The sequence below is a fragment of the Pseudophryne corroboree genome, chromosome 8 (assembly GCF_028390025.1).
Source record: "Pseudophryne corroboree isolate aPseCor3 chromosome 8, aPseCor3.hap2, whole genome shotgun sequence".
In the NCBI taxonomy this organism is placed as follows: domain Eukaryota; kingdom Metazoa; phylum Chordata; class Amphibia; order Anura; family Myobatrachidae; genus Pseudophryne; species Pseudophryne corroboree.
In genome coordinates this window covers 340,176,198-340,310,006 of record NC_086451.1, presented here as the reverse complement: position 1 = coordinate 340,310,006, position 133,809 = coordinate 340,176,198, and the positions used below count along the sequence as shown (strand labels likewise).

The 133,809-nt window shown below is 45.6% G+C and overlaps 1 long non-coding RNA gene and 2 pseudogenes across 1 annotated transcript; 1 reads left to right on the top strand and 2 right to left on the bottom strand.

Annotated features, from left to right (window-relative positions):
* Window positions 1-44,802: 44,802 nt before the first annotated feature.
* LOC134947777 (uncharacterized) lies at window positions 44,803-131,712 on the top strand. Its single transcript, XR_010182767.1, has 4 exons — window positions 44,803-45,030; window positions 120,238-120,337; window positions 121,489-121,556; window positions 130,910-131,712. It is a non-coding gene; the product is annotated as an uncharacterized LOC134947777 (long non-coding RNA).
* LOC134950010 (5S ribosomal RNA) lies at window positions 80,609-80,726 on the bottom strand (annotated as a pseudogene).
* On the bottom strand, window positions 82,968-83,085 carry LOC134950082 (5S ribosomal RNA; annotated as a pseudogene).
* Window positions 131,713-133,809: the final 2,097 nt, after the last annotated feature.

The following is a 133,809-nucleotide window of genomic DNA, read 5'->3' as shown; positions in this document are numbered from 1 at the left end:
AATATGGGAGGGCGCAAATTCATAGTTTGCAGAGGGGCGCCGAACACCCTAGCACCAGCCCTGATCACTATAACATGTTTCAGCAGAATCAGCAGTCGTCATACTCACTCTCAGATAACGTTCTACATAAAGACACAAAGCAACATCCTGTCTATTCTCCCTGTCCTTCCTCAGGTGTGTAAAACTAGTAATATCAGCAACCCGGGCTGGTTTAACTTTTTCAGTCATTCACCAGTGTCATAAAATGTATTAGAAGATCATTATAATATGACTCCACCACAGCCAATGCAGAAATCAATAATACATTTTCCCCTGTGTGTGTTGAGGCTGATAAAGCATTTGCCGTCCATGTAATTACATTGAAATCATTCCCATGTCATGATCTCTATGTATGTTAATCATAGACTAACCAGAGATTATGGCTTTTTGAAATGAGCTTTCAGTGGCGCCAAGAAGGGAGGGGGGGGGGGGGTACTCTTCAGTGACGTGCGGTGGGGTGAGGCAGGTGAGGCAGAGCCTTTCCTGTCATACATACGTTTAAACCAGAATTTTGACTGAATAAAATATATGAAAAATAATGATAATTTGTTTGAAATATCTTGGGCCCGCGGCTTTTTGGAGGAGGCCAGGAGGGAGGGCAGCGGGACCCTGGCCCCCCACTTCTCCAACCCCCTTCCCCGTTGTAGACAGTTGCAGCGGGGAGAGGGAGGACACTGCTGAAGAGGACACTGCTGCTGCAGCCTCTTTCACCTTTCCAGCACACACGCTGATGCGTGCTGCGCTGGGGAGAGAGGCAGCTGCAGAGGCAGTGCCCTCTCTCTCCCTGCATGATGTGTCTTGAAATAAAAACACACCCGAACTTAGGGGGTAATTCAGACCTGATCACTAGGGTGCGTTTTTTGAATCCATGCGATCAGATAGTCGTCGCCTACAAGGGGAGGGTATATGGTGTGTGCAGGTGTGCGATCGCATTTGTAGCCGAACTACACAAACATCAGTTTGTGCAGTCTCTGCTCAGCCCAGGACTTACTTAGCCGCTGCGATGGTTTCCTGGTGATCGGGGCCGGAGCTGACGTCAGACACCCTCCCTCCAAACGCTTGGGTACTTCTGCGTTTTTCCGGACACTACTGTAAAACAGTCAGTTGCCACCCACAAATGGCCTCTTCCTGTCAATCACTTTGTGATCGCCCATGCGATCGCTTTTTTTGCACCATCCCATCGCTAGGCACCGATGCCCGGTTCAATCGTCCGACGCGCCGGCGCATTGCGGTGCATACGCATGTGCAGTACAGATCTGATTGTCCGCTGTGCGAAAACACACAGCAGCGATCAGTTCTGAATTACCCCCTTAGTTCGGTATAATTTGGAGGCTCCGTGTGGAACAGAGTTTCCTGCTGTGCTCCTATGGGCTGAGTGGCACATCACTCACAGTCCCTAAATCAATCGGAGCACAGACATACCCCCCACATACCTGACCGTTGGAAAGGTAGAATGGGGTGGATGAAAAACAGGAGGTTGCTGGGCCATGGAGAGAAAACTGCAAGGTGTGTGTATGTGTGTGTGTGTGTGTGTGTGTGTGTGTGTGTGTGTGTGTGTGTGTGTGTGTGTGTGTGTTGCTCATCTCACACATGGCTGGCAGTCTCAGCCCTGAACATCGGGACTGAGTGTAATTAGCAGTATGAGCTTCCAACAGGAAGCCCATGCTATGCTAAATCCCCGCACATAATAATGTCTTACTGCAGCTTCTCTAATTTGAAGGTATGCCGACAAGGATATTAAACAAAGTAAAAGTAGCTTATATATGATTTGTATTGAAATATATATAATAGTGGTTTGGCATCCAATTACTCACGGTCATTGACCGCAGGTAATAAGTGCGCCAGAGTTATCCAATTAGCCCCAATAAGCCAAAGCGAGGAGTGGCTTATCAGGGAGTTTGTTTCACTGCCTTAGGCAGGCGAAACCCAAGTCCCCCAAAACAGTCCTGTTTTCATATGAAAATTGGTCTGTTTCTCACAAACCCACTCAGGTTTCACTGAACCTGTGTGTTTTCGGGAGGAAAGCTATTTTTTTTAAAGGCAATCTAATTGGATAGCCTGTAAAAAAATATCAGTGAACACATTGGTAAAAAAACAACAAAGTTTGATGTCATCTAATTGGATACCCCCTTAGTGTTCAAAATAATTGTCCTTACTAATGTTATAGAATTAATTAAATGTAAAAATGAATCCTATAACATTATTAAGGAAAATTATTTTAGAACACTAATCCACTATTTTTAAATATACAGTGGGGTATATTCAATTACTGTCGGATCCATTCCGACATGCATTTGTCGGAATGGATCCGACAAGCCCTATTCAATTAAGTGGCCAAATCCGACTGTTGGATTTGAGCATAATCTGACTGTCGGATTTGGCCGGCGTCTGTGCTGCTGCTTTCAGTAGCTCCCTGTGTGTGAGATCACAGGGAGTTGCTGGAGGGAGCCGCACCTCACGGCACTCAGCTGTGTAGCCCAGTGCCGGCCGGGGAGCGCTGCAGGGAGAGAGGTGCCTGGCCGGGGGGACGCCAGTCATAAGGTACCTGCCTGCCCTGCTACCCATAGCCCACCACCAAGCTCCCCATACCCCGCCGCCCCACTCCTCCGTCTCCTCACCTCAATCCGACTTATTTTTATAGTCGGATTGAGATTGTCGGAAACGGGACCAAAACCTGACAAATTTGGTCCAGTTTCTGACAGAAGCATGCGGATCAGCGGCTATTCCGCCAATCCATGTGCCTTCTGACAAGTCGAATTCCCGAACTCCTTCTGACCTGAAAAAGTCAAAAACTGCTGTCTTTCCGACAAGACGGCAGTTTCGACAGCAATTGAATATACCCCAGTATATAGATAGATACTTTAGATAGATAGATATCAATGTATTTATAACACTACACTAGCATCTGATGTGACTTATTTTATATTTCTATAGTGAACCCTGAACTACCCTGTCCATAGCACACAGACATTTTGGGCCTGATTCTGAGTTATGTGCAATGCAGATATTTGCACAGATGGTTGCTTATTTTCATCTCTGCATTTTCCTCAAAAATATATTGGAAATGTATTGGGGTGTTACCAGGCAGTGGCTATTAGATGCACACAGGGCCGTTTCTAGACAATTTGGCTCCCGGTGCAAACACTAAAAAAAAGGCGACCCCCCCAAATACATGTGGTCACGGTAATGGCCGTGGCTTTGCTGCAATGGGTGTGGCCTTGCAGGAAAAGGCTACTTTGCCCCCATATGCCTCTGCCACCATATTATGCCTCCACTGTAATGCCCTTGACACCATAAGATACCCCCACTGTAATGCCCCCACATGCCTTGTCACCATATTATGCCCCCACTGTAATGCCCCTGACACCATATTATGCCCCCACATGTCCCTGTCACCATATTATACCTCCTACTGTAATACCACAGTACCTGCTCATTGTCAAGAGGTACTGCTCATCGTGAGGGGATCCCCATTGCCGCTGCTGCCGCTTTCTGCAGTCCCCAGGAGCTTCTCGCGCCTGCTTCCAGTTCAAAGTATTGAAAATGACCTTCTCAAAATGTCTGCCTGCTGCTCTAGGGGAACAGCAAACCTCAAATCAGAAGATGATGTTGTTATAAAAGGTTAAGGTTATAAGAGAGGAAGCATAGGCGTGCGCAGCACATTTTATTAGGGGGTGCACCGTCGGAGGGGTGTGTCTAGCACCGCCTTTTGGGCGTGTCTAGCACCATCTATTGACGGTCAACGCAATATAAAATATCCACCCTTGTACCAATCCTAATAAAGCAGATACATTGTCAGATGTTGTGGTGTGCACCAAGCAAACACCTCTGATGGCACTCACTGCAATTACACTGCTCCTCCTCAGCCTGGTCTGGCTCCCCCTCTCTTTCCCCTGCAAGCTGCAGCAGCTTACTTACAAGTCAGTCACTCACTGACACTGACAGTCGCAGACTAGTGCTGCTGCTGCTGGAAAAACGAGTGATGTGTCAATGTTGCTGCCGACCGCCTGCCAGTATTGAATTTGTCTTCCTAAGAGGAATGCTGGCTGCATGCTGATCCTCATCAGTGGCTGGCGTTGGCATAGCATAGAAGGAGAGAGGTGGGCATGTGGCGGGTGGGCGTGCGAGCAGCATGATGTAATCACATCACATCACGCTGTTTTTGTACATGGAGGTGGAGCCGGGAGTTTGAAAGCTGTGGCAGTGGCACCCTTGATTAACCCAAGCATCCGGTCAGTAATGCAGTCCTGACAGGGTGCAGCGCAGAGGGGACAGTAATCAGACTGTTCGGTGATCGCTGCATCAGGCATGTGAGATCGGGATGCCAAATATTAGGGGGTGCCTGTGCGCACCAGGCACCCCCCCCCCCCTGCGCACACCTATGAGAGGAAGGACAATTCAGGTAGACAGAGCAAAAGCTAAAAGGAAAATTTTATCATCACGAGTTAATGAAAGTAAATGTATATATACAATTGGGTTTTATATAATTAGAATTCTGTTTGTATGGGACTCTATAAGGGCAATTCAATTGTTATCGCGGGTTCCAGCACCCGCCTGCCCGCAGCTATTCAAATGTTTCTGCCGGCGGGCGCGAGACCTTCATTTCAGCTCAATATCCCTGGGGGTAGCAACTTGAAATGCGTGAAAAGTGGCCCGTTTGGGCACCCAAATGGGACTTTTTGCGTTGCACCCATTTGTTTAGTCACATCTTGCTGCTTTATGTAGCTAAACCCGACTAATACGAGCGATCAGTGCAATAATGGGGGACAATTGAATATAGCCACGCGATCTCCCGTCACTTTAGATGGGAGATCGGGTGCGATTAAACAATTGAATTCCCCCTATGAGTTACAATTTGTCAATCACTTAGATGAAGAAGCTTTATTGACACACCCAACATACATTTTGCTATGGGTTCCTGAGATTGCAAGTTATGTCTCTGCTTGTAGCTGCACAACCATGATTCATGTTTGTAAGTAAAACAAAAAAAGCAAGTAACTTTGTATCTGAAATAAACCATGTTTCCATGCAAGGAGAGCAAATACATTTAGATATTTTCTGTGCAGGGTAAATACTGGCTGCCCTTGCATGTAGCCCAAAAATGTTAGACAGCTTTAGGCTTTACATTGTAATTTAGATCTCAATTTCAACACACTCCACCCAAATCTAACTCTCTGTGCACTTTACATCTGCCCCACCTGCAGTACAGCATGGTTTTACCCAGTTGCTTGCTTTATTGCTTTACTTACAAACAAGAATCAGGCCCTATCTACAGAAACATTAATTGTATATGTTTACAGTACAGTCAGCTGAAATATGTATATCTAACAGTGGTTCTTTTTATCTTAGTAATTACTTTCTGTAAACAAAAAATAAAACAAAAACTATTTACTATTGCAAAATAACTAAAGCCCAAACATAGTCCACATGAAGATCTAATCTCAAAATTACCTATTTTATTTAAATGAATTGCTATTTATGCTGAAACAAATGCATGCTTTACACTCAGTGGGTTATTTTGTTTCACATCTAACATTCAGCATTGTACAACCCACATATAGTTTCGGAAAGGACGTACAGCAATGTAATTTGCCTGTAGAATATATAACGATAACATTATAACCTGCACAGAAAAAGCAGCACCAGCTTGCTTCAAAGATCAAAGGAGAGAAAGTAAAGATTTTGCAAACAACGGAAATGCTTTTGCTAAAGTCTCATGTTCTACAGCTTACATTCGATACAACTCAGAAAGGGAAGATCAGAGTTTTAAAAACTATAGGGTTATCTGAACAATTCTGCACAAAGTAAAAACAGAACACAACTAAATATAATAATGATGCAGGCTTTAAATAGGACAGAGCCCAGTGGATCTATTCACAGTTGATATTTGGTTCATGCTACTAAATAAACAGGAAAATCCATGAGAGATGTATATATATTTATTTAAACACAATTGTAGACATGTACTGTATGTCATAAGGCTACAGTACCTATGATAAATAGCAATAACAGAGATGGAGCGCTGCAGGAGGCAAATACCTTGTAGACCAAGTGTGGTTAATGCTGTATAAGTGTATGTATATATATATATATATATATATATATATATATGTAGCAGTGTGTCCGGCACTCCTGAAAGAGTGGTTTTACCTTGACCCGGTGCCCTCGCAAGAAAAAGGATGCAGGCAGGTGACGGCGCGGCACTCAGGGCTTAGGAGAAGAAATCAAACCATATGACAACCACGTCTGGCAACAACGTTTCAATCTTATTTGAAGATTTTCATCAGGTTACAAACAAATAACTCAAACATCCTACCTTATATCCATCACCAACACCATGTGAGCGCTCATCTGCGCGGGAGTCCTCCCGGTGGCGTCGCGGACTGATGATGTCAGCATGCACACTGTCAATATTGTCCAACACGGGAGTCCCTAGCAGTGGCGCTGTTTGATGACGTCATCACGCACCTGTGTGATGCACGTCCACCAATCTCCATAGCAACCAGAAAAGTGATCAAGTGAACTGTATAAGCAAGAATGAGAACTAATACACCGGACTTCAATACATATAAACCAATAGAACATGATGACTCTGATAGAACCATAGAAAAGGTCCAAATATATAATCAAATGGACTGGTAATAATATTATGAGTACAATAGCCCATAATTAAATTTACTGATGTATTATCAAATGGAATTCATAAGAATCCTACATGCAATCACCATGGTACATCAGTGTCATCATGCAAAATCAGTAAATAGATACAAGTACACATAACTATAACATGGCTCCTAGCGTTAATTTGTTAGTCCTTTGGGTGCCATAACTCCCAATCGGATGATCCACTCTGTTTCCTTCTTTATTAGCTATGCCCCTCTGTCCCCGCCTCACTTAGACACTGGGACATGGTCTATCATCCGATATCTAAGACCAGCTAACGTGTGGTGAGCTTCTAAAAAATGTCTCGCGACGGGCTGGTCGCTGGTTCCACTCCCCAAGGCTAATTTAATAGACGAACGATGTCCGCCATGTGCTCCTTGAATTTTCGCTGTGTCTTTCTAATATAAGACAGTCCGCACGGACAGATTATTTGGTATATCACGTAACTACTATTACAGGTTAAATGGTCCCTGATGGTATATTTTTCCCACTATTTGGATGCAAAAATGTATCGCCCGGGATGAGATATTTACATGTTGTACATGGACACCGTGTACAGCCTCTGGCTACCCTGGAAAAGATACCAACAGGTTCCAATCGTGTTGCTGATATATCATTCTTCACCAATATATCTTTCAAGTTCTTAGGTCTAGTATAACGCGACATTAATTCTATATCAGTCAATGGAAGTTCCTTATCAGATTTTACAATTTTCCAGAGTTTCTTGGAGATCTGATTAATGTCACCTGAATGCATATTATAACCATTAACCCAAGGTCATTTCTTAATACTCGTGCACGTTTTTTCCAGTAAGTTCTTCCTATCCAGTTTCAAGACTCTTTCTTTAGTCAAATATAATTTGTCTCGATCATAGCCACGTGCTACAAATTTTTCTATCAATGAATCCAACTGGGGAACTGCAGACGCTTGGTTACTATTATTTCTCCAAATTCTTAACATCTGGGAGTAGGGTAATCCTAACTTTAAACTAACTGGATGACAGCTGTCATAGTGAAGTAAAGTGTTCCTACCAGTTGGTTTGGAATATACGGTGGTACCCAATTCGCCATTATTCGAAGTGATGAGAACATCTAAAAAAGATAACGAGGTTTGACTCATAGTAATTGTGAATTTTACCACAGATATATATATATATATATATATATATATATATACACGGACGCATGTGTATATGTATGTTCCAGCATAACTCTGGAATGCCTGGAGAAATTTACACCAAACTTGTTAAACATATAACATACAATCTGGAAAAAAATACTGTGGGGGTAAGACACCCCAGCACCCCTAGGGGTGGAGGTGGGAAGGGGTTGTAAAAATCCATAGTTTTCGGGGTCGCTGAGATGAATAGTGACACTCCCGATGCCATGGGGGGTGAGAAGAGGTAGTGAACTTAAACTTGAAGATTGGCACAATGACAATAGTCTTATTGCGTTAAGATTTCCACGGGCAGAGCTTGGGCTGTCGTCCCAGCATTTACAGCACTGAACGGGGAAGCATCACAGGTGGTACAGGACAGAGAAGGAGGCGGATTATTCTCCTCAGCACCAGCATTTTTACAGCATTAATCCGTGGAAGCCCAGAGGTGCTGCCTGACACAGATTGGCATTATTTTTGAAATTCCATAGCGAAGCACGAGTGTATATATATATATATATATAAAAAAAGCTGAAGTACCTGGCGTTGCCCAGGTTTAAAGTTTTCGGTTATTAAGTTATCAATGAGTTTGATGTAACTGTCAAAAATGTTTAAATATTTAGTACTCTACTAGCTCTTCAACACACCCATGAGGTATGTGTAACCAATAGCTCTGATCCCCAGTTTTTCTTTCTGTTCAGTATTACATTCACTTTTACATTGCGAGATGGGTTTAAAGTTTTCCTTCTATAATGAATATTGCTTTTCCAAGGCTTTTGGGTACACAACATTTTTTGTCTTCCCACCTACATTTCTGTCAGTTATTTTAGTTAATTGATTTGTGGTTATTTCAGTCAGTTATGTCAGGTCAGTAAAATATGATCTTTTCTGTCAGTTATTATGGTTCATTAAAATTTTCACCCAAATCCATCCAGTGGAAGGGCCAGAACAGGCTCCCTGGGTCAAAGTTCTGTCTGTTGCATTCCACCATGAGGTTCTGACCAGCGGATTCCGCCGTGAGGTCTGACCAACCCCAACACCCTAATATGTCTCCTGGAATCCAATGTTACCACTCTGTGAAGTTTGCTTCCAAATCCATCCAGTGGAAGGACCAGAACAAGCTCCCTGTGTCAAAGTTCTGTTAGGCGCATTCTGCCGTGAGGTCCAACTGGACCCTAAACCCCCTAAAACCTGGCCAGGATCGAACTGGACCACCTCACATTGGTTTCATCCCAAATGGTGCAGAGGAGTCCGAATTCAGAACTGGACAGACAAAAATACAAACAGACCAATTAATTTCTATATATTTATCAGATATATGGGCTTGGATATAAGGTGGAATTTTTAGGTTAAACCCTGTCAGTATTTTAAGTTGGGTAATGAAGGGTATGTGTACCCAGTTTGTTCCAAATCCAACAAGTCATGTAGGAACCCATGATGAACAAAGATACATACATACATACATACATACATACTGCGACGTTGCACGTAATGTCAGTGATTGTTAGTGATGCCATTTGCGGGTGGGGAAGGGGAAGTGATGGCCTTCTTTTCCCAAAATTAAGGCATGTCGCTGCTGTTTAGGGGAAGAGAAGAAACCAGATTACCTAGCCTCTGCGATGGGCGGCTTGCGTAAGGCTCCCGATGGTGAGTGATCTGATGCGGCTTTCTAGGACACAATTCGGATTACTACTACAGCAGAAGATGTCTGCTTGTAATAGATGCCTCCTACTGCATTTCCATACAGCACTATTACTGCTGCTTCCAAGGAAGCATCAGTGAAAGGCAACTCCAACTTCACCTAAATTAAGCCCATTGTGTACACTTAAATATTCTTTAAAACCTATCTGATAACTTTAGCTATTTTCAGCTAAGTCCATATATGTTGGAGATAGTCTCCCATTCATTCAGGAACCATAGAATGGTAAGGTTTCTTTGAAAATAAAACTAAACACCAAATATACCACAAACAATTTTCATAGTCTAGTAAGTAAATATTTAATTAATAAAAATACTAGACTAAAAACATGTACCTAAAAAATAACTGGATCAAGCATATCATTTAATTACTAAGACCGCTCCTGGAAAAGATGGAATCCTTCAATAGACCTCTGTCTTCTCCAAAGGAGGTGCTCCTAATTGTGCAGTCTGGAATCAACGCGTTCTTTAAGTCAGTAAAACCATGTTTATCAGTAGGGGCTATCACCCCAAGAGTTAGTGGCCATCAAAGTCAAGGTGGTAGTCTGTCGAGATCTCAAACACTCCATACAACATCAGTATAGAAGCAAACTAACAAATTGATATGGGTTAATAACTACTCTACTTTCAGTAAATGAATAACCAAATCAGTGAAAGAATTGTGGCCTCTTGTGAATACAGATCCAGATTTACCATCGTTTCAGAAGGTTCAAGCTTTACCATGTTATAGAAGAGTAAAAAAGAAAAAAAATTGGGCATAAAGACTATCCAAAGACCAGATGAATACCACACAACATACGTTTGTTCACCCACACTCTGGAAATGTTTTTCAAAATCAATTATCAATTGACATGTTCCAGGAGATGTATCGTATACTACACCAGGAGCCAGATGTAATGAAGTCCAAGATGGCCAGAGGTACAGGATATCCGGCCAAACTCCGACGTTTTTTTAAAACGGCAATCATTTACAAGGCATGATTTTGCCTTGTACATGATTACCGCTTTAAAAAAAAACGTTCAAGGATGGTCAGGAGCACTCACCTCTGGCCAACTTGGACTCAGTTACATCCGGTCCCAGATGTTCATGTGGCCTCCTTTGTGTAAGGAAGACCACCAGGCAACTTATGGAAAGAATGGCATTACATAGATCTTCACAGACAAGTGTTGGGAAAGATAATGATCAACCTGTTACATGTCAATTTCATGAACAAAACACAATTTGCCCATGAAAAAATATGAAATCATCCACTGGATTCCCTGTCTTAATAGAGGTGAAGATAGAGCAGAAGCTCTTTTGACATTAGAAGCAAGATGCATGTACAGTCTTATCAGTTGTGTAACTAGTAATTTTGCTCCCCTAAGCCAAAAAAGTTTCTGGTTCTTGATTTGTGCATTCTTTTTCTAAAAAGTACAAAAAAAAAAAAATATGAAAAGCTAAATTTCTTGTTTAATTACAAAATAATGAAATGAAAAATGCAAAATAAAAAAAAGTAGAAAATAAGTGATTCAATTTGGGTTGCTAATTAAAAAGTAAAATTTGGGGTCATTTAAGGTCATTATATTTTTTTACCACAATAATGACATGTAATTATTGGCCCAATAAAACTAATTGAAAATGTCCAAATTACAAATTAGTCATGGGTGTGATCAAGGTGTTCTGAAGCCAGTTTTTGACATTTTTACCTTAAAATAAAGATTTTCCCTACTTTTTCATCTCCCCCAGAGAGTGCGAACAAAGTGATCTGGTCAGGATACCAGCAGTCAGAATCCTGATGCCAGAATCCTGACACTGCTCAGAATACCAATTCTGGAATCCTGTTATGGATAGCAATGCCAGAGCTGGGTTCTCGAAATTCCGGTATGCCAAATGTAAGTATGCTGGGACTGCTGAGATGTTTGCAAACATGTGTAAACTAATTCTCTGAATTTCTATTACCAGATAGGTTCAGGTATGGTTACAGGTAATTTTTTAGTGTGCTGAAGGGAAATGTAGGGGTGGGATTTGCAACCCCCCCCCCCCATCTGTCTGTGACCCCTCCCCCTTTCCAGCACCTGATACATAATTATCTCCAGGAATGATCGAGCATTTACCATTGTTTGTCTGCTTGTGTGCGAGAGGCATTGAATGGGAGCAGTATTTGGAAGGCATGCTGTTCCTTGTAGTGCCAATGGGAGATCCTGGGGGTGGCTCTCTATCTAGATGTGTTTTAGTAATAGCCTTTATCATGAGGCCTACTGTGACAAATTACATGGCCCTATGTGGGCACTGCTATCATGTAGTGTTAGGACTGCTGATATCGGAGAAGCCGTCGTGAAGTGGTGCAGCAGCTTAAACATGTGTTTGCAAACATGTGTAAACTAATTCTCTGAATTTCTATTACCAGATAGGTTCAGGTATGGTTACAGGTAATTTTTTAGTGTGCTGAAGGGATATGTAGTGGTGGGATTTGCAAACACCCCTCCTCCCCCTCTCGGTCTGTTTCCTACTGCTGAGATGTGAGCTGCAGGGGGGGTAGGTTTAGGCTGCAGGGGGAGGGTTAGGGTTAGGCCGAGGGGGGGGGAGGTTAGGTTTAGACTGCGATGAGGGAGGGTTAGGCATCACCTGGGAGGGTTAGGGTTACACTGCAGGGTAGGGAGGGTTAGGTTTAGACTGTGGGTAGGTTGGGGGGGATAGGGCTAGAGAAAATTGGTGCTGGGGATGCGCTACACCACTAACAAATAGTTGATAAAAAATGAAAATGTACATGTAATTCTATATATTACTGTGTATAAAAAGGGTTTAATACTCATTAGACTCATTTTATGAACAAAACATTATAATTTATTTTTAATAACTTAACTTAATATATAGACAGCTTTAAAAAATTAATTAATATAAAGCCTGTATTTCCTACACGGCTCTTAACCTTGAAAAGACATATTTAAAACTAAAACTTAAAAACAATATATAGAGATAGGCTGTATAGCTGATAAACCTTTCGAACAGTCCTAGGATTTAAAACAATGTTTTTCTATATTTAGTCCTATTATTTTTACTCAATGGATCCAATACACTGTAACAGTCTTTGCTACAAAATGTTCTTTTTTAGAAAGAGTTCACTGAGTCCCTGCTGTGCACAGCTTTTGATGTTAATTAGATGCATGCATTTTGGATTATTAAAACACTTGACTTATATCCACATTGTTTCCTCTGGTTCCAAATCTTACAGCATGATCCCTTCGGTTTCTTGTTAAATCAATTGAGTTACCGTGATTGCATTCTGCCGGGATTCAAGTGGCGCTGTGGGTTCCAATCTCGTTGGGGTCCGTGGTGGTAGTTGTGGATGGGCTCCTTTAAGCGTGTAACGCGTTTCTCCGGCTTTTTCGTTACCGTCGGCGGCTTCCTCAGACACAGTCCTTAATGAGCCCCATTCTCCTGTTTAAATACCCTCTCATGATCGCGTCACCGTGCCCTCTTGCGCGTGCATGCTCCTTATTGCGTTCCAAGACCATTTTGCGCATGCGCACTTCTTAGTGCGTATCAAGCCTCTGTCTCGTCTGCCGTTTTGTTACATTCTCCGTAGTTCTATATTTCTTACAACTTTACAGGTCACGATCCATTAAGTTACATCAGCATATCTCCCTATCATCATCTAATTCTCTATTAAAACATGATATTACATCTTATTCTTTTTATGTTACCATATACTTCCCGTGAGTTGTATATACATGACTGTCTATTCTTTACGATTTTTAAATATAAAACAACCATGGTTTCTCTATAGCTTCTCAAATTAAACCCAATAATATATTAAACCCATTTCAAAGAATATAATTCCTTCACTCCACCCTTTGTTTACCTATAATCATTTTATTTCTTTATGATATTATAATTCTCATTATGTAATGCTTCTGCTCATTCTGTCCCAAGGCATATATAAAGAGAGGAACATATATATATATATATATATATATATATATATACTTCTATATTTTGTCACCTTCTTTACAAAACACAATTATCTTGTTTTTATATTTTCATAAAATATTTTATTTTTAAAAATATTATTTTTTATTTATTTTATATAGTGAGTCTTATCTTCCCCACATGTATAAATCATAATATACCTCAGACCTAAAAACACCATTAACATTGATGTTTTGTGTGTATCCCTCCACCCCGTGATTTGATTAAACATTGTCGCAAGTATATCATCCCTCCCCCTCACATTCTATCCCCCTCCCCCCCCCCCCCTCTTTGAAATCTAGTACCTTCCCAATTATTTCTTATATATGTGTTTGGGATAGGGCTAGGCACACCCGGGAGGGTTAAGGTTAGGCTGCCGGGGTGGGGGGTTTAGGGTCAGGCTGCAGGTAAGGAGGGTTAGGGATTAGGGGTAGCATCCTTCCTTAGTAGGTGTCTGGTTCCTGAGCATCGGGATGCCGCTGTCGGTATTCTGAGTGCCAACATCCCAAGCGCCGGGATCCCGATGCTATCCCGGGAACAAAAACACCTGAATTTACTCTGAAAAAGAAATGCGAGTTTGGAATTGAATTGCAAATTACATTTGCAATGCAAATTCACCATGAAAATGGCTTGCAAGACCAAACTCGCACCTAACTGAATTCCCTTCTTAATACTGTACATCAACATGGCTTAAATAAAATACAATCAATTGCTTCCATCAATGTATTCTTGTTTTATAGCTGGTACTGAAACTACACTATATAGTGACAGTTTAATCCTTGGATACAGATACTGTATATACAGTATTTGGGCGTTTTGTGATGCCACCACATGATGAGTGCACTGGGTGAGAAGTATATAAAGTAAAACGCTGATGAAAGTTTTAGCTTTATGCCTGATTCAGCTCTAGGTGAGCCCAATGATAAGCTGGGCCATGCTTATACTATGGAAGCAATACGTTATCATAGTTGCCATCATTGGAAACAATTTCTAGGAAGACTTCAGATGTGAGGTGAAAAATATACATGCTGAAGTGTCACAATGTACACCACGTGAGGGAACCTAAGGGGTTGTGGTTATGCAAATTAGTGAGTGTGACTAAGTGTAATTTTCTAATACCAAACTTCAAGTAATAAGAGTAATAATATATTTAGTGAATTGTTGATTTCATTTAAAAATACATATTAATAGTTGTACTACTCTCTCAATAACAAATAAAATTAAAATACAAAAGCAGTGCATGCTGGGTTATCTGACACTCATAGTCTATTGGATGTGCTGATGACCACGTGCCACAATATAATGTGTCAGTAAGAAATACCAGAAAAATGAAATATGGCAATTATTACTGCCTGTGCTAATATTGATTCATATATATGGAAACACTATAAAAATGCCCAGTAAGGTGCCAGTAATTGTACTGCCATAAGCAGCTATAACACTAAGTACGATGACTATCAGTAGATGTAATAACAATTAATATGCCCATCTGCAGCAGTAATGCACTATGATACGCCCAGAGGGTTCCTCTATACCCCTACAAAGTTTATCAGTTGCAGTAATAGGTTTCATACCCAACCTATAAGAGGGTTGTGTATGAAATACTCGCGGTCAGGATCCCGACGGTCAGAATCCCAACAGTGGGATCCCAACAGTCCCATTGCCGATGGATCCCAGTGAGTTGTGTACCCCTAGGCCTGGCCTTACACTAACTCAGCCATCCCACAGCCAAACTCTAACCATCCTCGCTAGCAGCCTTGCCCTAACCCTCCCCCTACAGCCTTACCCTAATCCACCTCTCCCGCAGCCTTACCATAATTGTCCCATCCAGCAGCATAACCCTCCCCCCCCGCAAGCTTACCCTAACTCACCTCTCCCACAGCTTACCCCTCTTCGCCAGCAGCCTAACCCTCCCCCTGCAGCCTTACCATAATCCACCCCTCCCGCAGCCTAACTATACCCGTCCCCTCCACCAGCCTAACCCTAACCCTCCCCCTAGTGCCTAACCCTAACATAACCCTAATACTCACTATCAGGATTCATTGGCATTCTGTCCGTCAGTATTTTGCTCTTGGAAGTCTGACCATTGGCATCTTGACCACTGGGTTCCTGACTACATACCCTGTAAGCTGCCATTATGCCTACCTTGAAGCTCATGTGGCAGTAAATCCAACCTGGGTGCCGCTTGATTCAGTAATGCCCAGCAGTAGTTATCCCTAGTGTAACAAAACCTGTAGAATATGTACTTTTTATCCCCATGTCCCTATAGCTTGTTGCTGCTCACCCCCATTCTGTCTTTGAATATTAGCCTTAACATTGGCAATTTATGCAATTGTGTTATGGGGTTGGGCTTGAATTGCTGGCAGTTGGGAGGCCGGCGGTCAGAATACCGACAGCAGCATCCTGATGATCAAAATCCCGACAGGAGATGGTAAGTATACTCACCTTCCCTGACTGGCCCCCTAACCCTGACCCTCCCTTCTAACAGCCTAATCCTAACCTTCCCTTCTAACAGCATAAACCTAGCCCTCCTACCTCCGCAGCCTAACCCTAACCCTCCTGGTGTGGCGGTGGTGCCTAAACCTACCCCGCCCCCCTGCAGCCTAAACCTAACAACACCTCCCCCCCCACTTCCGCAGACTAACCCTAACTCTCCCTACGGGTGCCTAAAACTAACCCCCCCCCCCCTTCCCCAAAGCCTAACCTCCTCTCCGCCCCCCTTCCCGTGCATCGCTAACCTTTTCAGTGGTCTGGCAGATGCTCGTTAAGGATCCCGGTGGTCTGAATTCTGGTGCCGGGCTGGAGACCCTATTCGGGATGCCGGTGATGGCACTCTGAGTAGTGTTGGGATTCCGCTGTCGGTATTCTGACTGCCGGGTCCTGACCAGATCCCATGTTATGTTATCTGTTACACTGTATGTCATGTATTTATTTTAGGTAGACTAGACTATTGTGTAACAGAAACAATCTTTGTTTACTTGAATCACAGGTGATCTAACTAGATGTAATGTTGCCCAAATATGTTCCAAATCTGGACAGACAGATTTAATTACCTTGATTAGGAAATGTATATTGTATTGCTATGAGTAATTCAGTGCTCAAGAGAGAATCACTGACTCTTGGCTAAGAAGAGGGGCATTTTAAGAGAGGAGATGGCCTACAGGCCCCCTCCTCTCTGGCAGGTCCGTTGCAGGCCCCCTTCTCTCTGGCAGGTCCGTTGCAGGCCCCTCCTCTCTGGCAGGTCCGTTGCGGGCCCCCACCTCTCTGGCAGGTCCGTTGCGGGCCCCCTCCTCTCTGGCAAGTCCGTTGCGGGCCCCCTCCTCTCTGGCAAGTTCGTTGCGGGCCCCCTCCTCTTTGGAAGTGCAGAGTCTACTGTGCATATGCAGATCTCCTGGAACATGGCGCCTGCACCTTGTTCCCAAAGTCATCTCCAGTGCATAAATCATGCAAAAATGGTCGCCGCGGGACTACAGAGGTGTAAGTATAATATATGGGTACAGGGTGTGTGGTGTGGGTCGCCTGGACCGGGGAGCCAGTGTGCACCGCACACCTTGCACCCATTATAGAAACGCCTATGGCTAAAGGGTAATGATCTGCCAGGGATCTGCTGTGGAACCCATTATATTGTACTTTTTTGGATACTGGGACCATGCATTGCTGGAGGACCTTAACTTCAATCTGTGGACATGTTGGTGATGTATTGGCAGTCTGCGCTTAGCTCTGCAGTGTTTTTGGACTCTTCCCTTCACATATTGGATATTTAAATTAGAGATGAGCGGGTTCGGTTTCTCTGAATCCGAACCCGCCAGAACTTCATGTTTTTTTTCACGGGTCCGAGCGACTCGGATCTTCCCGCCTTGCTCGGTTAACCCGAGCGCGCCCGAACGTCATCATGACGCTGTCGGATTCTCGCGAGGCTCGGATTCTATTGTGAGACTCGGATTCTATATAAGGAGCCGCGCGTCGCCGCCATTTTCACACGTGCATTGAGATTGATAGGGAGAGGACGTGGCTGGCGTCCTCTCCATTTAGATTATAAGAGACTGAGAGAGATTTACTGGAGCTGACTAGGAGGAGTACTGTTACTGTAGAAGTGTAGAGACTGAGTGGAGAGAGTTTACTAGTGAGGACAGTGCAGTTTACTTTATAATCCGTTCTCTGCCTGAAAAAAGCGATACACAGCACACAGTGACTCAGTCACATACCATATCTGTGTGCACTGCTCAGGCTCAGGCCAGTGTGCTGCATCATCTATTATCTATATATAATATTATATATATCTGTCTGACTGCTCAGCTCACACAGCTTATAATTGTGGGGGAGACTGGGGAGCACTACTGCAGTGCCAGTTATAGGTTATAGCAGGAGCCAGGAGTACATAATATATTATATAGTGAGTGACCACCAGACACACAGTGCAGTTTATTTAATATATCCGTTCTCTGCCTGAAAAAAGCGATACACACAGTGACTCAGTCAGTCACATACCATATCTGTGTGCACTGCTCAGGCTCAGGCCAGTGTGCTGCATCATCTATTATCTATATATAATATTATATATATCTGTCTGACTGCTCAGCTCACACAGCTTATAATTGTGGGGGAGACTGGGGAGCACTACTGCAGTGCCAGTTATAGGTTATAGCAGGAGCCAGGAGTACATAATATATTATATAGTGAGTGACCACCAGACACACAGTGCAGTTTATTTAATATATCCGTTCTCTGCCTGAAAAAAGCGATACACACAGTGACTCAGTCAGTCACATACCATATCTGTGTGCACTGCTCAGGCTCAGGCCAGTGTGCTGCATCATCTATTATCTATATATAATATTATATATATCTGTCTGACTGCTCAGCTCACACAGCTTATAATTGTGGGGGAGACTGGGGAGCACTACTGCAGTGCCAGTTATAGGTTATAGCAGGAGCCAGGAGTACATAATATATTATATAGTGAGTGACCACCAGACACACAGTGCAGTTTATTTAATATATCCGTTCTCTGCCTGAAAAAAGCGATACACACAGTGACTCAGTCAGTCACATACCATATCTGTGTGCACTGCTCAGGCTCAGGCCAGTGTGCTGCATCATCTATTATCTATATATAATATTATATATATCTGTCTGACTGCTCAGCTCACACAGCTTATAATTGTGGGGGAGACTGGGGAGCACTACTGCAGTGCCAGTTATAGGTTATAGCAGGAGCCAGGAGTACATAATATATTATATAGCGAGTGACCACCAGACACACAGTGCAGTTTATTTAATATATCCGTTCTCTGCCTGAAAAAAGCGATACACACAGTGACTCAGTCAGTCACATACCATATCTGTGTGCACTGCTCAGGCTCAGGCCAGTGTGCTGCATCATCTATTATCTATATATAATATTATATATATCTGTCTGACTGCTCAGCTTACACAGCTTATAATTGTGGGGGAGACTGGGGAGCACTACTGCAGTGCCAGTTATAGGTTATAGCAGGAGCCAGGAGTACATAATATATTATATAGTGAGTGACCACCAGACACACAGTGCAGTTTATTTAATATATCCGTTCTCTGCCTGAAAAAAGCGATACACACAGTGACTCAGTCAGTCACATACCATATCTGTGTGCACTGCTCAGGCTCAGGCCAGTGTGCTGCATCATCTATATATATTATATATCTGTCTGACTGCTCAGCTCACACAGCTTATAATTGTGGGGGAGACTGGGGAGCACTACTGCAGTGCCAGTTATAGGTTATAGCAGGAGCCAGGAGTACATATTATATTAAAATTAAACAGTGCACACTTTTGCTGCAGGAGTGCCACTGCCAGTGTGACTGACCAGTGACCTGACCACACTGACCACCAGTATAGTTAGTAGTATACTTATATTGTGATTGCCTGAAAAAGTTAAACACTCGTCGTGTGACTTCACTTGTGTGTTTTTTTTTTTTTTATTCTATAAAAATAAAACTCATTCTGCTGGCAGACAGTGTCCAGCAGGTCCGTCATTATATAATATATAATATATACCTGTCCGGCTGCAGTAGTGATATATATATATTTTTTATATCATTTATCATCCAGTCGCAGCAGACACAGTACGGTAGTTCACGGCTGTGGCTACCTCTGTGTCTCTGCACTCGGCAGGCAGTCCGTCCATAATTGTAATACCACCTAACCGTGGATTTTTTTCATTCTTCTTTATACATACATAGTTACATAGACATCTTCTCTTTATCAACCAGTCTATATTAGCTGCAGACACAGTACAGTACGGTAGTTCACGGCTGTGGCTACCTCTGTGTCTGCACTCGGCAGGCAGTCCGTCCATAATTGTATACCACCTAACCGTGGATTTTTTTCAGTCTTCTTTATACATACATAGTTACATAGACATCTTCTCTTTATCAACCAGTCTATATTAGCTGCAGACACAGTACAGTACGGTAGTTCACGGCTGTGGCTACCTCTGTGTCTGCAGTCGGCAGGCAGTCCATAATTGTATACTAGTATCCATCTCCATTGTTTACCTGAGGTGCCTTTTAGTTGTGCCTATTAAAATATGGAGAACAAAAATGTTGAGGTTCCAAAATTAGGGAAAGATCAAGATCCACTTCCACCTCGTGCTGAAGCTGCTGCCACTAGTCATGGCCGAGACGATGAAATGCCAGCAACGTCGTCTGCCAAGGCCGATGCCCAATGTCATAGTACAGAGCATGTCAAATCCAAAACACCAAATATCAGAAAAAAAAGGACTCCAAAACCTAAAATAAAATTGTCGGAGGAGAAGCGTAAACTTGCCAATATGCCATTTACCACACGGAGTGGCAAGGAACGGCTGAGGCCCTGGCCTATGTTCATGGCTAGTGGTTCAGCTTCACATGAGGATGGAAGCACTCAGCCTCTCGCTAGAAAAATGAAAAGACTCAAGCTGGCAAAAGCAGCACAGCAAAGAACTGTGCATTCTTCGAAATCCCAAATCCACAAGGAGAGTCCAATTGTGTCGGTTGCGATGCCTGACCTTCCCAACACTGGACGTGAAGAGCATGCGCCTTCCACCATTTGCACGCCCCCTGCAAGTGCTGGAAGGAGCACCCGCAGTCCAGTTCCTGATAGTCAGATTGAAGATGTCAGTGTTGAAGTACACCAGGATGAGGAGGATATGGGTGTTGCTGGCGCTGGGGAGGAAATTGACCAGGAGGATTCTGATGGTGAGGTGGTTTGTTTAAGTCAGGCACCCGGGGAGACACCTGTTGTCCGTGGGAGGAATATGGCCGTTGACATGCCAGGTGAAAATACCAAAAAAATCAGCTCTTCGGTGTGGAGGTATTTCACCAGAAATGCGGACAACAGGTGTCAAGCCGTGTGTTCCCTTTGTCAAGCTGTAATAAGTAGGGGTAAGGACGTTAACCACCTCGGAACATCCTCCCTTATACGTCACCTGCAGCGCATTCATAATAAGTCAGTGACAAGTTCAAAAACTTTGGGTGACAGCGGAAGCAGTCCACTGACCAGTAAATCCCTTCCTCTTGTAACCAAGCTCACGCAAACCACCCCACCAACTCCCTCAGTGTCAATTTCCTCCTTCCCCAGGAATGCCAATAGTCCTGCAGGCCATGTCACTGGCAATTCTGACGAGTCCTCTCCTGCCTGGGATTCCTCCGATGCATCCTTGCGTGTAACGCCTACTGCTGCTGGCGCTGCTGTTGTTGCCGCTGGGAGTCGATGGTCATCCCAGAGGGGAAGTCGTAAGCCCACTTGTACTACTTCCAGTAAGCAATTGACTGTTCAACAGTCCTTTGCGAGGAAGATGAAATATCACAGCAGTCATCCTACTGCAAAGCGGATAACTGAGGCCTTGACAACTATGTTGGTGTTAGACGTGCGTCCGGTATCCGCCGTTAGTTCACAGGGAACTAGACAATTTATTGAGGCAGTGTGCCCCCGTTACCAAATACCATCTAGGTTCCACTTCTCTAGGCAGGCGATACCGAGAATGTACACGGACGTCAGAAAAAGACTCACCAGTGTCCTAAAAAATGCAGTTGTACCCAATGTCCACTTAACCACGGACATGTGGACAAGTGGAGCAGGGCAGGGTCAGGACTATATGACTGTGACAGCCCACTGGGTAGATGTATGGACTCCCGCCGCAAGAACAGCAGCGGCGGCACCAGTAGCAGCATCTCGCAAACGCCAACTCTTTCCTAGGCAGGCTACGCTTTGTATCACCGCTTTCCAGAATACGCACACAGCTGAAAACCTCTTACGGCAACTGAGGAAGATCATCGCGGAATGGCTTACCCCAATTGGACTCTCCTGTGGATTTGTGGCATCGGACAACGCCAGCAATATTGTGTGTGCATTAAATATGGGCAAATTCCAGCACGTCCCATGTTTTGCACATACCTTGAATTTGGTGGTGCAGAATTTTTTAAAAAACGACAGGGGCGTGCAAGAGATGCTGTCGGTGGCCAGAAAAATTGCGGGACACTTTCGGCGTACAGGCACCACGTACAGAAGACTGGAGCACCACCAAAAACTACTGAACCTGCCCTGCCATCATCTGAAGCAAGAAGTGGTAACGAGGTGGAATTCAACCCTCTATTCAGAGGTTAGAGGAGCAGCAAAAGGCAATTCAAGCCTATACAATTGAGCACGATATAGGAGGTGGAATGCACCTGTCTCAAGTGCAGTGGAGAATGATTTCAACGTTGTGCAAGGTTCTGATGCCCTTTGAACTTGCCACACGTGAAGTCAGTTCAGACACTGCCAGCCTGAGTCAGGTCATTCCCCTCATCAGGCTTTTGCAGAAGAAGCTGGAGGCATTGAAGAAGGAGCTAAAAGGGAGCGATTCCGCTAGGCATGTGGGACTTGTGGATGCAGCCCTTAATTCGCTTAACAAGGATTCACGGGTGGTCAATCTGTTGAAATCAGAGCACTACATTTTGGCCACCGTGCTCGATCCTAGATTTAAAGCCTACCTTGGATCTCTCTTTCCGGCAGACACAGGTCTGCTGGGGTTGAAAGACCTGCTGGTGACAAAATTGTCAAGTCAAGCGGAACGCGACCTGTCAACATCTCCTCCTTCACATTCTCCCGCAACTGGGGGTGCGAGGAAAAGGCTCAGAATTCCGAGCCCACCCGCTGGCGGTGATGCAGGGCAGTCTGGAGCGACTGCTGATGCTGACATCTGGTCCGGACTGAAGGACCTGACAACGATTACGGACATGTCGTCTACTGTCACTGCATATGATTCTCTCAACATTGATAGAATGGTGGAGGATTATATGAGTGACCGCATCCAAGTAGGCACGTCACACAGTCCGTACTTATACTGGCAGGAAAAAGAGGCAATTTGGAGGCCCTTGCACAAACTGGCTTTATTCTACCTAAGTTGCCCTCCCACAAGTGTGTACTCCGAAAGAGTGTTTAGTGCCGCCGCTCACCTTGTCAGCAATCGGCGTACGAGGTTACATCCAGAAAATGTGGAGAAGATGATGTTCATTAAAATGAATTATAATCAATTCCTCCGCGGAGACATTGACCAGCAGCAATTGCCTCCACAAAGTACACAGGGAGCTGAGATGGTGGATTCCAGTGGGGACGAATTGATAATCTGTGAGGAGGGGGATGTACACGGTGATATATCGGAGGGTGAAGATGAGGTGGACATCTTGCCTCTGTAGAGCCAGTTTGTGCAAGGAGAGATTAATTGCTTCTTTTTTGGGGGGGGTCCAAACCAACCCGTCATATCAGTCACAGTCGTGTGGCAGACCCTGTCACTGAAATGATGGGTTGGTTAAAGTGTGCATGTCCTGTTTTGTTTATACAACATAAGGGTGGGTGGGAGGGCCCAAGGACAATTCCATCTTGCACCTCTTTTTTCTTTTCTTTTTCTTTGCATCATGTGCTGATTGGGGAGGGTTTTTTGGAAGGGACATCCTGCGTGACACTGCAGTGCCACTCCTAGATGGGCCCGGTGTTTGTGTCGGCCACTAGGGTCGCTAATCTTACTCACACAGTCAGCTACCTCATTGCGCCTCTTTTTTTCTTTGCGTCATGTGCTGTTTGGGGAGGGTTTTTTGGAAGGGACATCCTGCGTGACACTGCAGTGCCACTCCTAGATGGGCCCGGTGTTTGTGTCGGCCACTAGGGTCGCTAATCTTACTCACACAGCTACCTCATTGCGCCTCTTTTTTTCTTTGCGTCATGTGCTGTTTGGGGAGGGTTTTTTGGAAGGGACATCCTGCGTGACACTGCAGTGCCACTCCTAGATGGGCCCGGTGTTTGTGTCGGCCACTAGGGTCGCTAATCTTACTCACACAGCTACCTCATTGCGCCTCTTTTTTTCTTTGCGTCATGTGCTGTTTGGGGAGGGTTTTTTGGAAGGGCCATCCTGCGTGACACTGCAGTGCCACTCCTAGATGGGCCCGGTGTTTGTGTCGGCCACTAGGGTCGCTAATCTTACTCACACAGCTACCTCATTGCGCCTCTTTTTTTCATTGCGTCATGTGCTGTTTGGGGAGGGTTTTTTGGAAGGGACATCCTGCGTGACACTGCAGTGCCACTCCTAGATGGGCCCGGTGTTTGTGTCGGCCACTAGGGTCGCTAATCTTACTCACACAGCTACCTCATTGCGCCTCTTTTTTTCTTTGCGTCATGTGCTGTTTGGGGAGGGTTTTTTGGAAGGGCCATCCTGCGTGACACTGCAGTGCCACTCCTAGATGGGCCCGGTGTTTGTGTCGGCCACTAGGGTCGCTAATCTTACTCACACAGCTACCTCATTGCGCCTCTTTTTTTCTTTGCGTCATGTGCTGTTTGGGGAGGGTTTTTTGGAAGGGACATCCTGCGTGACACTGCAGTGCCACTCCTAGATGGGCCCGGTGTTTGTGTCGGCCACTAGGGTCGCTAATCTTACTCACACAGCTACCTCATTGCGCCTCTTTTTTTCTTTGCGTCATGTGCTGTTTGGGGAGGGTTTTTTGGAAGGGACATCCTGCGTGACACTGCAGTGCCACTCCTAGATGGGCCCGGTGTTTGTGTCGGCCACTAGGGTCGCTTATCTTACTCACACAGCGACCTCGGTGCAAATTTTAGGACTAAAAATAATATTGTGAGGTGTGAGGTATTCAGAATAGACTGAAAATGAGTGTAAATTATGGTTTTTGAGGTTAATAATACTTTGGGATCAAAATGACCCCCAAATTCTATGATTTAAGCTGTTTTTTAGTGTTTTTTGAAAAAAACACCCGAATCCAAAACACACCCGAATCCGACAAAAAAAATTCGGTGAGGTTTTGCCAAAACGCGTTCGAACCCAAAACACGGCCGCGGAACCGAACCCAAAACCAAAACACAAAACCCGAAAAATTTCAGGCGCTCATCTCTAATTTAAATGTGTCATGCTGTATTCAGTTTTGCATTCAAAATAAATCTACTTTCAAGTTTTCATATTCTACTGTACCTGAATGATCTGCAGACCCTGTACCCTCACACCTAGTTCATGTAATTAGCGCTATCCGTGTTGCGGTTATAGGGAGTTAATTAGAGAAAACAGCAGCCTCCTGCCTCTGCAATAAGTAACTTGTAATATGGAAGGCACAGAGACCAGGTGTAAAGTGGGCTACATTTATAATGGAATCAGAGCAATACTATGTGGTTTGTTCTTTATTTAAAACAGGGGTATTGTTGGGTTTACGTAGGTAAGTCAATCATTATTATGTGTGACTGCTGCCTTTCATAATAAAATTAAGACTGATTGTAACGATCAATGTAAATGGCGATATCTACATTGTCATTCTGAAAGCACAGTAACATCATTTTTGTTTTAAAAACAATGTGTCAAGCAAATTGAAGATCATTGGCCCTCATTCCGAGTTGTTCGCTCGGTATTTTTCATCGCATCGCAGTGAAAATCCGCTTAGTACGCATGCGCAATGTTCGCACTGCGACTGCGCCAAGTAACTTTACTATGAAGAAAGTAATTTTACTCACGGCTTTTTCTTCGCTCCGGCGATCGTAATGTGATTGACAGGAAATGGGTGTTACTGGGCGGAAACACGGCGTTTCAGGGGCGTGTGGCTGAAAACGCTACCGTTTCCGGAAAAAACGCAGGAGTGGCCGGGGAAACGGTGGGAGTGCCTGGGCGAACGCTGGGTGTGTTTGTGACGTCAACCAGGAACGACAAGCACTGAAATGATCGCACAGGCAGAGTAAGTCTGGAGCTACTCAGAAACTGCTAAGTAGTTAGTAATCGCAATATTGCGAATACATCGGTCGCAATTTTAAGAAGCTAAGATTCACTCCCAGTAGGCGGCGGCTTAGCGTGTGTAACTCTGCTAAATTCGCCTTGCGACCGATCAACTCGGAATGAGGGCCATAGTTACTTAAAATCTCAGTACAGGGGGAAAAACTGGCAATCCTTTGTCACATAGACAAAGAGATGCTCTGTGCGCATGCATGCTCAGGTAGAGCTGGGAGGCATTCGATATCCCAGCTGTTGGGATCCCGGCGCTCTGCATACCGGCGCTGGGATCTCAACTGCCTGTATACCGACAACTATTCTCCCTCTTGGAGTGTCCACGACACCCCTGGAGGGAGAATAAATAGCGAGCCCGCAAGGGGCACTTTAGCACTCGCCCTGCTGCCGGCATTCTGGCGGTCGGGATCCCGGCGCCAGTATGCTGGGCATCGGGATCCCGAGCGCCGGTATATCATAGTACACCGGGTAGAGCTGTGTGTTTCAAAGTCCAATTTGTAACTGCACTTCCAATAAAGATAGGAGTCCTTAATAAATCACTGTGGTACTGGTCCAGTCATTGTAAGGTTTTGTATTGATTTTCTGTTGTGTGATTGGACACAGCGGTTTGTTAGTGCAGATAAACTTCTCCCTGCCGTTGCAGCCAGGGCTGACTTAACAGCATTGTAGGCCCTGGGCAGCGCAATACAGAATACTTTTTTAAATAATCATAATTTACCCCACCCATCTCTCTACATGTTTCCATGCAGTGAATGGCTGTCAACATTCTGATTGGTGGATAGCTCCAGCAATACTCCACTCAGCATGCTGACAGCCATTTACTGTCTGGCTGCCGGCTGGGAGGCAGGTAAAGAAAAATGCCTGGCCTCTGTGATTGTGTGTAATTCACAATCAGAGCGGCTGGCCAGCATTCTCTTCCTGCCTCCCAAGAAGGTCTGAAGGCACCAGACTGGGGGGAAAGATGTCTCCTGGCCCAGCTCGCCCATGCTCAAAAGCCATTTGTTTAACTAATATGACTAATAATGTCTGAGTCCAATACAAAGGTTAGTCTAATGAACTTTTCACACCAAGTGCCATACAGAGGACAAAGTGTCATTAATTGCAAGTGGAAGAGAGAAGGTTTCACCATGAGCATAGGAAGGGGTTCTTACTGTAAGGGTGGAATGCTGTAGATTACTGACCACATATGGAGGTGATGGTACATTCACTAATGCTGTAGAATTGAAAAACAGTTTGGATGCTGTGGTATTTTATTGGTACGGTTGGGTTTAGGGTCAGGAAGGAACCTCCCACCCCTAAACATCAATGAGGCTAATGTGATAACTGTTGCACTATAGCTTTTGTGTGTCTGTCCACAGGCAGTGTTTCTGTTATGCCTAGTACCAGGAACACAACACTGAGCAATACATTTAGATTTTACGTTACACAAAAGTGTTCACACAAGGGGGGTAATTCAGACCAAATCACTAGGGTGCGTTTTTTGCTGCCCTGCGGTCTGATAGTCGCCGCCTACAGGAGGAGGGTGAATTAGCTGTGCAAGTGTGCGTTCGGATGTGTAGCAGAGCTGCACAAACTGATTTTGTGCAGTCTCTGGTCAGACAAGGACTTACTCAGCCGCTGCGATTCCTTCTTGCTGATCGAGGCCGGAGCTGATGTCAGAAACCCTCCTTTTAAACGCTTTGAGACGCCTGCGTTTGTCCAGACACTCCCTGGAAACGGTCAGTTGCCACCCACAAACGGCCTCTTCCTGTGAATCACTTTGCGAAAGCCCATGCAATCGGATTTATCGCACCATCCTATCGCTGACCGGTGATCCCCGTTGCTGCAGTCCGCCGCGCCTGCGCAATGCGGTGCATAGGCATGCGCAGTTCATATCTGATCACACGTTGTGCAAAAATGCACAGCAGCGATCAGGTCTGAATTACCCCCTAGGTGTGAAACCCATAGCATCCTATTACACATTTGTTGCCATATTGTAGCCTGTATCATAGCGCTCAATGCTCATGTGGCGTTCTGGTTTGTTTCCCGTCATTCTTATGTTGCATTTCTTCATATATTTTTCACAGAGTCTCCTGAGGATGCTGAGTTATGAAAACTGTTGTAATATTTTTAGGACAAACAAATTTGACAAGGTGCAACTCAGCATGACAGATTTCCCCCCAAAATGTACTGCCCAGTGATCCAGTCTGATGCAACAAATGCTGCTATTATGTGTTAAACAGTTTAATCCATTTTGGAATGGAAAACTGTGATAACTTCCGTTTCCATACACTGATGACGCCTCTTGGTCACCTTATAATGAAAAATAATAATAATGTTTGTTTATACTGATGTGATGTGCTCTCTGAAGCAGTGGCAGATTTATAATGGATGCAAGGTGTGCGGTGCATACAGGCAACTGGGTCTAGGAAGCCCAAACCATACACCCTGCATACATATAAATATACTTAACCCTTCAATGTCCAACGGCGGCTGGCGCTATAAAAATAAATCAATGGGAAAATGGCGTGGTGGCCATGTTCCTGGTGATTTGAACATGCACAGTATTGATATCTTAGGGAACAAGGTGCAGGCACCATGTTCCTGGAGACCTGTGCATGCACAGGAAACTCTGGCACGAAGCCAGTTTCCTGCGCTGCTAGAGATGAGGGGGCCAATCGGATCCTGCACACAGGCCCTCTCCTCTCTTTAACGGCCCCTGCTCTGAAGAAATTCTTGTTTAGTGGAAAGAAAGACTAGTCCCTAGTTTGATCACTGGTTGATGCATGATATTTCTAGAAAGTATGTTATGTGCCATAGAAAGTTTAACATGACTGATTGTGAGAGCTCTGTGTCCAATGCTCAAAAGTGTAAACAGTGAGTAGCACTCAAGTGGCTGCAGAGATGATGGTCTCACCTCACCACCTGGCACACAAGTTATCTTTCCATTCTTTCCCAATATTCCCATGACTGTCCTGCAGTAATTGATTGCATGAGCGCCTATCACTGATTGGAAGAGCAGCATAACTGGCAGCATACCTATAGAAAGCAAGGAGGGCACACTCAAGTCAATTTAATTTTGAAGGTTAAATTGTCAGTCACAGAGGAAGGGATATGTTTAATTTAAATGTCCATGACAGCATGCACTCAGTTTGGGGCACCAGGGAAAAGAAAACACTAAAAGACTGACATGGTGTTAATCAGCATTGTAAGTAATTCCATATGTATTCACCTACTAATGGTACAATAGCACCAGCCCTGGGTGGAACTCCCCTCTATAGGGTAATCAACCAAAGTTTGGAAAGTCAAATTTAACACAACTTTGTGTAATATCGTATATTCGCATTACCTTAGTCATCCAAATTATTTTTAGGTTTGCCCCACTCATCACAAATATAGGTCATCTGAGGTCACTAAGATATACCCACAACATGTTTGAGTATGCAATTTATCTCACCCCCTACATGCAAATTATAATAATGCTATAATATTATACTGTGACCCCGGCGCTACTATGTGTATGTAATAAGTGATAGGACTCAAGTTAAATTTGAATGCTGGGAATTTTACACAAAGGGATCTGCGTGAGGTGCACTATATTAAAATGTAACTTTTAATATCTCGTTTAACATGATAATGTTAGATTATCTTGCAAAATATTGTTAAAAATCTAGAATGAAAAGAATTTGAAAAAAGATTAGAGATTATGTGAATACCTGTTTCTTTTGTCTAATGGTTTAATTTAATATTATTTATATACAGGGTCTGTCCGCAAAGTAATGAGACTAGATCCAGGAATCTGTTTTTATTAAACTTTCAGATACACAGGGTTAATAATCTTCAAAGCATGACCCTTGAGCATCGATACAACATTGCCAGCGTATCTGACAAGTTTGTTACGCCTCCTGGAAGGCATTAAACAGAACGTTCTTGAGCGCCCTTGTCGTGGCCGCTTCCACTTTGTCTATGGTCTGAAAATGATGTCCTTTCAGGCCGCGTTTGATCCGGGGGAACAAAAAGAAGTCAGCTGGGTCCAGATCTGGTTGAGGCAGCTTTGTCACGTTGTGCTTGGCCAAAAAAAACCTCACTTGCAGCGATGTGTGACTTTGTGCATTGTTGTGATGGAGGACCCAGGTAGTGGCAATCTCCTTGCGGACATGGAGGACCCTATTTCTCAACCGATTGAGCACTCCCGTGTAAAATGCACAATTGACAGTTTGTCCGGTAGGTAGAAATTCCTTATGGACCACACCCTTCGAGGCGAAAAATACAATGAGCATGGATTTGGTCTTTGATTTGCTCTTTCGCCCCTTTTTGGGAAGGGATGACGATGTTGTGTGCCACTCTGTGCTTTGCCTTTTGGTCTCCAGTTCATACTCAAAGATCCAAGTTTCATCACCTGTTATCGCTCAATTTGCACACGCTCAAAAAGTTCGCGGGAAATCGCCACACGCTTGTCTTTTTGATCATGAGTCAACACCTTGGGAACCAGTCGGGCCCACACCTTTTGCATCGCTAATTCGTTTATCAAGATATCTTGCACAGTAGTTTCTTGAAGTCCCAACCTTTCTGCTACCATTCTAACCCTCAAACGATGGTCAGTGTTCAAAAAATTGCGCAGTTTGTCCACATTTTGCTCATTTCGGCTTGTAGAAGGTCTTCCAGAGCGTGGTTTGTCCTTAACGTCTTCTCTGCCCTCCTCGAAGAATTTAAACCAGCGGTATACTTGTGCCTTGGACAAGGATTTCTTCCCGAAGGCCTTTTGAAGCATGGCAAGCGTCTCGGTACCAGGTTGATTTTGCCATGTAAATGATTGCCACTTTAAAACAAACAGGAGTATTTTCCCAAAATCTCTCACTTTCTCATTCTCACACCCTATTACATTTCCCCCTATATATCAGGCAGCGACAGGGTTTAACGCCAAGCAGCAATCCCACACTACTGGGAAGCAGAGCACATAACCCGGAGACAGCAGATAAACAGAGGGTGCCACTGCCTCTAGAGATGGTAGCAAAAAGCGGCCGCGCAGGACTCAAATCGCGCTAGGAGTGAGGGGGTGGGGGAGAAATGGCACTTCCAACAGCTGAAGCACCCCTCTTACGATATACCCACCTCCTTAAGACACCACCGGAGGGGCCTGGACGGACAACAAAAGGAGCAACAAGCTTAGCACTTACTGTGGAGGTATACACTTCATCTGTGTCGGACTAAATCATGAAGGGCCCACCGGGAGTATGCAGTGGTAGGGGCCCATGATTAGAGGTGTGGCCAGCCTCCAAAGGGGGTGTGGCCAGCCACCACAGAGGTTTGGCTAACCATTCTAGAGTACCTGGTCTGGACTCCTTGTTAATTTATATAGTAATCAATGCTAGCGCATGCATGATAATGTGCCAGATGAGTGACAACAATGTACTGTAGAGAATACATCATAATTCTGTGTAGTGTAAGGTAACATATGTATAATATATAATTCAAGTGCACAGTCTAGAACCTGATCCCTAGAGGAGGAGGGGCCCCCAGGCAGTGGGTCCTACCGGTGGTTTCCCCTGTACCCCTGTGGGCCAATCCGAGCCTGCACTTCATATGAATTTAGGGTCGGCACCTTAATCTCCCCAGAATAGTGACTTACATTGTTTCATGTTTAAGCAACATTCTTTTTATTTTTATTTTTTGATAGAAATATAAATCTCACTATATCTTTGTGACAATTGTTTTACACATTTGTTCTTTTTTATGACAGAAATATGCATATGCATTTTTTCTTTTTATTTGTGCAGAATAAATAGAATATATGTTATGATTCAAATTTACCCTGAGTCCTATCATTTATTACATATACATAGTATTGCCGGGGTCACAGTATAATATTGTATTTATTCAGTCACGGGAGGGGAACTACAGTTATTATTACCCCAAAGGCAGCTTACCATTGACACTATACACTACATTAGAAAGTAAGCACAAGTTCTATCTCTATTTTAATCTATAATAATTATATACTGGCACATTATCAGCCAAAGGCTTATACTATGAACCTATATTATAAATAAATCAAAAGTAATGTTTAAAAGATCTGCAATTTAGGGGATAAAAGAAAAATAATTAGAATCGTTTCAAAACACACAGTGGATTATTCAGTCTTTGAGCCTCTGTCCTGTACAATTTGTTCTCAATAAACACCAAATTGAACCAGCTATACTATACACTTCAATCAAGATACAGTTCTTAGCCTCGGCTGCTGCAGCACCTCTGTAGTATACTGTTCTGTTATAGTACAATATCCCAACTTCTGTACATATCCTATTATATTCTATGTGTATATATATATATATATATATATATATATATCTATATCTATATCAGTGACGTGCGGTGAGGTCACTGGTTGGGGAGGCACTGGCAGCTAACAAGCCCCCCCGAAAAAAAAAAAAAAAAAAAAAGTGTGGTCCCCCAACACACCAGTAAAACCAGCACTAGGCAGAACCAGCCAGGGGGAGTAATGCCACAGCAGGGGAGACACTCGGTGTGGGATCCCCCTGCCATATCATTAATCTGCCCCCCAGCCAGTCAGCCCAGGGTTGGAATTCCTCGGAAAGTGGGAACCCCAAAAAATTAAAATGGGGTCCCCCCTCCCGAGCAATAACCAGCACTGGGCTGATAGCCCAGTGCTATGCCCCGCACCCCTGGTGGCGGTGGGTGCGGGGTTCATTGTGTGTTAATAGTGTTCTTTACAGGTGGCCTACAAGTCCCAGTAAGCCTGCCCCAGCATGCTGGCACTTGGAGAACCACAAGTGCCAGCATGCCCGGACACAAAGGGCCTGCTGGCACCTGTAGTCCACCTGCAAAGAATAGTAATATTGTTCTTTACAGGTAGCCTACATGTCCCAGCAAGCTGGCACTTGGAGAACCACAAGTGCCAGCATGCCTGGACATAAAGTACCCGCTGGCACCTGTAGTCCACCTGTAAAGAAAATATTAAAATAAAAACACCACACAAGTCTTGAAAATAAGCTTTATTAAACTTGGTCTTCACCTGGGGGCGGCGGCCTTTAAGCTCTTTTGCGTGGCCGCCGCCTTCCCAGGGCTTCCGGCGTCTTCACCTGGGGGGGGCCACCTCCCCAGGGCTTCCAGCGTCTTCACCTGGTGGGCGGCGGCTGCTAAGCTCTTTTGCATAGCCGCCGCCCAGCCAGGACTTCCGGTGTCTTCATTCTTCAGGAGCTCTTCACAGCTCCTCCTCCGCCGTCGGACTGACTCTCCTACGCCTCGCGCTGACTTATATAAGTCAGCCGGAGGGGGCGGGGCGATGACGCGGCGAGCCGTGATTGGCTCGCGGCGGCCATCTTGAATTTCAAAAATGACGCTGAGGCGCCATTTTTGAAACTGGAACCGCTCCGCTGCCAAACTCTACAGGATAAAGGTAATTTCCGCCGCCGCACCGCCGGCACAACCCGCACCGCCGACGCCCGCTCCACCGCCGCATCCCGCCGCCCGCACCATCGCCGCATCCAGCCGCCCGCATCTCCTCCGCCAGCGTCGCCCACACAGTGATTGACAGCGGATCCAGTGACGGATCCGCTGGCCAATCACTGTGGCCTCACTGACAGGGACGTGCTTTCATAGGTTGAAAGCACGTCCCTGATGGAAAGCGGCACCACTAATGGTGCCGCTTTCCCATATATTTTCAATGGGCTTTTACAGCCCATGGCTAGTCCCCGCCCGTGCCCACCCCCCGCTCCCCATACTTTCCCCAGTGACAACGGGAGGCACCACGATCGGTGCCTCCCAAACACATATACAAAACAGCAACGATAAAAATAATATTAAGAAGATACATATGGCACAGAATATGTGTCATATGCATCTTCTTTGTATTATCTTAATCATTATGACAGGGGAGGCACTGCCTCCCCTGACTGCACGTCCCTGATATATATATATATATATATACGCACTCTGAGATCTTCAGTAATGCAAAATGCTGTATTCAGTACAGAGGATAGTTCAAGGTCAAGTGTTTTTCGTGGCCGCAACCCCTTCGTTAGGACCACATACCACCTGTACGCTTATCTTTAAGATGATGTACAGGCTAGCTATGGGACGTCTCCTTTTGAGTTCTCATGGACCGTTTGGCAGTCACAGCATTGCCCTGCTGAACTGGACGTTGGATGCCTCTCCCAACACCAGGGCTCAGTACACGTTTCACTCTCCCACAGTTTCCACTACTCGTCAATCCTTTACTTGCGGCCCCACCTCTGCATTTCTCTCTCTCTCCCAGGGGGTAATTCAGACCTGATCGCGTTTTTTGCATCCCTGCAATCAGGTAGTCGCCGCCTACAGGGGGAGGGTATTTGCTGTTTGCAGGTGTGCAATCGCATTTGTAGCAGAGCTGCACAAACATGAGTTTGTGCAGTCTCTGCTCAGCCCAGGACTTACTCAGCTGCTGTGATGAGCTGATGTCAGAAACCCTTCCTCCAAACACCTGGTCCCTTTTGTGTTTTCCAGGACACTCCTCTAAAACGGTCAATTGTCACCCACGAACGGCCTCTCCCTATCACCTTGCGATCGCCCGTGCGATTACTTTTTTTGCAGCATCCTGTTTGCTATGCTTCGATGCCTGGTGCAGTCGTCCGACGAGCCGGCGCATTGCGGTGCATATGCATGCGCAGTACAGACCTGATTGCCTGCTATGCGAAAACGCACAGCAGCAATCAGGTCTGAATTACCCTTCCCCCCTAGTTTTTACTGCCAGGAGCAGTGTACTTGATGAATTGGAGTCATAGCCCCAATTACTGCATCCTGTGGGGCTACATCACTGTGCTCCCTGCCTCTTTTCATCATCACAGCATTAGATGTAAACAAACAGCTGACAGCATGGTCGCAGCCATATTGAATACTGTTATGTGACTCACTTATCCTCTCTGTGTAGAGCAGCAGCACCCATCTGATTGCTCCACCTATGGGCACTGCCTTTACCCTATTTACATCTTCCACTTGCTTTCATCTAGTGCCAGAACAAGTGTTTCCTTCTGAGATGTATTTCTGGCTCCAGGCTGCAGTCCTTTTGCTGTCCCTGTGTTTTCTACGGTCCTTGTGATTCCATTCTCTGTCTACGGTCTCCACTGCCCTGCTGTTTCCATCGGTACTCTGGCTGACCTGTAGACTCCTGGGCATTCCATTTACCCTGAGAGTTCCTGTGGTGCTACTGTCTTATGTTGCCATCATGACCTCTGGTCATACTGCTTGGTTGATTAGTGACAGGTTTTTCAGTTGTAGGTTTAGGCAGCTGGGGGTGGGTCAGTGTCTCACCCGGTTTCAGTTCCAGGGCTGTTGTCAGCCTGCAGATGTCAGGACTGTTCGGCTGGGGCAGTCAGCAGGTTCTGAGTTCTCAACTTACTGACATTGTTTCTGAGTCCCACTCCTGGGGTCCAATTCCAGTGTGTCAGCCAAACGGAGTTCCAGACTGTGTACAGCTATGCTGCTAGTCAGTCTGAGTTCATTAACTCCTGGCGGTCCTAAATTTTGTGTTCGAGCACAGTGTCTATAGTGGAGTTGCCGATTAGTGGGTTCCAAACTAGTGTGCTTAGGTCAGGCTACTCCCAGCTTTCAGGTTCCGGTTCAGTATCCTGGTCCTACTTGCGGATATTTGGATGCCTTCACGATCTCTGAGAGCACCTACAGTACCTGTCCACTCATCCCATGAGTGTAAATCCTAAAAAGACCTCCCACTTCACCTATGTTCTGAGCAGGCTTAAGGGTCCTGAGACGGATCCACAACATCTCCAGACCATGACACTCATGGGAGATCCTCAGATACACTTATATACCTCTGTCTACCAGTGTTCTCTTGTGTCCGGACCAACAACACATTGTCACCCTTACTGAGTGTCTTTTCTGCACAGTGTCACTGCAGGTAGATCCTAATAATTCATGGTACATGGCAAAAGTGTTATCTCAACTCTTAGGGGTATCACATGAAACGCACTTCACTTCTATTTCATCATGGTCAAAAATTAAGCTCACAATATCTATTGATTGACCATAAATGAATGGAGCTCATAAATAATGGGAGAGATGTGTCAAGCATTGAAAAGAGTGGACAAGTGGACCAGTGGGAATCTGCCCATAGCCACCAATCAGCTTTGCAGTAGCATTTTAAGTACATTCTATGGTTCCAATAGGCAACTTCTCTACTAACTTACTTCTCCACTGGCTTACTGCTACAATCTCTTCTCTGCTTGATACATTTCCCCTAATTTTCAGCAGCATTAATTTTATAACTCTGCTGTCTCTGTTCATTTATGATGCACAAAAAAATTGTTTAATTTAGATTTTCGTACATTCCACTTTTTTCTCCATTTTAATTAATAAATCTTGTGAATTTTATTGTTTCCTAGAGTAATGCTGGGCGTACATTACCTGATAATGTTTTATCTGACATCCTGGCACCATTAGATATCCTGGGCATACACTGTGAGATATTTCAGTGTGTAGCACACGATATCTGTGCTCCTCCCCTAGGGTGGAGACTGGAGAGTAGACATTTCCCTGCTCCTTCCCAGTGAAGGGCAAGCCCATTCGCTGCCACATTCGGCTTACCAGTGATTGGATCAATCGGGCATGTTGAAAGATTTTTCATGCCTCACCATTGGCTCATCGCTGATTGGTCCCAGCCATACACTATGCAATTATCTGCCCAATCTGCAGATAATCTGCACGTCGAGCCGATGATTGCATAATGTACCTGGCTTAGCCTGTGCGAGAATTCCACTACACTACATAAAATGGTGAAAACAGGATCAATGGATAACATTTATGTGCACCAGATTTGCATTGTGTAAAAGATGGTGTTACAATGATGTGCTGTACATAGCCAGATAAGACCTGTCTTCCCTCCACAAACGTGATCTACTGTGCTATTGGTGTCATATGATCACCTGACAGCTTGGGCGAGAATGACTTGTCTCCATTACCTGACTCACAAATATAACCTAAGTGTCAGCATTTATTGTATAGTGGTTAACACCGCAGTTTCAGAGACACTTTGCCGTTGAGTCAGAGCCCGTCATGTATGATATAGGTCACGGTGCACTAAAATCCCCTTCATGTATACTTGTGCTTTCATTTTTTAAAGCTATTTGTTAGCATATTAATTATTACTCTTCAATAAATGTTATTGTATAAAGCTGGGATGATGGTCATAAATCATACTAACTGCTTCTATGCAAATCACTTCAAAGGTACAAGGTCGCGCCTAACTTCTTTCTCCTTCCCTAAAATTTCACATAAAGGGTGCAACATGCCAGATGTGCCTGACACCCATCCACCACTGTACTGTCCTAGAATGGGTCATATACCATCCGGGGTCCCAACATTCCGGCCATCAGGACAAATGTGCAGAAAGTAAGGATGGCAGGAGTCAGACAGACCCCTCAAATCAGGACTGTCCACATAATCAAGAAAATTGGGAGATTTACTAATATAGAAATGAAGGAACAATAGTTCTAAATACCGCAAGGTAAACATATTCCATACAGGTAAAAGTCATAATATATTACACACTATGTAAATATGCTATTGCATAACAAATGTATTAAATACTGTGGCTTGGATAATGTTCTCTATACTGGGGATGTGGCACTGTGTTGTTTGTATGTGTTTGGGACTGTAATATATACTGTATATTAGCAGCATGGTGCTTTATTGTATATTAAGTATTATAGACATGGGGTGGCGCTGTATACTTGGAATATGGGAGTACACAGTATATTATTAGTATCTTGGTACTACACTGTATATTAAGTATTATAGACATGGGGTGGCGCTGTATATTTGAAATATGGGCGTATACAGTATATTAGTATCTTGGTACTCTACATATATTAAGTTTTATGGGCATGGAGTGATACTCTTAGGCTGGCACATGGTTTGGGACTGTACTATATATTATGGGCATGGGATACACAGTATGTTAGCGGCATGGGACTCTTCTATAAAGTAAGTAATAAGGACATGAGGTGGCAGAGGCAGAACTCTGGGAGGCAATGGAGTCATCTGCCGCTGGGCTCCTGCTCTGAAGGGGGCACCTCTCCTCCCATTCTGTGACACCATTGAATTAAGTTAATTGATAGCTGCCGCTTTCTTTTCAGTGGCCGACTTCCTCACTGGTCCCTGCACCTTACAAATCACACCCTCTTTATTATACTGTAGATACACATTTTACAAGTGTTATACCCAGAATTAGGAACCACAACCTATTACACTGGAAGCAGACACCTTACTGATGAAGCTGTTTGCTCCTGTATAGGAAATATGAGAATTTTAACTATATGAAGTTACTTCTCTGACAATTACACGTAACTTCATATAGTTAGAATTCTCATGCTTTCTCTACAGGAGCAAATAACTCTATCAGTAAAGTGTCTGCTGTTAGTGTAACAGGTCATGGGTTCTAATCTTGGGTATGACTGCTAAACAATGTGTGATTTAAAATAAAAGACAATAAAATGTATAAATACAGTATATACATTTTTTTCAGTACACTCCATACACACACACACACGCACACACACACACACACACACACACACACACACACACACACACACACACACACACACGCGCGCACGCACACACATACATACATACATACATACATACATATATTTATTTATCTTAATATAGGAAATAGTGGGGCACCAATATTTATCTTGCCTCCGGGCAACTGGGATGAGCTTACGCCACTGTGAGGTGGCACCTTATATTTGTGACCTGAGACCATACTGTATATTGAGGACTTGGCACGGTGCTTTATACTGGGGAATTGGGACCTTTTTATGTACATCAGTAACATTAAGCTGTCTGTATACAAGGGGGAACCTGTTCGATGGCATGAAGCTGTAATGCATACAGGGGATATCAGACCTGCTCTGTATATTAATTGCATGGAACTGTGCAGTATGCTGTGAGAATGGTAACTGTACTGTATATTGATGACTTTAACTGTACTATATACTAGTGGTATAGGATCTGTCACGTACATTGGTGACTTGAACTGTACTATATACTAGTGGTATAGTAGCTGTCACGTACATTGGTGACTTGAACTGTTCTATATACTAGTGTTATAGTAGCTGTCACGTACATTGGTGACTTGAACTGTTCTATATACTAGTGGTATAGTAGCTGTCACGTACATTGGTGACTTGAACTGTTCTATATACTAGTGGTATAGTAACTGTCACGTACATTGGTGACTTGAACTGTTCTATATACTAGTGGTATAGTAGCTGTCACGTACATTGATGACTTGAAGCTGTATTATATACTAGGCCGGGTTATAGGACCTGTCCTGTACATTGGTGACTTGCAGATTTACTATATACTCGAGGTATAAGAACAGTCCTGTACATTGGTGACTTGCAGCTGTACTGTATACTGTACTAAGGGCATAGCACCTCTCCTGTACATGATGATTTGCAGCTGTACTATATACTGTACTAAGGGTATAGGACCTGTCCTATACATTGGTGATTTGCAGCTGTGATATATACTAGGGGTATGGGCAAGGTTGTAGCCATAACTTTGTGGGCCCCATAGCAACATATTGAAGGGAACCCTGTCCCAGTGATTTTTGATAGACACCTCTCTGCAGCACTTGTCAATGTTATGCCCCATAGTAGTGCCCTACTTCATTTTATGAACCATAGAAGTGCGTAGTGCCCTAGTTCATGCAATGTCACAGAATAGGGCAGAGTATACATTATGTCACACAGTACCTCCAATTCACAATATGCCATACAGTGTCCCCAGTTCATATTATGCCACATTACGGTGCCCCCCATTCATATTATGGTACATTACAGTTCATATTATGTAACGTCATAACATACCTCCCAACTTTCTGAAAGTCTAAGGAGGGACATTATATTATGTATCATACAAGTCAATCAGGTGTCTCTACTCCCAGTATAATGAAGGGAGTATATAAACCCCAAGAGTTCAACAATGTGACAGATGCTCCTGAGGAAGCTGGCAGCCACTAGACCAGCGAAACGCGTTGAGCCAAGGACACTGACCACCACCATTGGATCCACTATATTTCTCCGGTACTTATTGGACTCTTCTACCTCTATTTGGACATTTCCAGACCTGGAATTTGAAAAAACCCCTGCTGCTAATTGGATCCCTAAACTGCCAAACTGAGATCCACGGGGATAATTTCCATACAAGCTGGGTAACTACCAAAATTTCAAGTAATGAGGAGCGAGTCCTAACCAGAGACTGCATATACAATCAATACATAAGTGAGATCCTAGTGGTCCCATTCCCCTTAATTAGGAATTTATAAAGTCATTTCGTTTAATTGTGTGATATTTATAATTAATCATTTTTATATTTCTTAATGTTTATTAAAATCATGTGATATTATATTATAAATATTCTTATCGTCCCTTATTGGCATTTCAGCCGGCGCCAGTATATCCCCACATCACTCTTCCGTTATATTAAGGGGTTGACCACCCCTTATACTGGCTGCCGCTAACTGCGCACTCATATCTTCCTTGTTCTTATACTTTTAGTGATTGGTCTCTGAGTGCTGCAGTCATGAGCTGTTTTTCCAATCTTAATGAACGTAACAATAGAAGGCAATCCTATTGGGCACACCTTGATGCACCTGTAATGAAAAGTTCTGCATCCGATGAGGTAGACATACATAAGAAATTGTATAAATTAGAGGATTTACTTAAGGCTGAATCAAGAAACTGGATGGATAGTATAAATCTCCAGCAGTATCTTGATAAAAAGATGATCCCTAGAGGTCTTCGTATTTTTAAGTCCTCAATATTTCAAGAAGAGGTCGAGTACCAGAAAGAATGGGATCAAATATTAGACAATTGTTCCTTTGCCCTAATGGGACTAATTATAAGATACAGAACCCATAAAGTACATTGCATAGAGAAAGAGATAGAAGATATTAAGAAAACCATTGATAGATCCCCTGATGATGAGGGATTAAGAGAAAGAGATAGAGCTATAAACGAGAAAATAATAAAATACGAACACACTATTATGGAAACCAAACAAAAAAAGTTTAGACGAGATCTAAATGACTATGAGCAGAACATAGTCAGGTCATATAAAGACAGAAAAAGGAATATGGATCATTCAGACAGAGACAGACAGGAAAATTCCAAAATAAGAGGAAGGCCTGACAAGAGACCCTATTATACTAGGTGGGAGAAACAATCCAACCAATACACTAATAATCGAGTTACCAGACAGTGTGGGGCTGAGGGATTCGTCACCAACCACTATGGAGGGGGAAGAAGAGGCAGCCACCGAGACGAGAGAGTACCATCTTATAGAGAAGATCACACCCACACCCCAAGGGTCAATAGAGAACATACCAATAAAGATCATTTTTTAGGGGCACGCCCAAAAACCAATTATCAAAATCTAACAGACAGGAAAACTTGGGAAACTACAAAAAGGAGAAGAGAAAGAAGCCAAGAGGAAGAAGAGGAGGGAAACATAGGAAAGAAAAACCCAAGACAGATGTAGTCAGATACAAAAGTCATAAACAAAGTGTTTTTAATCTCTCCAAAAGATCCCTAAATAAATCTGAAATCTCCCTCCTGGAGAAAGGTCTTAAGTTCTCTCCAACTAGCACACCCAACATATTTGATCTATATGTGGAACTTAATCGCTACATACGAACCATGTGCAAGAAAAGGTTTTTCGCCAAGAAAAACCTTGCTAAAAGTAAAGATGAATCTATCCCCATATTATTGGACAGTAATGATGATCCCATGCTCGCGTTTTGGAAAAGCTTTGGAAACAGAACCATGTTATAACTGAAGAACCTATAAAAATATATGATCTAGATAGGGAGCCCACAAAATTTAAAAAGAAATCAGAATTTTTTCCTTTATGTGCCAAGAGCAGTAGCATTGAGTCTTTTTATAAAATAACCCTAGACGATTTCAAAAATCTAGTTAATTGCCAACAGGGGAGCACTAAATTCTCTTCGAATCTGACCAGACAGGAGAGAAAAGCACTCAAAGATCTCACACAAGACACGACCCTTGTCATAAAAGAAGCAGACAAGGGTGGGGGTCTTGTCGTGATGAACAGAACTGATTATATCAATGAAGCAAACCGACAATTATGTGATGAACAGTTCTATAAAAAACTAGATAAAAATCCAACAGATTCCTTTCTGATAGAATTGAAATCTCTTTTAGATTCAGCGGTGTGCACGGGGGTCATATCCAGGGAGGAATACCGATTCCTGTTACCCAACTTTCCCACGTCACCCACTTTCTATATTCTTCCCAAAATACACAAATCCCTCACGTCACCCCCTGGTCGTCCCATAATTTCTGGTATAGGGTCTCTCACGTCCAATCTTTCCTTTTATGTGGATTCATTCTTACAATCACGTGTATCCACGCTGAGGTCCCACCTTCGCGATACGACTGATTTTCTAACCAAAATTTCCAATTTCCAGTGGAAAAAATCTTACCATTTTTTAACGTTAGATGTACAGGCACTGTACACTAACATTCCGCATATAGCTGGAATTGATGTAATTTCCAATAAATTGTCGGGGGATGCTGACCTCAGCGTGGAACACCAAAATTTCATTATAGACTCCATTACCTACATACTTTCTCATAATTATTTTTTGTTTCTTCAACAGTTTTATCTTCAGGTGATGGGAACGGCCATGGGGACCAGGTTCGCCCCCAGCTACGCCAACCTGTACATGGGTCAATTTGAGGACACCATGATCTGGGGAAGTGGCTGGGAGGCGAATCTGGTCTTCTATGGCCGTTATATAGATGATCTTTTTATCATTTGGGATGGAGACATTTCTTCTATCATTTCTTTTGTCACCTATCTCAATTCCAACACTTATAATTTATCCTTCACCCACACAGGTAACAGTGAACGGATAGACTTCCTGGATGTGACCCTCGAAATATTTGACAATAAAATTGTCACTTCAAATTTCAGCAAACCGGTTAATACCAACTCATATTTGCATTATGATAGTGCACACCATGCACCTTGGAAGCACAATATACAGAAAGGTCAACTGAGGCGTCTAAGACGAAACTGCTCTGACATTGATACATTCAACATACAGGCGAGTGAATTAATGGATTCCCTTAGACAACGTAATTATCCGGATAAACTCCTACAACAAGCATTTCATGAATGTAAGTTGTATGGATAGAGCAAATTTGTTATCAAATAAAAGTAAGACCCATGAGAACCAAAAAGAGAAAAGGGAGAATGAGAGACAGTTTGCTTTTGTCTGTAAATACAATAAATGTGCTGGAGAAATAAAAAATATCATCTCAAAAAATGATAGCATACTCAAACAAGATCGAATTCTTAGTGAGATTCTACCCTCAAAGCCTCAAATTATATATAAAAAGAACAGATCTTTAAAATCCATACTAGCGCCTAGTCATCTGGGAGAGGATGAAAAGGAGAAAAAATCCGCATCCACGGGTCTCGATTGGTTACCTACCAAACCAACGGGATGTTTTAGATGTGGGAAACCTCGATGCACCACCTGCTTACACATGCCAAAAAAGACTACAGTATTAACACTAATAGACTCAAAAGAACAGTATTCTCTTAGATCATTTATGAAGTGTAATACCAAATATGTAGTTTATTTACTTACCTGTGGCTGTGGCCTAAAATATGTGGGGAGGACCACAAAGCCCATACACGTAAGGTTCATGGAACATCGCCGGAACATCATAAAACAATACAATCAGCACAGTGTCCCCCGTCATTTTAGCCAATTTCATGCAGGAGATCCAAGAAGTTTATCTATCATCTGCATCGAACATATTGCACCAACACCAAGGGGAGGGGATCGATTTAACAGATTGTGCTGTAGAGAGATATACTGGATGCTTAAATTTAATTCTCTTCATCCAGATGGATTAAATGAAAGTATGGAACTTAATACCATCCCATAAAAAATAAAAAATAAGCGACATATGTGTATCTATACATATATATAGATAAATATCAAGCTTATATACTTTCCTCCCTTTCTAGAACTAGGATCCATATAATGGGTCACTTCAGATGATATATAATATCTATACACTTTTATATGCAAAGTCGAAATAAATGAGATATCTTTTTTCATTTTTCTTTACATCTATCTTTCTCCTCTATATAGTTCCCTCGCACATCACTCCCTATTATTCCCTCCCCAAGTATGAGACAGACTCATCAGACAAATGTATGATCAGTCCATAAAGGTGTATGTGGGCTACACGGGTAAAAATGTACATAATTTTGACCGGTGCACAACATTGACACATGTGTGGCTTTATGAAGGTATTGGAATAAAATTATTATTAAAATGGTATATATTTTTATATATGAAAAATAATAATATACACACGAAAAATAAACGATATATAAAAAATAATAATAAAAATGTATACCATTGGGGAATTTCCATCTGCTATCATGCTATATGTACTATTGCTATATATATAATCTAGAATACTACTATGTAATATGCTTCCAGTATGCAAAATTTTTTCTGGTATAAATATTGATCTTAAAATATAAATTTTGTGAACATAATAAGCAGAATGATTTTTAAGTAATTTTCAGTCTTGATATTGTAATATAAAATGAATTTCTTGTACATCAATAATATACTCTGTCTTGCTATACTCCTGCTCTATAATGTTACATTCTTTCACTATAATTGTATCTTGGATACATTGAGTGAGTAATTTAACATGATTATATAAAAAAACTATGAGATTTGACACAAAGATATAATGCAGGGTTGCCTACCCTCCCGCATTCAGCGGGAGGCTCCCGTTTTTAACATGAGCCTCCCGCTGCCCCGCAATAGCTCCCGGTCCTCCCGGTTTTTCATTCTACGCGCTGAAAGTGCGTACTGCGCATGCGCGAGTGGAAGATCATGCACCGCCCGTGCAGGCCCCGCCTCCCGTCATTCTGGACTTACACATATGCAGTCCGTATTCTCCTGACGGACGTCGGTCACGTTATGGATTGCTGTGGCCAGGAAGTGCCTGTACTTCAAGCTCCTCCCTGTATACTGTACACTGAGAGCAGGCGGGCTGCCTGGAGCTGACACCAGCTGCAGCTGGTCATTGGGTGAGAGAGCTGAGGCAGGGTTGCCTCAGGTGGATCGGGCACAGCAGCGATGGAGCCCAGCCGTGACCGGGGGAGGAGCAGAGAAGCCTTCACAGGAAAAAGGGTTAGAGGTGTAGGTGTGTGTGTGTTGGTCCGGGTGTGCACAGGAAGCTGAGGAGTGGAGGCATGGGTAACTAAGTGCAGGACTCGGGCTGGGGAGTCAGGACCCAGCAGAGCTGTGGACCTCCTTCCTCCTCTCCTCTTACTTCACGCTGCTCTGCTGTCTTTCACTTCAAACTCCTGCAACTCCGAGTCCTCTGTGTTTTCATTTGCCCACTTGAAGCCCCACCTCCTCTCACTGCACAGCTGTCAGTCTGCAATGTGAGGCTGGAGCTCACTGAATAACACTTGTATGTTGTAAGGCTGGCCTGGCTTGAGGAGGGGAGCTCATGTCATGTTCTGTGGTGCCCCCTCTCTGAGAGGTGCTTTCCCTCCTCCTATTGCTGCTACTTTCTGCTGGCAGTTTCTTTACTTTTTTCTTAGTTCTAAAAAAAAAGATTGTAGGCAGAATCCCCATATGCACAGCAGCACAGGTCATCTGGAAACTGCCCTGGTTATTGGTCTGTGCAGCAGCTGTCTCCATTCCTGAGTGCCCCTCTCTGTGAGTCTGTGCCCCACCCCATGACAGCTGCACACAGAGTCACAGGTAGTGCTCGAAGTGGGCTGGTATACACCGGTATGGCATACCGACACTTCGAGCACTGACCGCTGAAGACCCCTGCCGCCGCTATCCTTTCAAATTTAGCGCTATTCAAGTGCCAAATGGAACTCTCGAACCGGCAGCCATTAGGGAGCGTCCGCTCCTGATTGGCTGCCGGTCCGCATCAGATTTGGAATTATAGGCGGACTGGACGCAGGGGGAGGCACCAGAGTCGCACTGAAGGCCATCGCCACCAACCACAGCCTACTCCTCTGTACCTCTCTGTTAGTCTGTGTCCCCACCCCATGACAGCTGCACACAGAGTCACAGGTAGTGCTCGAAGTGGGCTGGTATACACCGGTATGGCATACCGACACTTCGAGCACTGACCGCTGAAGACCCCTGCCGCCGCTATCCTTTCAAATTTAGCGCTATTCAAGCGCCAAATGGAATTTGAATCGGCAGCCATTAGGGAGCGTCCGCTCCTGATTAGCTGCCGGTCCGCATCAGATTTGGAATTATAGGCGGACTGGACGCAGGGGGAGGCACCAGAGTCGCACTGAAGGCCATCGCCACCAACCACAGCCTACTCCTCTGTACCGCCACCACCGACGACGACCACAGCCTCCTCCTCACCGCCGCTGCAGCTAACCACAGCGTCCGCAGTACCGCAGCCGCCGATCACAGCCTCCTCCTCCTCCTCCGCACCACTGCTCATTAGGTGATCTTAACCTGCTGCCTTTCTCTCCCTACTGTATGTCCTTCCCATCCCTCTCTGTCACTGTCCCTGCTGTCACTTTCCCTCTCACTCTGTCACTCTCACTGTTCCTGCTGTCAATTTACCTGTCCCTCTGTCACTCTCCCTGTCCCTCTGTCATCTCTCTGTCCCTATGTCCCTGCTGTCACTCTCCATGTCCCTGCTGTCACTCTCTCTGTCCCTGTATTTTGGCTCATACTGTGTGGCGTAATGTGAATTTTGGCTCATTCCGTGTGGCATAATGTGAATTTTTACTCATTCCGTATGGTGTAATGTGAATTTTGCTCATTTTGTGTGACGTAGTGTGAATTTTGGCTCATACTGTGTGGCGTAATGTGAATTTTGGCTCATTCCGTGTGGTGTAATATGAATTTTGGCTCATTCCGTGTGGCGTAATGTCCGTGTGGCGTAATGTGAATTTTGGCTCATACTGTGTGGCGTAACGTGAAAGGGGCACCAGTACTAGATAGTATAAGGGGTCCTACTATTATGGGTATACGGCGTGGTACAGTACACTTAAAGACATGCCCCCTTTTGAGAGGCCACACCTCCTTTTCCAAAGCAGCCTTCACTTTTCCACACCCCGACATAAAATTTCCACTTCCACCACTGGTCACAGGAGAATAGGCAGCATGAGAGGCAGAAGAATTATCTTTGAAACGTTTAGTGCTACAGGAAGAAAGGTAAATGTGCGGCTCTGGACCTCTTGGTAAGAAATACATTGTTAAAATAAAATGAATGCTACATTTGTATACAGTGTGGGGTTATAAACAAAAAGGATTGCACTGGGAAGGTCCACCTCCAAATCAGGCCCAGAGTGTTCCAGAGCTCAACCACAACCATTTGTCTGATGTCTGAATCTCATGTCTGGAGATACACTCACACACAAACCCCCTCAGGCAGCATGCTGCACTTTGGGGTTCATTCCGACCTGCAATGCGCACACGCTCCGTTGCCGTCGCCGGGCAGCTGTCAGAACAAAGAAGAAAGTAATCGCTAGCGCGATCGCAAGAAGATTGACAGGGAGGAGGCGTTCCGGGGCGTCTACTCACCATTTACCGGGCGTGGTGAGGCGAACCTAGGCGGATCCAGGCGTTTGGAGGGCGGATGTCTGACATCAATCCCGGGACCTTCGTCGCAGGATCCGTCGCACAAGGTAAGTAGGTCTGACCCTGGTCTTGTTTTGCAGGAAACTTTTTTAGCATAGCAGGGCTGCACAAGCGATCGCAGCCCTGCTATGCTAAAATACACTCCCCCATAGGCAGCGTCTAGTTGATCGCACGAGCAGCAAAAAGTTGCTACATGCGATCAACTCGGAATGGCCCCATTAGTACTTAAGATTTCACCTGCCACTGCAGGACACACCCCTTAGTGGCACTAGATACGCCCTTTGGGCGGAGCATACCACACCCTCTCATCGGTGCGGTGCATTCTACTACCAGCTAAAATCTCCCTCAAACTAGTTTTAAAAAGTAGGCAAGTATGATATAATGGCTTTCTAATGAGATTGTTAGATCTATGTTCTTCCTCTCTGTGCAAAGTGACACTTCCTGAGTCTGGGATGGCCAGGAACACAAAATTAAGACTTGTGAAACACAGTGCCATTACTATTAACAAAATAGCACAATGATAGGTCGGTCTTGAATCATGTGACCTGTGCACAAGATACAGATCACAACAATGATGTTGTAATAGGAACGAACAAGCCGGTCACATGGTCGGGGCCGGTCACGTGATCCGGTCACGTGATCGGAACAAAACCAGGAAATAACAGCATCATTGAAAGCTGTTAGGCTTTCCAGACCATGTGACCGGATTAAGTCATGTGACCAGGAAGTGTCACTGGATTCTATATATTTGTTTACCAATAAAGATGCATTTAAAATGCTCGTTTTTTGAATATATTAATATGAACATGTGTGCCTCACAGTAGGGTTGCCTTCTATGTTAAAATTATATTATTATTTTGGGACATTTTATTATGTATCATACAAGTCAAACAGGTGTCTCTACTCCCAGTATAATGAAGGGAGTATATAAACCCCAATAGTTCAACAGTGTGACAGATGCTCCTGAGGAAGCTGGCAGCCACTAGACCAGTGAAACGCGTTGATCCAAGGACACTGACCACCACCATTGGATCCACTATATTTCTCCGGTACTTATTGGACTCTTCTACCTCTATTTGGACATTTCCAGACCTGGAATTTGAAAAAAAAACCCTGCTGCTAATTGGATCCCTAAACTGCCAAACTGAGATCCACGGGGATAATTTCCATACGGACTGGGTAACTACCAAAATTTCAAGTAATGAGGAGCGAGTCCTAACCAGAGACTGCATATACAATCAATATATAAGTGAGATCTTAGTGGTCCCATTCCCCTTAATTGGGAATTTATAAAGTCATTTTGTTTAATTGTGTGATATTTATAATTAATCATTTTTATATTTCTTAATGTTTATTAAAATCATGTGATATTATATTATAAATATTCTTATCGTCCCTTATTGGCATTTCAGCCGGCGCCAGTATATCCCCACATCAGTCTAAGGAGGGACTTTGGCGTGCGCACGCCCAAAAAGGGGCATGTCCTATGCAAGAGGGGCGTGGTCTTGTGACAGAGCCACGAACATGAGTCACGCCCCTTTTTACAGTCAGAGGGGTCATGCCAGTGCTCTCTGAGCTACTGGCATGCCCCCTCTCCCTCTGTCACCTGTGAATAGATGCGCACAGCGCATCTGTTAAGTAGAGCAGCAGTGACCAGAGCCTCCCAACTGCCCCCCACTGCGGGACACTGCGGCCCATGGGTGGGACTGCGGGACAGTCCCAAAAAAATGGGACTGTCCCACGAAAATCGTGACAGTTGGGAGGTATGTCATAATGCTGTCCAGTTCATTTTATGTCCAAGTGCATAACTAGATTTACTGCAAGAATCAAGGTAGCGCCCAGTGATGAAAAATGTATATAACACAGGTAATTGTAACAGGGAAGGTGGCCTCTCTCAGCTCTGGACCCCATAGCAACTGCACTTTCTGAACCCTGCACCTATGGTAGCTACACCCTTGGGACCTGTTCTGTACATTGGTGACTTGAGCTGTGCTACAGTATATACTGTATTAGGGGTATAGTACCAGTCCTTTACGTTGGTGACTTGAGCTGTACTACAGTATATACTGTATTAGGGGTATAGGACCAGTCCTGTACGTTGGTGACTTGAAGATGTACTATATACTAAGGGTATGTGACCTGCTCTGTACATTGGTGACATGGAGCTGCATTGTACTCCAGTCTCAGCAAATCTGTGGTGAGGTTTTATTGGGACTCCAGACCTTTTTCATACAGTGACTTCTTTTCATTATCTTTTTAATCACCATTATAATTAGAACATCATCTAAAATGAACTTGCAGTAAAATGTTTCCAAATATAGATTTTTTTTTCCTGCAGATAATATATCAGATCATGCTGCAATCGATATACTCGTTGGTGCCGGGGGTGCAATGTTTAGTAACATATTAGGTATTTTGCGGCTTTCCTACATAGATTCCATGCAATCCTAACATAAATGGTTTCTGGGGATGTTTTAATGTATGTAAATATGGCGGTAACTGACTGCAAGACAGGATGACAGCACATTGTAAAAGAATAAGATACAGTATGCAGTTTATTTTAGTGATGAGCGGGTTCGGTTCCTCGGAAACCGAACCCCCCCCGAACTGCACCCATTTTACACGGGTCCGAGGCATACTCGGATTCTCCCGTATGGCTCAGTTAACTCGAGCGCGCCCGAACGTCATCATCCCGCTGTCGGATTCTCGCGAGATTCGGATTCTATATAAGCAGCCGCGCGTCGCCGCCATTTTCACTCATGCATTGGAAATGTTAGGGAGAGGACGTGGCTGGCGTCCTCTCCGTTTATTAATGTTGATGCAAATATTTGTGCTTATTGCTTAATTGTGGGGACTGGGGAGCAGCTGTATTATATAGGAGGAGTACAGTGCAGAGTTTTGCTGACAGTGACCACCAGTATACGTTGTCTGCCTGAAAAACACTCCATATCTGTGCTCAGTGTGCTGCATATATCTGTGCTCACACTGCTTTATTGTGGGGACTGGGGACCACCAGTATATTATATAGGAGGAGTACAGTGCAGAGTTTTGCTGACAGTGACCACCAGTGTACGTTGTCTGCCTGAAAAACACTCCATATCTGTGCTCAGTGCATACTTGCCTACTTTTGAAAACTAGTTTCAGGGAGATTCCAGGTGGTAGCAGAATGGCATGCCGTTGCGGGGGCGTGTCATGTTCTGCTCAACGGATGTGTCTAGCTCCACCTATGGGTGTATTTATTGACACTCAGGGTGTGTCCTAGTACTTAAAGCAGCAATAAAAATAAAAAAAGTATATAGGTGCACTCTATAGTAATGTACCGTGTACATTTGTTAGAAGATACACTCAAGTAGAAAATCTATATACACTGGTGCGGGATTGTGTTTGTATACCCACACACACCCAGACATACTCTCACTCTCTCTCTATATATGTATATGTGTGTGTGTGTGTGTGTGTGTGTGTGTATATGTATATATATATGTATATATATATATATATATATATATATATATAAAATCTAGCACTGTCCTTGGTCTGGCACTCCTCTGTCCCATAGGGGATTGGCTCCGCTCTGCATATAGAAGATGGAAGGCGGCACTCAGGAGACTTACTTGAAAGTAGAAAACGTGCTTTTAATGGGTGACGTTTCGGGAGACGTACTCCCTTCAAGACACAGCAATACAAATAAACACAGTGATAAACTAAACTTAAATACCTTACCAGTTCCTGGCTCTGCCCCCTCCGTCACGGCCAGCGGCGTCCGGAGCCCGCACTTCCGGTTTCGGCAGTCTCCGCCCCTTCCGGGTGACGTGGCTTTGTTGCCGGGCGACGTAGCCGTGGGGAGGGCCCACACGAGCAGGGAATCTGTGCCGTCATGGCAACAAGTTGCCATGGCAACGGACAACTACAAAAAAATACATGTACATAACAAGCAGTGTAATTCGGACCACTTACGTGGAAATGACGATACATAATTGTTTCTAGTGCCCAAGCGGCACACAATGTTGTGCACCATAAGTGATATAAAAACATCAAGTGCTCCAAAACAATCTAGGATCTGCAATAAATCCTACCAGAAAATATATCTTAACCATATTAAGTGATTTAAAACTATAAAAGCACCAACAGCTGTAATTTGTCCAATCTGATCTTAATGGTTACATGAACAATGACCTGTCCTGTCGGTCTGCCATTAATTAAACTCAATAAACTTCAACCTCAATAGTCAACCGGCATTTAAAGGGGACAATAGGTGCAAGGGTCCCCATGTTTATTTCTATCTGACCTTTCCTAATAAATCTGATGGTCTGATTTGACTACCCTGTCAACTGCGTTCAGAATGATCCTTCCCATACTACTGGGGGAGTGCATCCTGTATTAACCATCTTCAACCCTGATTCTACATCCAGCCTCACAGAAAACAATTTAGACTCAGGTATTCATTAAGACCACGGGGGTGAATCGTATCTAGTTTGTGGATCCACCTTGCCTCCAGTTGCAACAGTTTTTTTGCTCGGTTACCGCCTCGGATGGACTCCGGAACCTGGTCCACTATTTTGTAGCGGACAGAGGCCAGGCGAAGAGAGGATGGCCCAACATAGATCAGCGATCAGGGCTGCCCTGGTATCAGGGAGCAGCGAACAACCTGTGGCCCGTCATTTTGCGCAGATGCGTCACAGCCTGGCCTCTGTCCGCTACAAAATAGTGGACCAGGTTCCGGAGTCCATCCGAGGCGGTAACCGAGCAAAAAAACGGTTGCAACTGGAGGCAAGGTGGATCCACAAACTAGATACGATTCACCCCCGTGGTCTTAATGAATACCTGAGTCTAAATTGTTTTCTGTGAGGCTGGATGTAGAATCAGGGTTGAAGATGGTTAATACAGGATGCACTCCCCCAGTAGTATGGGAAGGATCATTCTGAACGCAGTTGACAGGGTAGTCAAATCAGACCATCAGATTTATCAGGAAAGGTCAGATAGAAATAAACATGGGGACCCTTGCACCTATTGTCCCCTTTAAATGCCGGTTGACTATTGAGGTTGAAGTTTATTGAGTTTAATTAATGGCAGACCGACAGGACAGGTCATTGTTCATGTAACCATTAAGATCAGATTGGACAAATTACAGCTGTTGGTGCTTTTATAGTTTTAAATCACTTAATATGGTTAAGATATATTTTCTGGTAGGATTTACTGCAGATCCTAGATTGTTTTGGAGCACTTGATGTTTTTATATCACTTATGGTGCACAACATTGTGTACCGCTTGAGCACTAGAAACAATTATGTATTGTCATTTCCACGTAAGTGGTCCGAATTACACTGCTTGTTATGTACATGTATTTTTTTGTAGTTGTCCGTTGCCATGGCAACTTGTTGCCATGACGGCACAGATTCCCTGCTCGTGTGGGCCCTCCCCACGGCTACGTCGCCCGGCAACAAAGCCACGTCACCCGGAAGGGGCGGAGACTGCCGAAACCGGAAGTGCGGGCTCCGGAGCTCGGGACGCCGCTGGCCGTGACGGAGGGGGCAGAGCCAGGAACTGGTAAGGTATTTAAGTTTAGTTTATCACTGTGTTTATTTGTATTGCTGTGTCTTGAAGAAGGGAGTACGTCTCCCGAAACGTCACCCATTAAAAGCACGTTTTCTACTTTCAAGTAAGTCTCCTGAGTGCCGCCTTCCATTATATATATATATATTTATATTATTACTATAAAGTTCGAAAATTTACTGTTCTATCCTTCTAATATATTTTGTTTGGCTCTGCCACCACATTACAGAATGAGGGGATCCTGCGTGGGTCACACCTGGAGGGAACAGTAGTATATGCTCCTGAGTTACTCTAGAGCAGTGGTTCTCAAACTCTGTCCTGAGGACCACACACAGTGCATGTTTTGCAGGTAACCCAGCAGGTGCACAGGTGAATTAATTACTCACTGACACATTTTAAATGGTCCACAGGTGGAGCTAATTATTTCACTTGTGATTCTGTGAGGAGACCTGCAAAACATGCACCGTGTGGGGTCCTGAGGACCGAGTTTGAGAACCTGTGCTCTAGAGCAGTGTTTCCCAACCACGGTCCTCAAGGCACACTAACAGTGCAGGTTTTAGATATCCAGGCTTAAGCACAGGTGACTTAATTAGTAGTTCAGTTATTTTGATTTAACCATCTGTGCTGCAGCCTGGATATCACTAAAACCTGCACTGTTGGTGTGCCTTGAGGAACGTGGTTGGGAATGCCTGCTCTAGAGAGAACAGTAGTGTATTTGACTGGATTACACAGGAGAGAACAGTAGTAGTGTGTGTGTGTGCTGGTGGGTGCTCATTCTGGGAAGACCAAGTAGCTCCCCCGTGGCTGCATCCCGGGGTCTGCACTAGCAATGAGTGTACCATCCACAGCTTCACCAAAGTGCATACAGTATATGAATGCCTAAGAGTGCGCTCAAACAAAGCAGCCAGGCAAGTTCTATATTATATACAAAGGTTCCCTCACACCTACACCAAATCACATGCAAACAAAGAATTGAATAAGTTAACTAGCGCTACTGCATATGATGGTCATGCAGGAGTTGTCTCTTATTACACTCTCCTTTCTTAATATTGGGCTCGTCCGTAATTACCCAGTGGAGAGAAGGTAACAATGCAAATATAGTGAAGTACTATTTAATACATTAAAATGCAATTAACATCACATTAAACACATAAAAACTTCACACAAAAGGCAGATGATCCCAAGTGGTTAAACTTGTGACAATTACCGAATGTAATGTGAACTGTCAGAAGGCAGTACAAAGAGCGCTTCACTCAGTAAAAAGACCCGGGTGCTCATCTGATGCGGGCTCAGTTGTTGAATACCCGAACTCGTATCAGTCATGCCACCTGGTTTCCTCTGCTACAGGCCAACGCGTTTATACCGCATGCTGGGGTCTTTTTCAAGGTCCAGAAATGTGTGGTAAATCAATCTCAAGTTTCCTAGTACATACTCCTAATCTACCAATCTGGTGCCGCTGTGAACACCTGATAGATAGATAGATAGATAGATAGATATATATATATATATATATATATACTAATATAATAGTCCCATGATCCTCTGCTGCGCACAGCGTGCTTCCCTATCACTATAGATCGCTATGGAAACAGCAAGGATATGTCACTTCCGGCGGGTCAACAAAAAGATGTTTAAGTTGTTGTTTAGGGATTGGGCAAGTCTGCTCCGTCACTTCCGTCTAGTAGTCAAGGTGACATACATCACCTTGAAGACTAGCTGGAAGTGACGGCTGCCCACAGTAGTATTGCCTCTTATAGACATAATGCCCCGAGTAGTAGTGCCCCTTATACACAACGCCCACAGTAGTAGCGCTGCTTATACATATAACGCCACAGTAGTAGTGGCGCTTATACATAACGCCCACATAGACATAATGTGCCCACTAGTAGCCCCCAGTAGTAGCACCACTTGTACAAATAATGCCCCCAGTAGTATCGCCACTTATACACATAAGGACCCCAGTAGTATCGCCGCTTTTACACATAATGCCTCCAGTAGTATCACCGATTATACACATAACGTCCACAGTAGTAGCGCCGCTTATACACAGAACGCCCACAGTAGTAGCGCCTGTTATACTCGCAAAGGCCCTCATTCAGACCTGATCGCATGCTAGCTTTTTTTGCAGCGCTGCAATCAGGTCAGAACTGCGCTTGCGTAGGCACCGCAATGTGTAGGCACAGGTACAAAGTGGTCTTTGCTGTGTGATGGGTTTTACGAAGAATCCATTCGCACAGCCGATCACAAGGTGATTGACAGGAAGAAGGCGTTTGTGGGTGTCAACTCACCGTTTTCTGGGAGTGGTTGGAAAAATGCAGGCGTGTCCAAGCGTTTACAGGGCGGGTGTCTGACGTCAGTTCCATGCCCAGACAGGCTGAAGATATCACAGAGGCTGAGTAAGTTCTGAGCAACTCAGAAAACGCACAGTTTTTTTGTACAGCTCGGCTGCACATGCGATTGCACAGCTAAAATACACTCCCCTGTAGGCGGCAACTATCTGATCGCAGTGCTGCAAAAAACTGCTAGCGAGCGATCGGGTCTGAATGAGGGCCAATGCCCCTCATTCAGACCTGGTCGTACGCAGGCGGTTTTTTGCACTGCTGCGACCAGGTAATCGCCGCCTACAGGGTAGGGGGTAATCTCTTTGCAGGGGTGCGATCGGCTATGCAGTGAGCTGCACAAACAAAAGTTTGTGCAGTTTCTGCACAGCCCAGGACTTACTCAGCCGCTGCGACGATCCGGGCCGGTGGTGACGTCAGGAGTCCTCCTCCTGAACGGTTGGGCACGCCTATGTTTTTCCAGACACTCCCAAAAATCTGTGAGTTGCCAACCACGACCGCCTTCTTCCCGTCAATTTTCTTTGTGATCGCTGGTGCGATAGCTTTCTTAAGTTTTGTTGCTGCCTGGCGATCCCCATCGACAGCAGCCGACACGCCTGTGCATTGCGGTGCATGCGCTGTTCAGACCCGATCGCACGGCTGCGAAAAAAGGCAGTGTGCGATCGGGTCTGAATGAGGCCCAATGTTGCTAGTAGTAGGACTCCCCGAAGTGAAAATAGACAGAAGCCTACCCCTGCATTGCTGTGTTTGCTGAGCACATTGTGCCAGCCCTGCCTACAGTGCTCCATCCTGTGTCAGGGATGTCAGGTTTAAAGGACACAAATCACGGAGCTGGGTTTAATTCAGACCAAACACTGTAATTTTAATGGAAAAATACTGGGCTCATATAATGACAATGGCCCTCATTCCGAGTTGTTCGCTCGCAAGCTGCTTTTAGCAGCATTGCACACGCTAAGCCGCCGCCTACTCTGAGTGAATCTTAGCTTCTCAAAATTGCGAACGAAAGATTCGCAATATTGCGAAAAGACTTCTCTGTGCAGTTTCTGAGTAGCTCGAGACTTACTCTGCCAGTGCGATCAGTTCAGTGCTTGTCGTTCCTGGTTTGACGTCACAAACACACCCAGCGTTCGCCCAGACACTCCTCCGTTTCTCCAGCCACTCCCATGTTTTTCCCAGAAACGGTAGCGTTTTTTCAAACACTCCCATAAAACGGCAAGTTTCCGCCCAGAAACACCCACTTCCTGTCAATCACATTACGATCACCAGAACGAAGAAAAAACCTTGTAATGGCGTGAGTAAAATACCAAACTTCATAGCACATTTACTTGGCACAGTCGCAGTGCGAACATTGCGCATGCGCAATAAGCGGAAAGTCACTGCGATGCGAAGAAAATTACCAAGCGAACAACTCGGAATGACCACCAATATGATGATGCTTTCTAGAGATGTCTTATTGGTGGCTGAGCATTGAAAATGGTGACCACACAGTGCTCTTACCTGTACGAGCTCTGTGCTGGTTCCTACCCTCACAATTTGGGTGGAGTGGGTGGGGTGGGGTGGGGGGGAATCGCGGGTTGTGGGAAGGGTGGGGCCTGTGAAAGGGGCAGGGCCTCGGCTTCTGGATGGTGCAGCAGCTGTATCAGGAAAACAAACGTTTTCCTGTCTCTGAGTGGGGAGGTGAGTGAGGGGGGAGGTGAGGGCGCAGAGACCCGGCCATAACGAACGGCACTGCTGTTGTGCAGCAGGGAGAGCACCTCTTCAACACGGCGCCTCCCTGTATTGCTTACCCCGCACCCCCTTCGGGCCCCACAGCTGTGGCAGGGTGCAGTCTCTGTCTGCAGCTCCTGTCCCGTACTGAGGCAGGCTGCAGTGAAGAAGAGCCTCCACGCACACTGCATCTGCAGAGCAGTCACCAATAGCGGCAGCAACTGCAGGGCACGCCCCCCAGCAATCTCTGGACTTGCGCATGCGCAGTTCAGAGTGTCAGACGGACCCATAATAACCGGGAGGAGAAGCAGGGTTTGTGCGGCAGCGGGAGGCTCAATCAAAAAAACGGGAGCCAGCTGGAGGGTAGGCAAGCCTGGCTCAGTGTGCTGCATTTATCTATGCTCACACTGCTTTATTGTGGGGACTGGGGACCAGCAGTATTATATAGGAGGAGTACAGTGCAGAGTTTTGCTGACAGTGACTACCAGTATACGTTGTCTGCCTGAAAAACACTCCATATCTGTGCTCAGTGTGCTGCATATATCTGTGCTCACACTGCTTTATTGTGGGGACTGGGGACCAGCAGTATTATATAGGAGGAGTACAGTGCAGAGTTTTGCTGACAGTGACCACCAGTATATATAGCAGTACGGTACGGAAGGCCACTGCTCTACCTACCTCTGTGTCGTCAAGTATACTATCCATCTAGATTCTATACCTGTGGTGCATTTTAGTTTTGCAGTTTGCTGACAGTGACCACCAGTATATATAGCAGTACGGTACGGAAGGCCACTGCTCTACCTACCTCTGTGTCGTCAAGTATACTATCCATCTAGATTCTATACCTGTGGTGCATTTTAGTTTTGCAGTTTGCTGACAGAGACCACCAGTATATATAGCAGTACGGTACGGAAGGCCACTGCTCTACCTACCTCTGTGTCGTCAAGTATACTATCCATCTAGATTCTATACCTGTGGTGCATTTTAGTTTTGCAGTTTGCTGACAGAGACCACCAGTATATATAGCAGTACGGTACGGAAGGCCACTGCTCTACCTACCTCTGTGTCATCAAGTATACTATCCATCCATACCTGTGGTGCATTTCAGTTGTACGCAGTATATATAGTAGTAGGCCATTGCTATTGATACTGGCATATAATTCCACACATTAAAGAATGGAGAACAAAAATGTGGAGGTTAAAATAGGGAAAGATCAAGATCCACTTCCACCTCGTGCTGAAGCTGCTGCCACTAGTCATGGCCGAGACGATGAAATGCCAGCAACGTCGTCTGCCAAGGCCGATGCCCAATGTCATAGTACAGAGCATGTCAAATCCAAAACACCAAATATCAGTAAAAAAAGGACTCCAAAACCTAAAATAAAATTGTCGGAGGAGAAGCGTAAACTTGCCAATATGCCATTTACCACACGGAGTGGCAAGGAACGGCTGAGGCCCTGGCCTATGTTCATGGCTAGTGGTTCAGCTTCACATGAGGATGGAAGCACTCAGCCTCTCGCTAGAAAACTGAAAAGACTCAAGCTGGCAAAAGCACCGCAAAGAACTGTGCGTTCTTCGAAATCCCAAATCCACAAGGAGAGTCCAATTGTGTCGGTTGCGATGCCTGACCTTCCCAACACTGGACGGGAAGAGCTTGCGCCTTCCACCATTTGCACACCCCCTGCAAGTGCTGGAAGGAGCACCCGCAGTCCAGTTCCTGATAGTCAAATTGAAGATGTCACTGTTGAAGTACACCAGGATGAGGATATGGGTGTTGCTGGCGCTGGGGAGGAAATTGACAAGGAGGATTCTGATGGTGAGGTGGTTTGTTTAAGTCAGGCACCCGGGGAGACACCTGTTGTCCGTGGGACGAATATGGCCATTGACATGCCTGGTCAAAATACAAAAAAAATCAGCTCTTCGGTGTGGAATTATTTCAACACAAATGCGGACAACAGGTGTCAAGCCGTGTGTTGCCTTTGTCAAGCTGTAATAAGTAGGGGTAAGGACGTTAACCACCTAGGAACATCCTCCCTTATACGTCACCTGGTCCGCATTCATCAGAAGTCAGTGACAAGTTCAAAAACTTTGGATGACAGCGGAAGCAGTCCACTGACCACTAAATCCCTTCCTCTTGTAACCAAGCTCCTGCAAACCACACCACCAACTCCCTCAGTGTCAATTTCCACCTTACACAGGAAAGCCAATAGTCCTGCAGGCCATGTCACTGGCAAGTCTGACGAGTCCTCTCCTGCCTGGGATTCCTCCGATGCATCCTTGAGTGTAACGCCTACTGTTGCTGCCGCTGCTGTTGTTGCTGCTGGGAGTCGATCGTCATCCCAGAGGGGAAGTCGGAAGACCACTTGTACTACTTCCAGTAAGCAATTGACTGTCCAACAGTCCTTTGCGAGGAAGATGAAATATCACAGCAGTCATCCTGCTGCAAAGCGGATAACTCAGGTCTTGTCAGCCTAGGTGGTGAGAAACGTGATTCTGGTATCCACCGTTAATTCACAGGCAACTAGAGACTTGATTGAGGTACTGTGTCCCCGGTACCAAATACCATCTAGGTTCCATTTCTCTAGGCAGGCGATACCGAAAATGTACACAGACGTCAGAAAAAGAGTCACCAGTGTCCTAAAAAATGCAGTTGTACCCAATGTCCACGGACATGTGGAGCAGGGCAGACTCAGGACTATATGACTGTGACAGCCCACTGGGTAGATGTATTGCCTCCCGCAGCAAGAACAGCAGCGGCGGCACCAGTAGCAGCATCTCGCAAACGCCAACTCATTCCTAGGCAGGCTACGCTTTGTATCACCGCTTTCCAGAAGAGGCACACAGCTGACAACCTCTTACGGAAACTGAGGAACATCATCGCAGAATGGCTTACCCCAATTGGACTCTCCTGGGGATTTGTGACATCGGACAACGCCACCAATATTGTGCGTGCATTACATCTGGGCAAATTCCAGCACGTCCCATGTTTTGCACATACATTGAATTTGGTGGTGCAGAATTATTTAAAAAACGACAGGGACGTGCAAGAGATGCTGTCGGTGGCCTGAAGAATTGCGGGCCACTTTCGGCATTCAGCCACCGCGTGCCGAAGACTGGAGCACCAGCAAACAGTCCTGAACCTGCCCTGCCATCATCTGAAGCAAGAGGTGGTAACGAGGTGGAATTCAACCCTCTATATGCTTCAGAGGATGGAGGAGCAGCAAAAGGCCATTCAAGCCTATACATCTGCCCACGATATAGGCAAAGGAGGGGGAATGCACCTGACTCAAGCGCAGTGGAGAATGATTTCAACGTTGTGCAAGGTTCTGCAACCCTTTGAACTTGCCACACGTGAAGTCAGTTCAGACACTGCCAGCCTGAGTCAGGTCATTCCCCTCATCAGGCTTTTGCAGAAGAAGCTGGAGACATTGAAGGAGGAGCTAAAACAGAGCGATTCCGCTAGGCATGTGGGACTTGTGGATGGAGCCCTTAATTCGCTTAAACAGGATTCACGGGTGGTCAATCTGTTGAAATCAGAGCACTACATTTTGGCCACTGTGCTCGATCCTAGATTTAAAACCTACGTTGTATCTCTCTTACCGGCAGACACAAGTCTGCAGAGGTTCAAAGACCTGCTGGTGAGAAAATTGTCAAGTCAAGCGGAACGTGACCTGTCACCATCTCCTCCTTCACATTCTCCCGCAACTGGGGGTGCGGGAAAAAGGCTAAGAATTCCGAGCCCACCCGCCGGCGGTGATGCAGGGCAGTCTGGAGCGAGTGCTGACATCTGGTCCGGACTGAAGGACCTGGCAACGATTACTGACATGTCGTCTACTGTCACTGCATATGATTTTGTCACCATTGAAAGAATGGTGGAGGATTATATGAGTGACCGCATCCAAGTAGGCACGTCAGACAGTCCATACGTATACTGGCAGGAAAAAGAGGCAATTTGGAGGCCCTTGCACAAACTGGCTTTATTCTACCTAAGTTGCCCTCCCTCCAGTGTGTACTCCGAAAGAGTGTTTAGTGCAGCCGCTCACCTTGTCAGCAATCGGCGTACGAGGTTACTTCCAGAAAATGTGGAGAAGATGATGTTCATCAAAATGAATTATAATCAATTCCTCCGTGGAGACATTCACCAGCAATTGCCTCCAGAAAGTACACAGGGATCTGAGATGGTGGATTCCAGTGGGGACGAATTAATAATCTGTGAGGAGGGGGATGTACACAGTGAAAGGGGTGAGGAATCGGAGGATGATGATGAGGTGGACATCTTGCCTCTGTAGAGCCAGTTTGTGCAAGGAGAGATTGATTGCTTCTTTTTTGGTGGGGGCCCAAACCAACCAGTCATTTCAGTCAGTCGTGTGGCAGACCCTGTCGCTGAAATGATGGGTTCGTTAAAGTGTGCATGTCCTGTTTATACAACATAAGGGTGGGTGGGAGGGCCCAAGGACAATTCCATCTTGCACCTCTTTTTTTTCTTTCATTTTTCTTTGCATCATGTGCTGTTTGGGGACAATTTTTTTGAAGTGCCATACTGCCTGACACTGCAGTGCCACACCTAGATGGGCCAGGTGTTTGTGTCGGCCACTTGTGTCGCTTAGCTTAGCCATCCAGCGACCTCGGTGCAAATTTTAGAACTAAAAATAATATTGTGAGGTGTGAGGTGTTCAGAATAGACTGAAAATTAGTGTAAATTATGGTTATTGAGGTTAATAATACTATGGGATCAAAATGACCCCCAAATTCTATGATTTAAGATGTTTTTGAGGGTTTTTTGTAAAAAAACACCCGAATCCAAAACACACCCGAATCCGACAAGAAATTTTCAGGGAGGTTTTGCCAAAACGCGTCCGAATCCAAAACACGGCCGCGGAACCGAATCCAAAACACAAAACCCGAAAAATTTCCGGTGCACATCACTAGTTTATTTACATTGGGCCTAATACAGACCTGGGCCAATATTTACTAAGAATTTGAGTTTGTCCGTTTTGTGTGTTTTTTTTCTAAGTCCCAATCCGGGAATTCACTAAGCACCAATCTCGGCAGTGATTGGACTACTCGTAATGGTTTTATTTGCAAAGTTCCTAAATACGAATGAATAGACCATCGGTCAAACGCGGCTGTTATTTCATACAATACGGGAATTCACTATTCATTCGTATTTGGGTGTTCGTTTCTGAGTGTTCAATTGCGGTCGGATTTTTTTGCGAATCGGCAAAAAAATAGACCTGCTTTTTTCAATCGTGTTTACATGTGTTGCAACTCAAAAATCAATCACACCTGAATTAGGATGCCTATAAAAGGATGTTAGGCCCATTTCAATACACCTACACTCAGAAATGGCAGCAGGACTGTGGGCCAGTGATCTTTTGTGTGCTGTGGGATTCCTCAGACTCGGACATCAGCCTGTAAGTACCCAGGGCCAAGAAACTGAACATGGTCAGCAGGTTGTACAGGTTCCGCGGAGGCTGCGCTGGCCTAGTTTTTTAGGGGGCGTTTAAACTTGAACGCATTGTCCGATAAGGTCATACAGATGTTCCGTCTAAATCGTAACAACATTTTCCGTCTGTATGACCTTGTCAAACTGGGCCTAGACCCTGAGACAGCACCCTCTCGCTCTGTCTCAGGCCTGCACAAACTCCTGGCTGTGTTGCACTTTCTGGCTACTGGCAGCTTTCAGGCTGTGTCTGGGGATGTCATAGGAATCTCACAGCCCTCATTTTCAAGAATCTTAACACAGGTGATGTATACCTAACTACCTCTTCTGTTTTGTGTTTGTTTTAATTTCTCGGTGGCCAGTTCTGTCCTAAAATCTCATGTTTATTGTTCTTTAAAATATACACACAAGTGTTGGCTGTTTTGCAGCCCCACATCGAGGCCTCAATCTGCTTCCCTACCCAGGAGTCTCAGTGGCATGCCGTCAGGGTAGATTTCTATGAGCTGGCTGGCATGCCCAATGTGCTTGGAGCCATAGATTGCACACACATTCAGCTGAGACCACCTAGGGGCAGGCAGCACATATATACGAATCGCCATTTCGAACACTCCACAAATGTGCAGGTGGTTTGTGATGCAAATCTCAAAATAATGAGTGTTGTTGCTGGTTACCCTGGGGGCTGCCATGACTCCTTCATCCTCAGTCAGTCATCCCTCTTTGATAAGTTTGAGGACGGACAAATGCCAGATGGATGGCTGCTGGGTATGTAATTTGATATGTGCAGGCCTGCGTATACTTTGTCCAAATACAGGGGCAGATGTATTAACGTGTAGAAGGCATAAGGAAGTGAGAAACCAGTGATTTGTGCAAGGTGATAAAGGCACCAGCCAATCAGCTCCAATATGTAAATGAACATTTAGGAACAGATTGTCTGCTGCCTTTATTACCTTGCACATATCACTGGTTTTTCACTTCCTTATGCCTTCTACAGGTTAATACATCTGCCCCACAGTGTGTTACTTATGTGTTGCTGTATCTTAACATGAATCACGTTACTATATCTGTCTTTTAGGTGATGGAGGATATGGCTGTTTCTCTTGGCTTCTAACTCCATTGTCCCGACCTGATACCCCTGCTGAACACAATTACAATCATGCACATAAGTCCACGCGGAATGTGATAGAAAGATGTTTTGGTGTGCTGAAATCTAGGTTTCGGTGTCTGGATAAGTCTGGTAGCCTTTTGTTGTATAGTCCCTCCAAGGTGACCCAAATTGTGTTCTGCTGCTGCTTTCTTCATAACATGTGTTTGCAACAACATCTGTCACAAGTTGAGAAGGAAGAAAGCAGCCAGCAAGCAGAGGAATTAGAGACATCTGGTGATACTTGGAGTACAGCTGTAGGGAGGCAGGTTAGGCAAGAGATCATCACTCGCTATTTCTAAGGTAAGTTTGGTTTGCTTATTTCATTTGTTGTGTAATCATAAATAGATGTTTTGCCATTTTTATTGCCAAAACCATTACTCAGAATGTGTCTGTCTCCTTGACACATACAAACATACCCTCGCTTTATGAAAAACAAATGTCGCATGTGTATTGTGTGTATTTTTGAGCTCAAAACCACAGATTATGAGTGGCATGCATTAAGTCTGGATAAGTGATCGTAAACTTGCAGTGCTAATTTCTTACAAGCCCACATAATCCATTTAGTATTTCACTTTATCATTGTGTGTAACGTCCTAATGCACAGGTTCACAAACTCGGCCCTCAGGAACACACACAGTGCATGTTTTTCACGTAACCCAGTAGAAGCACAGGTGTATGAATTACTCACACACATATGTTAAAAGAAAAAGGAATCCAAAGACAGATGTGGGCGCTGATTAGTTCAAAATTAGCAAGGATAATATTATTATTATTTTTTTTTTAAATGCTAGCCACCCTTCTGGCTGCCCACAATGGTAGACCTGGGTATCCACCGTACTATGCAGAAAAAGAAAGGAAATGTGGGCGCTCGGAGGGGATAATAGTGCAACAGCTGCTGGTTTTGTAAATGTACAAATTTATTGGTAAAAAGTTATTTCTAAAAATAGACACTGAATGGCTGAATGCCTCAACATTACATATACACAGTTAAATAAAAATAAAACATATAAATAAAATAAAGGACTGTGTCCTAAAGCTCAGAACTTGCTGGTAATTATACACAAAGCCTGTTAGATGTTAGTTTTTTGCATGCATAAGCCAGCTGTTAATGGCTACAAAGGGTTAAAGCATATTGAGCTCAATTGCAAGTTGAAAAGAAAGAAGCTGGTTAGTACTTGATAGAGCCTGTTAATACTTCACCGATGCAGAGCTGATGTGAAGAATGTTCAATGGTAAAGGCTAGTGATGGTATCAAATGGACTGAGTCCACGTCTGTCTAATGTCCATAGAGCTTACTTGATCCACTGGCTGGCTTAATAGCAGACCGCTCAGCGGCGGTTCCCTTAGGCAGGTCCTGCTGTTAATGGTGCAGTATGCTGACCGCTATCGCTGGGCCAGGGTGAGGACGGAGACAGAGTCCAAAGCGCAAGTCCTGGGTAACAGGGGACGCTGTGATGCCGCGTTCCATGGCTTCCGGGTTCGGGGCTTCCGGCTGCGTTCCGCAGTCGTAGATAGGTCACCTGACGCGTTTCTCCACCTCCAAAGTGGGCGGTTTCATCAGAGGTTAAAAGGTTCACAGGTGGAGCTAATTATGTCACTTGTGATTCTGTGAGGAGACCTGCAAAACATGCACTGTGTGGGTTCCTGAGGGCCGAGTTTGAGAACCTGTGTTCCCAAAAAACACTCCTCAACATATAATATGTTAGCCTTGAGGAATACATGTGTCCCTATGTGTGATGCACCATCATATTTAAGACACACAAACTTACTGTAATCAGGAATAATTTATTTCCTAATGTTTGATGCAGTAAACTTGATGATGTGTAAGTAATTACACAGTTTGCTACATATATACATTATTATACACATTCTTTGTTTTTTGTTTAAAAAGTACATATTTGTTTGTTTCAGCATCATGTGTAATAACATTCTTACTAATTTTTAACACACAAACATGTCCCAACAATACTGACATTCATTTTGTCAATGTTTTATAAAAAAATTAAAAGGCAACATATTAAAAGCTTTTTACGCAACTCAATTGTGTTCTTCTTGTAATGTTGTATAGAGAAGAAAGGTAAAATATGTATCAATAACATTGTAATTTGGATTGTCTGCAGGAAAAGTGAATGATTGGAATCTAGAAAGAGTAATGATTAGAAAAAAAATCAAGTGGTCAGTTTACTTCCTGCTGAAGACATTCTGCCTGGCTGCCAAATATTGTGTCTGCAGGAAAAGAGAATGATTGGAATCTAGAAAGAGTAATGATTAGAAAAAAATCAAGTGGTCAGTTTACTTCCTGCTAACATGTATGTGCGGCTCCATCAACATTTCCCTCCTCCAAAACCCCCAAAAATGTCAAAGAATAAATGTGCCTACAATTTTTATGTTGTTGTTTGTACCACTTATAATTAATGATGTTGTAAAAATTTTCAAGGAGCTAAGTGTTATATATTTTTTGCCAAACATACACTTACTAACTATTTTGAGTTACTTATCACAAATGTCTAACTTGTATTTTTTTAACTTTTTTTTGGTGGCTGCTTGTCCTGCCCTTTGCCTTTAGCACTGTCATGTTGTCGTGCTCTGGTGGAGCGTCTTGGTGGTGATGAGACTGGCATGATATTTGGAGTAGTCGTACCAGAACTGCTGCTTGTTTGCTGTTGGTGTGTATGCATCTGAGTGTTTCATTCAGGTTAGTGAGGGTGGCATTGAGTTCACGTGTAGCAGCATTTTGATTGTCTACTATTCGGAATAAAGTTTCATTAATCTTTTGATGGTTTTGAAAAATGTTCATATAACTTTGCTGTTATCTGTGCTGTTCTTCCATTAGTCTGTGCTGTTCTTCCATTATGCGCTGTAAGTTGCCCATGACCTGTGTAATGTCTGATGAGTTCCATGGTATTGCCTATTCTGGTTGTTTGTTCATTTTGTCTACTCAGATTTCTTGATATTCTTCTGAGGTGAGATGGTAGGATTGCAAACATTTGTGTCTGCCTACGCAGGCAATCTTCATTAGTGGCCTGCTGTCTAGCCCAAATGGACCAAAACACCTGATCAGGGCCTTGTGTTCCTGGTGTTGTTGGGCTGTGTTGTGGTGGTGGTGTGCTTTGCTGTGGTGGTGTACTCACAGGTGCTGGGGGGCTCATTCCTTGCCTTAATGGCTGCATTTCTAAGATGTTTGTCTCCTCCATGTCACTGTGTTGCTGTTGTTGCGGAGGGATGCTGTCCCCAGGACTAGAAGCTGAAATGTTACAAAAATATCCGTTAGCTATCCATATGTTTGAGAAATGTAAACCAATCACTACACATGGAACACATGTCATTCACTGTTGATTTCAACTATTCTGCCTAGCAACATCATCACTCATAGCTTAAATACATACATATGCCTGTTTGTGGCAAATGTGTCTGGTTACTTAATTGTGAAAGCAAACACTTTAGTTTTATTGTAGCTCACACATACTCCACCATAAAAACACATTGGAATACATAATGTGTTACCTTATAGCTTTGAACAAACAAACATAGTAATGTTTTTATATGTATTTTGCAATGTTACCTCAAACACACATGTGAAATTTAGAAAAAACCACCTTAGTTTTTGCAATAAAAAAAACATGTTTTTTTGTAGCAGCATCTTACACACAATGTCATACTGTATGGCTCAAGTGGACATACATATCTTTACTGGATGTGGACAAGGCCATTTAGCTTGGATTCAATTTCAGCTTTTACTTGCTGCGGTAAGTATTTAAGTTTTTTATGTGTTTTGACTTAATGCGGTTATGAAATATTTTGATTACGTTCTGAATTTTTACACATTTATTTCAGTTTGATACTCACAATCAAGATGAGGGGAGTGTGGATGACGTCTTGGAGGTGTGTCCAAAATTTGGAGTGGGGGGACAGAACATACGGACGATAATCTTCGTGGTGGGGTAGCCTGCTGTGTTTGGGCCGGGACATACGACCTTGCTTTCTTTTCGGCCACAGGTTTTTTGTGGTGATGTCTTACAGAAGTGCCACTTCTGCTGCTCCATACTTCTTTTGATGTACCTTTTAATGAAAGTGCAATTTTGTTATGGCCATTCCTTTACAAGCATACCCTATACTACAATGGACACTTTACCTGCTTCCGCAGCGTCATCATCATCATCAGATGTGATAGGAGTTACTGGCCGACGAGTAGTACTGCTTTTTTCTAACACTGTATAAAATGTAAAAAAATTAATTTTTCATGCTATTGTGTATACATCCACCCATTATGCTTATAAACATTTATTCTTTTAGAAATGCTTGGTTTTTTATTTTAAAAAACATAAGGACCGGAAAAACAAAAATAAAAAACATAAAACAAAAAACATTGTCCAATAGACATATGCTCTATGGCAAAATCAACACAGGAAAACATGTACAGGACACTGACATAGGCCACAAGTAAAAAAAAAAAAAAAATACAACCAAAAACACACACATCTTCATTTTGTATTGAAAGGATAAATATTACAGATGCAATATATAAATTGATCTGTGATGTGGCACTCCAAACACACATTACCACTATATGAGCCAAAACAAAATGTAGCAATATTTTAAAAATTACACTGCAGCGTGGTGTCACGCTACAAATACAAGCAAAAAATTATCAAAGAAATAGTGTTATTTTGATTAAAAATGTAACATTATCTAATAATGACATTACACATGTAAGTGGTTTCCAAACCACTTTCCACTACTCCAGCCTCTAACATGACAACCACTGTTTTTTAAACATTGCACATGGATCACTTAAATATAAAACATAGTCCCAAATTTAAAATAAAAAACGGACAAAGGAAAACATTATTGCAGGACAATTCAGAGACACACCAAGTCCAAACTACACATGCAAAATATATTTCAGAAAAACACATGACACAATAAAGTAAGATGTTACATTGGCTTTTGTATAAAACAAATACCAAAACAATGTATTGGCTGACACACACTTGAAGATGGGAGTAATATGCAACGTCACATGACACACATTTAAAAAAAAAAAAAACAACCCAAAACAAACATAGAATGTAAATGCAAATACACATGCTCACCATTCTTCCTGGGCCTATCTGAATCCCGGACATGGGTTGCAGAGACAACTTCAGGAGGTATTACACTCCGCATGGGCTCCTCATACTCCAGATATCTTGCAATATAGGGCTGCCCACCACCGGTTTTCCGTGCCGACTTGGCCTCCTTGGCCATTTTGGACTTGACACGTCGCTTTATGTCATAGTACCGTTTGCGGCACGTGTCCTCCGTCTGCTTGACCACCCCCTCACTATTGACAGCAGCAACAACTTTCGCCCACAACACCGTCTTCCTCCGTGTTGGCACCTTGGCGGACTCAGGGCCAAATAGCTGCCTCTGATACTTCATCAGCTCACGCACCAATGCCACATTTTCAGCAAAACTAAACTTTACATTCTGCCCAGTCTTAGTAGTGGTGCGTGGCTGCGGAGCACTCTGACTGTCACTATCACTTGAGCAACCTCACCCACCTCCTCCACCTCACTAACACTCACCTCCTCCACCTGACCGACCTCCTCCCCCTCACTCACACCCTCCACCTCACCCACCTCTGAGTCACACATAATTGTGTGTCTAAACAGTTAACACAGAAAAAACAAAAACAAACAAACACACTCCTCCACTACCACTACACAACTCACACACACACACCCACACATACACACAAACACTGACAAGGGACTATAAAGAAAAATAACTAGGACTAAAAATTAGACAAAACCACAAAATACAAGACAACAAGAATGACAAGACGACTTTCAAACACAATACCACACTCAGAAATCGCTACCAACACTCCTCACCAAACCACAAATTCACCTACCTCCACAGCACAACCTCCCTCCTCCTCACCACTAACTAAACCCACGAGGTGCGGACGGTTTGGGGCATATTTATATGGTTGCGCACAGACACTCCTACCATCTGAAACACAACCAACCACGAACAGGGATGAAAATCGAAACAAAGTGAAAATGCGGCCGCTGGAAAAAAAAAAACCCTGCCGCGTTTAACTTAGGAAAAAAAACAGCAAATACAACAAAAACACGTACGCAAACGACAATGACGGCCGTAAATGTGCCAAAAAAAAACGACTGACATCGGAAAACACGAAGACCATAAAGTCGACTGCTTCGTAACTTTGCGTATATGGATTCAAAAAGTTGCATGAAAATGCACCCGATACAAAATGAGTTTAAACACTACACAAACCGACTTAAACACGAATATTAGTAAATATTGCCCCTGATCGTAGCAGCAACTTCGTTAGCAGATGGGCAAAACCATAGGGGTCATACCGAGTTGATCGCAGCTGTGCTAAATTTAGCACAGCTACGATCAGGCACTCAGACATGCGGGGGGGATGCCCAGCACAGGGCTAGTCTGCCCCGCATGTCAGTGACGCCTCCCCCCCCCCCCGCAGACATGCAAAAGCATCGCACAGCGGTGATGCTTTCGCATCTCAGTAGTTACTCCTGCGGCTGGCCAGGTGAACCTCTTCGCTGCCCCGCGGCATACCCCCCAACGGTCCAGCCACACCTGCATTGGCCGGACCGCGCCGCCGTCCAGCCTCTCCCGCCCAGCGACTGCCTCTGCCTCAGAGGCGATCGCTAGGCAACGATGGCCTTCGGCCGTCTGGCATGCGTCGGCATACTGCGGCGCCGGTGCATGCGCATTTCCGACCCGATCGCTGCACTGCGATAAACTGCAGCGAGCGATCGGGTCGGAATGACCCTCCATGTGCACTGCAGGGGAGGCAGATATAACATGTGCAGAGAGAGTTAGATTGGGGGGGGGGGGGTTTAAACTGAAAAAAAAATTAAATTACAGTGTAAAACTAAAGCAGACAGTATTTAAGTTGCACAGAAAAAAACCCACCCAAATCTAACTCTCTGCACATGTTATATCGGCACCCCCCTGCAGTGCACATGGGCCCTCATTCCGAGTTGTTCGCTCGCAAGTGAATTTTAGCAGCTTTGCACACGCTAAGCCGTCGCCTACTGGGAGTGAATCTTAGCATCTTAAAATTGCGAACGATGTATTCGCAATATTGCGATTACACACCTCGTAGCAGTTTCTGAGTAGCTTCAGACTTACTCGGCATCTGAGATCAGTTCAGTGCTTGTCGTTCCTGGTTTGACGTCACAAACACACCCAGCGTTCGCCCAGACACTCCTCCGTTTCTCCGGCCACTCCTGCGTTTTTTCCGGAAACGGTAGCGTTTTTTCCCACACGCCCATAAAACGGGCTGTTTCCGCCCAGTAACACCCATTTCCTGTCAATCACATTACGATCGCCAGAACGATGAAAAAGCCGTGAGTAAAATTCCTAACTGCATAGCAAATTTACTTGGCGCAGTCGCAGTGCGAACATTGCACATGCGCATTAAGCGGAAAATCGCTGCGATGCGAAGATTTTTACCGAGCGAACAACTCGGAATGACCCCCATGGTTTTGCCCATTTGCTAACAAAGTTGCTGCTACAATCAGGTCTGAATTAGGCCCATTGGTTTCTATGGGTCTGACTCAGGGATGTACACTAATGCCACCAAAGCTATGAGTTTGTATGCAGTGGCTGTACGGAAATATGCAAATGTCAGAACCTGCTGAGATTTGCATTGATATGCCCACTGACCGCATCTTTGAACCACTGCCTGCTAGAATGATTCAACCTTCAGACTTACATCGGACAAACATTGACCCTTTTCAGTGACCTTACGGTATCAGAGCATGGCCGCTGGCAGTAAGACACCGGAGTCGTTGTTACTGTTTACGGGATCGCACAATCTGTGACATGCCCCAGAAATGAATTTGTTTGAGTAGCCACTGCCCCGTAACCTCCCACAAACAATCTCTTTCTGCCACTTTGGGAATAAATCCTTACTGCGACCGCCGCCGCCGCAAGATCATCCTGGCTCATGCACAATGCGACTTATGCACATGCACAGTGGCAGAAAATGGCTCCACTGCGTACAACACAGACATTACACACAGAGCTGAATCAGACCCTGTGTACTGAGGTCAATATGGAGGAAAGAGTGTCACAGCTACATGCTTAATAAAAACTGCAAATCATTCATAAACCGCATGTGAGCTCTGAGAGGGAAACAGCACATTAGTTATGCATGACAACAAAACATAATCGTACAAGGTCACAGGTTCTGTTTTCCTAAAAAATTATGTCCGAACAATAAAAACACTTCAGGAAAGTAACATTTACATCAATGAATAATGTAAATCTCAGTATCAATAATGAAACAGAGTTCCATTGAATAACATCAGGTAAAATGTTACAAGACTTCCTGTATCCATTAACTGCTGTTGTTGGTCAGCGTTCTGAGAGGAAACGTGACTTTCTACAGAACGGCAGTGACATTGGAATGACATTCATAGGAGAGATAAATGAGATTGATAACCAAGTATACATTTACATGCTAGTCCAGTGCTGTCCAACCAGCTGCACACTTAAGGAATGTTCATGGCAAATGAATCTTTCTATGAGAACCCTACTGTCTGTGGTATTGCGTTCTTGCCTGTAGACACAGAGGCAGAATGATGCTCTTTTACATATTTCCAGGGCAATATTGTAGATTAAACCCAGGGCTGCCATCAGGAATTGTGGGGCCCGAGACTGACAAAATAGGCAGAGCTCTTTCCCGGTATGAGGAGAAGTTGAATGCATGTCACATTGTTTGTAACCTGGCTGAAGCAGATTCGGCAGAATATGTTGGCACATTATCAATAAATAATAATCAGGATTAAATGAAAAAATATCTGCAGCGGGTGCCCCCATAAGAACGCCTCTGTCTGCTTTTAAGCATTAAGATGTGAAGGACCATCTCCAGGGTGCCCATACATGTAACAAGCCTTCTTGGTAATTAATAGATGATCCGTACTAGTATACAATATATGTAAAAAGAGCAGCTCTACTTCAATGTTGATTTGTAATACAGGTTGAGTATCCCATATCCAAATATCTGAAATACGGAATATTCCGAAATACGGACTTTTTTGAGTGAGAATGAGATAGTGAAACCTTTGTTTTTTGATGACTCAATGTACACAAACTTTGTTTAATACACAAAGTTATAAAAAATATTGGCTAAAATGACCTTCAGGCTGTGTGTATAAGGTGTATATGTAACATAAATGCATTCTGTGCATAGATTTAGGCCCATCACCATGATATCTCATTATTGTATGCAATTATTCCAAAATACAGAAAAATCCCATATCCAAAATACCTCTGGTCCCAAGCATTTTGGATAAGGGATACTCAACCTGTAATACAAAAAAGAGGGCTGGGTTATTTGGGATCTGGTCAGGATCCCGGCAGTCAAAATGCCATCGCCAGAATCCTAACACCAGCACCGGCATCCTGACTAGGATCACAAGCCTGGCGCCAGACTCCCGATAGCCAGGATACCTAACGAGTTATTGCCGGACTGCCGGATAGGAAAGCCGCACGGGCAGAGGGTCAGGTTATGGTTTAGGCTGCAGGGTGAGGGTTTGGCTGTGGGGAGTGTGGTTAGATTTATGCTGCAGGAAGGGATTGGTTAGGTTTAGGCACTCCCAGGGAGGATTAGAGTTAGGCTGCGGGAAGGGGAGGCTAGGTTTAGGCACCACCGGGGATGGTCAGGGCTAGGCTGTGGTGGGGAAGGGTTAGGTTTACACTACAGGAAGAGGGGGGGGGGGGGGGGGAATGAGAGTTTTCATACTTACCTGGCCCCATCGGAATGCTAACCATCAGGATACTGCGATCGGTATTCTGACCGCCGGCATATCAGCACCAACCCAGTTATTTAACTATTTGCACTGTATAGTAAAGTGTGTGTGGCGCTGTACAAAATGAATAAGAATAAAAAAAATTGTGATATAAATGTTTGTAGTGTTTTTAGATTATTGTAAGGAGCCAGTGAAACTTCTCAGTGGTGTAGGGTGCCAGCAAAAGTTAGGTAGTATAGGGAGAGATGGTTAGTCCAACTGCTAAACGCCACCAGAATTAATTCTCAAGAATAACATTGGGTGGAAACTCCCTATTTCATTTATCATTCTTACCTTTGTTCTACCTGAAGGCAAGCAGTAGAAGGAGCTGCAGGGGACCCAGCATGCAGGTAGCACATTGTAGCCATTTTCCCCATAAGGTTGCAGTGCCGGGCTCCAGGGCACAGGGAAAGGCAGGGAGCACACCGAGCGTCTTGCTTCCTCCTGTCCCTTAGCTACTGCCGCGGGAGGGAGCGGGTAGCTTACGTTGCCGGAGTGGGGGGGAGCAGGGTCATAGGAGACATGACTTGGAGTAGAGAAGCCGGGACCCAGGGGAGCGGGAAGAGCCGAGCGTCAGCATGACCATGTGCAAGAGGAAGGAGAGAGGCTGCTGCTCACTATGCCTCCCAGACGCTGCTCCGCTCCGCCCTCCTCTGGTCCTCCTCACTCCTCCTCCACCACCACCACCACAGTGACAGCACGGGAATTAGAAGTAGGAGCAAGCAGTGGGGCCCCCATCTCTGTCCGGGCCCGGGACTGCAGTACCCGTAGCCCCCCCTTGATGGCGGCCCTGATTAAACCTATCTGTGTTTGTTTGTTTGTTTGTTTAGTGTCAGCCAATCCTCAATGACCAGTTAAAGGGATCAGGGAATGTGCTTCCCCAGAAGCATTGTGCTATCCTGGATAGTGCAAAACATGCACTGACACTGGGGCGCTTTAACAGAGGAGGGGGACTTTGTGCAGACGCTGGATGGGCCCCCTCCTCTTCGCGGAGTAGTAGACTCTGGCAATGTGCCGCCATGTTCTGGAAACTAAAACCCTACTGCGCGTACATGGCTGCCATCTTGACAGTGTTTTCTTTCCGCGACCGCAGGGACTAAGGACTCCGGAAAGGTTAGTAAAAATATATGGGTGCAGTGTATGCGGCGTAGGCCTCCCTGGACCCAGGGGCCCATATGCACCGCACACATTACAGAAACGCCACTGGGCTGACACCCTGGCTTAGACATATGAATATAGCCATCACTGATATTCCACCATTGTCTTGTCACGCATGCTTGCTGGGAGGTTGTGTGACTGATTAACCCCCATTGTGTAATATACATATTTTATATGCAGTGACTGTTATACTATCATTATTCTACAAATTATATATAATTTCAGTTCTAACAAAATGTACAATTATCTATACATATAATAAAACTGTAAGGGATGTGTCTGTACTTTTTTTTCTAAGAAATATACTTCTGGGGACTGTTCATGAAATATGGAGACAAAAAAAAAATCTGAATTTTTGTCTGTTTTTGTCTGTTTATTCTGGAATTACACAAAAACTACTGTATGAATTTTGATCACGCTTTCACTATTGAATAGTTTAGTGACCTAGAAAGAAACTGAGGTATGTATGATCTCAGTGTTACAACAGGGAAAAGAGCAATAAAGAAAAAAACAGACGCTTGACAATCAGAGCATGCAGTGTGCCGATTCCTCAAGTCCAAATTACTATATGTATATAAATATATATACAATACATACCAGGGGCACGTCTAGAGAGAAAGAGGCCCGTGTGCAAACTCCCTTCTCTCTAGCCAGCAGTGCTGTAGACCCGGGGCACTAGGGTCACTAGGGGACCCTAGCGCTGTTCCAGAGTCTAGTGCCCATGCGAAGATCTCCAGGAAAATGGTGTGGCAGTCATTTTCCCAGAGATTTTCTTACTGTGCATGTGCAAATCTCTGGAGAAATGTCCGCGGCGCCATTTACCCATAATCTGTTTAGAGAGAGAGGTGAGTATTTAAAAAATGGGTGCACCGCACACACTGCACCCATTGTAAATCTGCCAGTGATACATACATATATTGCACTTCCTGAGAAACATTCAGGGCTGTAGGCATAAATCTCAGGACCAGCTGCTTCTCCCTAGGGCAGCTTTACGTGACTTGCTCACAAGTTAGTAGCCACAAGCACCTTTTTGTGTTAATCCCTGAAGAAAAACTGCAAATAATGTTTACAATGAAATTGTGTGGTCAATGTGTACAATATAAAATATGTATCACAATATTAGATGGGAATACTATCTTTGCAAAATTAGTTCCGCTGAGCAATAACAGACATCTACGTGAGCAAAGCCACGGGCAAACGCTAGTACGTGCTAAAAATTAAGGAATAAGATATCTAACTATAGGTTACCATATGTATCTTATTCTGCATGTCCAGGTTATCTGCATTTCCATTTTATTTTCAACTTATCCATATAGTCTCACTGGAAGGCTTAAGTAAAAAAAATAAAAGTTAGAAAATGTATTAAAAATGCTAATGACATAGATATGATGAGTGATCATTTGAGTTTTTGAAGTTTATTTTTTGCTTAATCCTTTTGATTGTGCTCCTAGAAATGCCTGGTAATCCACATTTTAGGTATATGTATCCCTTTTCATTTAAGCAATTCGGTAAACAAAACTTACTTAGGGTTTTACTGAGATGGAAGGAATTTAAAACATGTACAGTAGGACCAGGTGGGGTTTGTTTAAAGTCGTGTCAGTCCCTGGATAATACCAGGAGGGTGATCAATATTATGGATGCCTTCTCTGCATCGACTGAACCTCTGCTGATGCTTTCGCTAGATGCAGAGAAGGCATTTGATAGACTACACTGGGGTTACTTACAAGCAGTATTAATTACATTTGGGATAACTGGCAGAGCCATGTCCTTAATCGCTGCTTTAAATTCAAACCCATCTGCTTCCATACATTTAAATGGTATGCTCTCAGCTCCTAGATAGAACCCCTCGCTGAACGCATTAGAATTGATTCTGAGATAACAGGCCCAATTTTATTTGACCACCCTTACAAAATCTGCCTCTTTGCGGATGATGTGCTACTGACACTCACGAATCCTGTCTCTTCCCTCCAGCAACTGCATGACTTAGTAGAAGAATACTCCTCCGTATCATATTACAAGCTGAATTGCTCTAAAACGGAAGCACTCCCTATCAACTTCCCTCCCAGTTTACTTGACACGCTGAAATCGAGTTATAATTATGCCTGGCAAGATGGAAGCCTTACATATCTAGAAATCCATCTCTCCCCGAAAGTTTTGGACTTAATCTCCTGCAATTATCCTCCCTTATTAAACAAATTTTCCAATTTAACAAATGATTGGATGATGCAAAATGTCTTATGGCTAGGCCATATAGCAGGGGTATGGATCATTAGATCGAGAGTGTCTAGGTCGACAATGTTTAAGTTGACCACTATAGGTAGACAGTCACTAGGTCGACACTATAGGTCGACAGTCACTAGGTCGACGCTCCTGATGCCCAGGAAAATCCTTTGCACAAATTCAGCATCGTGAGAGGCAAAGGTAACCAAGGCATAGGGGTATATGCAATTGCAGTCAAATTCCCGAAATTGTCGAAAAACGGGACTTTTTCGCCAAAAAAAAAAAAAATCGACAATGCAATTCAGTACATTCCGTCAAAAACACGGACTTTCAAAATTCGACTTTTTGAAATTCGACATTTGTCAAATTCGACTTTTCTGCAATGGTACAAATGCGGCAATTCGACAAAAGTATATTCAATTGAAGTTTGGAAATTCGACAACAGTGCTTTTAGACAGTAAATTTGTCATTTTCAATCCGCCACACTTTGGTGGGTGAATCTAATAAAAAAAATTTAAAACATGTTTTTTGGGTGTTTTTTTTATTGGTAATAGCATATCTATTTATATTAGAAGGGATTAGGTACTTGGTTTGTCTTTTTGGGAGGCACAAGTATTATTTATATATTTTTAAAAATATATATATATTTTTTATTTTATTTTTAGATGGAATGGTAAAATCCCGGAAAAAAATGGAGTGGGGTCCCCGCTCCAAAGCATAACCAGCCTCGGGCTCTTCGAGCCGGTACTGGTTCTAAAAATCCGGGGGGGAAATGGACAGGGGATCCCCCGTATTTTTAAAACCAGCACCGGGCTCTGCGCCTGGTGCTGGTGCAAAAAATATGGGGGACAAAAAGAGTGGGGGTCCCCCGTATTTTTTACACCAGCATCAGACTCCACTAGCTGGACAGATAATGCCACAGCCGGGGGTCACTTTTATACAGCGCCCTGCGGCCGTGGCATTAAATATCCAACTAGTCACCCCTGGCCGGGGTACCCTGGGGGAGTGGGGACCCCTTCAATCAAGGGGTCCAGCCACCCAAGGGCCAGGGGTGAAGCCCGAGGCTGTCCCCCCCATCCAAGGGCTGCGGATGGGAGGCTGATAGCCTTGAGAAAATGTAAAGAATATTGTTTTTTTTCTGTAGTACTACAAGTCCCAGCAAGCCTCCCCCACAAGCTGGTACTTGGAGAACCACAAGTACCAGCATGCGGGAGAAAAACGGGCCCGCTGGTACCTGTAGTACTACTGGGAAAAAATACCCAAATAAAAACAGGAGACACACACCTTGAGAGTAAAACTTTATTGCACACCTGCCGACACACACATACTTACCTATGTTGACCCGCCGACTGCCACATCTCCTGATCCGACGATCCGGGGTACCTGTGAAACAAATTATACTCACCTCAATCCAGTGTCCAGATATAAATCTTCGTACTTGGCAAAAAAACAAACCGCATACCCGGACCACGGACTGAAAGGGGTCCCATGTTTACACATGAGACCCCTTTTCCCCTAATGCCTGGACCCCACGTGACTGCTGTCACCGAGGTCCCTTCTGCCAATCAGCGAGCGCAACGTCCTGGCACTCTGCTGATTGGCTGCACGTCTGAGCTGTCAGACAGCGCCTCGCAAAGCCTCTCCATTATACTCAACGGTGGGAACTTTGCGTCAGCGGTGAGGTCACCCGCAGTCAGCGGCTGACCGCGGGTAACCCCACCGCTACCCGCAAAGTTCCCACCATTGAAAGTAATGGAGAGGCTTTGCGATGCGCTGTCTGAGGTCACACGCGCATACAGCCAATCAGGTGAGTGCAACGAAGTAGCTCTTCCTGATTGGCTGAAGGGACCTCGGTGACAGGAGTCACGTGGTGTCCCGGCATTCGGGGAAAGGGGTCTCATGTGTAAACATGGGACCCCTTTCAGTCCGCTGGTTCGGCTGTTCGTTTTCTTTTTTTGCCAAGTACGAGGATTTATATCTGGACACTGGATTGAGGTGAGTATAATTTGATTCACAGGTACCCCGGATCGTCGGATCAGGAGACGTGGCAGTCGGCAGGTCAACATAGGTAAGTATGTGTGTGTCGGCAGGTGTGCAATAAAGTTTTACTCTCAAGGTGTATGTCTCCTGTTTTTATTTGGGTATTTTTTTTCCAGTAGTACTACTACAGGTACCAGCGGGCCTGTTTTTCTCCCGCATGCTGGTACTTGTGGTTCTCCAAGTACCAGCTTGCGGGGGAGGCTTGCTGGGACTTGTAGTACTACAGGAAAAAACAATATTCTTTACATTTTCTCAAGGCTATCAGCCTCCCATCTGCAGCCCTTGGATGGGGGGGACAGCCTCGGGCTTAACCCCTGGCCCTTGGGTGGCTGGGGGGACGGGACCCCTTGATTGAAGGGGTCCCCACTCCCCCAGGGTACCCCGGCCAGGGGTGACTAGTTGGATATTTAATGCCACGGCCGCAGGGCGCTGTATAAAAGTGACCCCCGGCTGTGGCATTATCTGTCCAGCTAGTGGAGCCCGATGCTGGTGTAAAAAATACGGGGGACCCCTACTCTTTTTGTCCCCCATATTTTTTGCACCAGCACCAGGCGCAGAGCCCGGTGCTGGTTTTAAAAATACGGGGGATCCCCTGTCCATTTTGTCCACCGGATTTTTAGAACCAGGACCAGCTCGAAGAGCCCGAGGCTGGTTATGCTTTGGAGGGGGGAACCCACGCCATTTTTTTCCGAGTTTTTTCCCGTTTTTACCCGTTTTTAAAAAAACTGAACAAATCCGTCAAATCGGCCGTTTTTCGGCAGCGGGACTGTCGAATCCGTTTTTTATTGCATATGGTCAATTTCGGCACCCACTTGCCGAAATTAGACTGTCGAATTGTGTCGAATTGAAAAACGGCCGATAATTTGCCGCGATTCGCCGCTAATTGCATATACCCCATAGTGTCTTAATGAATGTGTAAATGGAAGACCATGTGGCTGCCTTATATACCTGTTCTGTTTAAGCACCACATTGTGCTGCCCATGAAGGACCTACCTTATGAGTAGAGTGAACAGAGACATTAGCCGGAACAGGGAGATCAGATTGAGAATATGCTTCGTCATCTGAAGTCATCTTGCCAGTGTCTGCTTACCAGCAGGCCATCCTCTCTTGTGAAATCCATAGAAAATAAAGAGAGAATATGCTCTTCTGATGACACTGGTACAATCCACATAGATCCCTAATGCACGGATCACGTCCAGCGATGCATCTCCCGCAGAAAAAGCCCCTGAACCTAAAAGGCTAGGACAACATTTTCTTTGTTAAGGTGGAACTTAGTCATCACCTTTGTAAGATACCCAGATCTAGTTCTGAGAACTACTTTATCTAGATAAACAATCATAAATGGGGAACAATATGACATTATCACTAAGTCTGATATTCTTCTAGCTGACTCCCTAGTTAGTAGAAAAGACACTTTAGCTGTCAACCATTTATGATCGATATTATTAAGTGGTTCAAATGGGGCAACTTGAAGACCCTTCAGGACTAAACAAGTCCCACGACACTGTAGGAGAAACAACCAAAGGTTGAATGCGCAGCGTACCCTGGAAAAACATACGCACATCCTGTAAGTTGGTCATTTACTTTTGGAACTCTACAGTCGATGCCAACCCTTGCTTTCTCAAGGAAGCCATCCCTTCCTGCCTGAAGGAATGTTAAGACCCTGGAAACTCTGGAAAAACTTTAGGGTCCCATTCACCTACAGCACCTGGTATTCATAGATGTTTTCCATCCAAGTACTCACCAGGCCCAACACTGCATAGCTTCCAAGATCTGGTGAGATTGGGAATATACAGTGTGGTGTGGCTGTAGATTTTCTTTCCCTCCACCAATGAATAAAGGCTTGCCATATTTGGTGATAAATGCGAGCTAAGGAAGGTTTCATTGCTCTGAACACTGTTTGAAACTATCCTCTTGATCTCAGGATAGAGGATTGCAATGGCCACGCGGTCAAAAACAGTCGATCCACATGTCTGTGATAACCAGGACCCTGCGTTAGTAGGTCTGAATGTTGAGGGAACAGAAGTAGAGCATACATTGCCATTCTCTGCTGGTCTTCCTGTTTAAACTTCTCAACACCCTGGGTGATAGGGTAATTAGAGGAAAAAACATCCGCCAGATGAAAGTCCTATCTCACTGATAAGGCATCCACAACGTTCGCCCTGGGATCCTTTGTTCTTGACCCGTATATGTGAGCACTTTGTTGTTCAACCAAGATGCTATGAGATATACCTCTTGTTTACTAGAGTCCAAAAGATCTCTGGGTGTAGAGCCCATTCACTTCCCTGAATGGTGTATCAACTTGAGAAAGTCCATTTCCCCGTTTACGATTCTCAGAATGAGAACAGTGGACAAGATTGGATGATGAAGTTCTGTCCACTTTAGTATGTGACTTCCCTTCTTCATCACTTTTCGGCTGCGAGTTCCTCCCTGATGTTGAGGTACGCTACTGCCGTCGCATTGTCTGAGTGGAACTGGACTGGTTTTCACTGAAGACTGTCCCATGCCTACACCGGTTTTCAACCTTTATCGGTAGACAGCTCTTTGGGAACACAATCTTCCTGACACTGATCCTAGTGTCAGAATCTTCCCAATCTGATATCAAAAAGGATTTACCTTTGTCCAGCTGGGATGTCTGTAGCCACCAGGCTAACGACATTCTTACTTTTATCGTAAGTACCATAGTCTGTCTTTATTGTCTGATGCAATCCATTAATACTTACAACACCTTGTATTCCCAGCTGGTCCCCCCAGGTACCAACCAGGCCCACACTGCTGATCCTCCATGATCCGATTAAATCTGGGCATATCCAGTGTGTTGTGACTGTAGATTCTACTTGATAAGAATCAGACACTGCAGAGACCTAGAGTAGAATTGTGCATACTCCCTCCTGTCGATGCAGATACCATCAAACCCATCACCCGCATTGTTGCATGAATGGATACCGTTTGACTGTATGGTGAGTCCTGATCCTATAGTGAACCCTGGATATCTTGTTGTGAGGTAAAAAATTACTCTCTGCAGACCTGATCTAGTACAGCCCCCAAGTGCGTCACCCGATGTGACGAAACTGGAGACGATTTTCCCCAAGTTATGAGTCACTTGCCCCTGCAAACACGTTATTGCTGTTGCCGATGACAAAGAGCAATCTCTGTGACTGTGCCAGGAAAAAAATCGTTTAGGTATGGGAAAAACCTTAACCCCTGCTGGCGGAGCTAAGGTGTTATTGCCCTCATATTCCTGGTAAATACTCTGGGGACTGTGGCTAACCCAAAGGGTAAGGCCTATAACTGAAAATGCTGTTTGGAGGATAGCAAACCTTGGATAACACTGATGGACAGTGGTATAGGAACATGTAGGTAAGCATCCTGTATATCCAGGGATACCATAAAAGCCCTGGCTCCACACATAAGGAACGTAACGATTCTACGTTTCCAAATGTATTTGTTCAGCATTTTAGGATTAAAACATGGGCCGAAATGACCCATTTGTCTTCTGACTAAAATCAGCTTGAAGTAAAACCTTGTTTGCCAGAGGAACTGGAATGACTATTCCTGACCAAAGCAAATTTCTAGCCTGCTTCTTGCAAAGCCAGGCCTTCATCTATAGCCGAGACAGGCTGTTTTGAAGGTGAAAGCATAACTAGAGATACCATGCCAGATCTGTGTGATCTGAAGAGGTCGGCCGCCCAACCTGGGGTCCCCCAGGCAGAGCCCACACCATCAGCTGATGGTTTAATTTTTCTACAGCACCTGGTATTCCCCGATGGTCTCCCATGGGAGTACTAACCCCGCCCAACACTGTAGATCTTCTGGTAGCCCAATGCTTTTCTAGTTTCCAATCACACTGACGTGGGATTCAAACCTGTGACAGGCTTCCATTGATAGTGCAAGACCAACACGACCTGTTAGATACCACTAAAGGGATGAAATACAGAACTTTTCGGTTTGAACTGTATGTGGAAGGAACCTGACCTTCTTGGAGTCTGCTTCTGACTCCAGAATATCTGTCAATTCTTACCAAAAAGAATATTTTCAGAAAAAGACAATGATTCCACCTACAGCACCTGGTATTCGCAGATGTTTACCATCCAAGTACTCACCAGACCCCACACTGCATAGTTTCCAAGATCTAGTGAGATTGGGCATATCCAGTGTGGTGTGGCTGTAGATCTTCCACGTACCCAGCTAAACTGCTCTATGAGCAGGTATAGTTAGGACTGATGCCCTGGAGTAAATATTTTGCTCATATCCAATGCTTCCAGGAACATTGCCATTTTTTATATGAGCCATATGAGATTCTTGCTCTACTGAAAAATATCCTTCCATTGTATCAGCCCAGGCAGCCACTGCCTTTGTCATTCAAGCCGAAGCCCTAGACAGGAAAAATTGAAAACAAAGCTAATGTAGATTATTCGTATCTACTTTAAGAGCCATCTCCCCTTTTTTAAACAATCCCCAGCAGGAAGCAGATCATTGGAATTCCATTTCTTAGGAATTCTAACTTCTTACTGGGCGTAGCCCAAGCCTCTTCCATGATTTCCGTCAGCTGTCTAACCCAGGAAACTCAAGTTTTGGGTTGTTTAAACACAGGTGCCTTGTTTTTTAACACAGGTTCTGGTGTATCCTCTAACGCAAGATGGCTTTATTGCTTTGATTAACTCCACTATATTCGAGAGCTGAGACCTACCTCTTTTTCATATGATGAAGTAGAATAAATTGGGCTTTCATCTTCTGATGAATCTAAACAATGTGTACAATGTAGGGCTAATAGTAATAATAGTAGTAATAATAATAATAACAGTAATAGTAATAATAATAATAATAATAATAATACCCTTTCCCTGGTACAGGATTTTGGGGGATTATCATTTTAGGTGGATATATTCGTACCTGTATCTGCCTTGCATCCTTGCTGAGCTAAAACATTATGCATACAAGCCATCCTGACCCAGATCACAAGAGGATAATACAGCTTCAAACATGGTATGAGTGTCCTCACCATTGCCGCTTTAATACATGATAAATAATCAGCACTTCCACAGTGTACTACACAATTTTGTGACTGTATCACTTTAACCTTTTTTTCTTTAAAATTATATCCATCCGACCCTACTCATACACCAGCATTGAGGATCTGCAAAACAAACTGACAAACATATAGTAAAGTCAGCATCACACTAGCAGTCAGTCACATGTTATACATTAGTACTGTATAATAAGCAATATGAGTACATCTTCAACTACAATAATACTTTAAGCAAGGGCGTAGCTACCATGGGTGCAGGCAGTGCAGCTGCTATGGGGCCCAGAGCTGAGAGGGGCCCACCTTCCCTGTCAAAGTTACATGTGTTATACACATTTTTTGCCATTGGGTGGTACGTAGGGGTCCTTTCAAACTTTTTCATTGGGGCCTGCAATATATCTAGGTATGCCCCTGGACCTGCTCATTGTAGTGTGGTATAAAATGAACTGGAGGGCATTTTAATGTTATATAATATGAACCGGGGCACTGTAATGAGGCACAATATAAACGAGGAGCACTATACATCATAATGTGAATTGGGGGTAAGGTGCGGTATAATGTGTACTGGCAGCTCTGAAATGTGACATAGGGTGAACTTGAGCACTACTGCGATTCATAAAAGAAATTAGGGCACTACTATGGGACATAACATTAAATAAGGCTCTACTATGGTTCAGAAAATGAGCTAGGGCACTATTATGGAGCATAAAATGAAAAAACTGCTGCAGAGAAGTGTGTCTCTAGAAGTATTGGGACGGAGGTCCCTTCAAAATGTTGCTATGGGGCCCACAAAGTTCTGGCTACACCCCTGCTCATAGTGAAAGCCTTGCACCAAAAGTAAATAATTCAATAGCTAATCTGAAAAATCTCTTTATGCAGTGGATCCCTCCGACAATATCATTGGTGTACCATATTCCTCAGATTAACTTAAAAGAATTTAATGCACATAGCGTAATACTGTATAAAAGTTCCTATTTATTGAGGGGGCGTGGCCTGACCGGCAAGTCGAACGGACGTGTATGTTATGAGCTCCTGGCTAGTACTTTAATATATAGCCCTAACACGCTACAGGTACTCTGCCCCGGCCCTGGGCTCACCTGTGTGCTGCTGTAGTGTTCTGGGTGTCTCAGCCCTCAGAGCCGGGAGATGCCTCCGGCGTCTCTGCGGGTTGAGGCCTGTGCACCCTGCTGAAGCCGGGGATTGGATTTCTCCTGCTGCCCGACGGGTGATCTCTACAGCCCGCAACCCGGGACTTCGGCTCTCCTGTGGCCCTGCTGGTCTCTTGCTGCCTCCGCCTGCCTGCCGCCTGGTCTGCTGGGGCTGGGTCCCGTCCGCCTTCTGCCTGAGGAGACGCGCTGCGGGTTCCCGGTGCCCGTGACCGGAAGTGCCGCTGACCGCTACCTTCTGCAGAGCGGATCATCTGCCAGCTGGGGTGGGCGCGCTGTGGAACCTGGGCGCCCGCGATCAGAGGTACTGCCGACTGTTCTCCCTAGCTGGGCCCCGGACCTAGCTGTCTATACCCCTGGTGGCGTGCTGTGTTCCCCGGCACCCACGACCGGAAGTGCCGCTGCTTCCTCTCCCCTGCTGGGCCCCGGACCTGATTATCTGACAGTCTGCTACCTGGGGTGCGCACTGTGGATCCCCGTCACCCACATCCTCTAAGCTGGGCTCCAGACCTGTTCACCTGCTGGGGGGGGATGGCGTGCTGTGGATCCATGGTGCCCGGGATCAAAGGTACTGTGCCCTGAGCTGCATGCTTCATTCAACAGGGGCTCCTTCTCTGCAGATGATTCTACGGCTGTTGTCCCCTGGCTCTAACCAGCTACTGGGTGGTGTGTGCTGCCTGACCCGTGCACCGGGTCATCTAGCTGGGTGTCCGTGACCTGCTTGCTCTGTAGTGAGGAATCTCTGGTGTCCTCTGAGAGCTCCGCTGCAGACGCCCTCCCTCAGCCGATCCCCCTACTGCCCGTCCCTCTCAACTCCACTCTGGGGCTATTATATTGCCCTGCTATTGCTCATAGAGTGCCCCATTTTTAGTGCCCCTTGGCACGATTAGACACGTGGGGCTTCTATTTATTTCTCCCCACAGTGATACTCTTTAGCTGGCACCGCTAATTACTTACTGACCACTAGTGTGACGCTAAACTATCCTTATCCTCAGCGCTCTCTAAGGGATGTGCTCTAGTCACGAGACCTCTGTCTGGGGGCCTTACGACATGTCTTTCTAATGTGACCATACCTCCCTCTGGTCCCCTATTTGTATAAAAGTACTACCTGTGCTCTCTTTCTCCCCTATCTCTGAGGTGTAATCTACATTCCCCCTCCTACCCTCCCTTGCTATGTCGCAAAGAAATAAGAAAGGCCAAACGGCCCCCACAAACTTTTTTGGGAACAAAACTAAACCCACACAGTCACAGCGGTCCCTCCTGGACTCGCCTTCTTCCCCCCAATCCTCTGACTCCTGTATCGACCCACAGATACAGGCGGTGATGACCAGCCTACTAGAAGGCGTGCAATCCGCTTTTAACCAAGAACTCTCCAAGGCGGTCTCGGAATTTAAATCGGAAATTGCTTCTTTGTGTTCCAGGACCGATGCTCTGGAAACCAAGACCGACGACCTATGTCGCTCCCAAATGCACATGGACTCGGAACTTACCAAGCTCCAAGACGAAATCGAAATACTCAAGGAGAAGCAGGAAGATCAAGAAAATCGCTCCCGCCGCAATAATCTCTGCATCCGGAATGTTGCGGAATCTGTGTCTGGCCCTTCCCTACAGGCGTTTCTAGGAGACTTCTTTCAGCACCTGGTACCAGATCTTTCTGATGATGACTGCCTCTGCGACAGAGCCCATAGAGCTTTAAGGAGCAGACCCTCGGCATCTCAACCTCCCAGAGATGTTATTGTCCGCCTACACTACTATAAATCCAAGGAGCGCATTATGTTTTCCACCCGAGACACTCCTACTATTCCTTTCCGAGACATGCATCTGCAAATATACCAGGATTTGGCCCCTTCCACTATTCAGAAGAGGAGGGACCTTCAGCCTGTTACGAGGATTCTTCGCCAGCATAATACCCGATACAGGTGGGGCTTCCCTTTTCTCCTCCAAGTCTCTGCCATCAATGTTGTGTACCCGATTAAGACTCTGGCACAGGGTCACGACTTACTAGCAAAAATGGATCTGCTCCCAGACCCCGCCATGCCTCCACCCCACCGATCTCTCCTACACCTCAACGCCCGAAGCCTCCAGCAGCTGAGTGGACAAGAGTGGGCCGTCAACGTTCCGAGGAAGCGGACCCCATTGACTATACTTGGTCGCTCTCTGTGCCTCTACCCTTACTTGCCGCAACACATTGACTTGGTTTATTTTTCAGACTTTGTTTTGTTTATGTTTATTGGCCAACAGACCCCGCCATATCTTTTTTAGCTCCGCCCGCAGTTGAACTTATATATGGGCCGGTCTCGCCACCAAGTCGCAGACCCTGCCCGGTCTCTTTAGGCCGTTTCTCGTCCTTTTCCCCCCGTGTTATGTGTGTGTTGGTTTTTTTTGTGTGTGTTTTTTTTTTTTTTTTCCCCTCTCCCTACAGGTCACAGAAAACCGGTTCTCTATGAGTCTATGGTACGGACTTTCACATAACGGTTCCAGTTAGGCCCATTTCTTCATTCCATTCGATTTCATATTAGTTATTTCAGTTTGTCTGGTCAACCTTTAAACTGTTGTTGGGTGTTATAGGGCCGCCTTTGATCTGATTACTGTATGACTGCTTGTGTGTTATTGTTTAGAAGTCTTGCAGACCTGAACTGTTCTAATTCGCTTCTTGGTATTGTGTAACCCTCCCCACCCCCCCCCCACCCACACACACACAAACACACACACAATTTTTTTTTTTTTTTGTGTGAACCCTTTCCCTTCCCATCCCTACAGGTAGTACACCATATCTTTTCCCTATGTTTAGGGAATCTTGCTGTTCTGTTGGAACTCTCCGACAGTTGGGGACCAGAGTTCTCTGGTCGCACCGGTTTCGAAACCCACCACCCCCATGCACCCTTTGTTTGTAGAGATTGCATTTTGTTTGTTGTTGATACAGTGGCCCCTTATCGGGACCCACCTTTTTAGGGTTTATGCCCTTATGGGCACCCTTTGTCTCTTTTTCTTTTTCATCCTATGCTGTAGACTTAACCTCTCTCTTCCCCCTCTTTTTCTCGACTTTTCTCTTCTTGGGTTGGACCCTTGCTATTTTTTTTAATTTTTATTTTCCTCCTCTCAGCGCATTCAGTGTTTTCAGGAATATAGAGCTGACCCCTTCTTTGCTACTCAGTTATGGCTCTGAAATTATTATCAATTAATGTTAATGGGCTAAACTCCCCCAAAAAACGTACTGTGGCTCTCAGTGCATGTAAGAGAGAGAAGGCAGATATTGTGTTTTTTTTCAAGAAACACATCTCACGGGTCTACACACCCAACTAAAAGGCAAGCAGTACTCTCAGACTTTTTTTGCCTCTGCTAATTGTAAAAAAAGGGGGGTCGCTATTTTAATTCACCGCAATGTTCCCTTTATTCACTCTAAAACAATAACGGACCCGGAAGGGCGTTATATTGTGGTCATTGGTTCCCTACGCTCCGAAACCTTCACTCTCGCCTCTATATATGCCCCGAATCAAGACCAGTCCCAGTTTTTCCCAATTTTATTTAAGCGTCTTCAAAAGGTTGCACAAGGTTACATAATTCTAGGTGGGGATTTCAATGCTGTTATTGATCACTCATTGGATAAATCCGGCCCTTCAGGTGCTAAGAAGGACGTTACTGCTTCTAAAGCTTCTCTCACCCTTTCCTCGTCTCTTAAACAATTGAACTTATGCGACTCATGGCGGTTATGTCACTCCTCGGCTCGAGACTACACACACTATTCAGCCCCTCATCAGCAATACTCATGCATTGACATGCTCCACATTTCTCAATCCACTGCCTCTTTAATTGCGGATGCTGGTATATCCCCCTTTACGTGGACTGATCATGCCGGCGTGTATATGTTATTAGACCTCCTCCAGGGCCCTCCACCCACTCGTAAATGGCGTCTAGATGACACATTATTGCTACACCCTTCGACCTTAACTGACCTCAAAATGACCTTGAAACACTATTTTGATGAAAATGGCACTCCAGACGTCACCCCTGGAATTGTGTGGGAGGCTCATAAAGCTACCCTCGGAGGCCACATAATGGTTAAGACCTCTGTCATGCGGAAAAAAGCAGCACGTGAAATCTCTTCTTTGGAAAATCAAATAGCTACCTTACTGGCCCAACATAAACTATCTCCTACTGCACCGCTCCTATCCCAGATCGACAATCTCAAAGGCCAATTGAACACTTTACTTTCTCATCGGGCAGCGAACATCTTGCAGAAACTGAGACAGAGATTTTACGATAAATCAGATAAGGTCGACTCCTTGCTAGCTAATAAACTGAGACGCAAACAAACTTTAACCAATATTGATAAACTCTTTACCAAAAAATTAAATGGTCCTACGTATGATTCCACAGAAATGGTGGATGAGTTTAGAGATTTTTACAAGTTGCTGTATAACTTGCCGACATCCTCCTCCCCTTCAATTGATTTAGAGAATATACGGACATACTTATTGAACACTCCTCTACCTACCATTACCGATACGCAACTAACATCACTAAACGCAGACGTATCACCGGAGGAAGTCACGGCTGCCATCAGGTCCATGTGGTCTTCTGCTGCCCCAGGACCTGATGGCTTCATGGCCCAATATTACAAAACTTTTGTACATGAACTCACCCCCCACCTTACCCATCTATTCAATAGCATTTTAAATGGGTCCTCCTTTGCACCGGCCTCCCTGCAAGCAAACATTGTGGTGATCCCGAAACCTGACAAAGATCCCACGAAATGCGTCAATTATAGGCCAATTTCGTTGCTTAACGTAGACCTCAAAATCTATGCAAAGATTTTGGCAAAACGATTAGCTTCCTATCTTCCTCACCTAATTCACCCAGATCAAGTAGGTTTCATCCCAGGTCGTCAAGCATCTGACAACACTAGAAGGGCTATAGATATAAATCACTCTATACATAAGCAGAAACTACCCTCTTTGATCCTTGCACTAGATGCTGAGAAGGCATTTGACCGCATTTCCTGGCCTTTTGCCTTCCAGGTTCTTGACAGAATGGTCTTTATCGGTAAATTCTCCCAAGGCGTCAAAGCCCTGTACCAGCACCCTACAGCCACAGTGTCTGTTAACCGTCTCACTTCTTCTCCTTTTCAGATTACCAATGGCACTAGACAAGGATGCCCACTCTCCCCCCTAATTTTCGCCATGGTCATGGAACCCCTAGCTGCGAGAATACGTGATAATTCTGACATTATGGGTGTACGTGTTGGTCCGACTGAACATAAAATTGCCCTATACGCGGACGATGTTCTCTTATCTCTGGGAAACCCCACCCAATCTTTACATCCCCTTTTATCTGAAATTGGCCTTTACGCTCAACTCTCAGGCTATAAAATCAATACTGAAAAATCTGAAGTATTAGACTTTTATATTCCAGGACCGACCAAACTAACCCTGGAGGCCTCTTTTCCATTTAATTGGCATAAGAAGAAACTTAAATATTTAGGTATTTTTTTAACACATAGACATCACCAATTGTTTCAAGCTAACTTCCCCCGTATTTTAGACCAGATTAAATCAGACTTACTCTCATGGTCTTCTCACCTCATTTCCTGGATAGGAAGAATAAATTCGGTTAAGATGAATATACTCCCCAGACTTCTCTACCTTTTTCAGACTCTTCCGATTTTTATCCCGGCTTATGTATTTAAAGTTTTGAGGTTTCAGTCCTCTCGCTTCATATGGGCAAATAGACATCCCAGAATACGCCTACAACTGCTTCAGCGCCCCACTCATGGTGGAGGGCTAGGTATTCCAGATTTCAGAAAATATTATATCGCTGCACAGTTAGCACAATGTGTGCAGTGGTGCGGTGCTGGAGCAGGGAAGGTGTGGGTTGATATTGAGGCTGCTGAGCTAGGACTCTCTTCCATCTCCTCTCTTTTATGGATCTCGAGACCTAACCGTCCTAAAGGTGTGGTTTCTCATCCGATTGTATCTCGTTCTTTATCAATCTGGGATTATGCAAATAGAAAACATAGTTTGGCTCCTTCTCCCTCCCCTGTTATTCCACTCCTCCATAATCCGGCCTTTCCTCCAGGAATACATAGTACAGCATTTCTTCCATGGAAACACAGAGGCATTCTGTTCCTTAATGATATTTCTAAAGATAAAAATTTTCCCCAATTCTCTCAAGTTCAGGATAATAACCACATACCTACTAAACATTTTTTTCAATATTTACAAATTAGACACTTTCACTCTTCAACGAAACATACACTCACTGGCAGGCCACTATCTGCTTTTGAAGCATTATGCCTCAGACGCTCTTCCACTAGAGGACTGATTTCTTTATACATTGCTCTCTGATGGCTCCACGTCCCCACAACCTCCCTACGAGAAATCCTGGGAAACGGATCTTAACACTACTTTCACTGAGGATGAGTGGTCAGAGATCTGGGACAATGCGGCCTCTAGCTCTATATGCGTCAAGATTAAAGAGAACATTTATAAGTTATTATATCGGTGGTACTATGTCCCCTCCAGACTTAGTAAGATCTATCCTGATGCCTCCGACAGGTGTTGGAGAGGGTGTAACTTAGAAGGCTCTTTTATGCATATATGGTGGTCTTGCCCCAAGATAGCTAGCTTATGGAATGAAGTCGTCAACTTCATAGCAATCCTATTACATATCCCCATTCCAACTGACCCTAAATATTTTCTTTTACCACTAGATATTCCAACGTTATCCAAACATCAAAATAAATTGATGCGCCATGTGGTCTCTGCGGTCACCTGCCAGATCGCATTGGACTGGAAACAATTGACTGCTCCCTCTTTGCACACTATAATGTCCCGCATTTGGTATGTGTACCGTATGGAGTACATGACGAGTATCCTCAATAACTCTTCAAAAAAATTCATTGCCATTTGGTCTCCGTGGATCTCCCTACACCGGATCAGCTCTCCTTTTGCTATTTAATATCTATCCTCTTGGGTTGTTGTTTTTTGTTTTTTTTTAATATACTAGATCGTATGATTCTTTATTCCTTTTTGGCAAGGGTCCAGCCCTCCCCCCCTCATTCCTTCTTCCTTACCCTCTGTTCTCCTTCTGTCCTCTAACTCTCTTTTTTCTTACTCTCTGCTTCTTTTAGGTTTATTTCTTTCTCCAATAACTACACCATCCAGACGTTTGTTTTTTCTTTTTTCTTTATTTCTTTAAAAACTGATAAAATGGATCACATACAGAAATTTGATAGTACCATACTTCCCAGGTTTTTTTATAGGAGTTTTTATTGTACTGTATTGTGAAGGTTGAAATCTGTATTATTGATGTATTGTGATCTTCCAATAAACAAATCCTTTAAAAAAAAAAAAAAAAGTTCCTATTTATTCCAAGCCAAAATATATAACTCACAAGATACACATTCTGGATACTGGCTCAATGTGTTAGTCCATATTCCTCCTTCTGTCACCCAAGGGGAATATGGAAAAGACAATTCCAGAAACCCAGCTTCAGTGTTTCAGAAATCCCTGATGCATTTCATCCATGGAGGACTTTTTCTCACATATGCAAAGCTTAGAAAGTGCTTGTTCCCACAAAGACAGAATTTGCAGACCTCAGTGTACTGTAAGTGCACGTAGATTATGATGACTAGTAGCAATATGATATCCCAGCTGACGGGATGCCGGCAGTCAGAATACCGACGCCAACATCCCGATAGTGTAAATCCTGACAGGGGGAGGTAAGACTGTTCTCCCCTCACCCCTACCCCTAACTTCCCCCCCTTAGTGCCTGACCCTAACCTCCCCCTGGTGGTGCCTAAACCTACTCCCCTCCCCTTCCCCTCAGCTTAACCCTAAACCCTACGGGTGGTGCCTAAACCTAAGTGCCCCCCAGGCACTAGCTCTAATCCGCCTGCTATACTCACGGTTGGGATGCTGGCTATTGGGATTCTGGAGTCAGTCCCCTGACCCTGTCGGGATTCCGGCATCGGCATTCTGATGGCTTTTGGGATTCCGACATCTGGTCCCGACAGCTGGCATCTTAATCGCATCACGCAAATGCAACAGAAGTAAATGTAATCACATCTTAATGCAAAGAGCTCTACATATAAGCGAATACACATTTATTTTCTGTATAAGCTTCTATAGAGCAAAGTTATGCTCAATTTATTTCCAGCACTGCTTTGGCCCCAAAATGCCTAAAGATAGAACTAATTAGCTTTCTTTTTCATGAGGAATATGGACTAAGGGCCTTATTCAGACCTGAATGCACCGCCACATTCAGGGGGTCTGCGCACGTGCTGCAGCTATAGTGCCCATGCGGGATAATTCAAGAGATTGACAGGCGATGGGCGTCTGGGGGAGGCAACGTGATGTTGGGGGTTCAGGAAACACAGGTGTGTCATGGCCATTTTTGGAATAGCCCTGTTTTTGACACCTGCGTTTCCTGCGAGAGGAAGCATTGCGCCAGACCACCTGCCTACGCAGCCATGCTGAATAAGCAGGAGCCTACCTCTATTTGATGCGGTCGCAACTGAGTTGCAATCGCATTGCAGGGGCGGAGCCACATATGCCTGGCAGCCTTGCCCTGTGCTGGGCGGCCCCCAGAATATGAGTAATATGGTCGCAGATTTTGGACTAACTCTGAATGGCCCCCTAAGATATTCATTTGGGTAAGGAGATCCTTTAATTATATTTGATGTTCCCAGGTAGGAAAGCCGAAGATGACTTCCCCTATCTGATTCTTTAGGTAAAGCAGTTATAGTTTTGGTTATATGATATAAGTGGATAAGATTTATAGGAAGCTGGATTCCCAAGTAAGTTATACACTTTTTGCCCATTCATTAGGGAGATTTCTGGCCATAAGGGCCTAGGTAATGTTCACATTTGGGAACTGAGTTGTCCATAGTTACAGAAAATAAGGAATGAGGTGTACATAGTGTTGTATCAGGGTAGTGCATGAATGAAACAGTATAACAGCCTTCATAGCATCAAGTCTGAGGGGCATATTGTTACCGTTAGTTTCCTAAGAGGATGCTACAACACAAATAAACCTTGGCAGAGAATGACCTGAAGAATATATAAGACTGGTAGAACAAATTTAGAAGCAGATTTCCCCACAACATTGGGCCTGATTCAGATGTGGTTGTTCTTGCTGCTGCTGGTGCTATCTTTTGCCTACGCAATTGCGATGATATGAGAATATGGGCAGATTCTAACCTGATAGAGACGCTAGAGATGAGCGGGTTCGGTTTCTCTGAATCCGAACCCGCCCGAACTTCATGTTTTTTTACACGGGTCCGAGCGACTCGGATCTTCCCGCCTTGCTCGGTTAACCCGAGCGCGCCCGAACGTCATCATCACGCTGTCGGATTCTCGCGAGGCTCGGATTCTATCGCGAGACTCGGATTCTATATAAGGAGCCGCGCGTCGCGGCCATTTTCACACGTGCATTGAGATTGATAGGGAGAGGACGTGGCTGGCGTCCTCTCCGTTTAGAAATTAAAATAGATAGGAGAGTGAGAGTGAGACACTTCATTTACTTACTGGAGCTTAGGAGGAGTTATACTAGTGACTGATGACCAGTGACCTGACCCACCAGTGCAGTTTTATAATTTATTATTAGATAAGCTGAAGGCTGCATAAGCCTGAGGCCATATAAGCGATCAACTTTTTGTGATTGGTTGTTAAATGACTAAGCAGTTGCTAGGCAGATCAGTTTTCCCGGTTGGTTTTTCCTATTGGATTAGAGGGTTGTGCATCAAGATGAAGAGGAGGGTCTTAGGTTAGTATATAGGGGGTGGCCATTTTGCTAGACTTCCTCTTGCCTTTCAGTTTATGCCCAGGAAGGATAAGTATTATTGCTTATTTCAACTGTCTGTAAATTGGTTTTGAATTTCATTTGCCTTCTCTAGGGCATTATATAGTGCTGTGCCCCCTCTCTGTGCGGTCATTGCCTGCTTTTGCCGACGTCTCCCTCCTCTGACATGCCTCGTCCTAGACGATCAGCTCCCCCCCCCAGGCGCCTCGTGGATGCGGGCAGCGCCTTCCGCTCCCGCTCCCCGAGCATTGCGCCTCAGAGAGGCCTTTCCCCTGTTGCAGACAGGCGGCGGGGACGGGCAGTTACAGCCCGCTCCCCTGCCGCACGGAGACGGGCGGCCAGCGGCCGCTCGTCACGTGGTGCCGGGGCGCGCGGCTCGGCCGAGCCGCGCGCGCCGGCGCTAGCAGCGGGACGGGCCTCTCCCCTCCCTCCTGCGTCGGGCGCTTGTAGTCCTCCTCCCCCGGCGGCCAGCGGCCGTTCGTCTCATGGCGCAGGTGCGCGCGGCCCGGCGCCCCCAGCGGTTCACCCAGATCCTCACCCTCATCCGTTCAGTGCCTCCGGCCCTCCTCCTGCATCCCCGCGGATGGCTCTCGGCGGCGTCCTGGGGGCACAAGCGGTGCCGGACGGCCGCGGCAGAGCCGCGGGGGGCGAGGGGGGGGTCGATCTTCAGCGGGGTAATATGAGCCCAGGACAGCGGGTAGCGGCTCCCGCTGTCCCTGGGACAACAAAGGGCCCCAGCCTACCCCCTTCCAGCGAGGGGACCAGCACACCCCAGGGTGTTTTGAGTAATGTGCGGCCGAGTGTGGCTGGGGCGGGGGACGTGGCAGCGGCTGCCGCCACACCCGCCCCGGCGGCGGCCACGTGGCAGGGTTTCCCCCCGGCCTCGGGGGCCTGCTCTAGCGCCCTCTGGCCGTCAGCCGCCCAGCCGCCATTAGCTGTGCCCCCGCTTGCAGGTTTTCAAACTCCTCCCCACGCCCTTCCCGGTCCTTTTCATTTCGGGTCCACGCAGGCGTCCGTCTCGGCGGCTTATATTACGCCCGGCGGGGCGCTTGCGGTAACAGCGCAGCAAGGCTTCGCGGGGAGCCAGTCCTTCCCCGGGGGTTTTGCGTGGCCTCCGGCTCCAGCATTCCCCTTAGCCGCCAGCATGCCTTCCATGGGCTTCATGACGGTGTCCGGCACACAATTTTCCCCGCACGGGTCCAGCGCGGGCGCCGGCGTGCAGTCCACGTGGTCGGTCGGTGGCCCCCGAGTCGCGGTGCCCTCGCCGGCCTTTGCGGGCCTGCAGTCAGGACAGGCACCGGGCGGTGGGTATCAGGTGGCACAGAGTTGGCCCCCTCTCCCGGCGCCCCCTCAGTTCCTTCCGGCGTCATACGGATGGGCGGGGGCAGGCGTCTGCCCGCCGCATACGGCGTGGCGGCCGTCTTACCCCGCGAGTTTTGGTGCAGTGAGCGGGTCGGCCTTTACGCAGTCGATCGGGTACACCTCGGCGGGGGCCCCCTCCCTGCAGCTGCCGGGCGGCCATCCGCCGCGGAGCGGAGGGGCGGGCCCTCCGCAATTGCGGCCAATTGTTAATGATGTTCTGGTTCCCCCTGTGCCTGTTGTCCCCTCTTTTTCTCCCTCACAGGTCCCGTCTAATTCAGGGGCTACGCCCGACACGAGGCGAAGGTCGCGGACGAGCGCGACGGCGAACGTGGAGGTACGGCCATCAGCGGAGGCGGGTGCAGCGGACGACGCGGTTCCGGGTCCTTCGAACTCCGGTGAGCTAAACATTCCTTTACACGTTTCAACTTGTAGTTCCTCGTCTTCTAGCAGCGTATCATCCGGCTCTCCGCGGCGCCCGCGTAAATTAGCTAGGCTCATCGCGCGGCGAATGGCTAAGGAGGCGCATAAGGTGGCCGCTCCTGCGCAGGTGGTCCCCTCTGACCCACCCCGTTACGGCGAGATGGTACATTGCGCCAACACGGCAGTTACAAGGGGGGTTCGCAAGCGCATGCGGGAAAAAATCCGTAAGGGGAAGTATGTAGACATATTCACCCTTACGGAGGAAATGCGGCAAGGTTTTGACGCAGCCAAGAAGCCGGGTGGTAAGGGGGAAAATGCGTTTCGCAATTTTCACCAGTGGCTGCGTGGTTTTTTGGTGTTCATGGCTTGCTACACGGAATCGCGTCCCTCGGAGTATGCCAACTTGGTGAAATATTTGTTTTTAGTACACGATATGTACTTAAAATCCAAGGGTTCCGCGTGGCGGGATTACGACGAGAAGTTTCGTCGCAATCAGGATGGCAACCCCATCCTGCCCGCGGGTTTCAAGGATGTTGAGGTGTGGTTGGAGGTCACGCAGCAGGTCAAACCCACCCCGGACGTCACGGCCAAGAAGCCCGGGGCGGCCGGGGCGGCGGCTTCCCGATTGGCGTGGAAAGGCAAGTGCTTTGCCTACAACGACGGCAAATGCGTCAAAGGAACGAGTTGTCGTTTTCGCCACTCATGTAGGTTGTGCGGAGCAAGTCACCCGGCCAAGGAATGCACCGCGGCGACAGGCAGTAAGCCTGCCGCTTCCACCGAGGCCGGTGGAGTTGGCAAGTAAGGCCTTCTCCCCGATTATAGTTCCCGAGTTGCAGCGCTGGCTTACCTTGTACCCCGATGAGGCGGGCGGCTAGTGATGAGCGAGGTTCGGTTTTACTCGGTTTTACTCGGTTTTACTCGGTTCTCAAAACGGCATCTTATTGGCTATCCAAAACACGTGACATCCGTGAGCCAATAAGATGCCGTTTTGAGAACCGAGTAAAACCGAGAAAAACCGAGTAAAACCGAATCCGCTCATCACTAGTCAGGCGGCGGCATCGTTTCTCTTGGAGGGTTTTCAGCACGGTTTTCGTTTGCCAATTCCGGATTCGGTGTATGTGGTTGCACGCCAGAATTTGAGATCGGCTCGGGAATTCCCGCAGGAAGTCCGGCGGAAGGTTGACGGGGAAATTGGGCTGGGGCGCATGGCTGGGCCCTACGCCCTTTCCCCGTTGCCCTCCTTGTGCATTTCCCCAGTAGGGGTAGTGCCCAAGAAGGCCATAGGTAAGTTTCGTTTGATACAGCACTTGTCGCACCCGCCGGGGTTGTCGGTCAACGACGCTATCCCGGAAGCCCAGTGCAGAGTTCGATATCAGTCGTTTGACGACGCGCTGCGCTTAGTGCGGGATTGTGGTCCGGGGAGTCTGTTGGCAAAATTGGACGTGGAGTCGGCCTTTCGGCTACTCCCGCTACACCCAGATTCCCTGCGGTTTCTGGGTTTCAAAATAGGGGGCGAATTCTACGTCGATCGGTGTCTCCCCATGGGTTGCTCTGTCTCCTGCGCCTACTTTGAGTGCTTTAGCACATTTTTACACTGGTGCGTCCAGACCGCCTCCGGGCAACTGGGGGTGGCTCACTACCTGGATGACTTTCTTTTTGTAGGGCCCGGGGACAGTTCGGTCTGTGGGGACATTCTCTCGGTGGCCAGGTCGTTATTCTGCGCTTTAGGGGTACCGGTTGCGCAGGATAAGTGCGAGGGTCCTTGCACTTGTCTTAGCTATTTAGGTATCGAAATTGACACGGTAGGGGGGTGCTGTCGCTTGCCCGAGGATAAGGTGCGGAAACTATTGGGTTTGATTACAGACTGTTTAGGAAAACGCAGGGTTCGGCTTAAGCAGGTGCAGTCCTTGCTTGGTTCTCTCAATTTTGCATGTCGGATTATCCCCATGGGTAGGATTTTCTGTCGCAAACTTGAGCGGGCCACCGCGGGGACGGTTCGGCAGAATCACTCCGTGTACCTTTCCCGCGAGATCAAGGATGATTTGCGGATTTGGGTCTCGTTCCTGGTGTCCTTCAACAGGGAAGTTTTGTGGCCCGCTCCTTGTTGTTCCAGTAAGCAGCTGCAATTGTTCACGGATGCTTCCGGCAGTCTAGGGTTTGGCGCGTTCTTCGCTGGCGCATGGTGCGCTGCGGCCTGGCCGGCATCTTGGGTAACGCGTGGGTTTACCAAGAACCTGCTTTTGCTGGAATTGTTCCCGATCTTAGTGGCGCTTGAGTTATGGGCCGGACGGTTCGCAAATAGGGACATTTTGTTTCTTTGCGACAACTTGGGGGTAGTGCATGCGATTAATAATCAGCGTTCCTCCTCTCAGCAGGCGCTGCGATTGCTAAGGCATTTAGTGTTGGTGTGTTTGCAGCGCAATATTAATTTTAGGGCTCGCCACGTTCCTGGAGTTGACAATGGAATTGCGGATGCATTGTCCCGGTTCCAGTTTGACAAATTCAGGACGTTGGTTCCGGGAGCAGAGGCAGAGGGGTTACAGTGCCCACCTTCTGTCTGGCAGATGGTCGAAGCGGTTTAACGGCATTAGCCAGGTGTGCACTGGCTCCCTCCACGCTACGAGCGTATGATGCTGCATGGCGGGATTGGTCAGCCTTTCAGAGTAGGTACGGGGTAGCAGGTGAGTCCTCGGCCGACGCCCTGTTGACCTTTGTTTGGGAGCATTACCAAAACGGTAGGTCAAAAGCGGCCATGGCTACTGCCCTTGCGGGCATCGCCTTTCACTCGCGACTCCACGGGACGGCGGACCCCACGGGGTCGTTTGTCCTTTCCAGAGCGCTGAAGGGCTGGGCTAGGTTGCACCCGGCGCCTGCGGATTCGCGTAGGCCTATAACGTTGCAGCTGCTAGCAGAATTGCTGCGTGTGCTACCTCAGATTGCGTCCTCGGAATTTGAGGTGGCATTGTTTAGTAGCGCTTATGCCCTGGCCTTTTTTGGGGCTTTTCGGGTGAGCGAGTTAGTGGCGAGCAGCAAGGCGTCCCGGGAATCGGGTCTGCTCTACGAGAATGTGCGCTTGCAGGAGGGCCTGTTGCTCTGTAGGATTGTGCGGTCCAAGACAGATCAAACAGGTCGGGGTCGCTGGTTGTCCTTGGAGGCTCAGGGAGGTACGGGGCGTTTGCCCGCTGCGGTTGACGCAAGAGTATGTGCGGTTAAGACCTCCGGGGGGCAACCAGTTGTTGGTGCACGCGCAGTCGGACCCTCTGACAAAGTTTCAGTTCTCATCGGTGTTCAAGAAATGTTTGACGGCGTTGGGCTTGCAGGAGGCGGACTTCGGTACTCATTCCTTTCGGATTGGGGCGGCTACCCATGCGGCGGCCGCTGGTTCATCACCGGCGGCTATTCGGGAGTTGGGTCGCTGGAAGTCGGCCTCCTATAAGTCCTATGTCCGTATAGATAAGTTATAAGTGCGCCTGTTGCGCTAACCCAAAAACGTGTTTACTCGTCGGTTTTTGAACGCTTACCGTTCAGGAATCGAGGGTGTGAAGCGAATTTTTAAAATTTTTCCTCCGAGGGGGCCTAATTTCAATTGGCTGTTCTATCAAGGTCCACGGGAGGTTTTTTGAGTTTTCTCCTTCACTTGGGTTTAATTGGTTACGTTGTGTTTAAGTTACAGATTATGTGCGTAATCTGACATTAGGATATTTTCTTTTACAGCTGTCATCAATTTTGGAGACCACATATGGATGGTTGGTCATTCCTATGTTTTTTGGGCGGAGAAACATCCCATGGCATCTAGGGCGACTGAGATTTTTGGGTCCAGGCAATTTAGATGGTTAGGTGTTAGGGGCATGTTATGGGGTGATCTGTTGCGCGTCCTTTTTTCTCGGGAGCGCCGCTGGGGTCGCCCCAGTTGTATTATCATTCATTTGGGTGGTAATGATCTGGGCCGAGTTAAAGGCATAGACTTGATTTTGTCTATAAAGGCGGATGTAGTGGCAATACGTTGTCACTGGCCTGGGGTATGCATTGTCTGGTCGGAAATGGTGCCCCGTTTCCATTGGCGTGGTGCGGTGCGTTTCTCGGCGCTGGAGAAAGCACGCAAAAAGGTGAACTCGACGGTGTCTCTTTTTGTCAAGGCCATAGGCGGAGTGGCAATTAAGCATCCTCTGCTGGTGCTGCGGAACAGGCAGTTCTATAGAGACGATGGGGTTCACCTTTCGCCGGAAGGAGTGCAGTTTTTTCTGGAGGATATTTTTGGTCTTTTTCGTTAGAGCTAGTTAGTTTCTTATTTGGTTAAGGTTGTGGTTGCGGATGGCGGTGGCGGTTTGGTAAACCTTGGTGGCGGGAAATCGCTGCCAACCAGCTGTCACACAGGCATAAGTGGTCATTGTGGGGCTCCCTCTTTAGAAGGACGGCAGGTGTGTCCTTTTCTTGCGGTTGGACATTTAGACGTTCCCCTGCGGGAACCGAACGTTTGCCAGAGAAAGAGGGGTAAGGCCAGCACAATGCGGGTTATGCGGGAAGGAGGCGGGGTATGTGTACTCCCCTCCTTGGTTTGGTGGTTTTCATCTAGGTGACGGGTGCTGGTGTTTGGCAGCGGTTTTCTGTTTGCCATCCTCCAAACTAAAGTTAAATATATATTCAATTCAATTCTAATTCGGCCTCAATTATTAGTTTAAAGAGTTGGTCAGCGATTAATAAACATCGTCTGACCTTTAACTCCAGCTACTGTGTCCGTGTCTTTATTTCAGTGTGTGGTGTGGTTTTTGTTTAGTGATAAGCTAGCTTAAATAAAAGGTTTATGTAATCACAATAAAGTTATGAGCGGCTTAGATAAGCTGAAGGCTGCATAAGCCTGAGGCCATATAAGCGATCAACTTTTTGTGATTGGTTGTTAAATGACTAAGCAGTTGCTAGGCAGATCAGTTTTCCCGGTTGGTTTTTCCTATTGGATTAGAGGGTTGTGCATCAAGATGAAGAGGAGGGTCTTAGGTTAGTATATAGGGGGTGGCCATTTTGCTAGACTTCCTCTTGCCTTTCAGTTTATGCCCGCCCGCCCTCCCAGAATGCGTCTACGTTTTTTGTTCTTGCTGTGGGCTATTGAAAGCCAGATTGGCGGGAAATCGCTGCCAACCAGCTGTCACACAGGCATAAGTGGTCATTGTGGGGCTCCCTCTTTAGAAGGACGGCAGGTGTGTCCTTTTCTTGCGGTTGGACATTTAGACGTTCCCCTGCGGGAACCGAACGTTTGCCAGGGAAAGAGGGGTAAGGCCAGCACAATGCGGGTTATGCGGGAAGGAGGCGGGGTATGTGTACTCCCCTCCTTGGTTTGGTGGTTTTCATCTAGGTGACGGGTGCTGGTGTTTGGCAGCGGTTTTCTGTTTGCCATCCTCCAAACTAAAGTTAAATATATATTCAATTCAATTCTAATTCGGCCTCAATTATTAGTTTAAAGAGTTGGTCAGCGATTAATAAACATCGTCTGACCTTTAACTCCAGCTACTGTGTCCGTGTCTTTATTTCAGTGTGTGGTGTGGTTTTTGTTTAGTGATAAGCTAGCTTAAATAAAAGGTTTATGTAATCACAATAAAGTTATGAGCGGCTTATTTAATAATCCGTTCTGTTCTTGTTCTCTGCCTGAAAAAAACGATACACAGTGACTCAGTCACACTCACATACCATATCTGTGCTCAGCCCAGTGTGCTGCATCATCTATGTATAATATCTGACTGTGCTCACACAGCTTAATTGTGGGGGAGACTGGGGAGCAGTTATAGGTTATAGCAGGAGCCAGGAGTACATATTAAACAGTGCACACTTTTGCTGCCAGAGTGCCACTGCCAGTGTGACTGACCACTGACCACTGTGACCAGTGACCTGACCACACTGACCACCAGTATAGTATATTGTGATTGTCTGCCTGAAAAAGTACACTCGTCGTGTGACTTGTGTGGTGTTTTTTTATTCTATAAAAATTAAAAAACTCATTCTGCTGACAGACAGTGTCCAGCAGGTCCCTCATTATATAATATATACCTGTCCGGCTGCAGTAGTGACATATATATATTTTTTATATCATTATTTATCATCCAGTCTATACTAGCAGCAGACACAGTACGGTAGTTCACGGCTGTAGCTACCTCTGTGTCGGCACTCGGCAGTCCATCCATAATTGTATACCACCTACCCGTGGTTTTTTTTTTCTTTCTTCTTTATACATACTACATCTCATTATCATCCAGTCTATATTAGCAGCAGACACAGTACAGTACGGTAGTCCACGGCTGTAGCTACCTCTGTGTCGGCACTCGGCAGTCCATCCATAATTGTATACCACCTACCCGTGGTTTTTTTTTCTTTCTTCTTTATACATACTACATCTCATTATCATCCAGTCTATATTAGCAGCAGACACAGTACAGTACGGTAGTCCACGGCTGTAGCTACCTCTGTGTCGGCACTCGGCAGTCCATCCATAATTGTATACCACCTACCCGTGGTTTTTTTTTCTTTCTTCTTTATACATACTACATCTCATTATCATCCAGTCTATATTAGCAGCAGACACAGTACAGTACGGTAGTCCACGGCTGTAGCTATCTCTGTGTCGGCACTCGGCAGTCCATCCATAATTGTATACCACCTACCCGTGGTTTTTTTTTCTTTCTTCTTTATACGTACTACATCTCATTATCAACCAGTCTATATTAGCAGCAGACACAGTACGGTAGTTCACGGCTGTAGCTACCTCTGTGTCGGCACTCGGCAGTCCATCCATAATTGTATACCACCTACCCGTGGTTTTTTTTTCTTTCTTCTTTATACATACTACATCTCATTATCATCCAGTCTATATTAGCAGCAGACACAGTACAGTACGGTAGTCCATGGCTGTAGCTACCTCTGTGTCGGCACTCGGCAGTCCATCCATAATTGTATACCACCTACCCGTGGTTTTTTTTTCTTCTTCTTTATACATACTACATCTCATTATCATCCAGTCTATATTAGCAGCAGACACAGTACAGTACGGTAGTCCACGGCTGTAGCTACCTCTGTGTCGGCACTCGGCAGTCCATCCATAATTGTATACCACCTACCCGTGGTTTTTTTTTTCTTTCTTCTTTATACATACTACATCTCATTATCATCCAGTCTATATTGGCAGCAGACACAGTACAGTACGGTAGTCCACGGCTGTAGCTATCTCTGTGTCGGCACTCGGCAGTCCATCCATAATTGTATACCACCTACCCGTGGTTTTTTTTTTCTTTCTTATTTATACATACTACATCTCATTATCAACCAGTCTATATTAGCAGCAGACACAGTACGGTAGTTCACGGCTGTAGCTACCTCTGTGTCGGCATTCGGCAGTCCATCCATAATTGTATACCACCTACCCGTGGTTTTTTTTTCTTTCTTCTTTATACATACTACATCTCATTATCATCCAGTCTATATTAGCAGCAGACACAGTACAGTACGGTAGTCCACGGCTGTAGCTACCTCTGTGTCGGCACTCGGCAGTCCATCCATAATTGTATACCACCTACCCGTGGTTTTTTTTTCCTTTCTTCTTTATACATACTACATCTCATTATCATCCAGTCTATATTGGCAGCAGACACAGTACAGTACGGTAGTCCATGGCTGTAGCTATCTCTGTGTCGGCACTCGGCAGTCCATCCATAATTGTATACCACCTACCCGTGGTTTTTTTTTTCTTTCTTCTTTATACATACTACATCTCATTATCAACCAGTCTATATTAGCAGCAGACACAGTACGGTAGTTCACGGCTGTAGCTACCTCTGTGTCGGCATTCGGCAGTCCATCCATAATTGTATACCACCTACCCGTGGTTTTTTTTTCTTTCTTCTTTATACATACTACATCTCATTATCATCCAGTCTATATTAGCAGCAGACACAGTACAGTACGGTAGTCCACGGCTGTAGCTACCTCTGTGTCGGCACTCGGCAGTCCATCCATAATTGTATACCACCTACCCGTGGTTTTTTTTTCTTTCTTCTTTATACATACTACATCTCATTATCATCCAGTCTATATTGGCAGCAGACACAGTACAGTACGGTAGTCCACGGCTGTAGCTATCTCTGTGTCGGCACTCGGCAGTCCATCCATAATTGTATACCACCTACCCGTGGTTTTTTTTTTTCTTTCTTCTTTATACATACTACATCTCATTATCAACCAGTCTATATTAGCAGCAGACACAGTACGGTAGTTCACGGCTGTAGCTACCTCTATGTCGGCACTCGGCAGTCCATCCATAATTGTATACCACCTACCCGTGGTTTTTTTTTCTTTCTTCTTTATACATACTACATCTCATTATCATCCAGTCTATATTAGCAGCAGACACAGTACAGTACGGTAGTCCACGGCTGTAGCTACCTCTGTGTCGGCACTCGGCAGTCCATCCATAATTGTATACCACCTACCCGTGGTTTTTTTCTTCTTTCTTCTTTATACATACTACATCTCATTATCATCCAGTCTATATTAGCAGCAGACACAGTACAGTACGGTAGTCCACGGCTGTAGCTACCTCTGTGTCGGCACTCGGCAGTCCATCCATAATTGTATACCACCTACCCGTGGTTTTTTTTTTCTTTCTTCTTTATACATACTACATCTCATTATCAACCAGTCTATATTAGCAGCAGACACAGTACGGTAGTTCACGGCTGTAGCTACCTCTGTGTCGGCACTCGGCAGTCCATCCATAATTGTATACTAGTATCCATCCATCTCCATTGTTTACCTGAGGTGCCTTTTAGTTGTGCCTATTAAAATATGGAGAACAAAAATGTTGAGGTTCCAAAATTAGGGAAAGATCAAGATCCACTTCCACCTCGTGCTGAAGCTGCTGCCACTAGTCATGGCCGAGACGATGAAATGCCAGCAACGTCGTCTGCCAAGGCCGATGCCCAATGTCATAGTACAGAGCATGTCAAATCCAAAACACCAAATATCAGTAAAAAAAGGACTCCAAAACCTAAAATAAAATTGTCGGAGGAGAAGCGTAAACTTGCCAATATGCCATTTACCACACGGAGTGGCAAGGAACGGCTGAGGCCCTGGCCTATGTTCATGGCTAGTGGTTCAGCTTCACATGAGGATGGAAGCACTCAGCCTCTCACTAGAAAACTGAAAAGACTCAAGCTGGCAAAAGCACCGCAAAGAACTGTGCGTTCTTCGAAATCCCAAATCCACAAGGAGAGTCCAATTGTGTCGGTTGCGATGCCTGACCTTCCCAACACCGGACGTGAAGAGCATGCGCCTTCCACCATTTGCACGCCCCCTGCAAGTGCTGGAAGGAGCACCCGCAGTCCAGTTCCTGATAGTCAGATTGAAGATGTCAGTGTTGAAGTACACCAGGATGAGGAGGATATGGGTGTTGCTGGCGCTGGGGAGGAAATTGACCAGGAGGATTCTGATGGTGAGGTGGTTTGTTTAAGTCAGGCACCCGGGGAGACACCTGTTGTCCGTGGGAGGAATATGGCCTCTGACATGCCTGGTGAAAATACCAAAAAAATCAGCTCTTCGGTGTGGAAGTATTTCAACAGAAATGCGGACAACAGGTGTCAAGCCGTGTGTTGCCTTTGTCAAGCTGTAATAAGTAGGGGTAAGGACGTTAACCACCTCGGAACATCCTCCCTTATACGTCACCTGCAGCGCATTCATAATAAGTCAGTGACAAGTTCAAAAACTTTGGGCGACAGCGGAAGCAGTCCACTGACCAGTAAATCCCTTCCTCTTGTAACCAAGCTCACGCAAACCACCCCACCAACTCCCTCAGTGTCAATTTCCTCCTTCCCCAGGAATGCCAATAGTCCTGCAGGCCATGTCACTGGCAATTCTGACGAGTCCTCTCCTGCCTGGGATTCCTCCGATGCATCCTTGCGTGTAACGCCTACTGCTGCTGGCGCTGCTGTTGTTGCTGCTGGGAGTCGATGGTCATCCCAGAGGGGAAGTCGTAAGCCCACTTGTACTACTTCCAGTAAGCAATTGACTGTTCAACAGTCCTTTGCGAGGAAGATGAAATATCACAGCAGTCATCCTACTGCAAAGCGGATAACTGAGGCCTTGGCATCCTGGGTGGTGAGAAACGTGGTTCCGGTATCCATCATTACTGCAGAGCCAACTAGAGACTTGTTGGAGGTACTGTGTCCCCGGTACCAAATACCATCTAGGTTCCATTTCTCTAGGCAGGCGATACCGAAAATGTACACAGACCTCAGAAAAAGAGTCACCAGTGTCCTAAAAAATGCAGCTGTACCCAATGTCCACTTAACCACGGACATGTGGACAAGTGGAGCAGGGCAGGGTCAGGACTATATGACTGTGACAGCCCACTGGGTAGATGTATGGACTCCCGCCGCAAGAACAGCAGCGGCGGCACCAGTAGCAGCATCTCGCAAACGCCAACTCTTTCCTAGGCAGGCTACGCTTTGTATCACCGCTTTCCAGAATACGCACACAGCTAAAAACCTCTTACGGCAACTGAGGAAGATCATCGCGGAATGGCTTACCCCAATTGGACTCTCCTGTGGATTTGTGGCATCGGACAACGCCAGCAATATTGTGTGTGCATTAAATATGGGCAAATTCCAGCACGTCCCATGTTTTGCACATACCTTGAATTTGGTGGTGCAGAATTATTTAAAAAACGAGAGGGGCGTGCAAGAGATGCTGTCGGTGGCCAGAAGAATTGCGGGACACTTTCGGCGTACAGGCACCACGTACAGAAGACTGGAGCACCACCAAAAACTACTGAACCTGCCCTGCCATCATCTGAAGCAAGAAGTGGTAACGAGGTGGAATTCAACCCTCTATATGCTTCAGAGGTTGGAGGAGCAGCAAAAGGCCATTCAAGCCTATACAATTGAGCACGATATAGGAGGTGGAATGCACCTGTCTCAAGCGCAGTGGAGAATGATTTCAACGTTGTGCAAGGTTCTGATGCCCTTTGAACTTGCCACACGTGAAGTCAGTTCAGACACTGCCAGCCTGAGTCAGGTCATTCCCCTCATCAGGCTTTTGCAGAAGAAGCTGGAGACATTGAAGGAGGAGCTAACACGGAGCGATTCCGCTAGGCATGTGGGACTTGTGGATGGAGCCCTTAATTCGCTTAACAAGGATTCACGGGTGGTCAATCTGTTGAAATCAGAGCACTACATTTTGGCCACCGTGCTCGATCCTAGATTTAAAACCTACCTTGGATCTCTCTTTCCGGCAGACACAAGTCTGCTGGGGTTGAAAGACCTGCTGGTGAGAAAATTGTCAAGTCAAGCGGAACGCGACCTGTCAACATCTCCTCCTTCACATTCTCCCGCAACTGGGGGTGCGAGGAAAAGGCTCAGAATTCCGAGCCCACCCGCTGGCGGTGATACAGGGCAGTCTGGAGTGACTGCTGATGCTGACATCTGGTCCGGACTGAAGGACCTGACAACGATTACGGACATGTCGTCTACTGTCACTGCATATGATTCTCTCAACATTGAAAGAATGGTGGAGGATTATATGAGTGACCGCATCCAAGTAGGCACGTCACACAGTCCGTACTTATACTGGCAGGAAAAAGAGGCAATTTGGAGGCCCTTGCACAAACTGGCTTTATTCTACCTAAGTTGCCCTCCCACAAGTGTGTACTCCGAAAGAGTGTTTAGTGCCGCCGCTCACCTTGTCAGCAATCGGCGTACGAGGTTACATCCAGAAAATGTGGAGAAGATGATGTTCATTAAAATGAATTATAATCAATTCCTCCGCGGAGACATTGACCAGCAGCAATTGCCTCCACAAAGTACACAGGGAGCTGAGATGGTGGATTCCAGTGGGGACGAATTGATAATCTGTGAGGAGCGGGATGTACACGGTGATATATCGGAGGATGATGATGAGGTGGACATCTTGCCTCTGTAGAGCCAGTTTGTGCAAGGAGAGATTAATTGCTTCTTTTTTGGTGGGGGTCCAAACCAACCAGTCATATCAGTCACAGTCGTGTGGCAGACCCTGTCACTGAAATGATGGGTTGGTTAAAGTGTGCATGTCCTGTTTATACAACATAAGGGTGGGTGGGAGGGCCCAAGGACAATTCCATCTTGCACCTCTTTTTTCTTTAATTTTTCTTTGCGTCATGTGCTGTTTGGGGAGGGTTTTTTGGAAGGGCCATCCTGCGTGACACTGCAGTGCCACTCCTAGATGGGCCCGGTGTTTGTGTCGGCCACTAGGGTCGCTTATCTTACTCACACAGCTACCTCATTGCGCCTCTTTTTTTCTTTGCGTCATGTGCTGTTTGGGGAGGGTTTTTTGGAAGGGCCATCCTGCGTGACACTGCAGTGACACTCCTAGATGGGCCCGGTGTTTGTGTCGGCCACTAGGGTCGCTTATCTTACTCACACAGCTACCTCATTGCGCCTCTTTTTTTCTTTGCGTCATGTGCTGTTTGGAGAGGGTTTTTTGGAAGGGACATCCTGCGTGACACTGCAGTGACACTCCTAGATGGGCCCGGTGTTTGTGTCGGTCACTAGGGTCACTTATCTTACTCACACAGCTACCTCATTGCGCCTCTTTTTTTCCTTGCGTCATGTGCTGTTTGGGGAGGGTTTTTTGGAAGGGCCATCCTGCGTGACACTGCAGTGCCACTCCTAGATGGGCCCGGTGTTTGTGTCGGCCACTAGGGTCGCTTATCTTACTCACACAGCTACCTCATTGCGCCTCTTTTTTTCTTTGCGTCATGTGCTGTTTGGGGAGGGTTTTTTGGAAGGGCCATCCTGCGTGACACTGCAGTGCCACTCCTAGATGGGCCCGGTGTTTGTGTCGGCCACTAGGGTTGCTTATCTTACTCACACAGCTACCTCATTGCGCCTCTTTTTTTCTTTGCGTCATGTGCTGTTTGGGGAGGGTTTTTTGGAAGGGACATCCTGCGTGACACTGCAGTGCCACTCCTAGATGGGCCCGGTGTTTGTGTCGGCCACTAGGGTCGCTTATCTTACTCACACAGCTACCTCATTGCGCCTCTTTTTTTCTTTGCGTCATGTGCTGTTTGGGGAGGGTTTTTTGGAAGGGACATCCTGCGTGACACTGCAGTGCCACTCCTAGATGGGCCAGGTGTTTGTGTCGGCCACTAGGGTCGCTGAGCTTAGTCATCCAGCGACCTCGGTGCAAATTTTAGGACTAAAAATAATTTTGTGAGGTGTGAGGTATTCAGAATAGACTGAAAATGAGTGGAAATGATGGTTTTTGAGGTTAATAATACTTTGGGATCAAAATGACCCCCAAATTCTATGATTTAAGCTGTTTTTTAGGTTTTTTGGAAAAAAACACCCGAATCCAAAACACACCCGAATCCGACAAAAAAAATTTGGTTAGGTTTTGCCAAAACGCGGTCGAACCCAAAACACGGCCGCGGAACCGAACCCAAAACCAAAACACAAAACCCGAAAAATTTCCGGCGCTCATCTCTAAGAGACGCCCACTGCTGTCACATCATCTCCGCCCAACAGCGTATAATTACTGATGCATTGGTACCAACGTTGCAAATCAGGTCATGTCACAGAGTCTGAGTATCTCTGAAGACACGCTGGCTGAGTTGCTCTCCCGGGATGCAGAGAGCTCTCCAGTAGCAACTAAGGGGGGTAATTCAGATCTGATAGCTGCTGTGCGCTTTCTCACAGCGGGCGATCAGGTCCTAACTGCGCATGCATATGCACCTGAATGCGCAGGCCCGTCGGACAACAATGGGCATCACCGGTCAGCGATGGGATGGTGCGAAAAAATTCCGATCGCATGGGCGTTCACAAGGTGATTGACAGGAGGGGGCCATTTGTGGGTGCAACTGAGCGTTTACAGCGAGTGTCTGGAAAAACTCAGGCGTTCCCAAGCATTTTCAGGTAGGGTGTCTGACGTTATCTCCGACCCTGATCAGGCTGTTCTCATTGCACTGTAGGAATAAGTCCTGGGTTGCGCACAGACTGCACACAGTGGATTTTCACAGCTCGACATACACATGGGATCGCACACTTGCACAGCGAATTTATACTAGAGATGAGCGCCGGAAATTTTTCGGGTTTTGTGTTTTGGTTTTGGGTTCGGTTCCGCGGCCGTGTTTTGGGTTCGACCGCGTTTTGGCAAAACCTCACCGAATTTTTTTTGTCGGATTCGGGTGTGTTTTGGATTCGGGTGTTTTTTTCAAAAAACCCTAAAAAACAGCTTAAATCATAGAATTTGGGGGTAATTTTGATCCCAAAGTATTATTAACCTCAAAAAACATAATTTACACTCATTTTCAGCCTATTCTGAACACATCACACTTCACAATATTATTTTTAGTCCTAAAATTTGCACCGAGGTCGCTGTGTGAGTAAGATAAGCGACCCTAGTGGCCGACACAAACACCGGGCCCATCTAGGAGTGGCACTGCAGTGTCACGCAGGATGTCCCTTCCAAAAAACCCTCCCCAAACAGCACATGACGCAAAGAAAAAAAGAGGCGCAATGAGGTAGCTGTGTGAGTAAGATTAGCGACCCTAGTGGCCGACACAAACACCGGGCCCATCTAGGAGTGGCACTGCAGTGTCACGCAGGATGTCCCTTCCAAAAAACCCTCCCCAAACAGCACATGACGCAAAGAAAAAAAGAGGCGCAATGAGGTAGCTGACTGTGTGAGAAAGATAAGCGACCCTAGTGGCCGACACAAACACCGGGCCCATCTAGGAGTGGCACTGCAGTGTCACGCAGGATGTCCCTTCCAAAAAACCCTCCCCAAACAGCACATGACGCAAAGAAAAAAAGAGGCGCAATGAGGTAGCTGACTGTGTGAGAAAGATAAGCGACCCTAGTGGCCGACACAAACACCGGGCCCATCTAGGAGTGGCACTGCAGTGTCACGCAGGATGTCCCTTCCAAAAAACCCTCCCCAAACAGCACATGACGCAAAGAAAAAAAGAGGCGCAATGAGGTAGCTGTGTGAGTAAGATTAGCGACCCTAGTGGCCGACACAAACACCGGGCCCATCTAGGAGTGGCACTGCAGTGTCACGCAGGATGGCCCTTCCAAAAAACCCTCCCCAAACAGCACATGACGCAAAGAAAAAAAGAGGCGCAATGAGGTAGCTGACTGTGTGAGTAAGATTAGCGACCCTAGTGGCCGACACAAACACCGGGCACATCTAGGAGTGGCACTGCAGTGTCACGCAGGATGTCCCTTCCAAAAAACCCTCCCCAAACAGCACATGACGCAAAGAAAAAAAGAGGCGCAATGAGGTAGCTGTGTGAGTAAGATTAGCGACCCTAGTGGCCGACACAAACACCGGGCCCATCTAGGAGTGGCACTGCAGTGTCACGCAGGATGTCCCTTCCAAAAACCCTCCCCAATCAGCACATGATGCAAAGAAAAAGAAAAGAAAAAAGAGGTGCAAGATGGAATTATCCTTGGGCCCTCCCACCCACCCTTATGTTGTATAAACAAAACAGGACATGCACACTTTAACCAACCCATCATTTCAGTGACAGGGTCTGCCACATGACTGTGACTGATATGACGGGTTGGTTTGGACCCCCCCCAAAAAAGAAGCAATTAATCTCTCCTTGCACAAACTGGCTCTACAGAGGCAAGATGTCCACCTCATCTTCACCCTCCGATATATCACCGTGTACATCCCCCTCCTCACAGATTATCAATTCGTCCCCACTGGAATCCACCATCTCAGCTCCCTGTGTACTTTGTGGAGGCAATTGCTGCTGGTCAATGTCTCCGCGGAGGAATTGATTATAATTCATTTTAATGAACATCATCTTCTCCACATTTTCTGGATGTAACCTCGTACGCCGATTGCTGACAAGGTGAGCGGCGGCACTAAACACTCTTTCGGAGTACACACTTGTGGGAGGGCAACTTAGGTAGAATAAAGCCAGTTTGTGCAAGGGCCTCCAAATTGCCTCTTTTTCCTGCCAGTATAAGTACGGACTGTGTGACGTGCCTACTTGGATGCGGTCACTCATATAATCCTCCACCATTCTATCAATGTTGAGAGAATCATATGCAGTGACAGTAGACGACATGTCCGTAATCGTTGTCAGGTCCTTCAGTCCGGACCAGATGTCAGCATCAGCAGTCGCTCCAGACTGCCCTGCATCACCGCCAGCGGGTGGGCTCGGAATTCTGAGCCTTTTCCTCGCACCCCCAGTTGCGGGAGAATGTGAAGGAGGAGATGTTGACAGGTCGCGTTCCGCTTGACTTGACAATTTTGTCACCAGCAGGTCTTTCAACCCCAGCAGACCTGTGTCTGCCGGAAAGAGAGATCCAAGGTAGGCTTTAAATCTAGGATCGAGCACGGTGGCCAAAATGTAGTGCTCTGATTTCAACAGATTGACCACCCGTGAATCCTTGTTAAGCGAATTAAGGGCTGCATCCACAAGTCCCACATGCCTAGCGGAATCGCTCCGTGTTAGCTCCTTCTTCAATGCCTCCAGCTTCTTCTGCAAAAGCCTGATGAGGGGAATGACCTGACTCAGGCTGGCAGTGTCTGAACTGACTTCACGTGTGGCAAGTTCAAAGGGCATCAGAACCTTGCACAACGTTGAAATCATTCTCCACTGCACTTGAGACAGGTGCATTCCATCTCCTATATCGTGCTCAATTGTATAGGCTTGAATGGCCTTTTGCTGCTCCTCCAACCTCTGAAGCATATAGAGGGTTGAATTCCACCTCGTTACCACTTCTTGCTTCAGATGATGGCAGGGCAGGTTCAGTAGTTTTTGGTGGTGCTCCAGTCTTCTGTACGTGGTGCCTGTACGCCGAAAGTGTCCCGCAATTTTTCTGGCCACCGACAGCATCTCTTGCACGCCCCTGTCGTTTTTTAAAAAATTCTGCACCACCAAATTCAAGGTATGTGCAAAACATGGGACGTGCTGGAATTTGCCCATATTTAATGCACACACAATATTGCTGGCGTTGTCCGATGCCACAAATCCACAGGAGAGTCCAATTGGGGTAAGCCATTCCGCGATGATCTTCCTCAGTTGCCGTAAGAGGTTTTCAGCTGTGTGCGTATTCTGGAAAGCGGTGATACAAAGCGTAGCCTGCCTAGGAAAGAGTTGGCGTTTGCGAGATGCTGCTACTGGTGCCGCCGCTGCTGTTCTTGCGGCGGGAGTCCATACATCTACCCAGTGGGCTGTCACAGTCATATAGTCCTGACCCTGCCCTGCTCCACTTGTCCACATGTCCGTGGTTAAGTGGACATTGGGTACAACTGCATTTTTTAGGACACTGGTGAGTCTTTTTCTGACGTCCGTGTACATTCTCGGTATCGCCTGCCTAGAGAAGTGGAACCTAGATGGTATTTGGTAACGGGGGCACACTGCCTCAATAAATTGTCTAGTTCCCTGTGAACTAACGGCGGATACCGGACGCACGTCTAACACCAACATAGTTGTCAAGGACTCAGTTATCCGCTTTGCAGTAGGATGACTGCTGTGATATTTCATCTTCCTCGCAAAGGACTGTTGAACAGTCAATTGCTTACTGGAAGTAGTACAAGTGGGCTTACGACTTCCCCTCTGGGATGACCATCGACTCCCAGCGGCAACAACAGCAGCGCCAGCAGCAGTAGGCGTTACACGCAAGGATGCATCGGAGGAATCCCAGGCAGGAGAGGACTCGTCAGACTTGCCAGTGACATGGCCTGCAGGACTATTGGCATTCCTGGGGAAGGAGGAAATTGACACTGAGGGAGTTGGTGGGGTGGTTTGCGTGAGCTTGGTTACAAGAGGAAGGGATTTACTGGTCAGTGGACTGCTTCCGCTGTCACCCAAAGTTTTTGAACTTGTCACTGACTTATTATGAATGCGCTGCAGGTGACGTATAAGGGAGGATGTTCCGAGGTGGTTAACGTCCTTACCCCTACTTATTACAGCTTGACAAAGGGAACACACGGCTTGACACCTGTTGTCCGCATTTCTGGTGAAATACCTCCACACCGAAGAGCTGATTTTTTTGGTATTTTCACCTGGCATGTCAACGGCCATATTCCTCCCACGGACAACAGGTGTCTCCCCGGGTGCCTGACTTAAACAAACCACCTCACCATCAGAATCCTCCTGGTCAATTTCCTCCCCAGCGCCAGCAACACCCATATCCTCCTCATCCTGGTGTACTTCAACACTGACATCTTCAATCTGACTATCAGGAACTGGACTGCGGGTGCTCCTTCCAGCACTTGCAGGGGGCATGCAAATAGTGGAAGGCGCATGCTCTTCACGTCCAGTGTTGGGAAGGTCAGGCATCGCAAACGACACAATTGGACTCTCCTTGTGGATTTGGGATTTCAAAGAACGCACAGTTCTTTGCGGTGCTTTTGCCAGCTTGAGTCTTTTCAGTTTTCTAGCGAGAGGCTGAGTGCTTCCATCCTCATGTGAAGCTGAACCACTAGCCATGAACATAGGCCAGGGCCTCAGCCGTTCCTTGCCACTCCGTGTGGTAAATGGCATATTGGCAAGTTTACGCTTCTCCTCCGACAATTTTATTTTAGGTTTTGGAGTCCTTTTTTTTCTGATATTTGGTGTTTTGGATTTGACATGCTCTGTACTATGACATTGGGCATCGGCCTTGGCAGACGACGTTGCTGGCATTTCATCGTCTCGGCCATGACTAGTGGCAGCAGCTTCAGCACGAGGTGGAAGTGGATCTTGATCTTTCCCTAATTTTGGAACCTCAACTTTTTTGTTCTCCATATTTTATAGGCAGAACTAAAAGGCACCTCAGGTAAACAATGGAGATGGATGGATTGGATACTAGTATACAATTATGGACGGACTGCCACGGTTAGGTGGTATAAAAAAACCACGGTTAGGTGGTATATATTATAATAATAATACAATTATGGATGGACGGACTGCCTGCCGACTGCCGACACAGAGGTAGCCACAGCCGTGAACTACCGCACTGTACACTGGTTGATAAAGAGATAGTAGTATACTCGTAACAACTAGTATGACACTATGACGACGGTATAAAGAATGAAAAAAAAAACACGGTTAGGTGGTATATATTATAATAATAATACAATTATGGATGGACGGACTGCCTGCCGACTGCCGACACAGAGGTAGCCACAGCCGTGAACTACCGCACTGTACACTGGTTGATAAAGAGATAGTAGTATACTCGTAACAACTAGTATGACACTATGACGACGGTATAAAGAAAGAAAAAAAAATACCACAGTTAGGTGGTATATATTATAATAATAATACAATTATGGATGGACGGACTGCCTGCCGACTGCCGACACAGAGGTAGCCACAGCCGTGAACTACCGCACTGTACACTGGTTGATAAAGAGATAGTAGTATACTCGTAACAACTAGTATGACACTATGACGACGGTATAAAGAATGAAAAAAAAACCACGGTTAGGTGGTATATATTATAATAATAATACAATTATGGATGGACGGACTGCCTGCCGACTGCCGACACAGAGGTAGCCACAGCCGTGAACTACCGCACTGTACACTGGTTGATAAAGAGATAGTAGTATACTCGTAACAACTAGTATGACACTATGACGACGGTATAAAGAATGAAAAAAAAACCACGGTTAGGTGGTATATATTATAATAATAATACAATTATGGATGGACGGACTGCCTGCCGACTGCCGACACAGAGGTAGCCACAGCCGTGAACTACCGCACTGTACACTGGTTGATAAAGAGATAGTAGTATACTCGTAACAACTAGTATGACACTATGACGACGGTATAAAGAATGAAAAAAAAACCACGGTTAGGTGGTATATATTATAATAATAATACAATTATGGATGGACGGACTGCCTGCCGACTGCCGACACAGAGGTAGCCACAGCCGTGAACTACCGCACTGTACACTGGTTGATAAAGAGATAGTAGTATACTCGTAACAACTAGTATGACACTATGACGACGGTATAAAGAAAGAAAAAAAAATACCACAGTTAGGTGGTATATATTATAATAATAATACAATTATGGATGGACGGACTGCCTGCCGACTGCCGACACAGAGGTAGCCACAGCCGTGAACTACCGCACTGTACACTGGTTGATAAAGAGATAGTAGTATACTCGTAACAACTAGTATGACACTATGACGACGGTATAAAGAATGAAAAAAAAACCACGGTTAGGTGGTATATATTATAATAATAATACAATTATGGATGGACGGACTGCCTGCCGACTGCCGACACAGAGGTAGCCACAGCCGTGAACTACCGCACTGTACACTGGTTGATAAAGAGATAGTAGTATACTCGTAACAACTAGTATGACACTATGACGACGGTATAAAGAATGAAAAAAAAACCACGGTTAGGTGGTATATATTATAATAATAATACAATTATGGATGGACGGACTGCCTGCCGACTGCCGACACAGAGGTAGCCACAGCCGTGAACTACCGCACTGTACACTGGTTGATAAAGAGATAGTAGTATACTCGTAACAACTAGTATGACACTATGACGGTATAAAGAATGAAAAAAAAACCACGGTTAGGTGGTATATATTATAATAATAATACAATTATGGATGGACGGACTGCCTGCCGACTGCCGACACAGAGGTAGCCACAGCCGTGAACTACCGCACTGTACACTGGTTGATAAAGAGATAGTAGTATACTCGTAACAACTAGTATGACACTATGACGACGGTATAAAGAAAGAAAAAAAAATACCACGGTTAGGTGGTATATATTGTAATACAATTATGGATGGACGGACTGCCTGCCGAGTTCCGACTGCCGACACAGAGGTAGCCACAGCCGTGAACTACCGCACTGTACTGTGTCTGCTGCTAATATAGACTGGTTGATAAAGAGATAGTATACAATACATACAACAATATACTACTATACTGGTGGTCAGGCACTGGTCACCACTAGTCACACTGGCAGTGGCACTCCTGCAGCAAAAGTGTGCACTGTTTAATTTTAAATTAATATAATATTATGTACTCCTGGGGGCTCCTGCTATAACAACCTGCAGTGCTCCCCAGTCTCCCCCACAATTATTATAAGCTTTGCCTTTTATACATTGATGTGCAGCACACTGGGCTGAGCTGAGTGCACACAGACTGAGTCACACTGTGTGACTGGCTGCTGCTGTGTATCGTTTTTTTTCAGGCAGAGAACGGATATAGCAGAGAACGGATATATTATATTAAAATAAATAAAAGTTAACTAACAACAACTGCACTGGTCACTGTGGTAAACTCTGTCTGACTCTGCACAATCTCTCTCTCTCTTCTAATCTAATTTCTAATGGAGAGGACGCCAGCCACGTCCTCTCCCTATCAATCTCAATGCACGTGTGAAAATGGCGGCGACGCGCGGCTCCTTATATAGAATCCGAGTCTCGCGAGAATCCGACAGCGTCATGATGACGTTCGGGCGCGCTCGGGTTAACCGAGCAAGGCGGGAGGATCCGAGTCTGCTCGGACCCGTGAAAAAAACATGAAGTTCGTGCGGGTTCGGTTTCAGAGAAACCGAACCCGCTCATCTCTAATTTATACCCCCCCTGGAGGCGGCGACTATCTGATCGCAGGACAGTAACATTAGCAGCCCAGCGATCAGGTCTGAATTACCCCCTAAGATCGCAACTGCTAATTTATGCACACCTAGAAGATAAGTTTTTCTTTTTTAAATTCTGGAACAAATGTTACATTTTCAGAAAAATCTTTATAAATAGAACCATACGTACTAGCAATAAAACATCAATTATGAACTGTTGTAGGTGTTTTATAATGGGGATCTGAGCAATAACAACTAATAGGAATTATTTACGTAGTAGTACAGAAACCATTGGAAATAGGGGCTCTTAACTCCTGCCATAAATAACAAGGCACAGTCAAAGGACAAGAGACCCGATGAAAACAAATTATAAAGGTTACGGCAGTTAATAATTGGATCCCTGTAATATTGTTGCAACATTGAACTATCAGCACAATGTGATAACATTATTTATTTTAAACACTACAGAAAGATTCTATTTTCCCTGCACAAACTGTCTCTAATAAGGTCTCAGCCATTTCCTAGCTGATTATGACATCACAAGACGCATCATAATTGCACTGTGGCTCAGGGTTATATCACAGGCTTTAGCAGTTTTAGTCTTTTGATAGGTAGTTTTCAGTGGAGTAAGACTGAAATTGAGTTTGTCGTGGTTAAGGAGTTTTTTTTAAATAATATTTTTACCAACCATGAGTGACACAGGAGAGGATCTGACATCTGAAGGTAAGTGGTCATTATCATTATGATATAATCATTTTTACTATGAAGAAATAAATAATTATATTTGGATAGAGCCATAGACACATACATACCTCTGCAGGTATCAGGACACACAGTACATAATACATAACTTACTATACACAATGTAACAAACCTCACACTGGTCTGCAGTAATGCAGTGAGGGAGTGTTATAATAGTATATTATGTGAAATGGTATTTGATTTAGGAGTGAGGACTCACCTGTGTGTAGGGGTTTGTTATATGATAATAATATATATATATCCTCACAGGGTTACATAAGATATCAATTTTATGCGTGCTGCCTACTCTCCCGTCCTGTGGGAGACACATTTTTGCGGTAGTAGCCCAGTTTTACGGGTAGTGTATAGGAGACAGCCAATGGGAGTCTGGGGGTGGACTTAGGAGGAGAGTGATGCCTAATGCTGAGTCCCTAATGCGCATGGAGGCTGTTTTACACAACGCTGCCATCCCAGGGTAATACAAGCCAGCACATATATTACATACAACATGCATGTTTATATGTGCTAAGCCACCCCACCCCCTGCACTATGTAGTCAGCTCTGCAGCCCAGGAGCTGCAGCCGCCTCTGAAAAGGAGGGTGCCCTGGAATGCTGCGCCGCACTTTATTTACTTGTTTGTCACGCTTTAAGAAACCAGCTCTCATGAGCACATAAGACTTTTCATTCCAGCCTCTGGTGTGTAGGCTTATTCACATATATAGTATGGGCCTGGGTCTGGTTACCATGGAGAGCTAGTAGGCCCAGACCTTTCATTTGGAGACTGGGAGGGGAAGGGGGGAAGGGGGGACGACTTAAATTTCCTAAAGCTTGTTAAACAGATAATTTCCTAAAGCTTGTTAAACAGAGAATTGGTGATATTGCTCTTAGCAACCAATCAGATGCTGTCTATCATTTCTCTGTTGCCTTTTAGAAAATGATAGCCAGCATCTGATTGGTTGCTATGGGCAACATCACCAATTATCTGTTTTAACCCTAACAGTCCATGTTTTAAGGACATTCATATTTGATTCTGAGTGAATTAATTAGTACCTCAATTTTAATTTAACCCTCTGTGGTCAGCCATGTATATCCTTAAAACCTGGTCTGTTATGGTGTCTTGAGGACTGCGTATGGGAACCACTGATATAAGGAATTGATATGTGTAACATGGCTGCAAATGAAATGAAATGTATTCACCTAAACTTTTATTTTTCTTGTACAGCCGGCCTTAATCTCCAGTCACTGAGAGGACCACAGATAGCTTATATAGCTGTGGGCTTGGCATGCTTTCTGGGTGTATTGGCCTTCATCATTTACACCTGGTAAGTTACTAACATCATGTACAAATAATATTACAGTTAATTTATCTAGATAAAAGATATATTATCCTATGCAATGGCTAACCTCCCATGCCAATATCCAATGGTGTAAAGTATCTGAACTTGATTAATTATAATAGTAAAAGTCAGAATTTTGATCTATAGGAAACCGTCACATGCCGCAGTTGCTAGGTTGTTGTCCTGACATTTCTCATGCAGGTTTAGGCACTTCAGTACCTGCTAGTTGGAATTACAGTGACGATTTAAGAAATATTTCTGTACATAACCTTAAACACCTACAATGGAAACAGGAACTCGGAATTATGGGAAAGGGAATTTATTGAAATAAACTATATTTTACAACTTTAAATATATAAACAAAACAAACATATCAAGAGAGGGAGAGAGAGAGGGAGGGAGCAACTAGCAGAACGTTAGATTTACTTTTAAGACGATTTGCAGGGGCGGATTGGGAACAAAAAGCGGCCCTGGAAAAATTTGTACTAGTGGCCCCACATGGGCAGCACCAGAGGTGTAAGGTCTAGCCATGGGCCGTGGCAGCAGCACCCTCCCCCCCAAGACTTTCCAGATAGTGGGCATGTCCAGAATCAAGGGGGAAGTTAAAAAGAAATAAAATTACATATTATGAGCACATTATATGATACACCTTCAGAATTTAGGAAACTATATCATTCTTTAGAAAGATATATTTTCTTGCTTATTACACCAACCGTATCCCAATCACTATTCACTCAATCTTATATGTCAGCCAAGCAGGCAGACAGAGCATACACTAGATCATCTGCAATCACAGGCTAAGTGGCAAAGTCATTTTCATATATGCAAATTATTTTGCATCTTATTAATTATGTCTATAAAAAAGACAACATGTCCTCAAACAAAACAGGCCCCATGAGTGCGTCGGCCCACCGGGAATCTTCCCTGTAAACCCTATGGCCAATCCGCCTCTGACGATTTGGATATGGAAAGGATTAATACAGAATGATTGGTGTTAACATATGAAGATATTATTTAAGTGATATACTAATACATAATGTGCCACTATATATTGCCTTTGAAGTCATATAAGACATGGAGACCCCATGGTTACTTTCTGTGTTCTGCTACTGACTACTTTTCATTATTTTCTGCAGTTGTAAGAAATGCAGGTCAAAGGCTGACCCAGAGGAAGACATCGAAGCCAACTTTGTCACAGACCCAGGTAACATTACCTAGAGTAATACATAAATGTACTGACCACAGGACAAACAAAATCAACTCTATTCTTAGTCATGTTGTTGAAGGGGTGTAGTAGGGTATGCCGGTGGTCGGGCTCCCGGCGACCAGCATGCCGGCGCCGGGAGCCCAACCGCCGGCATACCGACAGTGTGGCGAGCGCAAATGAGCCCCTTGCGGGCTCTCTGCACTCGCCCCGCTGCGGGCACGGTATTTTATTCTCCTTCCAGGGGGGTCGTGGCCCCCCACGAGGGAGAATAAGTGTCGGTATGCCGGCTGTCGGGATTCCAGCGCCGGTATACTGTGCGCCGGGATCCCGTCAGTCGGCATACTGAAGACCACCCTGTTGAAGCACAGAATGCAAAACCCTTTAGGCAGAGATGTATCAAGTCTTGGAGAGAGATAAATTGGAGAGAGTTAAGGTTCCTTCCAACCAATCAGTTTCTTATAGGATATACTATAAAAATGACAGCTAGAAGCTGATAGGTTGGTACTTTACCTCTCTCCACTTTATTTATCTCTAATATTTGATAAATCTCCCCCTTAATGTTTTACTCTTGCTTCTGTTTTGGATGTAAATGTATTTAGGCAGCTGTATAAGGGCGCCAGTCACTGGAGGGCACCACATGCTGATGCTGAATCTATTTTTTTTTAAATGTACATTGTTCTAGGCTAGCCACCACTGTCAGTCACCTCCCCACGGGCAGTGCACTTGTCACTGCCAGTGCTTGGCATCCTCTCTGCGCTGTGTTGATGTGCGCTGGCAGCACTGCTTGTTTACAAGTCAATCACCCTTTGGACTCAGAGCCTGGCCCTGGCCTGCTCTCTCGCTCCCTTATCTCCTCCTCTTCCTTTAATAGGTAACCAGCAGGGCTGCCAGGCAGGGCCGGTTCAAGGGCGCAGAGCGCCCCGGGCAGGAAAGGGGCGTGGCCTAATACAGGGGGCGTGGTGAGTCACGCCCCCTGTACATTGAAAGCGCCGCTTGAATGCTGAGCGGTGCGCGATGACGTCATCGCGCACCGCACAGCAAAAGGTCCTCTCCACGAAGAGAAACTAGGCGCTATGCGTCTAGTTCCCTTCGTGGAGAGGACCTTTGCTGTGCGGTGCGCGATGACGTCATCGCGCACCGCTCAGCAGTTACTCTCCACGAAGGGAAACTAGACGCATAGCGTCTAGTTCCCTTCACAGGAGGCGCCGAGGACGGGGACGGCAGCGGGCAGCGGAGGCGGACGGGGGACACAGCGGGCAGCAGTGGCGGATCTTGCCACGGTGCGGCGCCCTCCGGATGGCGCCAGCGCCCTTCGGAAGGCGGCGCCCCGGGCAAAAGTCCTGCTTGCCCGTGGCAAGAACCGCCACTGCTGCCAGGGACTGAGAAGAGTAGGCTTCACTAGTAAGTTGTCTGGTATGCAGTGGCGGATTTTTACCCCAGGAAAAGTCTGCCACCCAGCTTAGTGTTATTGAACAAGATGCAGTCCATGAGACTGCACTGGCTTTACTGTGACTAGCAGTCACTTCCTATTGGAAGTTCCTGTCAGTTACAGACACACAAGGCAGTCCCATTGGGAGGTGTTTCCTCTCTCTGGGACTGTCAGACTGGGCTGTGATAAGCAGAGAGCTGGCTTCCTATAGGAAGCCAATCCCTGCCTTTGGCACAGCCAAATCCGACCTGGCTTCTATGGGCTTCAGATGATGCAGTCCATAGGAGCTTGGTGTTTATGCATGTGCAATCACACCATGGCGTCATTGAAAGCTAGTGTGGTGTGGCAAGTTAGACAGCACGGCAGCAAACTTTGGTGTACTGTACAGTAGACTAATGTGTAGCTATTTTTCTACAAATGCACAAGAGCACTATATCAGCAAAGGTTGATGTATGCTGCAGTGTGCAGAACATAGAATGATGATGATGATGATGATGATGATGATGATGATGATGATGATGATGATAATGATAATAATAATAATAAAAAAAACCTAGGTAAATTTTAAAACTAATCAATACTGTACCAGGCAGCTTTACCGGTGATGGTGGTGGGTGGGTAGGTATTGTGTAGCTTTGTCTAGGGCACCTGGAAACCTTGCATTGGCCCTGTATACAATTATCTGGCCTATCCTTCTGACATGTACTGTATATTTACATGACTGATCTGAAAACATCGATCAGTCAGACATGCCAGACCATTCAGCATGTATGTCCGATGCAACATTTTGAAGTGTCAAGTCAGCCGCATCGGTCAGTGTATGCACTGCCGCAGCTGACATTTCCCCTGTTCCTTCTGAGCGGAGGAACAGGGAAAGGTCTTCTCCCCAGGGAAGGAATGCAGATATCCTGTGGCAATAGACTGTGAGATATCATATAGCTAGGTCGGACTGGCCCTTAGGAGTACATGGAAAACCCCCGAAGGGCCCCTCCGCCTGATGCCCACCTCCTCTTCCCCTTGTGCTATTATACGCTTATGTTGTTATATCTCCCTGCTCTGTGTCATGATATCACATAATTCTACTGGGTTTTGGTTCAGTGTATAAGATGAGTTTTAAAAGACAGTATAAAATGCAATGTTTTTGTAGCTCCTGATAGTGAATGATAGGAAAATTAGCAGCAAAAAGCTGCAACTGTGGATCCCCCTGGCCGATTGTGAATAATGATATGGATTTGTGGGGTTTGTAAATTTAGATAGAGTTCTATATGATTTATCAAGGAGCAGGTGGTAACCATCTCCAGCGATTGCTTCCTCTATAAATTACTATTTTTCTCTAACGTCCTAGAGGATGCTGGGGACTCCGTAAGGACCATGGGGAATAGACGGGCTCCGCAAGAGATAGGGCACTTTAAGAAAGCTTTGGATTCTGGGTGTGCACTGGGGGTGTGGTTCGTTTTATCGACAGTGTCTAGGTCGACAATGTTTAGGTCGACCACTATAAGTCGACAGTCACTAGGTCGACATGGATGGAAGGTCGACAGGGTTTCTAGGTCGACATGTGCTAGGTCAACAGGTCTAAAGGTCGACATGAGGATTTTTTTTTTTTTGGTGTCGTTTTCTTCGTAAAGTGACCGGGATCCCAAATTAGTGCACCGCGTTCCCTCGCATGGCTCGCTTCGTTTGCCATGCTTCGGGCATGGTGCCTTCGCTCCGCTACCGCTTCGCTCGGCACACTTTACCGTTCCAATCGTACTCCACATGGATCGTTAAGTATGAAAAAATCCATTAAAAAAAATGTGAAAAACTCATGTCGACCTTTAGACCTGTCGACCTAGCACATGTCGACCTAGAAACCCTGTCGACCTTCCATCCATGTCGACCTAGTGACTGTCGACCTATAGTGGTCAACCTAAACATTGTCGACCTAGACACTGTCGATCTTCAGACCGGATCCCGTGCACTGGCTCCTCCCTCTATGTCCCTCCTCCAGACCTCAGTTTTTACACTGTGCCCAGAGGATGAAGGGCGCACTGCAGGGAGCTCTCTTGAGTTCTTTGCTACAAAAAGCATTTTTATTTGGATTTTTACTTTTTCACAGGGAGCACTGCTGGCAACAGGCTCCCTGCATCGAGGGACTGAGGAGAGAGGGGCAGACCTACTTAACTGATAGGATCTGCTGCCTCGGCTACTGAACACCATTAGCTTCAGAGGGGTGAACACAGGTTCGTCCTGGGCGTCCACCCCCGGAGCCGCGCCGCCGTTCTCCTCACAGAGCCAGAAGAGAAGAAGCAAGAAGACGTCTCAGGCGGCAGAAGACTTCAGCTTCACAGAGGTAACGCACAGCACTGCAGCTGTGCGTCATTGCTCCACATCACCTCACACACTCCGGTCACTGTATGGGTGCAGGGCGCAGGGATGGGGGCGCCCTTGGCAGCAATAGTAACACCTCTTGGATAGCAAATAGGTATATACATGTACAGCTGGGCACTGTACATGTATATAATTGAGCCCCCGCCATATTTTCACGATTTTGAGCGGGATAGAAACCCGCCGCCGAGGGGGCGGGGCTTCTTCCTCAGCACTCACCAGCTCCATTTTTTCTCCACAGAACGCTGAGAGGAAGCTCCCCGGACTCTCCCCTTCTTACATACGGTGAAGGGGGTTTAAAAACAGAGGGGGGGGGGGACATAATTGGCGGATACAGTATAAAACAGCGCTGCTGGGGAAAAGCATTCTGTGTTGGTCTCCAGGTTGTTGCGCTGGGGTGTGTGCTGGCATACTCTCTCTCTGTCTCTCCTAAGGGCCTCTCAGGGGATACTGTCTTCAGAAAAGTTTCCCTGGGAGTGTGCAGTGTGTCGGTACGTGTGTGTCGACATGTTTGATGAGGAAGGCTCGCTTAATGTGGAAGGGGAGTGCTTGAATGTCAGGTCGCCGTCGGCAACGCCGACACCGGACTGGGTGGATATGCTAAATGTCTTGAATGCAAATGTAAATCTTCTGCATAAAAGATTAGACAAGGCTGAAGCTAGGGATCAGTCAGGTAGCCAGCCCGTGCCTGTCCCTGTGGAGCCAGGACCTTCAGGGTCTCAAAAGCGCCCCATATCCCAGGTCGCTGACACAGATACCGACACAGATACTGACTCTAGTGTCGACTATGAGGATGAAAAATTACAGCCGAAGGTGGCAAAAGGTATTAGGTACATGATTATTGCCATAAAAGAGGTTTTGCATATCACAGAGGAATCCCCTGTCCCTGACACGAGGGTTCACATGTATAAAGGGAAAAAGCCTGAGGTCACGTTTCCGTCCTCATTTGAGCTAAGCGAATTATGCGAAAAGGCTTGGGAATTTCCGGATCGGAGACTACAGGTTCCCAAAAGGATTCTCATGGCGTATCCTTTTCCACAGAAGGATCGGATACGATGGGAATCTGCACCTAAAGTAGACAAGGCGCTGACACGCTTATCCAAGAAGATGGCACTGCCTTCTCCGGATACTGCTTCCCTCAAGGATCCTGCTGATCTCAAGCAGGAAATTACCCCGAAGCATATTTACACACATTCAGGAACTATAGTTAGGCCGGCCATGGCGTCGGCCTGGGTTTGTAGTGCTGTCGTGGCATGGGCAGACTCCTTATCTACGGAGATTGACACCTTAGATAGGGATACCATCCAAATGACCATGGAGCATATCAGAGATGCTGCCTTGCTCAGAGAGTCATTTGTTTACTAAGCTCTAGCATAAACGCTATGTCTATTTCTGCTAGGCGGCTCTTGTGGACCCGACAGTGGACGGGAGACGCCGACTCGAAGCGGCATATGGAGTCATTGCCGTACAAGGGGGAGGAGTTGTTTGGAGAAGGCCTCTCAGCTCTAGTCTCTACTGCTACGGCCGGTAAATCAAATTTTTTACCTTATGTTCCCCCGCAGCATTCTAAGAAGGTACCACATTATCAAATGCAGTCCTTTCGTTCCAATAAAAACAAGGAGGTACGAGGATCGTCCTTCATTGCCAGAGGTAAAGGCAAGGGAAAAAGGCTGCACTCAGCTAGTTCCCAGGAGCAGAAGTCCTCCCCTACTTCCGCAAAGTCCACAGCATGACGCTGGGGCTTTCCGGGGGGGGGGGGGGGTCAGATCAAGTGGGGGCACGTCTTCGTCTTTCCAGCCACGTCTGGGTTCAATCACAGGTGGATCCCTGGGCAATAGAGATTGTTTCCCAGGGATACAGACTGGAATTCGAAGACATGGCCCCTCGCCAGTTTTTCAAATCGGCTCTGCCAGCTTCCCCGTCAGAGAGGGAGCTAGTGTTAGCGGCAATTCACAAATTGTACATTCAACAGGTGATAATCAAGGTTCCTCATCTCCAGCAAGGAGAGGGTTATTATTCATCCCTGTTTGTGGTACCGAAACCGGACGGTTCGGTCAGACCCATTCTAAATCTAAAATCCCTGAACCTGTACTTGAAGAGGTTCAAGTTCAAGATGGAATCGCTCAGAATGGTCATCGCCAGCCTGGAGGGAGGGGATTGGATGGTGTCCCTGGACATAAAGGATGCGTACCTTCATGTTCCGATTTTCCCCCCTCCCCAGGCGTTTCTGAGATTTGCAGTACAGGATTGTCACTACCAATTTCAGACGTTGCCGTTTGGTCTTTCCACGGCCCCGAGAATTTTCACCAAGGTAATGGCAGAAATGATGGTGCTCCTGCGCAAGCAGGGAGTCACAATTATCCCGTACTTGGACGATCTCCTTATAAAGGCGAGATCTCGGGAGAAGTTGCTGAACAGCGTGTCTCTGTCCGTGAAGACGTTGCAGAGGCACGGTTGGATTCTCAATTTACCGAAATCCCAGCTAGTACCTGCAACGCGTCTGACCCTTTTGGGCCTGATTCTAGACACAGACCAAAAAAGAGTTTTTCTTCCGGTGGAGAAGGCTCAGGAGCTCATAGCCCTGGTCAGGAACCTTTTAAAACCAAAAAAGGTTTCTGTGCATCATTACACAAAAGTTCTGGGGAAGATGGTGGCTTCGTACGAGGCCATCCCCTTCGGCAGGTTCCATACGAGGACCTTCCAATGAGACCTATTGGACAAATGGTCCGGGTCCCATCTACATTTGCAGAAACGGATCACCCTGTCTCCCAGGGCCAGGGTATCTCTCCTGTGGTGGCTGCGCAGTGCTCACCTCCTAGAGGGTCGCAGGTTCAGCATTCAGGACTGGATCCTGGTGACCACGGACGCGAGCCTCCGAGGTTGGAGAGCTGTCGCACTGGGAAGAAATTTCCAAGGTCTCTGGTCAAGCCTAGAGACTTGTCTCCACATCAATGTCCTGGAGTTAAGGGCCATTTACAATGCCCTATGCCAGGCGGAGGAATGGCTTCAGAACAAACCGGTTCTGATTCAGTCGGACAATGTCACGGCAGTGGCTCATATAAACCGCCAAGGCGGCACAAGAAGCAGAGTGGCCATGGCAGAGGCGTCCAGGATTCTGCGCTGGGCGTAAGGCCATGTAAGCGCGCTATCAGCAGTGTTCATCCCGGGGGTGGACAACTGGGAGGCGGACTTCCTCAGCAGGCACGACCTGCATCCGGGAGAGTGGGGACTTCATCAAGAAGTCTTCACACAGATCGTGGATCAGTGGGGACTGCCTCAAATAGACATGATGGCGTCCCGTCTCAACAAAAAGAGGTATTGCGCCAGGTCAAGAGACCCTCAGGCGGTAGCGGTAGACGCTCTGGTGACACCATGGGTTTTCAGATCGGTCTATGTGTTTCCTCCTCTGCCTCTCATAGCCAAGGTGTTGAGATTGATAAGACTAAGAAGGGTCAGAACAATTCTCATTGTTCCAGATTGGCCAAGGAGGACTTGGTATCCGGATCTGCAAGAGTTACTCACAGAAGATCCGTGGCCTCTTCCTCTAAGGCAGGACCTGCTGCAGCAGGGGCCCTGTCTATTCCAAGACTTACCGCGGCTGCGTTTGACGGCATGGCGGTTGAATGCCGGATCCTAGCGGAAAAAGTGATTCCGGAGGAGGTCATTCCTACCCTGATCAAGGCTAGGAAGGATGTGACATCGAAACATTATCACCGTATATGGCGGAAATTTGTTTCTTGGTGTGAGGCCAGAGCTGCTCCTACGGAGGAGTTCCATTTGGGCCGTCTGCTTCACTTCCTTCAAACGGGAGTGACTTTGGGCCTGAAATTAGGGTCCATAAAGGTCCAAATTTTGGCCTTATCCATTTTCTTTCAAAGAGAATTGGCTTCTCTCGCTGAAGTGCAGACTTTTGTGAAGGGCGTGCTGCATATTCAGCCTCCCTTTGTACCTCCCGTGGCGCCTTTGACATCGAAACATTATCACCGTATATATGGCGGAAATATTGGTGTGAGGCCAAAGCTGCTCCTACGGAGGAGTTCCATTTGGGCCGTCTGCTTCACTTCCTTCAAACGGGAGTGAATTTGGGCCTGAAATTAGGGTCCATAAAGGTCCAAATTTCGGCCTTATCCATTTTCTTTCAAAGAGAATTGGCTTCTCTTCCTGAAGTGCAGACTTTTGTGAAGGGCGTGCTGCATATTCAGCCTCCCTTTGTACCTCCCTTTGTACCTCCGGTGGCGCCTTGGGATCTTAACGTGGTATTAAGTTTCCTCAAGTCACCTTGGTTTGAACCACTCAAAACAGTGGAGTTGAAATACCTCACTTGGAAAGTGGTCATGTTGTTGGCCTTAGCTTCTGCAAGGCGTGTTTCAGAATTAGCGGCTTTATCATATAAAAGCCCATACCTGATATTTCACGTGGATAGGGCAGAGTTGAGGACCTCAGTTTCTGCCCAAGGTGGTCTCATCTTTTCATATGAACTAACCTATTGTCATGCCTGTGGCTACACGGGACTTGGAGGATTCTAAGTCCCTGGATGTGGTCAGGGCTTTGAAGATTTATGTGACCAGGACAGCTAGGATCAGGAAGATGGAAGCTCTGTTTGTTCTGTATGCGGCCAACAAGGTTGGCGCTCCTGCTTCAAAGCAGACAATTGCTCGCTGGATCTGTAACACGATTCAGCAGGCGCATTCTACGGCAGGATTGCCATTGCCTAAATCGGTTAAGGCCCATTCCACTAGGAAGGTGGGCTCTTCTTGGGTGGCTGCCCGAGGGGTCTCGGCACTACAACTGTGCTGAGCTGCTACTTGGTCGGGGTCAAACACCTTTGCAAGGTTCTATAAGTTTGATACCCTGCCTGAGGAGGACCTCCTGTTTGCTCAATCGGTGCTGCAGAGTCATCCGCACTCTCCCGCCCGTTTGGGAGCTTTGGTATAATCCCCATTTTTCCTTACGGAGTCCCCAGCATCCTCTAGGACGTTACAGAAAATAAGATTTTACTTACCGGTAAATCTATTTCTCGTAGTCCGTAGAGGATGCTGGGCGCCCGTCCCAAGTGCGGACTTCTTCTGCAAGACTTGTATATAGTTATTGCTTACATAAGGGTTATGTTATAGATGGTCGGTGTTGAACCGAGGCTATGTTAATTGTTCATACTGTTAACTGGGTAGTTTATCACAAGTTATATGGTGTGATTGGTGTGGATGGTATGAATCTCGCCCTTAGATTACAAAAATCCTTTCCTCGTACTGTTCATATCCTCTGGGCACAGTTTCTCTAACTGAGGTCTGGAGGAGGGACATAGAGGGAGGAGCCAGTGCACACCCAGAATCCAAAGCTTTCTTAAAGTGCCCTATCTCCTGCGGAGCCCGTCTATTCCCCATGGTCCTTACGGAGTCCCCAGCATCCTCTACGGACTACGAGAAATAGATTTACCGGTAAGTAAAATCTTATTTTCTTTTCTGTCTGTTTTGATAATTAGACCCCTTAATAACTAACGAATAAGTGTGGGCTGCGTATTACCTGTTACTAACTGTTTCTTTTTACATTTTAATAGATAATGAAGAACTAAAGCGTCTGGTAATAGAGATGACACCAGTCTATGGGATACAGAGCATTCTTAAAAAAAAAGAAGAGGATAACAACAACGCTAAATTTAAATCCCAAAAGAAGGTTCATTTTAAGGATTATCTTGAATCCATCAAGAAGGCAGAAAAAGACGCAAAAGCCAAAAAAATTAGAAAAATAAAATATAAACAAGCAGGCAAATAAGAACTTTGAGAAAATTATACAACCGGGGGCATGGCTTGGACACCATCTGGGAGGAAGCAGGCAGGTTAGCTGCTCCTGAGGCGTACCCGGACGCTTGCCATGCCCGGACTCAAGGACCAGCCGCAGGACACACTGAGACTGTGTTGCAACAAGGCATCGGACCTGCTTGCCTGCCGAGCTGCCGGACACCTTCTCGGTTGTGGGTGCCCAATACAACGGTCAATGCAGAGGACCATGACCAGCAACGCCCCCCCATGTGCTCCAGAGAGGGCCTGGAGGTGGTAGTATTGTGAGACCGGAGCTGGACATTGGACCAGGGCCTAAGGCAGTGGCAGAGAGCAAAGCTGATCTGAAGGAGGGAGTCACCATACAGGCCAGTCTACAAGAAGAAGTGGAGGCCAGACGGGGAGAGAATCACCTTCCTGCTGCCCACTAACTTCAGGCAGTCAGTGAACTTTACCCCACTGTGAATCAATAACATACAAGTACTGTACTGTGAATATGCAGGCCGTTCTTCACTGCATATTTATAACATGTACATACTGTGACTCCACAATGATTTCTGAAATAAAGGGTCACGTAAATATATACTATTATACTGTAGTTTTTGTACAACTTGAGTGTGTTCAGCAATATGATCATGACTATCAATCGAGAGAAGAGCAGCACCAAGCAAATACTAGCGCTGCAGCTGCTGCCACCAGTCACGACAATGCTAGCTCTTCAATTCCATCTACTGAAGCTGCTGCGCAAAGGCATAGAGGGTTTAATTCAGGGCATCTGAAATATATATATATTCGGTTACGACGGCACTCCCAATAAACGACAGTAATGCACTGCTGCCCATCGCGCGACGTCACTTCCGGTATTTCGAGAGGCGATTCCACCAGCCGGTGGAGCGCATCGTGAACCGCATCGTCATGTTAGTAACGATGCGCTGAGTGATGAATGGAGCTGGTGGAGCGCACTGAAACGCAAGGACATTGATACATGATAAATTACCAAATAACTATTTACAATATGTCCTATGGCACACCCCCATTAAAAGAAACTAGTAGTTACTTAGTTTTAATATATTAATCAGTTTAAAGAAACATGGGGTGTGCTTAATGGTATATATAAATACAATGTGAAAAACTAAACTAGTAAATAGAGTGATAATACAATGAAGTAATGAAATCATAAAGAAATGAAGTTCACAGTGACACACATTGTGAATTGCACCATAATTATTAAGAAAACCATATGAAAATAATGGTGTAAAGGATAAAAAAAAATATCATAAAAATGAAAGCATAGCATTAAATCTGAGGCTCATTTGCATAAAATGAGAATAGTCAGTGATTCCAAAGTGTTCAAATATAGAAATTTGAGTTCATGAAAGTTCAAAGGTTCTTTTCTTGAAGCTTAAACTGTCCAAAAAGCTGGATAAGGGTCCTGTCTTTCCCAAATTACAAAAAATCAGGAGATTATAAAATGCATAATTAGTTGATCGTAGAAATGCTGGAAATATCTCATCTTTGTGCATACCCATATTGCAAGCTATGATGTGATGAGGTGCTGCATGCAATATATATATATATATATATAGAGAGAGAGAGAGAGAGAGAGAGAGAGAGAGAGAGAGGAATCTAGAAAAGGTGCAAAAAATAAAAATAAAAACCACTAAGGCAGTAGAACAAACTGTGTGTTCAGAACCAACACACATCCCTGAGGAGAGTCTAGGGGTGTCCACATTAGCTATGTGTGAGTCTGACATTTCTCACACATTTCTGTCCTTATAGAGAAGCCTCTTTTGCATCCTTCCACCATTTCTGTACCCTCTGCCCATGTGGGGAGAAGTACAATAAAGATGGTGAGGGCAAAATAGAAATTGAGGATGCTGCTTAAGTGGAACAGGATGATGGGTACTGTATATGTGTGTACTGCCACTATCTGACACTGAAGATGAAGATGTTGGTGATGTTTTTTTCATCTACAAGTGACTGCAGTTCTTGCCCACGATAGAAAGAAATCTTTTGTGATGCCTGGGCATACGACCAAAAAAGTCACCACTTGGGTGTGGGATTATTTTTGCCCAAATCCTGACAACATTTGTTAAGGCATCTGCTCCATTTGTGAGGCCAAAGTTAGTAGAGGTAGGGACGTTAGCCATCTAGGTACCTCCTCCATGTTATGTAACTTATGGCGAGTTTATGAAATGTATTTTACAAGATTATAATATAGTTAACACCTTCATCATCAACCTCATTAGTGATTGGAGGAAGTCCTTCCAAATAATTGTTTTGTAGTGGCCCAAACAAACCAAGGACTTCAGCCACAAAAGTGTCATCCCCTGTCACTGAAGTGCTTGGTTAAACTGTGCATGTCCTTTTTAATATCAAACATAAAAGTGGGTAGGAGGGCTCAAGGACAATTCCATCTTGTTCCACTTGTTTTATTTTCAATATTGGCTGCATTTTTGGCGGACATTGGTGACTGTCTTATTCTTTCATTCTTTTGTTCACATCATTCACATCAGTCTCTGCACCTCATGGACCATACAGTTGCCAATGCCTACCACAATCTGAAGTAATAAATCTTTTTTTAATTCTTCTATTATTGCTGACATAATAAATATAAATGGGGTGATTTGCCTCTGTGAGTTGTCATTGGTGGAAGTAAAAAAAGAATCGCTCATTTTCA